This window comes from Citrus clementina, unplaced genomic scaffold (assembly GCF_000493195.1).
Source record: "Citrus clementina cultivar Clemenules unplaced genomic scaffold, Citrus_clementina_v1.0 scaffold_8, whole genome shotgun sequence".
Taxonomy (NCBI): domain Eukaryota; kingdom Viridiplantae; phylum Streptophyta; class Magnoliopsida; order Sapindales; family Rutaceae; genus Citrus; species Citrus x clementina.
Genome location: NW_006262022.1, coordinates 7,578,839 through 7,709,574, shown reverse-complemented (window position 1 = coordinate 7,709,574; position 130,736 = coordinate 7,578,839). Strand labels below are relative to the sequence as shown.

The following is a 130,736-nucleotide window of genomic DNA, read 5'->3' as shown; positions in this document are numbered from 1 at the left end:
TTGCATCCATTTTTTCATAAACCAAAACGAGATATGACTTTTATTTGAAGAATGAATTTTAGGCCCTAAAACAAAGAAATTTGCTCAAGATACTGAATCATTATTACTATCATCACCACTACCACCACCACCACCACTACCACCACCATCACCTTCATCTCAACAGGCCAAATGCAAGGTGATATAAATGACTGATTACAAAAGTTATCGATAAACTATCATTTTGAATAAAATTAAAGGAAAAAAAAAACATAAACACAAATGAACGTACCTCTCCAAGATACTGCAAATTGGCTTCAATTTCAGTACTGTTGACGGTCAATTTAGGACAGCTCGCAAGGTCTAACTCTTCCAATGCCGGCCAAGTTGAATAATAATTTTCTGAACAGAAGCTGATGAGTTCGGGGAGATCTTTAAATCTTAATTTTCTCAACGAAGGGAGCGCAAGTATTGTATTTCCATCTCCTACACTTATTTCCCTTTCATTATGATCAAATTTTGCTTCGACAATACATTCCAGTCTCTCGCAGTCACTCACTTCCAGACTTTTAAGCTGCACCAAACTTCGAGCTTGTGACAACGTGAAGATATATGTCAAATTGTTGCAATCTGACACAGTCAATTCTGTAAGAGATTGGAGGCTGATCACATGTTGGGCGGGCGCCTTCCATATCCACTTCAGTTCTGGTAATTCCCACATAGATAACTCTGCTAATCTTGAGAGCATCACAGGATTCCCACTCTTTCCATGCGGCGACTTAGAGGCATCCATTATGCATTCTAAATCTTTACAATCGGTGACATGAAGAATAGTCAACTCATTTAAGCCCCGTTCATCTATGCTTGGCACAATATTATGACAACCTGTTACCCCACTTAAATAAAGAATTTCCAGATTTTGATACAGTGCTGAAAAAATTCCTAGCGTCGCTTTAGGATGGTTATTCTCAATGATTAAGCACCTTGTCCCTAGATCATTTGCAATACTAAACTTGTCAACTTCACTGATGCGATACCTTTGTAATTTCGGAAATGAAAAGTCCTTTGGAAGACATACAACGGATCCGTCGGGTTGGGAGTCCGACTCAGCACACCTACCGTAACTTTCTTCTGAACTCATCCCTTCAACCTCCCAATCTTTTATTACACCATAAAATTCTTCTATTTGAGGAAATTTATTTATCGTAATAGGAGAAATGGAGCCAGTATCAATATACAGAAGTTTCAATCTACTAAGTTCATCCCCCAATCCATCTGGAATTTCAATGGGAGACTTCTCGAGATAAAGTATTTGAAGTCTCTTCAACTTTCCAAGGAAAGACGCGTCAGTCACCTCACATCGAATTAACTGCAGAACTCGAAGGTTATTGGCGAGGATCTGAAGTGATTTAAGTGAAAGAACTCCACCTATTACAGTGACAACTTTCAATGTTGGCATCTCTTTGAAAAAATGTTCTGGAACTTGCAATTTGTTGTCATATTCAGTATTCTCCAATCGCAAAATATGAAGGTTAGGGCATACCAAACCACTAGGAAGCTCTTCTTTTTCATTTCCCACCAAAGAGATTCCTCTGCATTGTTCTAGGTCTTCTTCCACTGCCAGTTCCTCCAATCCAATGCCAACTTTACTAGTAAAATATTTCTTCTCCACTTTGCCTATCCATAAGGCTACGTCGCGAACTACGTCATGCATTTTCACAAATCTGTCATCATCAATGTCTAACAGCAATGAAGAATCTTTGAGTCCTTTGATTGTTCCACGCAGTAGGCTTCTGGCTTTTTCGATTGACTCAGCTTGATACCAAACCAACCCCACTGCATATCCAAGCAAATCCTCCAAATCTATCTTATAATCTTCTGGAAACAGCGAACACAACAAGAAGCATGACCTGGAATCCTCACCATTCAAATAATCAAAACTAAACTTGAGACAACCGTAAACGCCCTGGGAATCCTTATCAATACCTTCTATCTTATCGAGTTTTGCATTTTGTAGTTTATCTAGTGCTACATTCCATTCATCAGCGGTTCTTCCTCTTAGTGCACTTCCAACAGCTTTAATAGCTAAAGGCAGCCCCTTACATTCATCAGCAACTTGTTTTGAAACATCAATCAAGGTTGTATCAGCAACATCAATGCCAGCATGCTTTCTTAGTAAATCCAATCCTTCATCTTGCTTTAGAACACCTAGTTGGATCTGCGTGTCACAACCCATGCGATCACAAACTGGCTGCAGGCGAGTGGTTAGAAGGATTTTGCAACAATTGTCTCTGTCACCAACGGGAATACCTACTTTTTCCAAGTCCAGTTCATTCCAGACATCATCAAGAATTATGAGCATCTTGCGGCTCTTACTCTCAGAGAACATCATGCGCAATCGGCGTGCTCTATCTTTTTCATATGTCTCTGTTAATTCCCAACCCAACGACTTTACTAGCTCACTTTGAACATTTATTATGTTTTGATCCTGAGATACAGTGGCTATCCCTACCTCATCGAAAACATTTTCTTCCCGAAGTTGATTGCCCACAAAGTTCGCCAAAGTTGTCTTTCCGACACCACCAATCCCATACAATCCCACTATCTTCGTGTTGTCTCCTTTCAGTGCTTTAATGATCTGATAGCAAGCCGATTCTGTAGTCGCGAAAGGCATAAAATGTCTTGGTATAGGCAATTCTTTGTCTGATGGAAGAGGTTTAGGACGCGCAACTGTGCTGAATTTGCTGCGGTCTTGTAGCAGATCGGACAGCTTGCGAGTCTCCTTTGATGCTTTTCTACCCATCCAATATTGGCAACCCCAATTAGGACACCATCCATTGAAACAACTCTTCTTTTCATCTAGCTTTGCTTTCAAAGTTCGGACATCGGCCATTTCTTTGACTACATCCGCCAGCCACTTCTCTACATCTTTCTCAACTACTATAGCGCAATGTTTTTGTCGTTCTTCTTCTACTTTTTCGTTGATGCCATCTTGCACCTCCTTCAAATTAGTTTCTTTATCCTCAAGTTCTTTAACAATGCTGTTGAAACAGAACAGATAGCGAGCTTGTTTTACGGTAGCATCCACCAATAACTCTCCAAGCTTTGATGCAATACCTGATAAAATTTCCATGCTATTTATCTGCAATTAACAAAGTTGATCTCAGTACGCTATAAGCAAAACAAGGAAGCTTGATCACAAGATCGAACGAGAACGTTTAATTACTTTTTTCTGTTTATTAGCGCCAACTTTGATCAATAAGAATAAAATAATGCAAGCACCGAGCTTTAAGTAGACTTTAGCTGCAAAACAGAAGAGAAGAACTAAGGTAAACGTGCTATATGGTGGATTATATTGAAATTAGATATATAGTAATATTCTAATGAGAGATTTTTAAAGTTATTAAGTTAAAAATAAATTAAAAATAAAAAAAATACGTTTTAACGTACTACATAATAAAATATAATATATTAAAATAAATAATTTATTTATTTTTTATTTTATCTTTAAATTATTCTTTTATTTAATTTTATATATATATATATATATATATATATATATATATATATATAAACAATTTAAGTGAAGCAAAGGACATTTTGGAGGCTTCTAAATTTTGGATTGCAATAAAGTGAAAATAGGGTTACTTTCAAAAAAGAAAAGGTTACAGTGAGTTGTCAATTTCATCCTGGTCGGCCAATAATACATCAACCTTTTGCTGAATCCGAATTATTATCACCGTCAAAAACCAATTATTGAATCACAACTAAAAAGCAATCTGTCTTCTTCTTGATTTCGTACTGTCAGAATGCAATCTATCAAGATTACGATTCCTCAACTCAAAATAGGCCACTGCTGTATTACGTTGAGTACACACTCTCAACGAAATATCGGACTTGTTATTATTACTGTAAATGTGTATATGTTAACGTTACATAGGGTGACTCTTCAAAATAATGATTTTTTAATGAAATAAATGAAAATTGAACGTACAATCTACCGTGAACACACCGTTCAATTAACCGTTTATTTCCCCTTAAATTTTTAATTTCAATGAAACGTAGATAAAATAGGAACCACACATCCATAAAAATACTATAGATTGAAGAAAATGAATTTTTCTTGTCAGTATAACTCCTTGTTCTCAGAAGTAACGTACCGAAATGAGAGCCGCTAGTTCACGGATGACAGATCTGGTGACTTCAAGAGCATGAAAAATGATTGAACTTTGGTAGAAAGGTCTGAAATGATATATCAGTGAGAATTGAAAGGTGGAAAGTGAAGTGATACACATGCCTTATCATCTATCATGAGGGGTAATTTGGTAAAATTGATTTAAAACTTTAAAAAAAAAAATTAATAAGAAGTTTTGTGTCCAACTGCTTGCATTTGGGGTATCTTTCGGGTTGTTGTTGAGAGGATGAGTTTAAATTGTTTAATTAAATATAAGATTTTCACTTTTCTTTTATATATTTTTCTTTAGAATGAATTTAAATCTCATTCTTTTTAAATGAAAGTAGATTTTTCTACACAAATTTTAGGTATATTTTATAATTAATGTTCAACATATCTCTAAATTATATTATAAATATTTTATTTAAAATCTCAACAGATTTTATAACACACAAAAAGAAATATATATATATATATATTGTAATGTTCTAACAAGAGATCTTTAAAGTTATTAAGTTAAAAATAAATTAAAAATAAAAAAATATGTGTTTTTAACATATTACATAATAAAATATACTGTATTAAAGTGAGTAATTTATTTACTTTTTATTTTATCTCTTAATTTAATAATTTAAGATATCTTTTATTTAATAATAATTATTAAAATTTCTGTTTCCCGTTAAACGCAGCATAAGTGAAGCAAAGGACATTTTGGAGGCGTCTACCGACCGACCATTTTGGATTGCAATAAAGTGAAGGGTCCCGCTAACTTACAGCTTATGTCAATTACATTCATAACAAATTAATAATTGTCTTTTGTTCAATTATCTGTTCATTTCTTCAATCAAGTCCTCGTATCCTTTTAATTTATGATAAGATCCTCGCATGGACCAGATCTGCATGTGTGATAATTACGGCGGGAGCCCCATTTCTTAATTTGAATGGTCAGATCATGATTACACTTACAGACCCACAGAATAATGCCAACAACCAACCAACTGTTAATTTCCATGGACACAAAAACCCCCAACTAGTGCTTGCTAAGTACTTAACTACACATATATAAATTAATCACATGTAATTTTATTTTTATATTTTACCATTGACTCTAATATTAGATTCCCGCTAAACCAACCCAGTGTCCTTTTATTTTTTAGCATTAATATTAGGGTCCCGCTAACCTTAATATTAGCGAGACCCAATGTCCTTTTATTTTTCACCATTTCTTCAACCAAGTCGTCATATCTTTGATTGTTAATTCTGAGCTGATGAATGGTTTCTTCGTCCATTGTTTCGACATTTATTAAAAAAATTTAACTTTTCGCTGTACTTTTATAAGGGTCTAATGTTTATAAAAATTTATAAATTCGGAATACATTTTAACACCTACATTTATAATTTCTTATTTCACTTGAGACATAAATTAAAATTTTTCTTTTAATATGTCTATATATATTTCTCATCTATTTTTCCATCCAAAGCACACACCATCATCGCCACTCTCATCTCTCGCCACTCTCATCTTCAAACTTTCTTGGTAAAAATTTCAATTATGAAACAAAATTATCGTCCTCTGTGCATTTTATTTTGATTTTAAAAGAAGAAGACTTCATACTACTAAGCACTTTCTCTGTGTCTATTGCTAGAAAGTCGCCCAAAGAATTCTTTTTAGACTAGTTTACAGTGTATCATGTTGGGCCGTGTGGAACAATCGTTGAGGTGAAGATGTGCCTCTTCCAACTGAGTCTAATTCGAATAAGGACGTTGCCCCCCTGCAAATCTAATCTAGATTAGAATGTAAAATTTTAATGATATTTTAAAATAATTAGATAAATTTTAATTTATCCGCTACTAAGAATGAGAATCTGCAATGTATCTCCCATTATGAAAATATTAATTTACTCTAATTAATTACTAAGTAAATAAAAAAATTAATCAATAAAAAAATTAATCAATGCAACCTTATTTTCCATTGTCTTGTAAATAAAAATGAGAGTAAATTAATAATTTCATATTTTTAAAGAGTAAACAAAAAATTGTCATTTTACTTAGAGATGAATAGAAGTTTACATTATATATTATATTATAGCCAAATATACACAAATTCTATAGTAAACATTTGTATAGAGCTATGAAAAGTAATAAAATAAGACTGTAAGAATTCGTAAACATAAATAATTGCTAAAAGTTATTTTTTTTTTCACAAAAACTGTCTGAAATAGAAGAATAATTATTACATATGCAGATATGCTCCCATACAAGGATCTTATCGTAAATTGAACAAATATGAGGTTTGATTGAAGAAATGAACGCATATTGGATAAAAGAAAAATTTATAATAAAGACAAGTATCAATTTGTAATGAATGTAACTTACATAAGCTGTAAGAAAAATCCCAGCAGATTTCATAACACACAAAGAAAAATACATATATTTATTGTAATGTTCTAATGAGAGATCTTTAAAGTTATTAAGTTAAAAATAAAAAAAATACATACTTTAATATATTATATGGTAAAATATAATGTATTAAAGTGAGTAATTTATTTATTTTTTTAATTTTATCTTTTAATTTAATAATTTAAAATATCTTTTTATTTAATAATAGTTATATATATATTAATTATAAAAATAAAAATAAACAATTTAAGTGAAGCAAAGGACATTTTGGAGGCTTCTACGGACTTACCATTTTGGATTGCAATAAAGTGAGAACAGTAGACTACCAATATACTGTTTTGGATTGCAATAAAGTGAAAATGGGTTAATTTCAAAAAAGAAAAGGTGACAGTGAGTTGTCAATTTCATCCTTCTCGGCCAATAATACATCAACCTTTTGCTGGATTATTATCACCGACAAAAACAAATTATTGAATCACAAGCGAAAAGCAAGCTGTCGTCTTCTTCTTAACTTCGTAATTTGGCTGTCAGAACGCAATCTATCAAGATTACGATTCCTCAATTCAAAATAGTGCTTTTTCTGATTAAATAAATGAAAATTGAACGTACAATCTGCCACGAACACACCATTCAATTAACGGGTCCATCTACTTATAACAGTCGTAAAGTGTTACCAACTTTTATTTTATGTGATGTTAAATTTTATTTAATTTCTTTTTTATTTATTTATATTTTATTTATAAGTTTAGTAATATTTTAAAATGTAATTTTATTTTAGTTAATATTATTTATTTTTTATATTTATTTATAAGTTTATGTGTTTTGGTTGATAATTTTTTAAAATGTAATTTTATTTTATTTAACATTATTTATCTTTTTAAAAAGAATAAATATAATAACAAGTCCATGACTAAATAACATTAAATAAATTAAATAATATTAAAAATGATATTATTTTTAAGACACTATTTATTTTTTAATATTATTTAGTTTTTTAAAGAATAAATATAATTATAAGCCTATGACTAAATAAAAAATATTATTAATTTTTTAACACTCATTACTTATTATTTTATTTTATTTAACATTATTTAGTTTTATGAAAGAATAAATATAATAGTAAGTCTGTGACTAAATAATATTAAATTAAATTAAATTAAATAATATTAAAAATGATATATATTTTTAAGGCTCACTATTTATTATTTTATTTTATTAATATTATTTTTATTTTTTAAATATTATTTATAATAATAAGCTTATGATTAATTAATGTTAAATAAAAAATAATATTTATTTTTAAGTCTCCCTACTAGTTATTTTATTTTATTTAATGTTATTTAGTTTTTTGAAAGAATAAATATAATAATAAGCATATGACTAAATAATATTAAATAAAATGAAATAAATAATATTAAATAAGATTTATTTTTAATAAAATAAATAATATTAAAAATTTATTCTTTTAAATAAAATATATAATATTAAAAATATAATTGATTTTTTAATACTCACTACTAATTAAACAATATAAATTGAAAACAATCCGAACTTATGTGTTAAAAATTTTAACTCTTTAACTTGTTTGTGTTTTTAATAAATAATAGGGAGTGTAATGTTAATATTCAAATGAACAAATATCTATCATTAAAATTATTTTTTTCTTAAATCTAATGGTAAATGACTGAAATCAAGAAAAAATAAAAAATTAGTAGTACCTTACAACTATTGCAAGATAGCTGAGCCCTCAATTAACCGTTTATTTCCCTTTAAATTTTTAATCTCAATGAAACGTAGGTAAAATGGGAACCACATATATATAAAAATACTATAGATCGAAGAAAATGAATTTTTCTTGTAAGTATTTTTTGTTAATACGAAAGAATTCTAACGAGTTAATACAAAAGTATCATAAGTTTATTGTAGTACAAGAGATTTTTTTTCCTTTGCTGTTAAGAGTTTTCGAGATACAAAAAAATGGGTGAAGGATGAAGATGAGAGAAGAAAAAATATTAAGAATAGATTTTGCATTTTGACGGGTTTTATAGAGTAAACCCTATATTTGCAAATCTGACAATTTTTAATGGGGGTGTTATGAAAATAAAGGTGTTTAAAGTATAAATAGTTACATCCAAAATTTAATGATAAAGCTTTAAGAAAAAATTTCACTCGTATAAAAAAAAAAGAGGCTCGGCTTAGCCCAAATTTTTTTTATTAACCGTCCAGTCGCTAATGTAATCCCTTTTTTTATGAGATTCTTTGGCGTTTTAATTTAGTCTATTGTTAGCGATCCTATTAGCTGTTATATGCATCTATTTTTATTATGCTCCCCAAGTAAATATGTTTCAACCTTGAATAAATATTTCTCAGTATGATAAGTCATTTTTTGGGACATCATTTTTCTGACACGCTCTTGGATTTGGTGAAAATAAATTGTATACTTTTAATGAAGAAAAGTAAAAGATCAACAAAATATTTTGTTGTTTTAGACGACTTTTGCGTTGTCAAGAGCGCCTGGGCTGGGCCTTCTCAGCTACTTGCATTAAATGCTACACGATATAGGGGAAAGAAATCTGATCATTACCGCTGTAAAATGTTCACCTACGAAAATAGAATGCATGGCCGGAATTTGCGGAAGGCGGGATGAAATAAGGGTACGCTTAGTGTTATTTTTTCAAATAAGCCAGTCACTACCAGTCACGATACACAGTCACTGCTGGGGTGTGTGTAGAAAATGCGTGCTACTACTAAAAATTATTGCTGTCACAACATCACACACTTTATTTTAAAAAATAAAAATTATTACTGTCACAACATTACACACTTTCTTCGCCGTCTAGAAAATGCGTGCAACTACTAAATTGGCACAATTAATGCCCATCGAAAAGGCCATCAATTTAGCCAGCAATTTTATCAAAATTTCAACAATTGAAGAAATAATGATCACAAACGGAACAGGTGAATTTTAAAGTTGAATAAATCTTGAGATACACACAACAAAGCCTTGAAACTTTATTCTTCACAATTTGAGCACGCACGAAATATTAAACAAGTATAGAACAAAGCTTATTATTAGCTTCTTGTGCGAACTGAACATGCTGAAATGTGTTTTTTTTTTTTTTGGGATTTTTGGAATTTTTTGAAATCATTCATGTTTGCTGCCATCTTTTTCTTCGCTGGCGTCTTCCTCTCTTGGCTGGCATCTGCCTCGTCTGTAGTTTGCTGTGCCTATATATCCAACCAATAAATTGGGCATTAAATACGATTGAATGATGAATAAAATGATAAAAAAAAAAAACAAACAGAGAAAATTATAATATAACACATATATATATTGAAAGAGAAATTTTGATTTTAGGATAGATCAATTAGCTATCACAAACGAAAACATGAACCAACTATGTATAGAGTCAATTAATTTAAAGTTCTCAAGAATTACCTCTGCTCCAGAATTCTCGGAATCATCTTCTCCTTATGAATTTCCACTTAAGCTTGGGACAATTACGAACAACAGCTCCATAGGATGCAGATGGAAATGGGATCTTATAACCCGCAGGCCAAAAGTTGGTGAGGTTTGGTAAGTCTTCCAGTATCAAGTGCCGAAGTTCATTCATAACAATTTCATTGTAATCCGTGACGTCTGCTCCATCTTTATGGCAGAATACTTCTTCTAATTCATCATTACCTACTATGTATAGTTGCTTCAGTTTTTGAAGACTTAGAGCTACGCTGATATGAAATAGATGCTTTAGTTTGGGGCAATAACGGACAACGATCCATGTGAGTTTTGGGAAACATACAGGTTGGAGATGATCCTCATCCTCATACTCATCAATGATTTGCTCTAATCCCCGACAATTAAAAACAGCTAACTCCTTCAATTGCAACAGATTTCGAGCCAGTGACAACGTGAAGATATAAGTCAAGTTGTTGCACTCTGACACACTCAATTCTGTAAGAGATTGGAGGCTGATCACATGTTGGGTGGGCGCCTTCCATATCCACTTCAGTTCTGGTAATTTTGAGATATATAACCTTGCTAATCTTGAGAGCATCACAGGATTCCCACTCTTTCGATGCGGCGACTTAGAGGCATCCATTATGCATTCCAAATCTTTACAATCGGTGACATGAAGAATAGTCAACTCATTTAATCCCCTTTCATCTATGCTTGGCACAATATTATGACAACCTCTTACCCTATTTAGATAAAGATTTTCCAATTCTGGATACTATGCTGAAAAAATAACTAGTGTTGCTTTAGGATGGTTATTCTTAATGTATAAGCTCCTTCTCCCTCTATAAATTGTACAATCATTGCTGTCAGCTTTATTGATGTCATACCTTTGTAATTTCGGAAATGAAAAGTCTTTTGGAAGACATACAACGGATCCGTCGGGTTGGGAGTCCGACTCGTCGGATTGGGAGTCCGACTCAGCACACCTAGCGTAACTTTCTTATGAACTCATCCCTTCAACCTCCCAATTTTTTATCACACCATAAAATTCTTCTAATTGAGGAAATTTATTTATCGTAATGGGAGAAATGGAGCAAGTATCAATATACAGAAGTTTCAATCTACTAAGTTCATCCCCCAATCCATTTGGAATTTCAATGGCAGACCGCTGGAGACAGAGAATTTGAAGTCTCTTCAACTTTCCAAGAAAAGACGCGTCGCTCACATCACATCGAATCAACTGCAGAACTCGAAGGTTATTGGCGAGGAATTGAAGTGATTTAACTGAAAGGACTCCACCTATTATAGTAACAACTTTCAGTGCTGACATCTCTTTAAAAAAATGTTCCGGAACTTGCAATTTGTTGCCATATAGAGTATTCTCCAGTCGCAAAATATGAAGGCTAGGGCATACCAAACCGCTAGGAAGCTCTACTTTTTCATTTCCCACCAAAGAGATTCCTCTGTATTGTTCTAGGCCTTCTTCCACTGCCCATTCCGCCAATCCAATGCCAACTTTACTAGTAAAATATTTCTTCTCCACTTTGCCTATCCATATGGCTACATCGCGAACTATGTCATGCATTTTCACAAATCCGTCATCATCAATGTCTAACAACAATGAAGAATCTTTGAGTCCTTTAATCGTTCCACGCAGTAGGCTTCTGGCTTTTTCGATTGACTCAGCTTGATACCAAACCAACCCCACTGCATATCCAAGCAAATCCTCCAAATCTATCTTATAATCTTCTGGAAACAGCGAACACAACAAGAAGCATGACCTGGAATCCTCACCATTCAAATAATCATAACTAAATTTGAGACAACCGTAAACGCCCAGGGAATCCTTATCAATACCTTCTATCTTATCGAGTTTTGCATTTTGTAGTTTATCTAGTGCTACATTCCATTCATCAGCGTTTCTTCCTGTTAGTGCACTTCCAACAACTTTAATAGCTAAAGGCAGCCCCTTACATTCATCAGCAACTCGTTTTGAAACATCAGTCAAGGTTGTATCAGCAACGTCAATGCCGGCATGCTCTCTTAGTAAATCCAATCCTTCTGCTTGGTCTAGAGCATCTAGTTTAATCCGCGTGTCACAACCCATGCGATCACAAACTTGCTGCAGGCGAGTAGTTAGAAGGATTTTGCAGCAATTGGCGGGAATACCTACTGTCTCCAAGTCGAGCTCTTTCCAGACATCATCAAGGATTATGAGTATCTTGCGGCCTTTACTCTCAGAGAACATCAAGCGCAATCGATCTGCTCTTTCTTCTTCATCTTTCTCCTTTAATTCCCAACCTAACCACTTTACCAGCTCACTTTGAACATTTATTATGTCTGGATCCTGAGATACAGTGGCAATCCCCACCTCATCGAAAATCTTTTCTTGCCGAAGTTGATTGCCAACAAATTTTGCCAGGGTTGTCTTTCCTACTCCACCGAGACCATGCAATCCCACCATTTTTGTGCTGCCTTTTTTCAGTGCTTCAGTGATCTGATTACAAGCCGATTTTGTAGTCTCAAAAGAAGAAAAAAATCTTGGAATATGCATTTCTTTGTCTGATGGTAGAGGTTTAGGAAGGGCAACTGTGTTGAATTTGCCGCGGTCTTGTAGATCGGACAACTTGCGAGTCTCCTTTGATGCTTTTCTACCCATCCAATATCGGAAACCCCAATTAGGACACCATCCATTAAAACAACTCTTCTTTTCAGCTATCTTTGTTTCCAAAGTTTGGACATCGGCCATTTCTTTGACTACATCCGCCAACCACTTCTCTACATCTTTCTCAATGTCAATGGCGCGGTGTATTTGTCGTTCTTGTTCTACTCTTTCATGGATGCCATCTTGTGCCTCCTTCAAATTAGTTTCTTTATCCTCAAGTTCTTTAACAATGCTGTTGAAACAGAACAGATAGCGAGCTTGTTTTACGGTAGCATCCACCAATAATTCTCCAAGCTTTGATGCAATACCTGCTAAAATTTCCATGCTATTTATCTGCAATTAACAAAGTTGATCTCAGTACGCTATAAGCAAAACAAGGAGGCTTGATTACAAGATCGAAGGAGAACGTTTAATTACTTTTTTCTGTTTATTAGCGCCAGCTTTGATCAATAAGAATAAAATAATGCAAGCACCGAGCTTTAAGTAGACTTTAGCTGCAAAACAGAAGAGAAGAACTAAGGTAAACGTGCTATATGGTGGATTATATTGAAATTAGATTACTTTAGAAATTTTTAAACAAATATATCAAGCATCAAATTTAATAGAATTTATATAAGCCTCAGAGTTCGTTGCGAGGGGGTGGTTTTCGAGTAGTGGGTTCAAGACTGGGAGGAGGTAAGGGTAAAAAAATAAATTTGATCTTTGTCCACTCCTTATTTATTTATTTTTTCGATGAGCTCGTCGTAGATTAATTATTTTCAAGGTAAGGCTGGTTGTAAAAAATTTAAAATAATATTATGTTTTAATTATAATTTTATAAAATTATAATTTATTTAATTTTTCTTTAATAATTAAGACAATTGTAACCAACTTCATGAAAGTAGAAAAATTAATTAAAAGTTATTATTGATAAAAAAAATACACAAAATTTTTTGCAAATGAAATTACATTATTTAGAACAATTACATAATTGTAACACTTGGAACAATTACATAATGATCTTCAAATAACATTGTAATATTTGGAACAACTATATTTATTCATAAATTTCTTGATTTTCTTCACCTCCTTGCATCTTGATTTTCTTCACCTCTTTGTATATGATCTTCAATATTTAATTTCTACAAAAAAAAGAAGCACAAAGGTTAGTTAACTTCTACACATGATAATTAAATAAAATTATGTAACCAAAAAAAAAAGTTTGTAAGGAAAATAAGCTAGGAAGATAGAGTGAGAACAAGGGAATGAGAATTATAAGAGTGAGAGAACTTAGAGATAAAAATGAAAGAGAGAAGAATAATACAAATATATATAACATGCTTGTCTTTTGCGACCACGTTTAAATTTGGTCGCAAAAACTTGTTCAAATTGAGTTTAATTGTATAAGGCGGTTCAATTTCTGCCAAAATATTTCATTTTTAGCGACCAAATAATGATTTGTCGCAAAAATTATTATAAATATCTTTTTTATTATTTGGTTGGCGGTAGATTACCCGCCAAAATCTTTTGACTTTTTGCGACAACTTGAAAGGGGTCGCAAAAAGTAGATATTTTGAGACGAAAATTTAGTTGTCACAAAAAGGAAGTCGTACATTATTTTCATCACTTTCTTTTTTGCGACGAAATCTTGAAGTGGTCGCTGAAAGTATAGAATTTGTGACGACAATGTTTTTGGTCGCAAATAAATTAAAAGTAAATATAATTGGCAAATGCTTTTGTGACGAAAATTGTGTTTGGTCGCAAAAAGTGAGTTTTTGTGATGAACTTAATTTGGTTACAGAAAAACAAGACATTTAGCGACGAGATTGCCTATGGTCATAAAAAGTGACATTCTGTGACAAAAATTATATCGTCACAGAAAATATGGTCGCGAAAGAATATAATTCTTGTAGTGGTGTTCGCGGATCAGATTTTACGGATTTGACATCAATCCATTTCCGATCCATGATTTCGCGGATTATAATTTTTCAATCCAATCCAATCCACGGATTGATAAAATTCAATCCAAATCCAATCCATACATCTGCGGATCAGATGCGGATTTGACTCAATCCATATCCAATCCATACATCTGCGGATCGGATGCAGATTTGACTCAATCCATATGCAATCCAACATTTTGGGCATTAGTTTTCGAATTAAAAATTTTTAGTTCTCTCCAACTAATGAAATAAAAAAATCTAATATAAAAATAATTTTGCTACCAATTAAATTTAAAATTGAATAAAATTTAAATAAATTAATTGTTTAAATAAAGCTAAAATAATACATTCAAAATTTCAAAATAGAACACATCGAGACTAATTATTCAAATATAGCTACAATAATACGTTCAAAGTTTCAAAATATAACACACCAAGCTTAATTGTTCAAATAAAGTTACAATAATACATTAATATAATACCGAAATTAATTGTTCAAATAAAGCCACAATTAATTGAAATGGTGAAGTTTCAGAAACCAAACACAGTCTGATCCTTCACCAGGGCTATTGCGCCTGTCAAAAAGTGGTGATTACGGAACCATCCACGATGGGAACCAAGAGAAGCCGTACGAGTGGCGATCTTGAAGGTTGTGATAGTGAAATTGTTCAGCTGGAACCAGTGAATGTGAAGTGGATCGATGGACTTGGGAAAGAAGATGGCTTGCTCTCGCCGGAATCGCGCGGCCGATGTCCTTTAAATTCTTGTCAAGAGTGTATCCAACTAGTATTGAGTGTTGCTAATGTGTGTGACGGCGGGGAAGCTTGGGTTTTTTATTTGCAAATTGTTAGTGACTTGACGTTATGTTACTTTGCTTTTGTTAGTGCATGTGACTTTGCTTTTATTTTGTTTTACAATTTTTACAAGTTATATTTATATATTTGATTATTTAATTATTTTTTATTTTATATTATTATTGAGTAATGGCTAAGATATGTTATAGTGCTTAGTAACTATGCAATGTCACATTTATTATTTTTTTAATTAAATTTATAATAATTTTTTAATTATATATATATATATATTTTGCGGATTCACGGATTTCTGTGGATTTATAGAAGTAAATCTATATCCAATCCATCGACTGCGGATTTTTAAATTTTCAATCCATATCCAATCCACCAATTCACGGATCAGATTTATATGAATCGGATTCAGCGGATTGAGCGGATCAGATTGGATTCTGAACACCCCTAGACTGAAAATAATAAAGTGAAAATAAAATATTACCAATCTATTATTCAAAAGATTACCCGTCTACCATTTTGGATTGCAATAAAGTGAAAATAATAGATTACCAATCTACTATTTTGGGTTGCGGGAAAAAAAGAAGAAGTGAAAATGGGTTACTTTCAAAAAGAAAAAGTGTCCACTTCATCTTGTCTGCCACTAAATCGACTTTTCGCTGGATTATTATCACCGTCAAAAATAAATTATTGCCACCACAAGCAAAAAAGCAATCTATCTTCTTCTTGATTCCATAATTCGGCTGTCAAAAAGCAAACTAGATCATTTCTCAATTCAAAATGATGCTCTTTTTGATGAAATAAACGAAAATTAAACCTGCAATCTGTCACAAACACGCCATCTAATTAATAATTTATTTCCCCTTATTTTTAATCTCTATAAAGTATAGATCTAATAAAAACTACACGTATGTAAAAAGACTATAGATTGAAGAAGTGAATTTTTCTCGTGCGTAAATAACGAAAGAATTGTAACAAGTTAATATAAGAGTATAATAATAGTACAAGAGATTTTTTTTTCTTTTGATGTTAAGAGTTTTTTATGTATTTAAAGAGAGAGAGAGAGAGAGAGTGAAGGAAGAAGATGAGAGAAGAAAAAACATTAAGAATAGTTTTGCCATTTTGATGAGTTTTATAGAGTAAAATTTATATTTTCAAATATAATAATCTCTAATTGGTTGTTATGAAAAAAAAAGGGTATTTAATTAGTATATTATTTTTCACTTTAGCACCAAAGTTGGCACCAAAACCATTAAATTTGAAAGAGCTGTTGCAAGGTGGCTAGGACTTTTCCTATGAAAATAAAGGCATGCATGTAGGGGTGGGCATCAAATCGGATTCGGATAGATTTGATTCGAACCGAAATGCCACCAAGAAAATGTAAGGAAATTTTACTTAGTCATAGAATTGTTATGAAGTGGCTTCGGCATCAGAAGATTCCAACGTCCACCAAGCACCATTATCTTCCTTCAGCTACAATCTGCATCACCAGCATGAGCTATATCATTAACATTTGTATTCTCACTCTCATCATCCCAATCAAGTGCTTCTTCTCCACCTCTGGATTATAAGGCCATTCAAGCCTCTTCAAAACAACCAATACAGCTGCCTTCCTTGCCTTGCGGATTAATATATCCCTCGAAGAAAATACTTGATTTGAGCTACTTCTTAATATGAATGATAACTAAGTTAGTAGATAACAATATAAGAATAGTTAAATCTATCTATTATCGATGGATATTTTTAGGGATGGCCAACGGGCCGAGAGGCACGTGTCCGTGCAGTACAGTAGGTACGATCACATTTTGGTAGGGTACGACGTATGGTACAACACTCATGTGGACTCGGCTGGACTGAGAATTTTAGGCACATAGGCCTTAAAAGCATGACACGATCTGAGATGGGATAAAGCATGACATGTGGAAAGGCCTGTTATAAGTACATTTCATTGGTAGGCTAGTATGCGGCCAAAGTATATCAAAGTAAATTTTTTTAATGAAAATAAACTTAAGATCTTATGTTTTACATAAAACTTGAAATTGAATATATTAAAGCATTTTATTAGCACAAGTTTTTTTCAAATTCATTTAATTCTTAATTTAAAAAATGCTCTAATTGTTTTATATTTATAATTTATTAAATGAATAAATGGTATAATGATTTTAATAAATAAAATTATCAATATTATGATTTTATAAATGTATGCATTGATGTTATTATGGACTATGATTTATAACTCTATATAAGTTTAAGTTAAAAATTAAGTTAACCCCTAAAAAAACTTTATTATTATTATTACTACTACTACTACTGATGCTATTGTTGTTGTTAAATATTAGAAAGAATTTTAATATCATAAGGTCTAATTTAGTAGTTAATATTACATTCTTTTAATAATAATCACTACTACAAAAATGACTTTTACTGACACTTTGTTTCTGACACTTTGAAAAAAATGTCAGTAATTACCTAACTATGCACCATTTTCTGCTTTTAACAAATAAATGTCACAAATTATTAATACTAATGTATCAGTAAATTAAATATTAGAGATCACTGATACTTCAGCATCAGAGATCTAAAAAAAATCATTAAAATGTGTTTTGATTTTAACTCGAACCTGCGACTTCTAAAACTCAAAACTTTTACGTTTAGATTGCAAACCACTGGACCCCATAAAATTGAGTTAGAATTACAATGTTATATAAAATATTAACATATAAAAAACCAAACCCTAATTCCCCTTTTCCATTGTGCAATAGAGCCCATGCCGCAGCTGCTGCATAATATCCTTGCCTTTCTTGACTTCTTCTTCTCTATCGTGAAAGATGCCGAATGACAAGGCCCAAACGCCCACGTCCACGGCCGCGCCCAACCCCCACGGTTGCGCCCACCCCCACGCCGTTGCCACTGTCACTTCCGTTCAAGTGGTTCGACACTGCAGGTACTAAATTAAGAATTTAAAACATGTAAAACGAAAGTAAAACATATCCCAAACTTAGCAATTGTCCCCGTCTCGCTGTCTTTTATACACACAAATCTCTAACCCAAACTCAAACCCAAAACTGTCTCTTGCCTTTCTCTTTCTCTTTCCTTTTTCTCTTCTCGATCTCTTTCCTTTTTTTTCTGTCCATTCACAAATTCGTTCATTTAACTCAAATAGATAATATAAAGCTAAAACCCTAAGTGAGGCTTTTATTCCCTTTTTCCTTTTTTTTTCCCAAATTGAAAAACGGACCAAAACCGTAATCGAGGCTTCTTTCATCAATTTTTTTTTTCTTTTTATGGTCAAATTTCTCTTTTTTTTGTTCAATATTCAAAACCCATTTTCTTGAATTTGAATAAAATTATTGAGAAATTAGTTAATTTTCTTGCTATGGAAGGGATACCACACCTTATACGTAGACCTGTGAAGGAGATTTTCAATGACTTTAAGGGCAAACATGTTGCCTTGATTAAGGCTTAACTGCTAGTAATGGCTTAATATTTTATTTTCTTTGTCAAATTAATTAATAGATTTGTTTTATTTTAGCTTATGATTATTGGGGTTTTTTGTTAATTTAATTTTCTGGGTTGTTGCAGATGTTGAGAAATTCTCCCAGTAGTGCAGTCTTGGTGGGATTTCTTTTCCATATCTATTTTTTGTTTATTTAATTGTAATTTGAATTTTTTTTTCTTTTTTTCCTATATTTCTATATTATATAGATTGAATGGCTGTGTATTTCATAATTATTACGTGTTATTTATTGCTCTGTTTCATGTAAAGATAGGAAATTATGTTATAGAAACCAACATGTTTATTTTTTTTATTTTTTTCAGTTGGAAGATTTTTAATAGAGACAATGACTATGATATGAATTAACTAAGTTCATGCTTGTCTGAATGTTTTGAGATTGCACAAAGTTCATGATTTGTCTTTAATTCAAGAAGAAAATGCTTGTTTTTAGGTAGTTTTGCTTGTTGTAGCACTTGAAGACTTACATTTTCTTTGTTCATTTGCACGATTAGTTTCGCTCTTATTCAGAAATTTATGTGTTTCCTCACTTGCATGGTCATTAATTCATTCCATAATTTTTCTTCTGTAAACACACTTTTATTTTCCTTTCACTAGTTTGAAGGAATTTATTTTTTTAAAATAAAAAATTCTAAAGATTGGAATGAATTGAAATTGTTGCTATAATGTACTTTCTTTGCTGCTGAAGTTCAAGGAATGTCTATTTAAATGAACTAGAACTTGAAAAATCTTGAAGTGTTGTTGTACCCATAGACTTCATTTTTTTCCTGCACATTACACTTATTTTGTTCATCTTCTTACCTTCAATTTGTCGTAGAGGTTAACAATGCTTGACGAGAAATGGAGGTTTGCATTTACTGCGGCTGAATCTCATGAACAAGAAGTTGGCAAACTGCGGTCTATATTTTTTCCTCAAATTCATAGTTGAATTCATAGTAAGCTCAAAGCAATTGATTGAGGGAGAAAATAAATTGAGTTTTATTTATTAGCATAATTTTTGTTATTTAGTGCTTTACACTCTTCATGACAACTTCAGCGATCTTGTCCTATTACCTTAAGGTACTACTGGATATTTGAGAAAAAATTAAAAATGATTAAGCTTATCTTTCTTTGATGATAGAATTACAATATGTCTTCTCACTTATTATAGTTCTTCTGGGGAGTTTCCTTCTTTTGATTTGTTTCTTAATGTCACTAAGAACAGCCAAGAATCTATTTGTTTAAAGTTGATATGTTGAGTTTATTGTTGAGGGTTTGAATGCCTCAGTGTTTTCTATTTTTCTATTTATTCTTCTCTTGGTGTGTGATACTTCAATAGCCTTTTTTTGTGGACTCCTTTTTGACATTTTGTAATTATTGTTCTTATTAATACTAATTTCTCTGTTTCCTATAAAAAATAAATAAATAATGAAGGATAGGTATAAATATTATAAGCATTTATTGGAAAATAAAACTATGCAGCTTATTTAGTTGTTTTCCTATTTAGTGATAAATTAAAATTTTTGGCTTAATTATATTCGGATATATAAACACCAAGTTTTCAGTGTTAAAATTATTGAATTGTTAATACTGAATCTTTTTTCAGTTTCAGTTAAAAAAAAAAAAGGCCCTTCTTTTTTCTATCTTCAAATTTTGTGTGATAGAAGTATACTGTTGGGCCTTTCTTATCAACTTTAGCTTTTGGGATTATTGTTGGTTTAACTTTAGAATTATTTGACCCAGAGATTTTATGTTCCATTAAATAATAACACTCAATACACTGGATTTAGTTCATGTTTATTAAATGTGGATTTTTATGTGAGACGGTACAAATATTGGGGATTAGTGGTCTCTCAACATTATGATCGAAAACTAGCCCTCACTGCCAATTTGTATTTTAAGCCCAATACTCAATCCTTGATCACTATCAAACTTCCACAATCATTTCTTCTTCATATTCTTATAAATCAGCCTCAAACTCCAACGAAAAACCTAAGCCATTCTCTGTAAGGGGTAAGCGTATGTTCTTGTTTGGATGAAGGTGCCAAGTTTTATTTTGCTCTTTAACGTTAACAAGTCAATTCCCATGATGTGTTAGGTGATTTGTTTGTTTCATGCTGTTTATTTCCTCGTCTTTTTTTTCTTCTATCTACTGTTTCTTTATGAATTTACCTCTAGGCATTTTTGCAGTTGCTTACTATGAAATACAATGGGCTTATGCTATATTTTTGTAAAAATAACTATGTAATTCAATCTCCAAATTAGTTAATCTTCTTAGTTGGCTTTGTCTTTGACTGTTTTTTATATCAATTAATTTGTTTCATTGTGTGCGGGTTAATTTCTATTGTTGGAGCCATGAGTCTGCTGAACACATTTTTCCTAACAGAGGTTTGGGATATGGACTTGCCCAATTTTCGTCTGTTTTGTTTCTAGGTTATTATGTAAAAATTTTATAATGGTTTGCTTTGCTTTGGGTTATTATGTAAAAACTTTGTAGTGGTTTGCCTCAAATGTTTCTGTTATTATGTCTTTGGTCTTATCCTGAGATACGCTATATTCTTATTCCTCAATTTTTACCCCTGGATTGTTTAATGAGTTTCTAATTTTGGATGTATACTAATAAATCTCCATTTATCTTTCTTAATCCTTAGGATTTTTTATTTTTTATTTTTGTATTCTACTTAAGTTGAGTTGTGTATAGATCTGTAGGAAAATCCACTCAAATTCAATTCTTAGCAGATAAATATTCTTCACAATACTACCTATTACAATTAGCTTGCACTAAGAGAGCTATGTATTGTTTTTGCCCCATTCTTTGTTAGTCTCTTTGAACACTGAAATTGGCCTGATTGTTTTTTCTCCCAAAAATCCAAGAATTATTTTTTGTGGTATACTAATTGATTTTATGTACTTGTAGGTGGGAAAAGAACAATGAAGCTGCTTGTGGATGTTCAATGACATTATGTGCTTCTTTTTGTTGGTTAATATTTGTTGAATCTTAACTTAGTACTTGGTTGTTAAGAGCTTGTCCAAGACTTAATTTAGTACTTATATTTTTCTTTTCCAAACAATGATGTAGTTGAATTATATGAATTTAAGTGATGTATTTGAGATGTTTCTTATGCAATTGTGTTGCGAGATTTTGTATATTTAATATATTTTGAGTTTTCTTTCAGTTGTAAAACAAATAGGAAAATATAATTAAAATCAAAGTATACTATTAACCAAAAGAATCATAACATCACTAAATACTGACACTAAATGTTTAAAATGACAGTAATAATTTTTGATGTTATTGAGTCAGTGTGCTCTTGATACTGTAGTCTCATAAATTACTGACATCTAAATAGTATCATTAAATACTAATGCTATCGTGTCATTATTTTAGTGATACCATAATGACATGAATTACTGACACAAAAATCGCTGACACTAAAAATTAGTGTCAGTGTGTTCTGGCTGGAGCATTATTGACACAATTAACAAGTGTCAGGAAAAGTAATTACTGACACTAATTTAGTGTCAGTAAAGCCCATTTTTCTAGTAGTGAATAGTAAGTTATTATTGAATATGAATTCGAGTTTTAAACTTTTGATTCTATTGAATTTGGCTAAAGATACATGGACTAAAAAAAACTACACTGACTATTAAAGTATTCTACGAGCCCTTGTTGGCCGTCCTTTGACTAACCACGTCGTACTGGCTGGTTGGCCATCTCTAAATATCTTACACAACTGGAATCCTAATCCATATTTATTAACACGGAGTAAGTGTATTCAAACCTCGTGCCTAAAATGGTTGCATCCATTAAATTACCTTATAAAAAATGATCGGCATGCAATTACAAAACGTGTAAAAGATTAATTTGCTGATTAATTATTTCTCTTCATGTGAAGATTAGATAATTTAGTTAAGCCACCACATGTTACAATTTAAACGTATCATTGACTACTGCATGTTACAGTTTCTTCTAATTGAAACTAGCCAGTCACTACTAGTCACTATATATAGTCACTACTGGTCACTATATCTATATATATATATATTACAAATTTGGTAGCAAGTACACAATGGAGTCTAATTAATTAATCAATTGGTGTAAAATTTATATCTCCTACATATATAAATCACTGCATAATGGCACAAGACAACTAGACAAGTGCTTTATTATTGGCTTGCTGCAGTTCTGAACGGCCTCCATTAGCTTCTTGATTGCGGGATAGCTTGACCACTAGAAACTGCTTTTTGATTGTAGGAATTAATTAAATTGCCACAGTGGAAAGATGATGATACTGGCATTGTTTCCATTTTAGCAGCAGCCTTAGATTTTGTTTGCAAATGACCTGCTTCTTCTGTGGCTTCTTGCTGCTGCCGCCGCTGCAGCGTAACAAAAAATAGTTTAATTTGCTTCCTATTTTAATATAAAATAAAAAAAAACTACAATTTTTGTGTTTTTTCCACTTATTTTTCTACAGTTTTCATAATATCTGGTTAGTCTGTTACTCTTGATGTCAAAGCTTCTTCAAAAAACAAAAGAGCGATTGTTTTGCGTCTGAAGGAGTTTTTTGGAAAAATTTTGACATTATCGGAGAGGTAATGTAGTATCATGAAAACTATATGTGGGTATGTGGTAAAAATCGAAAATTATAGAGGGAAAGTGTCAATCTCCTAAAACAAAACATTTTTTTGGCTCTTACTGAGAAAAATGGCTGCAAAATATATTAGAAAATGTTGTTAAATTACCTGATCAGACTGAGGAAGCGAAGCTGAGTGAGAAGAGAAGTACTGTAAAATCTCAAGAAACCTTGTTTGCCCGTAAATGGCAGCCTTCTTCCAAAACAGAAGACCTATCTCCCTGGCCTTAATTCTCAGCTTTAACAAGTTAAGATCAATTTCTTTCTCATGTTTTGCAACATAAGGCCGCAATAAAACATTATAAACATAAGTTGTCCCCTGAACATATTAAAAGTTGAAACTTTTTAAATAATTTCAATCAGAAATTTTACAGAATACTGAAAAGGATGATGAATTAATGCAGTTTTATTACCTTTGTTTTGGGATACCAAAGATATATGAAGAATGCCAACTTAGCTTCACTGTACATCGGTAACCTTCAGGATGGAAACATCAATTAGTAGATGAAAGTTAATACGCAATACTGTCGCGTGACGTTGCACTAATAGTGTTGTTATATATTCGTAAAAATACGCATACCATGAGATAAAGGTATCAGCCACCCTCTCACCAACTGTGAACACAGCAACCAAAACCCTAAAATTACAATACAATCCGGACGTCCGGACATGAATATGACTCATTATAAGGAATTAATTAGCATTGTTGCATAATCATACTTAGTTAATAGTGTAAGCATCGATCCATACCAATATTGGCACCAAAACAAGAGTTGTTCAATTTCTGGCTTGTTCTTCTCTACTGCTTTAAAGCACTCGTATGCAGGGTAAGCATAACCAAAAACCATTCTGTGGGGGAAAAAAATGCAGTTAATAAAACGATTAACTTAAATTAATCTTTCTGATAATTGAAGAAAACATAAAAGGAAAATAAAAGAAAATTGAATTTCTGATTAATTGTTTGTTGCATACAGAATGGGTCTTGAAAGAAAAGATCCCATCATCTCTTTCTTGATATTCCTTTGATTTTTTCACAATAATACACAAAAAAAAATTTATAAAAGTAATAATAATAATATTTATAGAGTTGCTTAATTTGCACGAGAACCGTTTCTATTTTTTCTTGTTTTCCCTGATATTTAGGTTTCGGTTGGGTGCCACCAAAACGCCGCGACTGATGATCATGATCATGATCGAATTAATATGGGAGATGTATACGGGCACGTACATCCGTTGTCTTTCCATACAAACGCAAAACCAGGACTCCTGTACTACGTGCTAAATTAAAAATTACGGCATAGATGTGTAAAGATCACGTACATATTTACGGTCACGTACATTTGGAGTAGGAAATTAGTCTTGTAAAAAAATAATTAGAAAAATAATAAAAAAAACTTGTAAATTGACATTAAATATGAAATGAAAAAAAATTAATCCATACACAGGACAAGTAAAAGAATGAGTAAATTAATGTTAAAATGGTAAATTGATCTTTGAAATTGTAAGATTTTTTTTCAATAAAATAAAACTTGTAAACTGATATTAAGTGTGAAATAAAATAAAAATTTATAACCACATATAGGACTAATAATTAAAGGAAAAATTGATAAATTAATGTTAGTGTGATAAATTGATATTTAAAATTGTCAAAAGTTAAAAACGTAGAAAAATTATATAAAGTTTGTAAGTTGACATTAAAAATTACGGCAAAGAAGTGTAAAGATCATGTACATATTTACGGTCACGTACATTTGGAGCATGAAATTAATCTTCAAAATTGTAAAAAAATAAAATTTGAAAAAATGATAAAAAAAATTGTAAATTGACATTAAATATAAAATGAAAAAAAATTAAGCCATACATAGGACAAGTAAATTGAAAGAAAAATGAGTAAATTAATGTTATAATGATAAATTGGTCTTTGAAATTTAAAAAAAGAAAAAATTAAAAAAATGACATAAAATTTGTAAACTGATATTAAGTGTGAAATAAAATAAAATTTTACAACCACATACAAGACTAATCAATTAAAGGAAAAATGGGTAAATTAATGTTAGAGTGATAAATTGATATTTAGAATTGTCAAAAGTTAAAACCGTAGAAAAATGATATAAAATTTGTAAGTTGACATTAAGTGTGAAATATACAAAAAATTTATAAATCACATATAAAATTAGTAAATTCAAATGTAAAAGTGAAAAATTGATGTTGGAGTAATACATTGGTTTTCAGAATTGTAAACAAAATAAAAACTTGTAAATCAACATTAAGTGTTAAATAACGCATTAATTTTTTAAATCACACATAAGATTCGTAAATATAACATGCAACTTGAAATAACAAAGGATAATTACCTGTTATTTAGGTTACCTATTTATTTAAAATTAATGACAAAGATTTTTCATTTAAATCTATCGGTCCGTATTTATTACAGCGTTGATGCCCTAATTTTAATCACGATATCATAGAATTACCTATAAAATAAATAATGTTTATTGAAAAATTATTCTAATTTATTGGGTCTTAAAATAAGTTTGCTAGTCTAATTCTGAGAATCAGCCGCTTCCTTTTTCTGTATCATTTTGTCTTGCCTTCACTGGTAAGAATGCTCTCCGGATGAAACTGAACCCCATGCAGATGCTTATATTTCTTGTGACGAGCAGCCATTATCAGCCCATCTTCAGTCCAAGCTGTGACCTCGAGCTCATCACTACGAAAGCTATCTTTCTCAATCACAAGGCCGTGATATCTACCTGCTGTGAAAGGATTTGATAGTCCAGCAAGCAATCCATCAGCCTCCTCCTTCTCGTTGTAATACACAAGAGCTTTTCCCATGCATGACACCAAAAGGAGAACATACAATCTTCCCTCCAAAGCCTCTCCAATGCACTTCAAGCCCATGCAAAACAGAGGCATAGTAGGTCCAAGTTCCAAAACAGTCCGGAATGATATTCCAGACTCTTGAGGTGCGCCTGGCCCGGGAGATATGACCACTCCTCTGGGTTTTTTCCGTTTTAACTCCGCCACAGTTAGTTCATCATTCCGATATACCTCAAAGTGGTAACCCTGGCTCAGCTCAAGCTCAAGCTCGCCCATATACTGGCAGAGATTGTAAGTGAAGCTATCATAATTATCAATTACGACGATGGGATTTTTATCGTTCTTCGACAACTTTAAAACCTCATTTCCCTTCTTAGCCGCAAAACTCAGCCCTGCAGCTGGAGAAGGAGGAGAGAATGCGGGGAGATGATTGGGATGAAGCTTGTGAGAGGGTTTTAAAGAGATTAGTGGTTTTGTTCGAATGAGAGATGAGTTTGAGATAATTGCAGCCATTGTGAGTGAGGTGTTTAGAGTACACTACTATTTTTGTTGTGTGTTATATGAGAAGAAATCCTTTATATATAATATAAAAAAGGTTAATTCCAATTTGACTCGAACAAGGAAACTAACTATACAGTTAAGTTAATTTTTCTGAAAATCCATTTTCTATTAGGAAAGACATTGTTTGGTTAAGGAAGAAATGATATAAACTTATCAAAGCAAGGAACAGATAAGCTTACACCTCACGCTATTAATAACATACGTACACAGCAATGCCATTTCAGTTTGCTGAACAGCTACTTTCCATCAACATCAATATCAACAAGACTCCAAAGAACATACTTCTACACCTAAAAGTCATTAAGCCATCAAGACTCTCAAGAACGGATTTCTACTTCAAGATATCACAAATCGGAAGCCTACAATCTACCGCTCAAGGCCTCAAGCAGCGATCGCATATCGTGTCACTACATATTAATTGCACGGTAGTAAGGAATGTGTTTGTAGCGCATCCGCGCACGAGATTGATATGGTCATGTGTGGCTACCGAAATCTTTCAAATCTTGTGGTTTCACTTCTTTCTACTTGTATTATTGACGGATGGATAAGGATCCGGTGTTACGTTGAGTTTGTAGGTCAAGAAATTAATTGGACCTACATAAAACTCATGTTGTACAAATCTTAATCATTGATTCAGTGTAGCTCAGGACAATCTCAGAGTAGTATCGAATCCTGATCATTGCCTGCCTATCTATTTTCTATTGATGGGCATTTAAATTGGAGTAACATTTGCTAGCATTTTTTTTATTTGTGTAAATTTCCCATTTAAAAAAAAGCGAGCCTCAGCAGTCAGCTCGGAGTGGTTACTGAACTTACTCGTGGTTAGGATCCACATTTAAAGGGCTTGTACAGTAATTTTGTGCTTCCTTCCCCTCTTCCCGTGCGTGTTTTAAACCACCCTGTCTTTAAAATGACTTGTAGAATGTAGCCAAACACCTTAGCTTTCCAAGGTACATGGATTAACAAGAAAACGATGAATTAACGGCATAAATTTATCCTTTTGGTTTGTTTAGTTGTATCTTGCAATTACGACAATTGTATAGAAGCTGCGTTCTTAATGACTTTGAACATTCTATAATTCCCATAAACGGGATATAGTCAGTAAAAATTTCTGCTGATTTTCTGAAAATTTATTTTAAACATGATCTCCGCTAGCCCATTTTTTCCATTTACATATTGCTGAGTAAAGGCATTTTGGGCGTGAGTTAGGAGTTTAAATTGTTTTTATTAGCAAATTTTTAGAATCAGTTTTAATAAACTTTGAAAGGCTAGTTTTTGCCGAACCCAACTGCTTATTTCAAAAATTTCTTGAGATTTCATTGCATATAGGTAGGATATCGATGACATATATTTTGATGATTAACCTGAATGAAAACTATATCAATCTATAATATCGATATAACAAGCCATGTAAAATTCATCTCTTCCTATTCCACCCTTTTCAATTCTTTGGTATCAAGGCTATATACAGTGAAGTGAAAAGGTAATAAAACAACCAATAATGATTTGAAAAACATAATATCTATTTCTTTTTCAATTGCTGTTAATTTCTTTTAATAAGGCAAAATGTATGTCTCAAATTCAGGTTGTACAAATGTTGATTTTTTAAAGAAATTTACTCCATTTGGAGTTATTAGTATGGGAGATTATCAATTTTCCCCTACAGTAATCAACATATACCATTTGTCCCTCTATTGTTTTTATAATGATCAAAAACCTCCCTGACAGCTTAAGTTTACAATATTACTCTTATTTTCAACTACTCTTTTATTTACATTTATTATAAATTAAATAAATTACATGAATAGAAACTAAATAAAAAAAATAAGTATTAAAAATAAAAAATATACGTTTTGATATGAGCAAAAAAATTAATAATAAAATTTTTTCTTGTAATTATTTATTTTGTGAATATTTTCTTATGATAAACATTTTGTAATATTTTAAAATTAAATGTAAGAAGTAGAGGCAAAATATTTTATTATTTATCTTATAATAAATTTTTATTTGTCATTCAAGTTTTCTTATAATAATTCTTTTATCATTTTATAATAATTTTCTTATATATTTATTATAAGAAAATTTTCACAAAATAAATAAGTACAAAAAAATATTATTAATGTTTTTGCTCATATCAAAACATATATTTCTTGTTTTTAATGTTTAATTTTTTATTTAGTTTCTATTCCTGTGATTTATTTAATTTATAATAAATATAAATAAAAGAGTAGTTGAAAATAAGGGTAATATTGTAAACCTACGTTATCATAGGAGTTTTTGGCCATTATAAAAACAACAGGGAGGAAAATAGTATATGTTTATTACTGTAGGGGGGAAATTGACAATCTCCCTTATTAGTATATTACCATTATTTCCTAATATAAAATTTAATCTTAAAATAAATTTATATCTTACTTCCCTAATATTTCTTTCTTTGTTCTACCAAATTTTCTAAAAATTGAATTTTCTGCAGTAACTTTTGCGAATTCTAATGCTACAATTTTTAAAGCAATTTCGAAATTATGAAAATGATACCCTTTTCCTCTTCCATTGTATGCTTAATGTTAGATTATTTAATTAAAAGGTTGTATATGCGAAAATACTGAAGATTTGTTTCACATGGATCATACACAAAGGAAATATTTTGTTGAATGTTACTATTCTTATTTTGTACGAAATGTTCTAGTGCTACTGCGATATATTACTTCAATATATCAATTTTATTGTAGTATTATTTACATGTCTCTAGTTATTAGTTTTATTGGCATTATCACGTAGTACTATTTTGTTTATTGACAACTTCAATACTATTCATAACGAGTCATAAAACTGTAAAACATATCCAAATGCTCACCATATGATAGAGACTTGTGCCTATTAAATCATCTTTACTCCTATAAAGAATATGTGTGTGTATATATATCATTAGTAATTAATAATAAGAATATAATAATAAATTAAATTTTATAAAGAATATGTGTGTGTATATATCATTGGTAATTAATAAATGAGAATATAATAATAAACTAAATTTTTAATCCTACATAAATAAAATTATATTATAACAAAAAATTCTTTAAAACTTACATATGATAGTATCATGAATCTTTATTATATTATATAACTAGGAAATAGAACCGCACTTCGTGCGGTTTTTAAAAAAAAAATTTAGTATTATCTTTTTTTATTACTTTGCACTCGATAAAACTGATAAAAAATATGAATTATTTTTTTAAAGATGACGCAGCCTTATAAAACTAATGTTATTTATGAAAGTTTATTATTTTTTTGTTAACATTAAAAAAAATATATTAATGTGTATAGTTAAGTGTAGACAATCTTTTCATCAATAACAATCATGTTCACACTAATCAACTCTTTATTTTTCTTGGTATTAACAGACTCGCACATCTTACAAAGCCTAACCCGTATCATCCAACTATCTTTATCATTTTTTAACTCATGAAGAAAAGAGTACTTCATGAAGCACACAATATTAATAATTTAAATAAGTCAAAAAATAAAAACACAATAACATTTCTAAAGAGGATGTTGGTTAAATAATATTAAAAAAAACTCAAACATAACAAATCTTAAATGCTTAATATTTATAGAGTTTGAAGAAGCCGAAACACACTAAATAAAAAGTTGCATAATTAAATATGGGATTATGACATTAAAATTAGGTCCTAATGGCATTGGTGAGGGAAGATGAAGGAACTTTCCTTCCTATATTAATTAGTTGATGTATTTTAAACTACTAAAATTTAGTTATTGGCTTAATAAAATAAATGAATGTTTCAAAACTAATAATTAATTTATTATTAATGGTTACATATTGTTGAATTTAAATAGAAAGAGGAAGAGACATGTAATCTTTTGTAATCTATTAATTATTTTCTATTTTTAATATTTTGTAATATAATTATTTTTTTAATCTTCACCAATATATTAGATAATAGAGAATAAAAAAAAGATGAGAAATAATGATGCCACAAATCTTAACTACTTAATATTTATAGAGTTTGAAGAAGCCAAAAGGTACTAAACAAAAGATTGAATAATTAAATATGATATTATGACATTAAAATTAGGCTCTAATGGCATTGTTGAGGGAAGATGAAGGAACATTCCTTCCGATATTAATTAATTGATATATTTTAAGCCACTAAAATTTAATTGTTTGTATAATAAAATAAATGAATGTTTCAAGACTTATAATTAATTATTATTAATGGTTACATATTGTTGAATTTAAATAGAAAGAGGAAAAGACATGTAATTGTTGAGTGTTAGAAAATGCATATTTATAAAGGAGAAAGCCGTCATTTTACATTTCAAGTCTTACTAACAACCCTTACTTTTATGTATTTAACATTCTTGTGATTTAATTACGTGTGTTTTATTTTAATTAAGTAATTTATGTATTTTAGGGGCATTATAGTCATTTCACAATAAAGGAGAGATCAGACGGCAAAACGGACATCACTTTTGAACTCAGGACGGTCGAAAACCTTAGGAGGAGCATAAAAGGAAAAACGGTACTATTCACATGTACGGAACTGTATACGTTACTGTTCACGACACTGTTCACATAGACGGATGATGACGTGGCATTGACCGATGATGTGGCCTTGACTGATGAGGTGTCACGATCCTGTTGGACTAAAATTCTTATGTACTGTTGATGGTGACGTGGCAGCATATCAGTGGACGAAAAATCTCGCGTACGATGCATGCATCACACAGGATTATTTTCAACCAAACCGCGTTACTGTTCATCCGGGTCAAACCGCGTTACTGTTCAAAGTCGGGTCAAACCGTGTTACTGTTCATCCGCGTGGTCAAACCGTGGACTGTTGACTGATGACGTGGCGCAATCCTGAGCGTCCAAACTGTTTTTAATCCGATGGCCATGATTTACTCCATGTATCTATAAAAAGGGGGTCTCTCCCCCCTAATTGGATATCTCTGAATCCATTTTTGGACTCTGTTTTCTGTAATTCCCTCTCCATCTTGTATTTTCTTCGTATTTTAATAAATTCTCATTTTACTCCTAGTTCAACTATGAGTGGCTAATTTTCTTTCAAGCTTGGGTTGAAGGTGAAGTCTCAACATGTGTCATGGGCTTTATTTGGTAAATTTATTTTCTCTTCCCCTCTAGTTTTTGTGGATGTTTTGACTTCTCGTCGACAAATAATACTAATCTTGTCTAGTACCGCCTTGGTTTCACCGGCCCTCTAGTACAAGGTTATTATTATTTGGCACGATAAGCCCTTAGCACCATATTGATTAGAGCGTGGTTCATGAGGTGTGGATTCCCCCCTCATGATTTAATTGGCATTAATACGGATTATTTAGCCCATGATGCATGTTGATACGGATCCAGATACCCAAGTACGTCATTTCAATATAATTCTCGTCAATTTATTCTCGCCATTTCAATACCAATTTTAGAATTTATTCTCACCATTTCAATACCAATTTTAGAATTTATCCTCGCCATTTTAATTTAAGTTTTAGCATATTCCAAATCATTTCCACCATAAATCCAATCACCCATTTACAAAATTAATTCTACACAATTAAAATCCACCTCCTCGTGGGATCGACACTCGTCACCATAGATCTATACTACAATAGATTCGTGCGCTTGCGAGTACATTAAAATTTGCACAACAGTAATCATTTATAATCTAAGAATTATTTTCTATTTTAATATTTTTTAATTTCAACCAATTTATTAGATAATTATATATTAACTGATATCTTTATTATTAATATATTTTTATCTTTATTTTTTTTTAGTGTCATATTATGATATATGTACAAAGAATACCCACCAATATTTTAGATAGTTTAGATAATAGAGAATATAAAAAGATGAGAGATTGAGGGAAGATGAAAGAATCTCTATGAAAGAATCTCTCTTCCTATGTTAATTAGGTGATGTATTTTAAGGCACTAAAGTTTAATTGATAGCATAATAAATTTTGAAGAAGCCAAAAGACACTCAACAAAAGGTTGCATAATTAAATATGAGATTATGACATTAAAATTAGGCCTTAGTAGCATTGTTGAGGGAAAATAAAAGAACCTCTCTTCCTATGTTAATTAATTCATGTATTTTAAGCCACTAAAGTTTAATTGGTGGCATAATAAAATAAATAAATGTTTCAAAAGACTTATAATTAATTATTATTAATGATTACGTATTGTTGATTGTTGAATTTAAATAGAAAGAGAAAAAAAAGTACAAAGAATATCTACCAATATTTTAGATATTTTAGATAGTAGAAAATATAAAAAGATGAGAAATGATATATATTAATAAAGTTACTATTTATTAAATGAGTTAAATATAATCAAATTAATTATGAGAAGATGAAAAGTCAAATCTAAAAAAAAATTCTCTATTTATTAGATAATAGATAATATACAAAGAAGCAAAATGGTGATTTTACATCACCTTCACAAGTCCCAACTTTATATATATATATATATAGATAGTCCGACGTATTAATATTTCGGCTTCGAGATGCTCAATTGATGACGTCAATTATTATCACCATTCTTGAACCAACCAAACGACACCGTATAAACCACGTCAGCATTAAAAATCCGTTAAAAGAAACCAACAAACTTTTCAGCGTACAATCACAACCTCCTCCTTCTCCTCTCTTCTCCTTCCACTGTCCTATCCTCTAAACACCAAAATACACACCACTCGCTCACTCACTCTTCTTCACTCTCTTTAAATGGACATTAGCATCTTCTCTCCAAAATCCCAAGCCCTAACTCTAACGACCACGTGCTCGTCACCTCCTCCGCTCACGTGGCTCAATCCTTCGTCGAGTCTCCATCCGATCCGCCGACAATTCCTCCTCCTCAGGCCTCAAACTCCGCCTCCTCGACGGAAATGCAACAGCCTAGGCCTCCTTCTTCACACTCGCTCTCCTCAATTTCTCGTCAAAGCTTCTCTCCGTTCGCCTCCGAATTCCGTCCTCATCGCCTTCGTCGTCGCTCTAGCCACCTTCGCAGCCTTCTCTCTTGCTTACTTAAATCACTTCCTCCAAAATCGCCGCAAGAATAGTTCCAAACAAGTGAGTTCAAATTATAAATTTTTAATTTTTTGAATAATTTTTTGTATTTTTCAAGCATTTAACTATGAATTAGTACAAATTAGATTTCAGTTTATATCGGAAGCTAGTTTCTAAGATTATGCCAACTGTTTAGGTTTCAGATTCCAAAATTCGTGGGACGCGTCAACTAGGCAGTGATGCGGTGGATGATATAATTGAAAATCAAATTGTGAGAATTTCTTCGGGAGAAAATGAGAGTTTGATGATGGAGATAGGAGGAAGTAATCAAGTGTCTGAGGAAAGGACTGAACAGGAAACCACTTTTGTGCCTGATTGTACTTACCTGACTGAAACATCTGTATCGATTGGTACTGATTCGTTTGTTTCCCCACAAGAATGCCCACCTTTCATGCTCTCTGATTCAGGTGGTGTGCAACCACATAGCTTTGCAACTGAAATGTCTGAATTGCAGTTGGGTAAAGAAAAAAAAGACATCGAGTCTTGTGAGTCATCTGTTCTTGAAAATGATGCTCATGCTGAAGTGAGTGTGCCTACAGTCTCTTATGGTGTCTTAACAGAATCTGTCAGAGAAGAGCAATTTGCATGTGGCAGAGCAAGTCAATCGGTGCTCAAGTCCCCTGCAAACTTAGAGTTTGTAAAGGCTATATCTTCTCATGCCTCCCCTCTGAATGGCTACAGCCTTTCCTCACTGAAGAGGGATACAGAACCCAAGGGGCCAGAATTATCACTGCAGGAAGCTCTTCAAACTGCAGGTTTTGTTGTTAAATCATTTTAAGAGTTTGATATAGTTGAGATGAGTGTTATAGTTTGACATTAATGGCTTTATCTGCTTTACTTTCCCCAAATATTAAAACAGGCTGTCCCAATGTACTGACATTATGTAAAGCATATTTTTCCATTCAGAGCACGTTGAAGGAAAAATACGTCTTGCATGTCACAGAGAAGGCCCTTCACACAAAATTAAAGCCAGAAGAAGAAGCAGGAACTTTCATAGGAACAACGAAAGAATAAATCTGATGCAGGATGGTGGCAAAAATATGCTTCAGTTCCCTTATCCAAATGGGAAGCATGCAAATTACGCACATGATGTTTCAGAGCAACTGCATTCTTACAACCGCTTAATAAGACAAGGGAGGTAATTATCATTATTTACATTGATATTATGAAACATTGGTTATTTATCTTCTTGTTCCCCTGACAATATGCCATGAGAAAACTGCTAGTCAAACTGATTAATTGATAAACCAGTTTATCTGTGATGGCTCATTAATAATGTAATGCCTGTCCATATACCGCTAAAAAGGTCATGAGCTTATGCTTGATTGATTTATTAGGATAAGTGAGTGCATAGATTTGCTGGAAGATATGGAAAGAAAGGGTTTGCTGGATATGGATAAGGTAGGCTTTTGTCCTTTTTCCTTTCTTGACCTTGTACATTTAATTATCTTGGTCACTGTTGTTAGTTTAGTAACTTCTTTAATTTCAGGTGTATCATGCTAGGTTTTTTAATGTCTGCAAAAGTCAAAAGGCTATTAAAGAAGCTTTTTGTTTCTTCAAACTCGTCCCAAACCCAACCTTGAGTACTTTTAACATGCTGATGTCTGTGTGCGCAAGTTCTAAAGATTCAGAGGGTAAGTCCAAGTGCTTTTCTCTTTTTGTTTGGTGCTCCTGCTTGAGGCTTGCTTGAAGCTGTGATTAATTGGTCTTGATATTCTGTGTTTTACTGATGTCTAAATGCAAATTTAGGAGCTTTTCAAGTTCTACGGCTCGTCCAAGAGGCTGGACTCAAAGCTGATTGCAAACTTTACACGACTCTAATAACAACTTGTGCCAAAAGTGGGAAAGTTGATGCAATGTTTGAGGTATGAAAACTTTCAATTTAGTTTCTCTAGGGTTAGATTGCCTTCAGTGATCAGGGTCTTGGCTAGTTGTCCCTCTAATTCTACCTTCTTATGATCTATGTTATCACTAGTAAATCTGTTTCTACGGGTTCTTGTTATCACCTTCATGTTATTTGCCTTGGCAACTCTGTCATATAATTTAATCTTTTTCTATCTGAGAAATATGGGTCGAAATCAGGCACACAAATATTTCTTTGTTACCATCCTTATCTGTTTCTGCCTAACCAAATTCTAGGCTGGGATTATCCTAGCCTGTTTTTCTATTTGAGTGATTTTTCTTTAAAATCAGCTAGACAAATGGTGAAAACTCTCTTTCTGGTGATGATAAGTTGAGCTACTTTTCTATGATTTAGTTTTGATGATAATTGATGTTGTTTAACATAAAAGTGTTCTGAGGTACATTGTTTCCCTAGGTGTTTCATGAGATGGTTAATGCTGGTATAGAGCCAAATGTTCATACATACGGGGCACTTATTGATGGTTGTGCAAAAGCAGGCCAAGTAGCTAAGGCGTTTGGTGCTTATGGTATTATGAGGTCTAAGGTATGATTATTTGATAGATTTATTTTATTCTATCAAGTCCTTAGTTTGCTTCTCAATATATTTTTTAACAAGGGAATTTTGCTCATGATTAGTTCAACATTGCATTCTTCCATAAATTCTTGGCACTGAAACATGTTATATTCAGTAGAATGTGAAGCCTGATCGAGTTGTTTTCAACGCACTTATCACTGCATGTGGTCAATCTGGAGCAGTTGATCGTGCCTTTGATGTGTTGGCAGAAATGAATGCCGAAGTGCATCCTGTAGATCCTGATCACATTACTATTGGTGCACTAATGAAGGCTTGTGCAAACGCTGGTCAGGTGTGTATATCATCTATTCACATATTGCGTCATTTCTATTTATAAACTACTAGGGATTAATGTATTTATTGTAGGTTGATCGAGCACGTGAAGTATACAAGATGATCCATAAGTATAACATCAAGGGCACTCCAGAGGTGTATACCATTGCTATTAATTGTTGTAGCCAGACTGGTGATTGGGAGTTTGCGTGCAGTGTGTATGATGACATGACAAAGAAAGGAGTGATCCCTGATGAGGTATCCTTTATTTTGATCTTTGTTAGCCAACTTTATTGCGTATCTTTTATGACATTAAGTTTTTTACTTCACGGTTCAAATTGAACATTTCTGCTTTTGAGGTTTGAACCTGTTAACAATGGAGAGGTATCCTTTATTTTAATTTTTGCTGGCCCCTGTATCATTTATGCTATTAAATTTCTTATTTCTAGGTTCAAATTGGACACTTCCACTTTTGAGATTTGATCTGTTAACAGTCATTTAATCATATAAATTTGGTGGCTGATTTTTGGTAATATATTCGGGTTGGTAGGATAAGCTAAAGAAATTACAGTTTAGGGTTCTCTGTTTCATGTGTTGTAGTTCTCTTTCTTTTGACAAGATGGCAAAGCAATTTTTGGATCTAACATATGGTTTCCATTTATTAATCTGGTTACCTATTCCATTTCTTATGTTAAACATATGGCTTTTACATTTGCTTCCCAAAATGACATGAAGATTCCTTTCTCAATTTTTACTTGAATGCAGGTGTTTCTCAGTGCATTAATAGATTTTGCCGGACATGCTGGAAAGGTGGAGGCTGCCTTTGAAATCTTACAGGAAGCCAAAAATCAAGGAATAAGTGTTGGAATAATATCATATAGCTCACTCATGGGAGCTTGTAGCAATGTATGTCTCATGTAGGCAGTTGGTGTAGATGTTGGTTTACATTAAAAATATACATGGGTGGTTCATTTTTATGTTCATCTATGGTTTGAACATATTTTTCTTGCTTGAAACTTTCAAATGTGGCGATATGTCTAGATGTGCTTAGAAAAGTTTTCTCCCATCCTACTACTGCTTTATTGAGATGGATTTGCATATATAAAATTGCTACGTTAATATGTTATGCTACACCGACAAAATGTTCTGTTCTTTATTTCAGGCCAAAAACTGGCAGAAGGCGTTGGAGCTATACGAACATATGAAGTCCATTAAACTGAAACCAACTGTTTCTACTATGAATGCATTGATCACTGCATTATGTAAGTCTGCGTCTTTATCTCACCTTTCTTCCAGATACACATAAAAATTTGTAACATGATCTTCTTGAAAAATTACCTGAAAATTTCTGTTGACGATGGAAGGAGAAGCTTGCACAATAAAGACTAAATGTTCTTTCTCTTTCAAGTTTTATGAATTATGATGATTATGCAACTGAGTATAAAGTTTTACAAAGTACTAATGGTGGAAAAAGTGTGATATTGTACCAATTGTGGCAAGGTTTTGAGAATTTTTTGTTGAGACTCGGTAGCTCTCATGATTCTTAAAGTATATATGACACAAATTGATTTATTTATTAGGTTAGTACTTGACATAAAAGCTTAAATTGCTAAGTAAGATCCCGAACAATAGTTTTAAGCTCTCTAACAGCACCTCTTATGTACAAGACTAAATTTATCGCCAATCTTGTTGCAAATGCAAATGACTGATACAGAAGGAATCAAGTGCAAAGATTTAAACACAAGACCTCTTGGTTAAATTGATTCTGGTACAATATTAAGTTACCACTAAAGGCAAGCTCTCTAATAGAATATAGTGTTATTATCTGGAAATGTGGCGTAATTATATATGACAGCGATATTTCTATAACAAAAGAACTTGCTGCACAGGTGATGGGGATCAATTGCCAAAGACAATGGAAGTTCTATCAGATATGAAAAGTTTAGGGTTGTGTCCAAACACCATCACGTACTCAATACTCTTAGTGGCATGTGAAAGGTAACTGTGCTGGAGTTTAATTATATATATTTGGCTGATGAACTTAGCACTTATGAGAACTAGTTACATGCTGTAGAAAGGATGATGTCGAGGTAGGCCTCATGCTTCTCTCTCAAGCCAAAGAAGATGGTGTTATCCCTAATCTCGTTATGTTTAAATGTATAATTGGTAAGTTTTAGGGGAGCTAATTAGTAGTTCTACGATGCTCTTCTAGATGTTATGTTTTCATAGTTCCTCTTTCTAGGCTTAGATCATCACTTTCTTTCTCCGAGTTCCAAGGAAAATGGTTATAGATTTTTATGTGCATAAACCTTCTGATGCCTTAAATTTATCTAGCTCTAATCTGAAGATATAATGTGATATCTTTGAAGGAATGTGCTCGAGGAGATATGAGAAGGCTCGAACCCTCAACGAGCATGTTTTGTCTTTCAACTCGGGAAGGCCACAAATTGAAAATAAGTGGTATGTTACGCTTTGTCTCTAGCAGGATAATGTCTCTGGCAAATAGTCTGCTATATATATATATAACTGTTGAGAGCAACACTTATGGTTGAACTTATAGCATGTGATCTTGGGCTTTCATACTTCCGAAAAACAGAAGGCCTTCTTGACGCCATATGTATTTTGATTAGGTTAATAGCGATTCTTGTGTACACTTCAATTTCTTGGGGAAAAAAGAAAATTGCATTGTACGGCTGCAACAAAATTGATTCTTGTGGGTGCTATTATAAAATTTATTAATATTTTAATATTAAGTTAGAGGATGAAGTTCCGAACTTGTCTATATTTTTCTTTGTTGGTGGCTTTATTGTGGTGCATAGACTCCAAGAGAAAGTTAGATTCTCTTGATTAAGTTGATTCCAAAATTTACTTAAGACACTTCAGAAAATTGGTACTGAAAAATAATTCTTCATTTTAATTTCACATTTTGTGTTTTTCCTTGGATATCAAAAGATTACTTATTATTTGTGTATAATATTGTGAGGTCCCGATCATCTGCCATTATACACAATGGCCACTGCTAATGGTTCTAGGTTTCTAACCAAAATCCAATTTTTGGTGGATCAGGCAAGGTTTGGAAGGGCGGAAATGCCCTTCCAGCATAAGTTATTAGAACCTTTTTCGATTTGACCATCAACAGAAAAGTGTGACTACTTGCCCCGGGATATGAGCCATCTCTAATCACCTTCTCTTTTCCTTAGGACGTCACTTGCCTTAATGGTCTACCGTGAAGCAATCGTTGCTGGTACAATACCTACCGTGGAAGTTGTTTCAAAAGTTTTGGGATGCTTGCAGCTTCCTTACAATGCTGACATAAGAGAGAGACTAGTAGAGAATTTGGGAGTTAGTGCTGACGCATTGAAGCGCTCCAATCTCTGTTCATTGATTGATGGTTTTGGGGAGTACGACCCTCGTGCTTTTTCATTACTTGAGGTCTGTAGGGAGCTGAAGCTAGAATATTTTACTTCACTGAGTTCATTTTTATAATGTTAAATAGGTGAAACTATTCTAGATTGTCTTGAATTTATAGGAAGCTGCTTCTTTTGGAATTGTTCCATGTGTATCCTTCAAAGAAATTCCTGTTGTTGTTGATGCAAGAAAGCTGGAGATTCATACTGCTAAGGTGAGTTTGTCTTTTCAGCATGCCACAATTTGCTGATACTACCTTGATATGTATTGTTAATACTGCTGCTTAGTTAAGTTTGTTTCTGTTTGTGTTCATTTAAAATGCTGTATTCTTACGAATTTACTAACAGGGAGACATCATATTAACATCCTTCCATAACCTTTTAACAACTTTCAGAGTTCTTATAATTTGGACGGTTTAAGCTTTCATTAAGCTAGAATGTTTTCTGCTTCATAGTTTTATTCATTTCTCTGTTTTTCTTCCTCTGAAACGCCTTTTATTCATTGTGTGTAGTCAGGTACTTTTCATCCCTAACCTTTGTTGATTATCATAAGATATGCTCAGTAGAAATATATTAAAAAAGGAAAAGAAAACACAATTAATAAGAATCCCACTGGTTTGTGCTGTGGTGGAGCAAAGAGATGGTACTGTGGTTCGGGTATTCATTTATTCATTTTCTGTTACTGAAATTTTCCAGGTATACCTTTTAACTATACTGAAAGGCCTCAGACATCGGCTTGCCGCTGGTAATGTTGTCTGCATTTATTTTTTGGTCTCTGATGTGTATTTACCATTCTAACTCAATTTCTAGTTCAAAGTCATTCAATTCAATGAATTTTTGGATAACTGGATATTATTAAAAACTAAAAAGAATTATGTGCTGCATGTTGTTTCTCTATAGCTTTTAGGAAGCTTTTGACAACATCCTTTTGGAATATAAATAGTTTAAGCTTCTCTTTTATTTGTAATGTGTTTTCAGTTTAAATGATTCTATTTCCATCAATTTAAATGATTTTATTTCTGTCAAATAGCCATTCTCTGCAAGAAGAATTAGTTTCAGAAGAAGAATTCTACCATAAATCTATGCAGTAATATCAAGAATATGGTTCATTGACAGGGGAGTCTATTCTGCAGTCAGTTATATACCTTTCTATGTATCTCTTCGGTTCTTCCTGTTCTCCATTTTAATGTACAGTATAATACTAAATAATAAAATAATAGATAAATTCAGCAGAGTAGAAAGGATAGCAAATTTTAATTTGTATTTTTATAGCTTGATGCTAGTACCTGTTAATTTTTACCACCCTCAATTATGACAGGGGCGAAATTACCCAATGTAAACATTTTACTGCCTGTGGAAAAGACTCAAATCAAGTCTGTTGGAGGGGAGAAAACTATTGATATTGCAGAAAGGTGAGAACAGCTTCTTTCTGAGTTTAAAATGAAATGATATCCATCTGTTGTTCCTTTTCTCCCCATTTCCCAAAAAAGTTTAGATATTTGCGGTAAAAATTGTGAGTGAGCAACCAAGCTAGTCAAAAACAGTGGTTGATGAACCAAAGCCTTACATGTTTTGCTGCTCGGATTTTAGAAACCAAAAATAATTGCCATCAATGTATCATCAGCGAATAACCATGAAAATTTAAACATTCAGATTATCAAACCTTTTTATTATTATTATTATTATTTAGCCTAATGGCATCCAATCCGCTCCCCACCGTGTGAATGGGATTCGAACCATGGACCTTTTGTTTTCCACCCAAGAGATTTTACCAACTGAGCTAGTTGACACCTACTAAATTCGGATGATCAAACTAAATAAGCAAGATATGGAGATGTATGGCTGGTATTATTATATTCTGCATTCTTGATGGTTTTACCACCAAAAAAGCATTTTAGTTGTCAAATCCTAATTATGGAAGTGTGAAAATTTTGTTAGCAAATAGGTCTTGGAGTACTTCCCATCATTTATTGTCTGGACAAATTCAATCAAATTCAGTATCCCAGTGCTAAATCTCCAGTCTTACATATATTAAGTGCCTCAATTTGAATGAATGCACATGAAAATGATTCTGAATGTTTATTATTTGGTTGACAGGACCACCCAAGCAATTGCAGCACTGTTGAGAAGGCTGGGACTTCCTAATCAAGGAAATGGATCATATGGAAAAATCAGAATCAATGGGCTTGCCTTAAAAAGATGGTTTCAACCGAAGCTTGCATCTCCTTTCAGTGGAAAACCAGGAGAGCTGAGCTCATTGCAATTGGGAAAATTTATCACCCATCAGCAGCGCAACATTCGGACTGGCAATCTCTCTTTGGAGTAAAAAGGGAAATGTTTATGGCTGCCAGCAGGGAAAACATTTGGAATATGTTCTATTTTTGGGCTTTCCATACGTGAGCCATAGCTGCAGAATTCTTCTTGTTTCTACAAATTCAGTGTATGAGTTATAGGGGAGGATGATGAAAAACAATAATGGAGCTTCAGATCTCGTTGCTATTCATGAAGTGGGTAGAGGCACCTGTAGTTCATTTTGAAAAGCATAATAAATCGCAAAGGTCACGATTGTTGTTGATGCCTCAAATGTCTTTATTATTGCTGGAAACTTCAGGTGCAAAACTTTTAACTGTTTATGTAATTTAGCGAATGAGTCTCATGTGTTATATATCATAAAATATACAAAGGTGTATGCTGCTTGTATAACATCTATTAGATTGTACTTGTCACTGTCATGTATCTAAAACACTGCAGTCTAAAGGACCTAACCTTTTCTGAAATTATAGTGCTGTAATCTTTATAACCACTTTTTAAATATAATATAATGCTAGAAAGTTTTGAGAAATACGGCATAAAGTAGGCACACACATTTTTTTCCCTTTTTTATTTGGTGATCTTCTCTTGCTGTATGCTGGAACATGACATAATTAGTTGACTGTGTTTGCAGAGAACTTTGTGTTTGCAATGAAATATGTTATTTGTGGAAGGTGGATAGAAGAATATTGGCAATTAGATTATTGAGCGACCTGCTTCTATGAAAAATTCACATGCCTTTTGACACTGAAATAGATCAAACATCTCCACTCTTGAGCATAAGGTGCAGCAACCCTACATGTTTTGCTGAAGACTCTGATCATTATCCAATTAAAATACTTAGCTATTGTAGACTGGATAATAGACAAAAGCTAATGCATGTGATCTTGTTGCTAGACAGAAAATTGCAGTATGATTTTCCTTGGCCAGTATGCATGTTCAGTCACTTGTCACTATGATCCAAGATATCTGGTTTACATGCAAAATATTTGAATTTGCTCCATCAAACTAGCAAAATGTTTGCCTCATAAATGCATTGTGTATGAAGATGGACCTTTGAGTCTTTGATTGTTTGGGGGAAAAAAATCAGTACTCTGCTGCGATTCATTGTTGCCTCCCCATTGTGAATGCTGAAGACTTTCATTTTACAGATGAGGATTAGGTTATCTGTGTGTATTCTCTGTGTCCTGTTGTGTAGTGTTTTCTTTAAATTGATAGGAGCAATACGTGTTTTCTTCATCATTCTGAAGTCAGTAGCAGTTGTTCGATTCGATTTTCAAGGTCTCATGGTTATATCTCGTGGCTTACTATATATTTATCGTTTCATATTATTCCTATAAGAAATGTAATTGAAGAAACACGAAGATCAGGAGCATTTTAGTTTGAGACAATAGAATAATCACCAGGTAGTTAAATGTTACATGAGTGGATATATTGAACAAGCAATTTACAGTAGAATTGAAAAGTACACACGATTTGAAGAACAAAAGAACTTCTTTTTCGATCACTGATGTTTGACGGGAAAGCAATTTAATTTTCCCTGCCCAAAGAAGTCTTGCGTATCAGGAAACTTATAAACAATGTTAGTACAAATTTTCCAACTCCCTTAGGGGCAAAAGGGAGACAGCAGAAACTGTGCAAGATGGATTGCTGTGCTTTCTTCTTCAAAAGGCAGCATTCAGTTGAAAGTGATATTGATGAAGGCATCTTCTCTGCAGGGAATCGTTAGACCACCCATCGGATGATTGAATCCGAACTCTTCCTCTGCTCGGTTAAGCAAATCAATGAATGACGGATGATTCAAGTAAGATATTGGAACCACAAACCTCGTCTTTTGGAGTTCCCCGACATAAACTACTACATGGCCTTTCGGAACACCAGATTGGTCCTTAGAATGCAATTTGAGTATTTGCTTTGCATTATGTATCATTGCTGGCAGACGGATACCCATGAATTGATGTATCCTGAACTGATGAATCTAGAGTATGTTAAATTGAGAAGGTGAAGAAAAGTGAAGACCTTGGAGCTTATTGAAGGCTTGTGATCATCGTGTGTCACATTTTTATAGTGTGTTATGGTATGAAGAGTAGTAGGGTGCTATATTTTTTTCCAGTAAAGGCCAATAAATACGTATGTTCAGCAAGCAGAAGTGGCTCTCCTCGAAAGTTCACATGGCATTGCTGACTTAGCTGTGATGCAAATGGCCCACTTCTTATATTCTGTTTTTTTTTTTTTTTCTCGTGAAGTTATATTATGGTTCATGAAATCACAGACCCTGCTTTCTGCCTCAGAACAGATGTCACTGTGTTACGACATCATAAATATGATTGATATGATGAAGAGTAACAAATCCATGTGATGAGATGCTGATCTGGGTCCAGGAAACGCGGAACTGACGGTGGTGATATATTTTCAAGGCATGACAGATTGGAAATTGCATATTTGACCAACCGCATCATCAATTCATCATCATCATCATCGTAGTCTGCGAGGGAATGAGGCTGACACTGGGCTGATAGTAGGCGGTGGGTAATGCAAAGGAATGAGGCTTCCTATATCAATATTACGTATATTGGCTCAATATTTATTACTGTCTGCTCCTCTTAACTAATGAAGCAAAAGCAAATGCAATACAGAGTATACTAAAAACAAAAATAGTCACAACCCACAAATTACTTTAGTTAAAAATTATGGTTATTTTGCTCCTGTGGGTCTAATCGAGGGGTCTTCAATAGGGAACGGTAGAAAAATTTATTTTGACTTCAGTCCAGCAAAGACATGCTTAAACGGGATTTAAAAAAATCCTGAGATTTTTAATTTTCTAGAAGTTTTATTAAACTAGTCACCAGAGTTCTAATTATAGAGATAAATGGGTTAAAAATTGATGTAGACTTTATCCATCTTCTATATTTTAAAATAAAAAGGAGATATGTATAACTCTAAAATTTGAGAAAATAATCATGTAAATCCTAATTTTTTTTCAAAAAAGACACCAATACTCCTTTTTTCTTTTAATCATATTGCCATTTGGATTTAATAATTAAAAAATTGACTGTAAATTTTTTAATTATTAAATCCAAATATAATATAAATAACAAAATTAGTCTAGTAGACTAATAATATTAATTACCTTTTAATATTTAAAATAATTTAAAATATGTAAATTAATATTTTTATTTTAGTAAATATTTGTATTTATTATAAAAAATTTGAATAAGTCTTTGGGTTAAATAAATTTTATAATTGATAAAATATCCCATGTATTAAAAATATTAAAATTATTATTTGATATAATATTAAAAATAATTTAAATTTTAATATATATTTTTTAATATTATGTTTCTATTTGTTATAAAATTTAATTAATATAAAAAATTATCTAATAGATTGTAAAATATTAGAGTCAATTATTTTGTTAATGAAGCCAAAGGGTATTATAGCCGACAGGGGTCTTGATATCTCTTTAATGAGAATTTAGGAATTCTACATAATCATTTTCTCAAATGTTAAGAATATAAGTGTCCTTAAAAAAAAATAAAATAAAATAAATTATATAGACTTTGTGATGTTTCTATTAAGCCAACTCAATTCGTGATTGACCAGTATACACTTAATTTATCTCAAGTAGGCCGGTCAAGGCTAATTTGAACGATAGATCTAAAAGCAAATGAAAATAGAGCACCGACATCTAGATAGAAAAATTAACATAGAAGGAAGACATAATTAATTGTAAAACTACACAGCTTTAGAAAAAAAAAATGTTAAAACAATCACATAACACTTTACGATATTATAATTCATTTTATCATCAGTTTGTCATCCTTTAGTTTCTTTAGCATTATTCATGAAAATAAATTATGTGGGCGTTCTAATATTTTGATTCACCCAATATTTTTACGCCAAGTCAGTTTGTGTTTGACCAGTACACTTAATTTATTTCATTGTGTACGAGATTATTTGGTAGGCACCTAGTGCGGGGTTGGTTCAAGACCAATTTGGATAGTGTATCCTGTTAAGGCTCGTTAATGATTGGTTTTTTTAGGCTCAAAAATAATTTTGAAAAGTTGAAAACTAATTTTTAGTATTTATTAAATTTTTTTTAAAATCAGTTTTGCCAAAATTATCTCATCCTACAATAGATTTTGAAATTAGGGAAGAAGTAGCTTTTTAAAACTTGATTTTAAGATTCAATTTTATACTTAATATAATTCTATATATATCCTTATATACATTTTAAAAATTCAAAATTATTGTTATTAATAAGGAAATAAAATTATTAACTTTAAAAAAGATTATTATTATTATTACAAACTATATTGAGATAACAAAATAAAAAAAATAAAACTAATAGTATAAAATATTTATTTTAATTATCAATTATTATATATACATAATAAAAAATATTATACATATGTTTGTAAATATGTAAATGATTTTTTTATTCAACATTATGTCCAATTCAATTATTAATATTCTTGTAACATTTTAAGAGCAAGATTTACAAAACATATACAACTATTTTTAGGATTCACAGCAATTTTAAAAATAAATTGTACAAAATGTTTCACTGATTTATTTCATAACTAATTATTTTTATAATATAACTAATAACAATTATTTTAAAAACTATTGTATTACCAAACTGATCCTTACTAGGCAAGCAACTGAAGTTTCCAAATGCCACTATTGCAGTATGTATTGGAGAGATGGGAAAGAAATAGATTTGTTGCTGCCCTTTCTTTCTTGCACCACCCTTTATTTGCTGACTTGCTTAGCAGGGCAGAGGACAAGTTTGGCTACAATCATCCCATGGGGGTCTTAAATTCCATGCCACGAAGATGATTCCACTGACCTCATCACTTCTAGGTTAGATTATTCCTGAACAAGCTCGCTAGCTATTTTCTCTTCCTTTTTGAAGCGAGAAATAGAAAATGATGTGTAAATAATTTTCCCATTTGTGGGCAGCATTCAGAAAGGCATGAATTAAAAAAAAAATTCAGCAATTACAGGCATGAATTTCTTCATCTCCCACCTGAATTCATCAAGTAACATGTACAAGTGTGTTCTTAAAATTGCAAAAATTGCAAGCCAGTGGATGTTAACAACTTAACTAAAAAAGAAAGCTCTAACAAAAGTAAACATTGAATCCATAAAAGGAGAAAAAAAAAACGAGTTCCCATTGCATCAGACTGGAGTGCATATTACAAACTTTGACATCAAATAAACCTAAACCAGAAAGTGAAGCTAATGATTTCTCGTCTTAACAAACTAGAGTATAATACCATATTAAAAATACACTAACTGCAACATCAAGAGTTATCCACCTGTTACAAGTCGAAAAGAAAAAAGAAAAAGAAATAGTTAAGCACAGATTGATGAATGGAAATTAATTTTCTTTCAAAAAAGTAATGGAAATTAATATTGAAAAATTAAATTGTCTAAATGAAGTCATGCTTCAATGAAAACAAATTACCTATCGATGATTAGTTACCTTTATCTGAATCAGATAAATTCATATTAGTTTCTTTAATCCCCACAGATCTGCATCATAAAGCCCAACATCTTATTAAAAAATGAGACAAAGTGAAGGTCATGATACACCTAATAAAAATGAAGAGACATATTTACCTCTTGATGAGCAGGGGACGGTTTCTTTTATTGCATGATTGACCAACTTGACCACATCCATTGCAATGCCTACCTTTGTCTTTCACATTGTCCTAATGTCCTTTGCTTTTTCGATTCCTCCTCTTAAGTCTTTTGCCACTTCCTTTAGCCCTGACTTGAAGTGGTTCGTCAAAGTCTGGTTGTTGAACAGAACTATTCTTTTCTGAATCTCCTTCACTATCACAGCCACTCATGACTGACTTAATTTTTTCAAGTAGACCTTCTAAGGCGTCAGTAAAGATTTTAGATGCCTCTTCACTAAAAACAACTTTATCAATCACGTTTGAAGCCAGCTGAAATAACTTATTCCTCCTGAATGAAAGCGAACTGTCTGAACAATCATTTATTTCAAGGCCATCATCATCTACAACCCTCTCAAGTTTGGCGGCTTTAGTCCATCTCTTCAAAATATAAGCATGAGACATGGAACAAATTTGTAATTTGTTGAACAGCACTAAAATGTGTATACACAGAATACCTTCAGATTCGAATTTCATGCAAGTACATGGAAAAATATCTGAATCTTTGTCATGAACTACTTCAAAGATGTTCCGAACACCATCTTTTTGATTCACAACATTATACACCCAACAATTTTCATTTTCTCTAACAAGCTTAGTCACATGTAACAGGCTATTCCATAACTCATCTTGAAACTTATAAAAATTCTCTCGTGTATAAATGTCATACATTTGCTTCTCCATCTTTAGTGTTAATTGAAACATTGGCCTTTCATTAATATCTTTGTTATCAGCAATCAACTCCTCATAGCGTTTTCATGAAAGTACTTTATTAAATCGAAAAACAAAATCAAGCAGTGAATTTTTTTTAAGTACATACCTCTTGAAGAATGCATGATTTGTTTCAGCTTGCTGGTTGCTTGACATCCCAGCTGAAAACATGTGGTTCACATATGCAGGCACCCATTTTGATCTGATTTCATACACTCCCTGTAGTCACTCATTTTCGGTTAATCTTGTCTTATTTATAACATCCTTCCACATTGCATCAAACTCTTCCACAGTAGTTGATTCACAAATGCACTTCCGAAAATGCTTAAAATATGCTCTGTAGACCAAAGTATTTATTCTTTCTGAAAAAAATTGTTCAATTTGTGCCACTGCAAAATGTATGAAAAGAGTGTGGAAAAGCTTGAGATATAGCTTTTGCCATTGCTGAATCCCGATCAGTAATAATGATTTTTGGGTCATCACCAGGCATGGCCTCCTTAAACTGCTCAAACAACCAAATAAATGATTTTGTAGACTCATCACTCAGTAAAGCACAACCAAAAACAACAGTTTGACCATGGTTATTTGCCCCAATGAAAGATGCAAAAACCATAACATGTCGGTTGGTGTTGTACGCAGTATCAAACACAATCACATCACTGTAAAATTTGTATGCCCTACTACAAATTAGATCAGCCCAGAAGCAATGCATTATTTGATTATTATTTCCAGATTTGATATTGAAAAGAGATCAAGAGTTTTTTTCCTTCTCAGACCAAAAGTGCTCATACAACAAATCTGTGTGATGTCCCTTCATTTCATTCCGAAAATTTCTACCATTATTATAAAAGTCGTTATCTACATATCCCATCTTTTGTAAGCCCCCATCCTGTACTTCAACAAGACTAGCTTAAGTGTTGGTATGTTTGCTGCAGCAAATCGTTGACTTAAGCATTTCTGAGCAGTCGACACTGACTGGTGAGACCTCAATAGGTGTACCTTCTGAGCTGTTGACAATGAGCGATTCTGCCCCTCAACAAATAAACCGACTACATATTTACCCAACTTGGATTTGACCACTGCTATTTTTGCACCACAACCAGCTCGTATTATAACCCGACGCCTCTTATGCTCAAAGACATTGGATCGTCTTGTTTTTCCTTCTTTAAGGCACACATATTCCTCGTCTTCTTTTTCCTTCTTTAAGGCACACATATTCCTCGTCTTCTTTTTCCTTCTTTAAAGCACACATATTCCTTCCTTATTATGTCATCACTCACTCTAATTTTTCCGGCTAGAATTAATTCGGACTTTAAAGCCAGCCTCATTAGCATACTTGTAAAAATCGAGAGCATCATCTAACATATCGAATTCTCAACTCTTATGTTGCTTATGGTCATGAGCTACCACTGGTATGTAGAGAGTATCCCCACAGTTTGAGTGATCACCCACACTCTCAGCATCCATTTTAGTACACTGAAAATAAATAAATATATGAATTAATTAATTTCAATTTCCCCAAGTAAGATTCACTCTTCCAAACAAATTAGAAATTTTAATAATAAACAAATTCAATGTTAATTTTCCTAAAATTCATCAAGACCCCAAAATAACAATGGGAGCACAATTTACCAAATCAATTTCACTTAAAAACTTAAAATTTCCTTTAAACCCAAATCATTATTTGAACTAAGTACTCTAAAATCATTCTTAATTAACTCCATTTAAAATAAAATGCTTAATTAAAAAAAAAACTAAAGAGCATATGAAAAAAAAAAATCTAAACTTACGAGAGCTGAGAAATGTGGAGAAGATGAATGATAAGGATTCGCGCGGCGTCGTCTGCTGGGTGCTGCTTCAAGACGCGAATTTGGATTCTTTATTTATTTAAGAAATCGAGTTGGATGAATCCAAAGCGAAACACCGAACTGTACTTTACTATTTCTCTCAAAGTTAAAAAAAAAAAAACAAAATCACCTTTAAAACCAAATGTTAAAGCAACAACAACAACAATAATAATTTACTTTAAATAGTTCGCCATAATTTTGACCACATTTGTTTATCATTCTCTTTGCTTTTAATTATAATATATGCTCTCCAAGCAGAATTATGATTTTATACTTTCCCTAAGTGACAAAAGAATAGGATTCTCTTCCTCTAAGTAACCAGTGGTTAATAAATATAGAAGTACGAGCGAAGTTAGAATCCTAACTATATATTATTACTAAAATACATATTTTAATTGAAATTTAATATAGTTTTGATGTCAAGAACATAATTAAAGAAATGCTTAATATAAGTAAGTGTCAACCAATTGCATATAATTAAACCCGCTAATATAGACAGGGTATGTTGATTTTGGAAATCAATCAAGAAATTTTATTTTATCAATCAAAGTCGTACCAATGTTGGTTGATGTTGTAACAAATCGTCACAAATCTAAGCAACAAATAACATATTTCTTTCTATCTCTAAGAATGGATTGTTAGGAACTTTCGAGAATAAATTGTAACGAGAATATGTCTCTGATGGTCGGCGAACAATTATAAAGTTGAAAAATCCCTTGTCTTGTTTTTCTTTTTCTTTTTTTCTCTCGCTCTCCTTTTGATGTTACTCTTATTTTTATTGTACTTATTTTCACTCGCCCATGTAGTACTTATATAGTATAATAAGTGTAGTCTAATTCAAATAAACTTCTTAGAGTTTATTTGAATAAGTTACAACTTATGTCATCAGGATTTAAGTAAAACACTAAGTTTATCTTATAAGATTTTTAAATAAATTATACAATGTCAAACTTATTTTTCAAGTTGGATATAATCAGCCCATTATGGGTGCCTAAATCCACCACTGTATATATGCATTGAGTCAATAGTAGGCCTAATAAAAAAAATATTGCTTAAAAAATGAAAAATATGGATTAGATATATAATGTAGGTTATTGAAATATGAAAAATATGAAAACATATTTTAAAAATCTCAATAGATTTTCTCATGTAAAACATGGACGGACGGAGACGAGAAGCCCTAAATGAATCGAACGACAATAGTAGGAAAGTGGGCTGAAAATTTTTTGGATAATTGAAATAGAGCTTAGCAGTTGGCATACAAAAGGGAATTGAACAAAAGATCTTGTCTTTAAGCTCGACTAAAATACGATAGAATTATTACAAAACTATCTCAATTACTTAATAAGCTGATATGAAGCCTGGCATACAGAAGATATGAAAAGCAAAAAGAATCTTTCATTTCTCATTTTCATGAAATTTACATGACTATTTTTTTTTAGTATATCAAATCATCTAGTATCCAAAAATCACATTTAATCCCGACTAATTCAAGTTCGAGTAGAGCCACTTGGACAGTAAAGTTCTCCCAATAAATAGTTAACGCAATTGCAATCCAAAGCCTCTTACCGATGACCTTAATTAAGTTAGAACAGCGTCATGCCAATTGATTTACGCACTTGTTATTACAAGACCGATATTATAAACAAAGTCAGCTCAAATTAACTGACATTTCCAACTCCACTAATTAGGATTAATAAAAGTAAAAAAAAGGAGTGTGTCAAAACTGTAGAAGATTGCTGTTCTTAGTTTTAATCTTCACCACAGATCACAAGGCATTCAATTGAGAAGTGATACTGATGAAGGCATCTTCTCTGCATGGAATTGTTAGAGCACCCATTGGATGATGGAATCCGAACTCTTCCTCAGCCCTTTTAAGTAAATCAACGAATGGAGGATGACTCACGTATGTTAATGGAACCACAAATCGCTTCTTCTCAAGTTCTCCAACGTACACTGCTACATGGCCTTTTGGAACACCACATTGATTTTTAGCGTTATTTTGCAATTTTAGAACTTGCTTTGCATTACTAAGAATCACTGATGGCAGACGGATACCCATGATTTAATTTAAAGATAAAAACAATCAAAGAATTCAAAGAAACTAGGAATTATTGGCAAAATCGAGTAGGTGAGGAAGTGTGAAGATAGCTTGGAGCTTGAAGGCTTATCTTGTGTTATATTTATAGTGTTATGAAGAGTGGGGTGCCATATTTTTCCAGTATATAAAGCCAATAAATTAAAATATCATGTAGTGAGCAAGCAAAATTAAGTCCAAATTCACATGGGGGTTTGCTCAGTTGGCCCAACATTGATGTCATCATTCTCACTCATATTTATCCACTATTTTATGATGCAACAGGTCCACATTTTTCTTTTCCTTTGAAGTCATGCATGGTTCATAAAATTACAGACCCCACTTGCTGCAATTGTTGCCTCAAAAATGATGACACAAGTCACATAATGATTGACATTGAAGAGTAACAAAGCCATGTGGGTGCTTATCTGGGTTTACACAAATGTAGAAATGAAAATGATATAAATCAGCCTTGGGGCCACCATTTTGGGCGATGGACAGATTTGAAATCGCAAATTGGACCGACCAATATCATATTCCTTTGTAATTTTCTTTATTTCTGGTTCCAAAATGTCGGTACATGTCTACATGGAATGAAGATGACCTGTGTGCTGATAGTATACTGTGGGTAGTACAAAACATAACCATAACAGTCTAAGGCTGGATTTTGGCATACAGAGAGCATCTGTACATCTAGCTTGATGAACTGCTGAGTGCTATAATACTTGTCCTTAAGTATTAATGTGTCTTCAATGTTTTGTGTCAAGTGGTTCAACTAATACGTTATCTGTAGAGTCAAGGTCTGGAACTACATCTTAAAATCGGATCAACATCAGTTGATTTATTGAACTAACTTTCCCAAGTTCTGAATGCATGTAATATGCAGAGTTACATGTAACCTCTTGTTCGGAGTTTATGAAAACTGTAAGGACGATATTCCTCCCCATCCTTCAGCTTTTACCGTGGCCAGCAGTCACCTTAATTATCTCCTTGGCCCTTATGATTTTCATAATATCGTCTTGTTATACGCTTTCCAATCCATTAAATGTACATAATTAATTAAAAAATCTATCGATAGATTAGTGACCTTAACAAATAAAATCTTTTAAATTCATACATAATTAGAGTTTAAGCTCAAGTCATATAATTTTTTTTTTGTCTTAACCACGAGGTATCCTGGGGAGGGTCCCAACTATAGGATGCACCTTTAAGCCCATACCACAACCTAAATTAGAAATCCCCGCTCGAACCGGGAGGCACATGTTCTCTCAATAAAAGCGACTTCCCTACGACTTGAACTGGGGGGCAAACCCAGTCAAGCTACTTAAGGGGACTCCATTGGCAGTGGAGCCAACACTTTGTTGGTTCAAGTCATATAATTAAACTGCCATGTTTTTAAAATTAAAATGTTATACCTTTTAAACCACAGCTATCTTAAAAGAAAACCCACTAATTACAATGAGGCATCTATTAAAAAAAAATTATTTATATATCTTTCAATGGGGAGATAAGTTAGACGTTTAATTCTCTGCCACTCACATATTGCGGCTAGCTAGCTTTTCAAACTTGCTTATGTAACCTGTAAGTGAGATCAATAAAATCATCTTCCTTGCATGGAACTGTGAGACCCCCCATTGGATGGTTGAAGCCAAACTCTTCCTCTGCCTTTTTAAGCAAGTCAGCAAATAAAGGGTGGTTCAAGTAAGAAATGGGAACCACAAATTTTTTTCTTTCCATCTCTCCAACATAAACTGCAATGTGGCCTTTTGGAACTTCAGCTGGTTGGTTTCTACTAAGAGCATGATTATTATGCTTCTTCAGAATTTGCTTGGCATTCTGGATCACTGATGGCAAACGGATACCCATTCTAGAAATTGATGTGAAAAAGAAGAAAAGAAAAACAGTGAAACAGCGGAGCCGGATACAGAATTTGGAATGAAAGCTGTTGAAGTAGTACTTGTTTATGAATTGTAGTCTGTAGTGAGAAGCCTGGAGACTTTTGAACAATTTATAAGAATCTGGGGATAGAATGAACGATCCCTTATTGTTATGTGTGGTCTCAGCAGAGTGGCTGACGACTATTCTGAGAGGCCCCGCCACCTGAGAGTTCACATGGCTTCGCTCATTAAGCTATCTATATGGTCTACAAACTTCTAATGCAAAAGCCCTTATGTTGAAAAAATTGAAGACTAAAACCGGGCGGCCGTACACTGAAATAACGAAATTTGATGGCCGAAATTGACAAGTGCATGTGACCAATGAGTTTTTGCATTCTTAAGCAAAGCCATGTATATTACTGAATTTGCTGTTGGCTGCTCTGGATATATAGGTCCCAGACATATCAGTTTCCTACCAACTGGTGTATGAACGCTAATTTTGGTTTCAGTTTAGTTTTCTCAATATGTAGGTTCACCCTGATGCAAAAGAAGGTAGCTGCAGCAAGTTCGGGAATTTAGTTTCCACTTTAGAGGGTGGAGTCCTCCAGAATTAGAAAGAATAGAGAGTAGAGAGGAGAGGAACAGAGGAATTGTATTTTGGATTTAAAGGAGCTGCCTTTTCTCATTCATTCATTTCTTTAAATACTTCTTCAAGAGAGCTACAGACAAATTGTAGAATCAGCTAAGAATATTCTCTCTAACAAACTTGACAGCACAGCAAAACAGAATTGCAATAATAAGCAAATAACAAATTCAGAATAATATCTTAAGAATATCTAAGTGCTGTAATCGGTTGCACCATCATTCAAGAACAAAATCTTGAAGCTTGAAGGGAATTTTGGGCTGTCTCTTGGGCCTAGCTCAAGCAACCGGCTGTGCAGTGGTTGTATCATTACCATCCCCATGGAAAGGAGCCTTGTCCTCAAGGCTAAACTGAGGAAAAGTGGCGTGGAAAGGTTCCCAATTTTCCCATGTAGCTTCATCAGATGTGGTGTTAGACCACTGCACTAAGACTTGCTGAACCTTTTGCTTATTTGCCTTGACAGTTCGCTGGTCTAAAATGCGTAGGGGTATGGAATAAGATTCTGCAGTTGGTGGTGGGTGAGTGGGAATAGCTTCAGCAGGATTTGGACATAGCTTGAGGACTGAAATGTGGAACACAGGGTGGATACGAGATTCAGGGGGTAACAATAAGCGACATGCAACCTTTCCAACCCTTGCAGTTATTTGGTAAGGACCATAATACTTCTTGGAAAGCTTGTTACTTAGGTGGTGAGCAATAGAAGACTGTCGGTAAGGTTGGAGCTTAACATAAACCCAGTTACCAACCTCAAACTCCTTATCGCGACGATGACAATTTGCTTGGGTGCGTAGTCTTTCCTGTGCTCTCTGAAGATTCAGCTTGACAATAGCTAATAGAGCTTCTCTATCCAACAATGCAGAGTTTAAAGAATCAATGGGGATGTCTTCACTGGAGTATACTACAAGAGGTGGTGGAGGCCTGCCATAAACAACTTGGAATGGTGAAAACCCAGTAGAACTGTGTGTACTGGTATTGTACCAATATTCTGCCCATGGTAAAGCAGCAAACCATCTATTTGGATAGTCCCCAGTAAATACTCGCAAGTATGTCTCGAGACAATGGTTGACCACTTCCATTTGTCCGTCAGTTTGCGGGTGATAAGCAGTGTTAGGCCGTAACTCCGTTCCCTGCAATTTAAATAGTTCTCGCCAAAATTCACTAATAAACAGAGGGTCACAATCAGTAACAATTGATCTAGGAAATCCATGAAGTCAAACATACTCGCGAACAAAATATTCAGCTAATTTTGGTGCGGTAACTCCTTCAGGCAAGGCATAGAAATGACCATACTTAGACAATCTATCAACAATAACCCAAATAACTATCTTACCATTTGATTGTGGTAAGAAGTAATGAAATCTATGAAAATATCTTCCCAAACTTTTGATGGTATCGGCAATGGTTGTAAAAGCCCTTTGGAACAAAAATTTTCTGGTTTAGTTTGCTGACAAATTAAACATTCTCGAACATGTTGCTGTACATCTCGTCGCATCTGCGGCCAATAAAAATTGGCTGATAGTCGAGCATAACACCTTAATACTAAATTGGACTTTAGCTTGCAAGAGAGGAAAATGACTGACACTTTATGGAGTAGTTTAGTTGACTTGCTTAACAGGGTGGAGGAAGAGTTTGGCTTCAATCATCCAATCGGATGCCTCAAAATTGCATGCAAGAAGTTGATTTCATTGATCTCACTTCCAGGTTACATTAATTACCCCTGAACACAATATTTAGCAATCCTATCGACAATTTTGACAACTAGCAGTTAGCTATTTTCTCTTTTTTTTAAAAAAAAAAATTGTACGTAAATAATTTCTTACTTGTGCTTAAATTTTAATGATTAGCGTATTAGGAAGTAATTAGTGACATTCTCTTGTGCGATACGTGTATTTAAAACAATGTACCGCTAAATTTTATCTCATATATATTCTTTCTTATGCAATAACTAGCAATCACAATTTTCTAAAAACACGAGCACAGAGCCGATGCAACACTAATTCCAAATCCCCAAATTAGGTGCCATTTCTTTTCTTAATTAGTGTGTTTATGTAGTTAATTAACTCTCTTGTACAGAATTACAGCAGAGGTTTGCTAAATAAATTATTTAAAAAATACTGTTACTGATTTTCTTCAATAAGTCTAAAGGAAATATTTCAACTGAGAGATTACATCTTGGTTGTTTAAATGAATATCGTTACAAGTATAGTAACAGAGCTTATTCCTGTATATCACACAAGTCACTTTCCCTTTACATGCTCTTTCAGTTTGAAAATGAAAGATGATATGTACATATTTAAGAGTATGCAAAAAACAATAGTAAGCCTATTAATATAATATTAAACTAACACATACATACAAGAAAACAACACATTGTTGAGTAATTGTGGGCTTCTCGTTCATTCTTGAGATTGAGGATACAAATTTTCTCGTGTACATTATATATGAGAGTTGATTTATTAATTAATTTTAAATATTTGAGAATATGTAGATTGATCACCTCGTTCTAAATCCAGATATGTATATCGAGAGTCCTGACTGTGCCATTGTACAATTTTATAATTCAGTGCTCAGAAGAATATTGGTCTTGTTCTGTACCACCGACATGTAATTATACTATCTACACACACAGGTAATCTTCATTCGTTCTCAGACTGTGCTGACGCATTGGAACTTGAATTTGTATTAAGTACGAATATTAACTACAAGCAACTACATATGATAGCGGCCACTCCAAATTGCAATTTCCAATTATCTGGCCAACCTTGAAAATAGTGGCCGCAAAGCTGATATCTCATCTTCCATCAAATTCTGCATTTATTGCATCAAGATAAGCATCACATGGACATGGATTTCATGTTACTCTTTATTTTCAGATGTTTGCCATTATTTTTGAGGCACCAATTGCGGCATGCAACAAGGGTGGTTTGATTTTCAAGAACCATGGCTTTAAAATAGTTTTTTATTTATTTATAAATATTGGTTAAATACGAGAGAGAATTGATGACATCAATGTTAAGCTAACCGAGCAAAGCCATGTGACCTTTTTCGTATAATAGTGGGAAGTCCGTTGATTTTGTCAAATAAAGTGGCCATCTAGATGGTATAAAGCAGCCATCTAGATGGTCAGCAATAATTTTGTTCAAAGAAGAAGAATTTTGTAGCAAGTTTGAAAGAAAAAGAAGCACACGGCTTTGATAAGAGAAAGAAGAAAAAGAAGAAAAAAATAATATATAATTGATGAATAGTGCCAAAGCTTTCTCTATAAATAGAAACGAAGAGAATGAGCAAATTCATTCCATTCAGAGAGCAATTTGGCAGTTGAGAGAGAGTTTAGAGAGCTTGAATTTATAAGCTCTTGTTATAGTGATTTAGAGAGTTTGGGTGTATTAGAGTTTTGGGAAGTGAGCTAAAATACTACAATACTTGTAATTCCTTTTCACTAGTAAAATATTTCCTTCTATCTTCGCCCGTGGATATAGGCTAAAAGCCGAACCACGTAATTTCTGGTGTCCTCTATTGTGCTTGTTCTTTATTTTCTTACAATTTCAACTTAGTTGCGATCCTGCTTCACCCACCAATTTCCTAACAGTGGTATCAGAGCTATTGGTTGTATTTTTAGAGTCGGGTACTGTTCACGTAAGGGGTACTGTTCACGTATACGGTACTATTCACAAGAAACGGTGGGAGCGATCCAAGAATTTGGCGGTGCAAAGCAGGGAATAGTGGTGTGAGTAAAGCAACTGTGTGGTTTTGTACATGTCTAGGAAAGTTATGTCACAAAGGCGATAAGAGCTTAAGGAGTCTGGATTTTAAGTGGGACCATTGTGACCCCTCTAGTCTTTCCTGGGAACTTTCTTGGTGTGCATTCTCACACATACTCACAACTATTCAAGGTGGTATATTAGCTTGTGTGCAGTATTTATCAACAAAATGACGGCAAAGTATGAAATTGAGAAATTTAACGGAAATAATTTTTCGTTGTGGAAAATGAAGATGAAAGCTGTATTGAGGAAAAATAATTGCTTGGCAGCAATTGGAGAAAGACCCATGGAGATAATTGATGACAAGTGGAATGAGGTAGACGGCAACGCAATTTCTGATCTACACTTGGCGCTTGCAGACGGAGTATTATCCAGTGTGACAGAGAAAAATACAGCGAAGGAAATATGAGATACTCTCACAAAATTGTACGAGGCCAAGTCACTACACAACAAAATCTTCTTGAAGAGAAAACTTTGTACTCTTCGAATGGCGGAATTTACAATGGTGACCGACCACATTAACACCTTGAAGACTCTATTTTCACAACTCACAACGTTGGGTCATAATATAGAGGAGAATGAACGTGCAGAGCTTCTACTTCAAAGTCTACCAGATTCGTATGATCAACTCATCATCAACCTGACGAACAACAATCCAGTGGAGAGTCTAGTTTTCGACGATGTTGCAGCCTCCGTATTAAATGAGGAGAGTAGGATAAAAAATAAGGAAAACAGACAAACAAGTTCACAGCAAGCGGAGGCGCTATCGATGACGAGAGAGAGATCAACAGAACGTGGTCTCAGTGGGAGTCACAATCATGGTAGATCAAAATCCAAAAGTAAGAAGAATGTTAAATGTTACAACTGTGGCAAGAAAGGGCACGTCAAGAAAGAGTGTTGGAGTAACCAGAAGAGAAGAGAGGGCAAAGAGCCTGAGTCATCAAATGCTCAGGGGTGTGTAGCAAGTACCTCAGATGATGGTGAAATTCTCTACAGCGAGGCAATAACTATTTCAGAAGGCAGAAAACGACTATCTGATGTTTGGCTTATAGACTCAGGAGCTACTTAGCACATGACCTCTCGGAGAGAATGGTTCCACACATATAAACTTATCTCAGGAGGATTTGTATATATGGGAGATGATCATGCCTTGGAGATCGCTGGTATTGGTACTATCAAAATAAAAATATTTGATGGTACAATTCACATAATTGGGGAGGTACGACATGTCAACGGCCTGAAGAAAAATCTATTGTTTTTGGGACAAATGGATAGTCATGGGTACAAAACTTATGTGGAGAATGAAATTATGAAGATCGTTAAAGGCACGCTTGTATTGATGAAGGCAGAAAAGATCGGTGCTAATCTATTCATGCTTAAAGGAGAAACACTATAGGAGGCTGATGCGTGTGTCGCGTCAAATGGAGAAGAGTCAATGATGATGTGGCATCTCAAACTTGGCCACATGTCAGAACAAGGTTTGAAGATTCTCTCTGAGCAAAAATTGCTCCTAGGGCTCAAATCGGTAAGTTTACCATTTTACGAGCATTGTGTTATAAGTAAGCAATATAAATTAAAATTCAGTAGATCTATTGCTAGAAGTAAATGCATTCTAGACTTGATTCATTCTGATGTTTGGGAATCACCGGATATATCCATGGGAGGTGCAAAGTACATGGTGACTTTCATTGATGATTATTCCAGAAGATGTTGGGTGTATCCAATTAAGAAAAAGTCAGATGTATTTCTAGTGTTTAAAGAATACAAAGCGCGGGTGGAACTTGAATCTGGTAAAAAGATCAAGTGCTTGAGGACAGATAATGGTGGAGAGTATACAAACGGCGAGTTTTTTGCTTTCTGTAAGCAAGAAGGTATTCAGAGGCAGTTCACGGTGGCATACACTCCTCAATAAAATGGAGTGGCAGAGTGGATGAATAGAACTCTTACAGAATGGATAAGAGCTATGTTAAGGACTGCTGGTCTACCCAATTTATTCTGGGCAGAAGCAGCCAAAACTGCCTGTTATATAGTAAATCGATCGCCATCTACAGCTATTGGGCTGAAGACAGCGATGGAGATGTGGACTGGAAAGCCAGCTGATTATTCCTACCTACATGCATTTGGATGTCCTGTGTATGTGATGTACAATGCCCAAGAAAGAACAAAGCTGGATCCAAAATCTATAAGATGTATCTTCTTGGGGTATGCTGATGGAGTAAAGGGGTACCGTCTGTGGGACCCCACTGCACACAAGATCGTCATCAGCAGAAATGTTATCTTTATAAAAGATCAACTGCAAAGGAGAGATGAGGATGATGGCACTGCAAAAGAAAAGTCAGAGATTGTGCCGGTATATGTCGAAAATAATCCAGAAAATTTAAATTCTTCTAAAGCAGCACCAGAGCACGAAGAACAAGAACCAGTCGAGTCCGAGGCTCCAGAAGTTTGTCGATCAACTCGTGAGAGACGACCGCCAACGTGGCACTCGGAGTATGTCATAGAAATCAATGTTGCGTACTATCTTCTAACAGAGGATGGAGAGCCTTCAATTTTCCATGAATCTTTAAACAGCTCAGATGTTGCTTTGTGGATGACAGCAATGCAAGAAGAAATTGAAGCTCTACACAAGAACAAGACATGAGAACTTGTACCACTACCACGTGGTAGAAAAGCCATTGGAAACAAATGGGTCTACAAGATCAAACGTGATGGCAATGACCCAGTGGAGCGGTATCATGCGAGATTGGTGGTGAAAGGATATGCTCAGAAAGAAGGTATTGACTTCAACGAGATATTTTCACCGGTGGTTCGACTCACAACAGTCAGAGTAGTCTTGGCGATGTGTGCTACATTTGACTTACATCTTGAGCAGTTAGATGTGAAAACTGCATTTTTTCATGGAGAACTTGAAGAAGAAATATATATGCTCCAACTAGAAGGTTTTGCAGAAACAGGAAAAGAGAACTTGGTCTGCAGGTTGAACAAATCTCTATACGGTCTCAAACAGGCACCGAGGTGTTGGTATAAGAGATTTGATTCCTTCATTATGAGCCTTGGATACAACAGACTCAGTTCAGACCATTGTGCATATTATAAGAGGTTTGAAGATAATGATTTTATCATTTTGCTGTTGTATGTGGATGACATGTTGGTAGCAAGTCCCAACAAAGATCGAGTCCAAGAATTGAAGGCACAGTTGGCTAGGGAGTTTGAAATGAAAGACTTGGGACCAGCAAACAAGATTCTAGAGATGCAAATTCACTGAGACAGAAATAATAGGAAGATTTGGCTTTCTCAGAAGAATTACTTGAAGAAAATCTTGCGACGCTTCAACATGCAAGATTGTAAGTCAATTTCTACCCCACTTCCTGTTAATTTCAAATTATCCTCAAGTATGTGTCCTAGCAATGAAGCAGAGAGGAAGGAAATGTCTCGAGTACCGTATGCATCAGCAGTGGGAAGTTTGATGTTCGCTATGATATGTACTAGACCAGACATTGCACAAGCATTGGAGTAGTCAATCGATACATGGCGAATCCTGGTGGAGAGCATTGGATAGCTGTGAAGAGGATTCTGAGATACATCAAAGGAACCTCAGATGTTGCATTATGTTATGGAGGATCAGAGTTTACTGTCAGGGGCTATGTGGATTCAGATTTTGCAGGAGACCTTGATAAAAGGAAATTCACTACTGGTTATGTGTTTGCACTTGCAGGAGCAGCTGTAAGCTGGGTTTCGAAACTGCAGACCGTTGTGGCTTTATCTACAACAGAAGCAGAGTACATGGTAGCTACACAAGCTTACAAGGAAGCTATTTGGATACAAAGGTTATTGGAGGAGCTCGGGCACAAACAAGAGAAAATTTCTGTGTTTTGTGACAGTCAGAGCGCTTTGCACATTGCAAAGAATCCAGCCTTTCATTCCAGGACAAAGTACATAGGAGTTCAGTATCACTTCGTTTGAGAAGTAGTGGAAGACGAAAATGTGGATTTACAGAAAATCCATACGAAGGAGAACCTAGCAGATGATTTGATCAAGCCGATAAATATTGATAAGTTTGTCTGGAGTAGATCCTCTTGTGGCCTAACAGAAACGTAGGCAACATGATTATGACGAAGCAGAAAGGATGGTGTGGAGATTGATTGATTTTCAATTTAATCTCCAAGTGGGAGAATGTCAATATTGGCTGCATCTAGAAGCTTTGAATAAACAAGATTTTTTACACACGACTTTGAAGATTGAAAATGGGCCGAAATACTTGAAGAGCAAAATGGAAAAAGAAATGTTTAAAGAAGAAAATGATGAACACGGTTTTGACTTTCTTGGCCATCATTTTGCTATAAATAGAAGTGCAAATGAAGAGCTTAGGCATTCCATTCTGAAAGAAATTTAGCAGTTGAGAGAGAGTTTAGAGAGCTTGAATTTATAAGCTCTTGTTATAGTGATTTAGAGAGTTTGGGTGTATTGGGGTTTTGGGAAGTGAGCTAAAATAATACAATACTTGTAACTCATTTTCACTAGTAAAATATTTCCTTCTGTCTTCGCCCGTGGATGTAGGCTAAAAGCCGAACCACGTAATTTCTGGTGTTCTCTAGTGTGCTTGTTCTTTATTTTCTTCCAATTTTATTTTAGCTGCGTGTCTGCTTCACTCACCAATTTCCTAACAAATTTTACAAAAAAGAGAGGAGAGGAGAGGAAAAAAAAAAGAGAGATAAAAGAAGTGATTTTTTATCAAATAAAATAGTTAAACTGTGATTGATCCTCTTTTTTCTTTATTTTATTGGATTAGTATGCTAGCTAGCTAAAAATTCAAAACCCCTTTCTTGATAACACTAAATATAATACGTGATAAACCTTCAAGCGCCAACTCTTCTTCACTTTGCTCAAATTTTTGAAATGCTGCATGCAACACCGTCCATTCCTAGGTTCATTTCAAAACATCCTTGATCACTTTTTCACTTCGAAATTCATCATCAGTTGAGTACAAATTAAAACATGGGTACCCATATGCCTTAGATGATTCTTAATAATGCCAAGCAAGTTCCCAAATTGAAAAATAATTCTAAAAATTAACGTGGTGTAAATAATGCTAAAAATCAATTTGGTGTTCCAAAAGACAATGTAGCAGTTTATGTTGGGGAACTTGAGAAGAAGCGATTGTGTTTCAATATCGTACTTGAGTCATCATTCATTCGTTCATTTACTTAAAAGGGCTCGGAGGAGTTTGGATTCAATCATCTAGTGGGTGCCCTAACAATTCCATGCAGAGAAGATTTCTTCATCAATATCACTTCTCAATTGAATTTGAATGCTTTGCGATGAAGATTCAATGACTACAGCCATCTTCTATAGTTTTGACTGACTTAATTGTTGGAGTCGGAAATATTAATCCATGCTAGCTTTGTTTTTAATTGCTCTTGTAAATTAGTTTTATCAACTGAGAAATGATTTTTTATTTCTTTTTGCTTATCAAATCTTCTTTTATCTCTGGCCCCTGCATCTCTGCATAATAATAATGAACTAAATATAGAGTACTGATATTTAAATCGAATAATTTGGTATAATGAAAATAAAATAACTGTTTTAGTGTGTAAAGTAAAAAATTAAATTTATAACACCGCATAGTTTTATAGTCATTTTTATCATCTTTAAGACATTGTTAAACTCTTTTATTATTTTTCCTAAATATTGTTCCTTCATACATTCTTGATTTTGAATTTGAATCGGCATAATTAACTCAATATTGTTGTAATAAATTCTATCCCAATTTTGTACACTAATTTATGGTGCAAAACCCTCTTTCCTCTGAAGTCACGGTTCAAAAGCATAGACCCGACTTGCCGCAGTCGCTGCTTGTCATGTGTCGTGGACTTCAACTTTGCTGTGCAGCCTCAGACCCTCAACTCACTCTCATTACTGCGAATTAATTAAGCCTGAATCCGAAGCACAAAAGCTTTGAACTGTAGATGGAGAAGAAAGTGTTTGCTTGGATACTCTGGCTCAAATGAATCCAGCTAAATTTATCGTTAGAAATTCAGCTAAAGACAATGGGGTTTGGGGTGTGAAAAGTGATGCCGTAGAAAATTAAACTTAAGCCCGCATTCTGAAAATTAAACTTGTAATTAGGTACGTTGTGATAAGAATCATACGAAAGATTGAGAAGAATCAAGAGCGAGATTTGCAAAAATAGAAATAAAACATCTGGCATTTCTGTTGATCTTTCAAAGTCAAAAGGAAAAAAAAAAAAAAACTTTATGTTTCTCTGCCACTCATGACACTGGGGATTATTTTTTACACATTGTTTTTCTACAATTTTTCAAATCTGGTTAGGTTTCAAAATTTTTCTTCAGAAATAATTAATGTAACCTTGAAGTGAGATCAATGAAAGCATCTTCCTTGCATGGAATTGTAAGACCCCCCATGGGATGATTGAAGCCAAACTCTTCCTCTGCCCTGTTAAGCAAGTCAGCAAATAAAGGGTGATTCAAATAAGAAATGGGAACCACAAATCTCTTTCTTTCCATCTCTCCAACATAAACTGCAATGTGGCCTCTTGGTACTACTTGATCTGCCGATTTAAGCGCATGATTATTATGCCTCTTCAAGATTTGCTTGGCATTGTGGATCATGGAAAGCAAACGGATACCCATTCTTGACTTTGAACCTGATAGCACTGAATAGAGAGAGAAGTAAAATGATGCAAAAGAACTTGATCTGAAAATGTTGTATTAATAGTTGGATAGTGTGTAAATGAAGAAGAAAGAAGCTGGTTGTTGGAGGTATTTATAGGGTTATGAAAACCGAGTGATAATGGGCTAGAAGTTTTGCTATAAATAAATTATAGCAAAATTAAATACTTATGTGGAGTGTACTAGCTGGCTTAGTGGGTACTGGATATTTTGAGTGGACCCTGCCACCATGAAAGCTCACATGGCTTTGATCATTCATTTTTTTTTTTTTGTCTTTCTGATGATCTATCAACAAAGTTATGTTGGAAAATACGATTAGTGTGCTTTTGAAGTCAAGTCATCATCTCATCAGTGTTAAAACTCTCTCCTAAGGCTTGTCCTTGTTACTTGATAAAAGCAGTGGCCGTACACGGAAAATTGAAGAAAAAATAAATCAACATAGTCACGATTACGGATATATACTTGTTTATTCTTTATAATTTATATTAATTATTTAATTTATCTTTATATATTTTTAAATTAATTTACAAATTTTCTTATTGTTATTCCCGTAGACGTTACATTTATTTTTTCATGAGTGAAATAATATTTTTATTAAATATAACTTAAAATTTAAATAACATGACATGTAACAGATGACAAATAAATGAATTAAGTAATTTTTAACTTATTTTGCTAAGTAGCACTCTAGTTATTCTTAGAACTTATTTTTACTCTTTAACAGCATATTTTTGAGCCTTGCATAGATGAAATGGACTATTAAAACTCTTTAGAGATTAAACTGATGAAAACAATTATAAGCGGAACTAAAGTATCATTCTATCATTTGTTTAAAATATATATTATTTACTTTATGAATGAAGCACCACATGCTACATGTATTCTATCAAAAATATTGGAATACGATTTGGAATATGTATAACATTAGTCTTTAAAACTTGTCTTTGTCTAGCTACAAGATTTCCCTGAACTTATATTTTTGATACAAATCAAGGGAGATTCTTGATGTCAGGAAAGTAATTAATTGGACTACATCTAACACATCAAAAAATATTTTGAACGATTATATATATACATAATAATTTCAGTTGGATTCATATTCCTTTTTCTAGATTAATTATTCTCAATTAATATAAAGTAATCATGCACTCTTCTAATTCTCCTATAAAATTTTCCACATATATGTTTAAGCTCGATACGAAGTTGGATTTTCAAACTGTCCATATAGAGCCAGGGTGGTGAACGTGTGTCAATTAAGCAAAAGAATATATAAATGTAAAAGCTACGTATATAAAAGATCTCTACATATATAACCCAATATATAATTAAGAAATTAAAAGGAATCCCAATTATTTGGTTTCAAAGTGCATTTTGCAGTTGGAGGCCAGATAACATGCACAAAGGATACAAAACAAAATAAAGACTTTGACGAATGATGATATGATACGCTCTTAATTCACGAAACCGAGAGCAATATCAGAATTATCACTACTTCGAGCGAGTGTTGGCTCCAGGGAAAAGAATTTTGAAATTGGAAATGAAAAGAAGAAGGAAAAGACGAGTCAGAGAGAGAAGGAAAGTGGTCCATTCATTTCATGCCTCCCAAAAGGACAAATCCAGCAATATATAACAGACAATCCAAAATAACCAATATTGACAACGCGACAGAAAGTAACAAAAAGGAATCCAAAACAAACTCAGCCAATCACAATATTTCTATGGACCATCCTAAACGACGTAGTCTTTAAGCCAGTCTCGAAGTTTCTTTGTTTGTTTGGGCCGTTGATTATCTTGCACTGGTTCATGGTGAACTTTCTCCATGGGCTGATTGCCTATGGGTTCTTGGTTGAGCTCTTCCGCTAGTGCCCCCTCTGATGGCTCCAATTTGATATATAAATTTGTATCATGATAGCTCATGAGTGGGCGTCACCCATGCTATAAATTTGCAGTTACAGGCTTTGCGGCTAATGCCATTTTTCTGGGAATAATTTAATTAACAGTCGCATGAACTTATATATTGATTGACAGACTGATCGATATCTCCTTTTTGTTTTTTTATTTCACTCCTATCACATGCATTGACTCTTGCGTCAATATTTTTAAACCTATCATGGGACAATGTACCTCGCATCAACTCCAATGGGATACCGTTCCAAATTTTTAAATTGAAAGTCACCAATTTTTCTTGTATAATAACACAAATTTGCCAAAATGCAACATAAAAGTTATGAAATTCAATTTGAAAAGCAAAATTATGTCATTATAATATTAGAGTCATATATATAAAAACTGATGGATCTAACTTATACTTCAAAGTTCATAAACTTTAGGGTTGCACTAAACTTATTTTTTTAACTCATGAACTATTATATAACATAATTTCCTCAAACGCTTTTTGCCATGTACAAACCATCCTTTTTGCTTGATCTTTGTCAAGTGGAAAGGTAGTGTGGTTCCCATTTGTGCATAAATTTAATTACGATACCATATAGAAGACCATAATCTTAACTCATATTAAAAAGTTAACTAATAGAATTAAGGATTGCCTTAAACCTATCATGGGACAATGTATCTTGCATCAACTCCAGTAGGATACCGTACCAAATTTTTAATTGAATGTCACCGATTTTTTCTTGTTTGTCTCACATGTTTCTTGTATCATAAGAGAAATTTGCAAAATGCAACATAAAACTTATGAAATTTGAAAAAAAAATTATGACAGTATAACAATATATATAAAAATTGATGGATCTAACTAATACTTAGAAGTTCATAAAGTCTAGAGTATCATTAAGCTTATTTTTTTTAGCTCGTGAACTATTATATAACATAATCTCCTCAAATGCTTTCTGCCGTATAAACTGGTCTTTTTATCTGATTTTTGTCAACTGAAAAACTAGTGTAGTTTCCACTTACGCATTAATTTAATTATAATACCGTATAGAAGTTCGTAAACTTAACTCATATTTAAAAGTTAACTAATAGAATTAAGGCTTACCTTAAATCTATATACATATTCTTAATTCATGAACTATATATATACACACTCACATATATTATTAGCCAATGTAGATAATCTCTTCAACATACGGATCATAGCAATGACCTACCTATCCTTTTATTAACCATAATATAAGTTCAAATTCATGGGCATGTTGGAAAGGTACACTGAAAGCAGAATTTATTAGATTGTAGGTAGCCACTGGATCAAGGTATGGGCACACAACAAATTAAGAACTAGAAAAAGCCAGTTTCAAAGTTCCATGTTATCATGATAAGAAAGATACTTGTAGCTAGTACGTTGTAACCCATGAATCTCGATGAATTTTCGGATCTGGAGCAACAATCATTTATATTTGATTGAGCCACTGCCACTGACATCAATAACATGCTCAGAGAAATTAATGGCCTTTCCAATTCCAGATGTGAAAAACAGTGGGCGGATTTGCTAAAAATAGCCTTTGTTTTCACTTCTTCATTTCTTGGGACCCAATTTCTCCAAGTGGGCGTTATGATTGTACACAATTACACACATTCTAATAATTTCTCTAATGCAAGGACAACGTACATCTTGCTTGCTAGTGGCTACATATATAACATCCATGCCACAACATATATGTTTCAACATTATTCTTCCCCTATATATAAATAAACAACCCCATTTGAGAAATTATCATCAATTCAAAGTATTAATTTTATCACATTGATCATTTTCAGTAAAGGAAAAATGGGTATTAAAATGCAGGATATGGTTCTTCATGCAAAGCAAATTATTAGACGACGATTGTCATCTAATAATAAGCAGCAGCAATTCTCATCATATCAAACATCAACAGCTTCGGATGTCCCAAAGGGGCATTTTGCAATTTATGTGGGACAGGAAGACAAGAAGAAGAAGCGTTTTGTCGTGCCGATATCGTATTTGAAGCATCCTTTATTCCAGGCCTTGTTGAGTCAAGCTGAAGAAGAGTTTGGTTTTGATTATAGAATGCACGGCATCACCATTCCTTGTGGTGAAGATGAATTCCTCAATCTTACTTCTCGTTTGAATAATGGTTCATGGTGACCAGTGTACTCACAGCTGATCGATCAAGTATATGTATAGCTAATTAGTATTTTATCAATGGGATTTTAACTTATTCTTCTTGGGTTTTTGTTAATCTACATTTAGTTTAATTAGCTTTATATATCTTTTATAGTTTTTACACTTGTACATGAATTAATTAAAGGGTTCGGTGAAAATCTTTGATGCCGTTCAAGTTTTGGTTCTAATGTTTACATTGCACTTTCATCTTCTTCTTTTTTGGAGCTTAGACAATTGAGACTTGAGAGCAAACATCATGTGCACATCATCAATATTCGATATGATTTTTGCTTTTTAAAATAATCTGTACTCTCTATTTTGAATAATAAATTTATGCTTAGAATATGATGGTCATAGTCTAAGAAAATTTAAATAAAATATATAGTGTGAGAAATGTGGTGCTAATTAGATTTTAAAAAAAATTGTAATTTTGGAACGCCGTTAGTCAATATAAAAAAACACAAATATGGCATTAGAGTTGACACAAGTAGTAGCTGCGTGATATCGAGAATGAAGGTTTACTTTCTTTTATAGATTTTGAATTTTTACCATTATTATAATTTTTGCAATGAAAGATATTAAAGAAACAGATACTGACAAGATATTGAAAAATCATATATCAATACCAGTTTTTTCTATTTATAATTGAATAATCAACACTAATTGATGATAATTTTTATCAACGTTTTATCTAATTATTTTATATGAATACATGTATCTTACAATCAGCTTGCAATTTTCGGTGTCTGAGTTTGGCCATGATTTGAAAGCATGCAAGTAGACAAGTGTGAACGTGCATGCATGCAGGCACTAACGGCCACAACTGCAGTGCTGCACTCAGTTCAGAACAGGAAACCCCTTATAAACAATGGCTAAAATTTTGGTGACAGTGCAGTTATTTACTATGAAAATATATATTTTACTAAAATGACGTTAAAGAGCTATATGTAGTTGCTTTGTTTTTGTAACAATCTACTCCTTAGATATATTATCATCAGTAAGAGACCCAAAAATTTTATTTAGTAGCGTCTTACTATAATACAATTGAAAAACGAATTCTATTATGTTGGAACCACTTTACAATAAAACACTCTTTCATAGCCAGACGATTAAAGGTATAACATGATTTTTACTAATTATCACTTTGCATGTGTGGTTATTATTTGTACTCAACTTTAAAGCAACTCCAAGATAGTCATGACCTTGAAAAAAAAATTTTATCCGAAAAGAATAAGTGCAAAATTATTGAACTTCATTGAATTAATGATTTTCAACACATTGGCAACAATCCTCGACTTGTTTTCAGTTTTAAAAAAGTTATATACTATAATAACTTCATTGTTAACTTAATCAATAATTTAAAATTTTGTTGTTTTCAAGTAATGACTTAAATGAATATTATTATTCGAGGCAAACATAAAAAACTTACCATAAATTAATAGTAAGAAATTTAGTTGATCAAATAACTCCAACTCAGCTGAACCTATTTAATTCATATAAGAAAACCTTAATAATTTCTTCATTTTTGATATGAATGTGAGAATGAGAATGTGCAAATTTGTTTTTGAAAGGGTGCTGAAATCGATTGGCTAATGAATAAGTTAAAAACTATTGACTTTTGGCTTGATATTTTTGAAAATTCAAAACCATGAGATTGAATTATGAGGGGGGCACCACTTTCAAGTCCAAAACACATATAAAAAACTAAGAAATGGCCCAAACATAAAACATATTTGAAAAAATAAATTGTAAATTTAGAAGGGGTTTTAAATTTTTTAATGGACCAAATATAATATGTTGAAATAAATTTTAAATTCTAAAGGAGGCTGAAGTCCCTCCTAGGCCTATGATAGGCCCATGATTATAATTAACAATCTACTGAGAATTTATGTAAATTTGAAGCCTCTCAACACTTGTTTAGAAATTTACTCTCGTTGTAATACTGGAAGAAATATGCTTCAATTCCACATTTTGTGAAAAAGAGAAAAGAGATTCATATGGACTCGTATAGATTGAACTTTTTCATCTTTCCTTGTGATCATAGAATATTTCGGAGGTAGCCAATTTGCTACATTGGCATACAACTATTTTCTCCTTGTCTATTGCCAATTTATTCAGATTTTTCTCTTTCCACATGGCATCTGAACATATGACCCTATAATGATCAATTTTAGGATGTGGATGTGCACGGCAGATTTTTTCCACTTGCTTCACTCTGTTGTATTTTATGAACACTTGGTGTATGACACAAAGTTGAGACCCTTTTTCTCCAATGATTGATCTGAATTAATGTTTTTGAAAATCAGATGGAATTCTTACACAAGATGGAGAAAATAGTAGCCTCAATTTAGAAATTAGAAAATTGACACCAAGGTGAAAAAAAATTATTTAAGCTTTATTATTAGAAATTTATTTACATTACAGCTGTATACATGGGATTGAATGGAAAGAGCCGCATACAAAATTGAAGAGACTGCTTTTGACTGTCTCACAAATTAATATTGTTTTCAACTTGGGAGAAAATAATGACCAGTTAATGAATCAACAAGATGATCAATTGTGGCAAGAATGTAGAAGCCGCTGCCATTTTATGAACAATTCAAAGTTGAAGTTAAGCTGACGAAGTATTCTTCACTGCATGGAATTGTCAGACCGCCCATCGGATGATCAAATCCAAATTCTTCTTCAGCCATATTTAGGAGGTCTTGGAATAGAGGGTGATTCAAATATGATATTGGAATTACAAACCTCTTTCTGTAGCCTTCTCCAACATAAATTGCAATGTGGCCTTTTGGCACATTATTTGTATTGTTAGCCACAGCCATTCTGATCTTTGCTGATAAAGTTCTCTGAAGCTTTTGTTTAGCATGAGCGAAACCCATCAATTGGATGCCCATTTAGCAATGAAAGAAAGAATGCTATTGATGAAGTAAAAGAAAAGTTTATTTGGTTTGAAATGGCATCTTTAATTAATATCAAATATTTATAGGCAGATATGTGAAAACAAAAACAACCTTAACTGGATAGGAATGGGATAATGAGAGGTCGTTGAAGAATCATGAGAAAAACATAACAGGTGAAAGAATTGGTTATGTTTCACATGGTATTGCCATGTCTATGGTTAAGCATCGTGCCCACCACATAGAGAAACAAAAAAGATAGGGATGCAATTTGTGTTTTTGCATGAGAATATATAATTTCCTGTGTTAATTTGAAATAATTCTATGGCTCTATTTCGAATACATTTTAGTTTATTCATAGAAGCATTGAATTTAGCTGACTACGTGTGTTATTTAAATCGTGGGCTTTTTTTTTTGGGTGTTAACTAGCCAACCAGCCATTTCTTTGGGTCCCTACCATTTGCCTAAACTGATTTAATTTGTCCGAACTTGCATTTATTGGCTGCTTTATATCAGCTAAAAATGATTCTTCTTAGTATTCAATCTCTTAAGTTTTTCATGACAAAGATGATGTGGTTACACTCAGACAATCCATGTGTACATTGGTGATCAAGTTGGACTGTGATTAGCTCACTGAATTTAACTAGTTATTACAGAAATTGCTCTTTCTTAAATCACATATCCGATTCATTGAATTTAGAAACCAAGTAGATTCAGTGGATTTGCAGTGAATAGTAAGCAATTTTTCATGAGAACATAGTATATATGCAAAACTGTGTGTGCAAACTTAGATCTGGCACTATGATTAATTGCTAATCCACTACCTTAAAGGTCAATAGAGTTATTGATCCGTTCATACTTCACATGGCATACAGTTTCTTCTTGGTTTTGGAATGTCAAATACTCTCAATTTGAAACATGGAACAGAGAAGAAGGGACAATTTCAGGAATCACATTTGGTTTGTGAACAAGTGCTCGTTCATTTCAAGAGAGGATGATAAGTGATTTATATGATATGCCTAGGTTGGACATATCATTTATAAACTTTACATGGATCCTATTTGGGATTGAGTTGCTATAACTTCTAAGCTACAACCTCTATGGAAAAAAAAAACTACAACCATGAAACAAAAGTTAATAGTATGTGGTAAAAATAATTTTTTAAAAATTATTTGACAAAATTATTAAAAATATAATAGATTTTTCATTATATAAGTAAAAAAATTATATAAACATAACTTTCAAATTATAGTAGCTAGTGTTTATCAAACAGAATCTAACAAAACCGCTTGCCGTACTGATGATAGGTTGCTGAAAAGGTTTCCGAGTGGAGGCATGGATGAAAAATAGAAGCTGCAGTGTCTTATCGTCTGATGAACTTGAACCCACCACTTTTACTGCTTACAATGCAAGTGACACTGGAAATGGCATCAGCTTGAAAATCAGATGCTTGTGTATTGTAGATGATTTTCAAATTTGATAATGGTCACATGATATGTCCTGGCAACATAATTCCCTATCACGTGGGCATACGAGTCAATGGTATTAGTCTGACTGTGTGCTCCCAAAGACTTGATCCATTACTTGATTGAAATTAGAGATATTCTTTATTTATCATACATCTATCCTATCAAAATGTTTCTTGGTATGCCTGATTTTGTTGTGAGTCAAAAGCTGAAAAGCAGTCCATCTGCAATTCTTGGCTAGCACTACTACATATGTCTTTAGGCATTGTAGGACCATTTGTTGCATAATTTAGATATCAATCCGGATGCAGCATTTTTGTGATTGCCTTTGCTATTGATTTGCACAATCACAATAGCTTATTGCTGTTTCTAATTTTCTTCCATTAAGAGATATACCAAGACAGACTCATTTAACTGGACAAAAAATTGCCAAGCCTTTCATCAAAAACAGGGCATGTTAAATCTGATCAATCAGGGACTTCAAAGTTGCAGCATACAAACATTATTTGTTGTATGCTTGCCAGGTTGGATTTGGTGCTTTTGGTCAACATATCATATGTCCAAATTCAGTCTAAGTTCATATCACCATCACCACTTTCAGCAAAGCATCTTCACATGAGTAGATTATAACTTGTTTCGTTCGTTTCTGGTAGGGTCATAACGAACAGTACCAGCGTCCTCTGTGGGTGTTCGATAAAAAAACTTAAGTACATTTATGTAGCTAGCTTAGTGACCTCGTCCAAAAGAATATGGATATATATCAAAACTGCATCTTGTGGGGGCAATACCATGTGATTTCTCATAAGATATGTCTTTAAATAGACCCCATTGCAGCTGTCACTTAAACTCTCCAGTTGATCATATATTGCTGGCTCGAGAGTTTTTCTGTGTGTGTGTGTATGTGTGTACCTCTTCAACAGGAAGTTTCTCTTAGGTCTCACAAGCTTACCTAAAACCAGAGGTGATAAATTCTTGGCTGCTGTATTCCTTCTTTTATCATCATCCAATTGGTTACAGAAAGTACAATGCATGCGCTAGTTTCCTGTTTATTTTGTGAATAAGCGGTCTATTTGAATATGAGAAAATTTGCAGTATCTATAGTCCTCTGTGGCAAGGACTCTAGACAATTGTTATTTGTCAAGAACATCAGAAACTAGACTCTTCAAAACTCATCTCATTTCTTTGCAGCAATAGTATTTCAGCAGTAGCATTTTCATAGTTTATACTAGGCTAGGTTGGGTTGCAATTTACCATAGCAAAACTTGAGACTCCGGAAGACATGAGTTGAAATAAATGAGTTTATTCGCCTGACAAAACAAATAACATAAGGTGAGAAACATGGCTGAAATGGACTAATTGTATTATATTGCACAAGTAAGAAATAATAATTATGCTGCCAAAATCAAGTCATTAATGCTCTGGTTAGCAGAAAGAAGAAGTGTTTTCTGTCTAACAGTAGAGATGCAGGCGCGTGAAAACTCATCTAGCAAAAGAAACAAGCTTATTTTCATTCATATGACAATAATATTCTTATAAAAGAGTTCTTGCCTTCTTGGCATGGATTCAGAATTTTCTTAGTCAAGACACGGCTTAATAGTTAAGATTTTGTGCAGCCATTGTTATTATTTCTAGGAACAATGTCGTCTGACTAGTTGCGAAATATATCACTATTGAACATGGTCACTCAATTAAGCTATTGAAATTGGTCAATGAAATGAAGGCTTCAAAGCTTAAATGCTAAGATTCTGAACAACAAGCATTTAGACACAACCTTGATAGAAAGCTCAAATTCCATGGCTCCACGTTATGCTTCCATTCAACCCATCATCCCTTCAAATTCAGGCCTTGGTTCAGGAAACACTGTCACATGGGCTGATACGTTGATTTTTCCTATGCTTGTTTGCTTCATAAGGGATAATAGCGGTAGCCACTATGTTTCTTTGATCAAATAAACTACTGTACTAGTGGCACAACAACATGTGGTTTGCTTAAAAATTTACTGTCAAGTGGATTCTTAAGTTTAGTCTCTATTAGTTAGAGCTTTGTCCAAATGGTCTGCTGGTTGTATCCAATGATATATAACTATCCAATCCGCTGTCCTTTGTTGTTTCATTTAATGGTAAGCCATGATAAATTGCAAAGGATTAGGTTACAGTACAAGACTAGTTGAAATATTATCATTAGTTAGGAGGCAGAACCATGTGATTCTTAATTGCTTATGTCCGTAATCAGTCCCATTGTTGTTGCTGTCATTCTTAATTTGGAGGTTGGCCACCATAGCCATATTCTCCAGTCTTTCTTAGTTTCACTTATATATTCATATTTTTCCACCAAATTCTTTAAGAAGACTAATCAATCATGGGTTTCCGCTTACCCAGCAGGATTCTAAATGCTAAGCAGACGCTACGCCTTTCTCTTCAGGCTTCAGAGGCCAAAATCCAAAGGACACTTTGCTGTCTATGTTGGTGAAACTGAAAGAAAAAGATTTGCGGTTCCTATTTCATACTTGAAGCATCATACATTTCAGAATTTACTTGGGCAGGCTGAAGAAGAGTTTGGATTTGACCATCCTAATGGAGCCCTCACCATTCCATGCAGGGAAGAAGTATTCCTGGATCTCACAAGCAATTTGTAGACTTCAGGAAGTATTGTGTCAAAGTTGTGAAAAGGGATAGCTCAGTTGACTTTTGACTCCCTTAAATTAGACCAAAAATACAATTTGAGTGGTACAATGCATACACAGAAGATGACTTTAGCATTTTTTTGTAAAATCAATTACTTATAAACGAAGATAACGCGAAATCAATTGTATCTTATTGGAAATTTGTTGAATTCTTCTTTTTCATCGGTCTTGTTTCTGTCTTTTATATTGTCCATTTGCTAGACTAGTAATTGCATTTACTGGAAATGTAATTGCAGCTGAAAATTTATTTGTAATGACCGTTATTTGCTTTCCTCTTTTACCCTTATTAAATCGGTTAGAATAGTTAATATTGGGTACTTGTGTGTGAGTAAAATTTATCAATTTGTTTTAAATAAGTTATGTAAGTTATTAGATTTAATTAAAAAGGAATTTTCTTAAAACTCATGTTTTCTTACTTTCTATTTTTTTAAAGTATTTATTAATTAGCAAAAGTATTTAAGAGGAAACCATCTTTTTAAGAAGAAGCTGTAATGCCCAAATTTCCTTTTTGTTTTTTAATTTTAATGGAATTTTTAAATGACACTATTGCCCTTATAAATAGGGATTATTTTTGGGGTAACTTTTGAAAAAGTGTTATTTTTCCAAATTCAATAGGGTTTCTTAAGACTCTCTATAAATTCATATATTTCTCCTTCCATAACCCTAAATCCACGACGTTTCTTCTTCTTCTTTGCTGCTCATTACGCTCTTACCCAAACCCTATAATTCAAACCCTTGTTTAGGAGAGAATCAAAGCGACTGATAAGTTTACTCTCCTTATTCTCCACAAGATTTCCAATCACTCTATCTAGGGTTTATATTGGCATGATTTTAGATTTTTATAGATCATAATGCATGATTTAGGATGTGTTTAGGCTTTGCTTAGGTTTTTAATTTATTATGAGTTTAGTTAATCAATCCTTGACGAATTAGGCACACATGATAATTCTGGACAGTATGAGTATCTCGAATTTAAACCTATATTTTCTGAACGAGTTTTCTTGAGAAATTTATATTTATGGAAACTAGACATGTAGGGCTTCTGGAATAAATTTTATTTCATTAAATTTGACTTCGTTTTCAATTTTATATCTATTTTCGATAGACACCATTACACTGGAAAACTGCAATTCCAGCATTGCAATTAGATTCACAAAATTATTTGTACCATCAAATGAACTCGAAAAATTCTGAAATTTTATATAGAAGTTAATATATGTGTCTAGTGTTCCCAGTTTTAATTTATAACTTTCTTATTAGTATTTTATTTTATAAAAATCTCAGAACCCACTCTGTTCGGTTAAGGTACTGTGAAAACAATTTCAAATTTGTCAAGTAATAAATAGTTTTGAAAATTTTTTTGATATTGGATCCTCTTGAAAATTTTACATGAGGTACCCATGGATTGTTAACCTAAATAATTCCTTATTGATTTTGATGATAACAAACATGATTAAAGTTTGATTAATCTTTTAAGAACTCAACATATTTTTCATCTATTTTTGACAAGTTTCATAAAGTTATGTTTATAAAGATTTGGAGTCAAAACAGTCATCTTGCAAAATAGTTCACTGCAGCAGTTTTTGTGGAAAACGGCGAACCGACATTTGTGATAAACGGCTCGCCGATATCAACCAGTAGCCTTTGGACCTAAACGGAAAACCGACATTTGTGATAAACGGCTCACCGATATCAACCAGTAGCCTCTGGACCTAAATGGAAAACTGACATTCGTGATAAACGGCTCACCGATATAAACCAGTAGCCTCTGGACCTAAACGACAATCCGACATGTGCAATAAACGGCTCGCCGATATCAACCAGTAGCTTCTAGACCTAAACGACGATCCAACATCTGGCTAACGGTGATCCGACAATTTGAAAAATCAGCCCAACGGTCATATTGACCATTCAAACGACGATTCGACATCTAGCTAACGGCGATCCGACAGTGTACAGAAAGTCAATACCGGCTAGTTTTCAGCTGCAGCTATAAATAAGCTCATTCAAATTCAAACAAGGGTTGATTACAACACGACTACTGAGCTTATACTTGAGAGTACAATCTTCATTGAGCCTTAAAATACATTCTTGCTTCATCTATTCACATTTTTGGGTATTATTTTGTAATCTTAAATATTGTGAGAGGCAAAATTAGTTTATAATCTTTTATCTTTGAGTGATTGTAAGTGTTGGGATACACTTGGGTTAAGAGATTGAGATAATCTCTTGTTGTAAAAGTTATTGACACCTTGGAAGTCAAGTGTAAGCATTTGAAGCCTTGCTTAGTGGAATCCTCAAGCACGGAAAGCTTGGAGGCGTGGACGTAGGCAAGGTTGGCCGAACCACATAAAAATCTCAGTGTTTGAATCTCTCTTCCTTTATCCTTTTTGTTGTAGTTAATTAATTTGTTATTGCTTTGAATGTGTTTCATATTTGCATTGAGTTTTTACTTATAAATTGAATAATTTTTAGAATTCCAATTCACCCCTCCTCTTGGGTTGCATAACTAGTATTTCATGGATGTCCAGAATAGCTTTGTAGAATAATTTTTCATTCCGAATTTTAGATTAAGAGTTAAAATTCTAAGAATCAAACCTATACGGGTATGAATTAGAAAATCAGATTCTTAGAATAAGTTATTGATAGTAATATCTTGTATTGTTTAAGGTGTTGGAGGTGTTTGAGGCTCTTAGAGACTTAGAGGTGTGTTAATTTAAATTCTTTTCTTGAGGTAAGTAACTTCATTCCTAGTATATTGGATGTGTATAAGTATTTTGATATTATTATTAAGTATAAATGTTTTTATACTACTTAGAAGATTAATGGATTTTCATAACAAAATTAGCTTATGAAAATGTTTTTAAAACCTAAATTCTTTTTAACAAAGTATTTTATAAATGCTTTTAAATATGTAAATTATTTTATGACATGACTACCTTTTATGATTTTATCTATAAAATACTTTGCAAGCCTAAATTGTTGTTATGGACATTTATGAAACTGATATGAATGTTTTGTGCCTATGTATGATTTAATTATTTATGATTGTACGGGGGCCACCTCTTGGGACTATATGGGGGCCACCTCTTGAAGGCCAAAGCGTCGCAAAGTGCCACATCTAGTGCAAAGTTCCACGTATAAGTCATTATGTTTTGGCTCATTGTCCTTAGTTATTCTGATTTTGATTCTGATCGTATAATACGATATATGTCTGTTCTGGACCAGTACTGGGTTTCTGTTCTAAGTGTGCACACGATATTCTGATTCTGTTTTTGGCCGGGTCACCGGGACTATAGGTGACACTATGTGACATGAGCTAACCTTTTGTTTTTTGTGAATGTGATATATGATTTGCTTTCGTAAGTAACTATGCTTTTGATATTCTGAGTTACAATGAATTTATGTTATTTTATCGTGATATAATTGTTTTATGAAATTTATGGATTATGATATATGTATTAAATAAACAAAGGCTTGCAATATTTTTGGTATCGATAGACCTAGTGTGTTAGGAATGGTTTTACTTACTGAGTTGAAGGCTCACTGATGGTTGCCGAAGCCAACAAAAATAAATACCTACTCTAAATAAATTGTGTATAGTGATTGAGCAAGGTCGTGTCCACAGAGATCGGTATTTATTTAAATCCTTTTAAAATGTAAAACGTAAAATGGGGGAATTGTTGACAATAATAAAAATTAAATTAAAATAACAAGAATGCAAATTAAAGTTGTAATTCAAATTGGAGAAAGCTCTGGTTGAAGGAATTAACTCAGCTTGATTCGACTACTGATTATTGATTCAAATATAAATTATTATTACTTATGAATAGACCAATTATAGCTACTGAGACCCTCTAATAGCCAATCTCTCCTTAATTAGTCGATAACCAAGGTACGACCGTTGGTTATTTCCCTAATCAATAGACAACCCTAGATACGATCATAGGATTTAATCAATTGACAGCCTGAAAAACCAGATAGACCTAAATCCTAATCAACAAACACATACGATGGTTCATTTAAATTAGATTGTTTATTCTCACAACACAACTCTCTGCTCTGTTATTTGTCACAAACATTAAAATCTTCATACGATGAATCCTTTAATTGACAATAGATTAAGTTGATAATTAAATAGTGACCAATTACCTAATTAACAAACATAATCATGAAAATAATTAAGAGAATAAATAAATACCCAAAAAGCGATAAAACAATTAAAGCATAAAAAAGATCTCACAGTAGTGATGAATCAAAACTTCATTAACCTTCAACCAGAAAAATAGGTTTAGTTCTTCATAGAGAGAAGAGAAAAGTTTAGATCTAGGGTTTCTTTCTTTTTGCAATCTCCCATTTTTCACAATAGATTCCTCCTTTAAATACTCTCTCTCTCTTCTCCTCTAGAGTTCTTTTTAAAATAAAATACTAATATATGAAACATTAAATTCGTAATTAAAAAAAAAACCAAAAATACAAAACACGTTAAACTAAAAACTGCAGGTCCATAGTTGACAGCACGCGCCCACGCCTTATCAACAAAGTTCTTTTGACGCTCATAATTTCTCCAAGAAAACAATCATCCTTAAATATCATCTTATAGCTTAATTTTATCACCAATCAATAGAATTGCACCCACAAAATTAAAACACAAGTTAATCACTATTATTAAGTGCAAAACATCGATATTAAGGGAAGTAAACAATGCAAAATTAGTGCATAAATTGCACCCTAACACTCACCCCTTGTCATTATTTTTTTGCAGATTAAGTTCCTTTTGAAAGGTGTGCTTAGCTTTGGGAGTTAGAGATTTCGTTTCCGTTTGCTATTTGAATAAGAATTTGAGGTATTTCAGTTTGGAATTTATGAGTAAGGATTACGATTTGTAAGTAACCTCTTTCTTCACGTGCTTCGCACGTGTTAGATTTGGGGTGTTACAGAAGCTGTCTTTTATTTTCTACACCGTTATAAACCAAAAAAAAGAAAAAAAGAAACATAAGTCTTTGGAGAAGGAAAAGAAAGTTTAATAACTTCTTTGCTTGGTGTTTGCCTTAACGTATTAAGTATTTCTTTGACTTATATGTGTGTTTGTAATGTTGTGATGATATGAACAGTCTGCATTCTTTGCTTCATGTTGAGTACACAAAGGCACTAGGTCAGCCATGCTACTGTGGTACGAGCAGAACACGGGGGTAAACATTAGCCGAGCAGAGATGGATGCAACCAGGGAAACATACCGACCAGAAGTGTACGCCGAGCCGATACTCATCCCCAGGAAAGCGGGAACACGATCCCACAGAACCACGGCCGTTACGCTTTTCCCAGAGCACAGAATCGCGGCCGTTACGCTTTTCCCAGAACCGTTGAAGGACACGTAAGTTCCCACGTTTGCCACGATGCAACGGTTAGAGTCCCATGAGGGCTGCCATTACCCGAAAAAGGTGGGAGGAAGGGCAAACGGAAACGTGGGGACAGCGGCTATAAAAGAAAAGGAACTCGACGGAGAGAAAGACAAAAAAAAACGGAGAGAGGGAAAACGCTGCCAGATTGCATCCAGATCATTTTCTTACAAATTTCAGATAAACTTCTTGAACCCAAATTGATTTGTTTTCCCGTAAACACCTTGAGCTAACTTAGGCATCGGAGGGTTTACGCCGGCAAAACCACCGGCGTCTCTGATCCGTTTTTTGTGAGCGCAGGCTTATTTAGAGAAAGGAGGGCGATTCTAATCTTAGCGAACGAATAACAGTAGATAACACAAGCGTTGGTGAAAGAATCTGGTCGGCTAAAAGGTGAGCAGATTTCAGCATCAACATTTTGGCGCCGTCTGTGGGGATCTGGATAAAAAGCTACCACCGAATTAGCACTTACCGGAGAGACAGAGAACAAGTAGACATGGATTTGTCAAGGAAGGACGCTTTGAGGGAGGATAACGAATCGGGGGAAACAATCACCCTTCGGGAAATTGTAAATGAAGCCCGAGAGAGGGTGACGCAAGATCGATTGGAACGGATGGAGAAGCAAATGGAGACTCTCGCCACCATACTGAATGAGCTAAGAGATGAGCGGAGAAGGGATCGCGAAATCCCCGTGGGGAGAGATGATGTGGGAGCAGAGCCCAACATCCGGAGGCATAGAGTCGAGGAGATCCCTCCGCCAGTGGACCAACCTTATGGGGTTCATCCCCACAGAAGCACTGGTTGGATTCCGGGAGAACAAGTAGACGAAGGAAGGAACCAACCTCGCCCCAGGCAAGTACCGGGAGTTGATGGCCGAGGAGTCAACGCTGATGAATGAGAGCTCAGACAGCGGTTGCAAAATGCCGAGCAGGAGCGAGATCAGATAGCTGCACGTGATCCTGACCGTGCTGTAGAATTGGAGGGAGAGGTGCGCAGACTAGCGCAAGTGATAGAGGAGATACAGGGTAAGAGGAAACCCCCGAGCTGGAGGATAATGCTAGATGAAGAATCTCCGCTATCAGCTGAAATCATGGGTACCATAATCCCAAGAGATTTCCGCTTCCCCGACCTCAAATACTCCGGGCGAAGTGATCCACTGGTGCACATTGAGCGTTTCAACGACATGACAGGTGTGCAGGGGCTGACACCAGCTCAGAGGTGCAGGGCGTTCCCGTTGACGCTAGAGGGACAAGCTCGAGAATGGTACCGCAAGCTGCCCCGAGGAAGTATAAAGGGGTATGAGCAGATGTGTCAGGAGTTGGCCGAGCAGTTCCGAGGGGCAGTAGCCCCAGAGGACGACATGATGGAACTGATGGGGATGAAACAGGAGGAGCACGAGTCCCTACGGGATTTTGTAAAGCGATACCACCGAGCCGTACTTGATTTGGGAGCTTTCAATCACCCGCAGGCGTTGAGGGGTTTAAAGGAGGGTGTGAGGATAGGCCGGCTATGGTATAACCTGAGAAGCCCCCTGGTGCAGAATTATTCAGCAGGGTATGAGCAGGCGAGACGAGATATTGAAATTGAAGAGGAGAAATCAGCAAGACTAAAAAGTGAACAGCTAGAAGAGCTGAGGCGGAAGGAGCGGAGAGCCCCGAAAGGGAGCGGGTTGGGAAAGCGAACTGGAGAATCTTCAGGGATGGGCGGAACATCAGCTCGGTCCCGACCTTACCCCATAACTCCGAGAGCACAACAGTTCCAACACAGCCGGGCTCAACCTCCACGCCCCCCAATCCCAGAGCGGCAGCAAGAATTCCGGCAGATGGCTGCCCACCCCTATCACAACACTCCCAGAACATTACATGCAACCGATTCCAGGGCTAGTCGACTAGATCAATTAACAACTGGGACAGCCCGAGGTGACATTCATGATAGCCGATCAGTTCAGCTAATAGATCAGAGCTCGGCCTATAGACAATACACTCCATTAAAGATCTCCATGGAGGAACTATATGAGAGGATCGAGGGAAGAGGCCTGCTATACCCTCCAGCCCCAATAAAAAAACCGGCTCATCGACGGGATAAGAACAGATTCTGCAAATTCCACGACACTCACGGTCACACAATCAGCCAATGTCGGGACCTGAAGATTCAGGTGGAAGATTTAGTAAGGAACCGATACTTGGATGAGTATGTAGACGGAGTGTCCCCTGTCATTGAGTCAGAGTACATACGGGATGAAGGAGTTGAGAGGAGTCTAGAACGAGAACAGCCGACCATCCGTGTGATAGCAGGAGGGCCAACATTGGCCGGGGATTCAAACAGAGCACGGAAGAACTATGGGAGATACGCCATGGCTGGCAAAGAGGTGCTTCTGAATTTACCGGCAGCCAAAAGAGCAAAAGTGCGGCAAGTTCCTATTATGTGGACGGAAGATGACGAAGAGGGTATTTTGTATCCTCATGAGGATGCCTTGGTGATTAAGGCAAATGTGGCCGGTACAGAATTGCAGCGAATACTGGTAGACACGGGCAGCTCAGTAGACATCCTGTTTAAGTCGGTCCTAGATGATATGGAGATTTCAGATTTGAAGCTGGAGCGGACAAATACTTCCTTGAAAGGATTTGGAGGGGGACGGTTAACTCCCTTGGGGATCATTGAACTCCCGATTACTGTGGGGACAAAGCCGTTTGAACGAACGATGATGCTGGACTTCGTCGTGGTAGAGGAAAGAAGCCCTTACCAGATGATATTGGGGAGACCGTTCATGAGGATAAGACAATGTGTAATGTCCACGCATTATCTAGCACTGAAGTACAGAGTAAATGGAGTTGTGGGTGTAGTAAAGGGCGACCAGAGGATGGCCAGAAACTGCTATGCTACAGTGGCCAAGGAAACGTTGCAGGTCACCTCTCTAGATAATCGGGGGGAGTCAAAAAACGGTCGCCAGGAACCTGTTGAGAAGCTGGAGGAAGTTATTGATTAGCAGGAGATTGGGTACTTAAGAAGGTGAACCAAAACACCAGGGAACCTAACCACGGCGCCCTTGGCCCGAAGTGGGAAGGCCCGTACAGGGTGATACGCGCCACTGGACCAGGAGCTTATAAGTTAGCATACCAGGATGGGCGAGACGTGAAAAGGTCGTGGAACGCCGAGCACTTGAAGAAATATTTCCAGTAAGCAAAATGCTCTACTGAATTCTCGTTCTGACAAGTTATTTCTGTTAAATGCATGATAGCCTGTTGTATATGCATATGTTCTATGTTTTTTGTAAGGCATTCAAATTTCAATAAAGATGAATTCAGCATGAAGTCCCCTGGTAGCAAGACCAGTAAAAATATTACTAAGGCAACAAAGTGCCTGCTTCTGCTCGGTCTACGAGGACCAGCAGCTAAATTTATGAAGATGTTACTAAGGCAACAAAATGCCTGCTTCTGCTCGGTCAACGAAGACCAGCAGCTAATTTCTCGAAAGTGTCACTAAGGCAAGTAAGTGCCTGCTTCTGCTCGGTCAACGAGGACCAGCAGCTAAATTTATGAAGATGTTACTAAGGCAACAAAATGCCCGCTTCTGCTCGGTCAACGAAGACCAGCAGCTAATTTCTCGAAAGTGTCACTAAGGCAAGTAAGTGCCTGCTTCTGCTCGATCAACGAGGACCAGCAGCTAAATTTATGAAGATGTTACTAAGGCAACAAAATGCCTGCTTCTGCTCGGTCAACGAAGACCAGCAGCTAAATTCTCGAAAGTTTCGCTAAGGCAAGAAAATGCCTGTTTCTGCTCGGTCAACAAAAGACCAGCAGCTAAAGCTACGAAAATTCTACGAAGGCAACAAAGTGCCTGCTTCTGCTCGGTCAACAAAGGACCAGCAGCTAATTTTTCGTAAATTTTATTAAGGCAAATAAGTGCCTGCTTATGCTCGGTCAACAAAGGACCAGCAGCTAATTTTTCGTAAATTTTATTAAGGCAAATGAGTGTCTGCTTCTGCTCGGTCAACGAAAGACCAGCAGCTAATTTTTCGAAAAATTTTGCTAAATGCAAGTAAACACCAGACAAGAGATCCAATAGAAAGTATCTGGAAATCTCATAAATGTTCAATTCTTTATCAAACGAATACAACTCAAGAGTTCATACAAAAAAAAAAGGGGCCTAAAGATTATGAGAGTCAGCGGCTCCAGCAGCTGAAAAATCAGCGACCTCGGGAGGTAAAGGGTCAGCAGTCTCAGGAGGTGGGGGATCAGCATTACCGGGAGGTGCAGGCACGGATCCTTGACCTACTTCGAAAGCACGTCCCCCAATTTCCTCCTCCTGCGCCCTATCCAAAGGAGCCTTCACCTGATCCTGCTCACCCTGCTCCTTATCTCCCTGGCTGGCCCCAGCCATATACCTCTCCACCCCAGATTCCAGCTTGCTCATGTCGAGCTCGGGGTATTCTTCCTTGAGTACAGACATGATACACTTATAGCTGAAAGCAACCCCAGAGTTGTACTCAGCATCCAACCGATCATCCACATCAGCGGATTTGCCTTTCTCTTCAGCCAGCTGGTCACTCAGGGATTTGATCTCTCCCTCAAGGGCGGTCCTCAAAGTATCCCTTTCACTTTGAGCAACTTGAAGGTCAGATTTTAGGCCGCCTAACTCGTCCTCAAGTTTGGAGGAGGTGGACTCAGCAACTGCAACCTTCTCCGCCAGCTCCGACATTTGCTGGTTCAGTTCGGCCAGCTTCTCCTTGGAACGATCAGCAGAGTCAGCTTTCTTCTTCAGCTCCTGATTGTCAGCTTGAAGCTTCCTCTCATGGCGCGCGGCCCCGGCCTTGTAACACGAAACCATGGTGGCCAGCCTGAAGGATACTCTCTGAACAGAAGCAGCCAACTCTGAGAGGTCCATACTCTCAATGTCCTTCACCATCTTGGGCCCCACCGATCTTTTGTAATCCTTCTGATACAAGCTCAGGTAGTCCCCTTGTTCCCGAGATGGCAGAGGGGAAGATCGGTCCCTAGACTGGAGGCTGACCTCGGGACTCTTGTCAGAAGTTCTCTCCCCACCACTCTTACGGGGCGGGGGAGGGGGCAGAGCAGGAACAGGAGCCTTGGATGGGCCTACGCTGGTTTTCTTCGGAGGAGGAGGTGGGTTGTTGGAGCTGCCTGAAGCTCGACCACGCTTCCTGCTCATCGCGCTGAGGATCTTGTTATCCATTCCAGCAGCAATATCTACTAAGCCCGAGCCGACCAGGTTTGTTGGAGACAGGAGGTCTTGGCAGGTAGACGCGTTCAACAGAGCAGTTTCCACCTGAAGCAAAGGTCGATCTTCAAGCCCCCTGATCAAACCCCACGACTTTGAAATAACAAAAGAGGTTAAAGAACCCAATAAGTGACAAGTCGAGAAGGAGTATAGGCAAAAAATAATGAACGACCTGGGGTGACAAAGTTCGTTGGAAGGTAAATATCACCACCCAGCGAGTGAGCTGCTGGACACCAATTCCCCCCAGCAAAGAAGAATTTGTTCTTCCAATTTTTGCACGAGGAGGGGAAACCGGTGATTGGCTTCCTCTTCGCAGAACTGGACATGAAGTAGTACCAGCCCGCCTCCCGTGGGCTGCTCCGCAGCTGATACAGATGTTTCACTTCAACAAGGGAAGGCTCCTCCGACCCGCACCTCTCCCACAACACAAACATTGCCGAGAGAACCCTCCATCCATTGGGATGTAGCTGACCTGGGGCCAGGTGCATACCACCCAATATCTTAGCAAAATAACGTTGAAGGGGCAGCCGAGCTCCTAATTTGAAGCTCTCCAGGTGCATCGTCACATACCCCCGCGGAGGCCGACTGGGAACGTCACCTTTTCCTGGAACTACCAGGAGAACCTCTGGAGGAATGTTGTAAAGATTCCTCAGCTTGAACAAATCGGTTTGGGTGGTGGCACAAGCTGTGAAGTCAATAGGGTAAGAGTCCGCCTCTACCCTATGACCAAGGTGCCTTCTCTGAGGGGGCATGCTCGGTTCGGAACTGCTCTCCTCACCATCATCAGCTCCTTCAGGGACCCCAACCTCACCATAGCTATGGTTCTCACCAGAACCCGATGCAGGTCCACCTCTATTACCTACAAGCTCTATTTCGGAGGAGGGAGAGACAACTAAGGGGTGTGGATACTCAAGGGTATCCCTCCCATGGGAAGGACCTACACTACTGGAGGGACCTAAAAAATCGGTGGGTATTGGCACGTTGAGGCCTGAATCCCCTGACTCTTCATCACCCTCATCAACAATTAATTTTCTTTTCCGGTTTGACATGTCGGAACTTCAAAGAAAAACCAATACAAACCCAAGTACACAGGTACAAAAAGGGGTAACACAGGACCCAAACAACAACAGCCAAAGAAAGGGTTAAAGGCTATACCTGGAATAGACTGACACCGATAGCGCTGCCGCGACAAAGAAAACACCTAGCAAACGGATACTTTGGACGCTGGAAGTAGTGAGCAAAGTTCAGAGAAAATTTGTTTAACGGCGGAGAAACGAATAACAAGATGATGATGACTCCAGTCTAGGGATTTGAAACGAAAAGGGGGAAAATGGAAGTATTTAAGTGATGGGATATGCCAGCTCACTCCCCATATATCGAGGACGGATAGCCCGTCGTTTCAAATTTCAAATACGAAGAGTCTGGAGATGCCACGTCACCAACCGTTACAAGAGGCCAGGTTAGATATAAGCCCAGATATACAATGGACATGTTCACTTAGGCCCATGCTCAGGTCGGAGTCTCCCCAGAAGATAAGCTCCCCGGGCTGGTGAGATTCAACCATCAGTTTCTGCTCTTAACTCATTTTACTCGCCAGACCAGAAACTGGGGGACTGGTGTTGAGTACACAAAGGCACCAGGTCAGCCATGCTACTGTGGTACGAGCAGAACACGGGGGTAAACATTAACCGAGCAGAGATGGATGCAACCAGGGAAACATACCGACCAGAAGTGTACGCCGAGCCGATACTCATCCCCAGGAAAGCGGGAACACGATCCCACAGAACCACGGCCGTTACGCTTTTCCCAGAGCACAGAATCGCGGCCGTTACGCTTTTTCCAGAGCACAGAATCGCGGCCGTTACGCTTTTCCCAAAACCGTTGAAGGACACGTAAGTTCCCACGTTTGCCACGATGCAACGGTTAGAGTCCCATGAGGGCTGCCATTACCCGAAAAAGGTGGGAGGAAGGGCAAACGGAAACGTGGGGACAGCGGCTATAAAAGAAAAGGAACTCGACGGAGAGAAAGACAAAAAAAAACGGAGAGAGGGAAAACGCTGCCAAATTGCATCCAGATCATTTTCTTACAAATTTCAGATAAACTTCTTGAACCCAAATTGATTTGTTTTCCCGTAAACACCTTGAGCTAACTTAGGCATCGGAGGGTTTACGCTGGCAAAACCACCGGCGTCTCTGATCCGTTTTTTGTGAGCGCAGGCTTATTTAGAGAAAGGAGGGCGATTCCAATCTTAGCGAACGAATAACAGTAGATAACACAAGCGTTGGTGAAAGAATCTGGTCGGCTAAAAGGCGAGCAGATTTCAGCATCAACACTTCAAATTGTTTCTTTATTAGAATCACATGAATATGTTTACAAATCATGATACTAGACATCCTAAGCTTTCCATTGATAGCTTTTGTGTTGAAAATCCTCTGAGTATGCAAAGTGTTATGATTTTTCGAAGTTGGGTTACTAGTGCTGGAAAATTCCGATTTTTAACAGCAGTTCTCAGTTTTAGAAACGTTTCCGTAAGGTTACACGTATTTAAAAATTATGGCAATTTTTTTATCAACAGATCTAAGTCTCATATGATTTCATATTTAATTTCGTAATTTTATTCATTATGGGTAAATTATTAAAAATCATAACATGCGGCTGCTGCAGATTTGGAAACTGTTTTCCAGAATTGCAGAAGTTGAAACATGTAACAGTTTGGGCTAATTTATAAATTACATGCCAAGTTAGTATTTTATAATGAAATTCCAATCTTTCCTCTGTCTTTAAAAAGCTAAAATCGATTTTTGGGCATGTAAACTAAAAGATGTGAATTTTTGAATTTCTGTCTTCAAATCTGGAATTTTTCGGACAGGTTAGGTGTTCTCGGAAATAAAATACTTTTAAAATAGTTTCAGGGGTCCAAAAATTATAAATTGTAATTTATGCTTTCTGAATTTGTCTTCTATAATTAGAAAAAAGAAGTGGATTATTTCGAGAACTAGATAATATTTTATGAATTTCCTAAGTGGTAAAGGTCTGTTTTGGTCAATGCTGGACAGTTTTGTTATTTTGGTGAAAGGTCAATATTCTGACTTGATTTTCACTTATGCTTATTTTTATGAAATTTTGTAAGCAATGCTATGCATGATCAAAGTAACTTTGTAAATTTTCATGGTCTTCCAACATGTGTATAGGTTATAAAAAATCAGCATGTGCAGGATACTCACGTTTAAGTCTAGAATATGTATAAGTATTACGTTGGTATAAGTGCCGATGATTTAAGGATGATTGGAATTATGTTTAAGGTTAGAGATAATATTGATAAGGATATTTTTATGATGATTATAGGACATGGGTGAGCTCGTTGGTTTGCTCTTGAGGTATTGAGTTGATTGGTGCGAATCGAGGTAAGTAGATTCATGCATGATGTGTTTTATAATAAATACAATTTATGATATAAAAATTATGTTTAAAAGGAATTTTTTACAAAACTGATCTCTAAAATATTTAAATGAATTTTTTAAAATAAAAACACTTTTAAACGTAAATTGATATTACATTTAAAAGTGTAATCTTGGTATAAGTAGACAAGCTATTGATATTACATTTAAAAGTGTTTTTATTTTACAAAATTATTTAGATATTTTAGAAATTAGTTTTGTAAAAATTTTCACTTAAACATTATTCTTATAACATAAATTGCATTTATTATAAAACACATTATGCATGAATCTACTTACCTCGATTCACAACAATAAACTCAATACCTCAAGAACAACCCAACCTGCTCACCCACGTCCTATAATCATTATAAAAATATCCTTATCAATATTATCTCTAACCTTAAACATAATCCCAATCATCCTTAAATCACAAGCACTTATACTAGCTCAATACTTATACATATTCTGGACATAAACATGAGTATCCTGCGCATGCTAATTTTTAAGAACCTATACACATGTCGGAAAATCATAAAAATTTACAGAGGTACCGTGAACAAGCTTAGCAATACAAAATTTCACAAAAATAAGCACAAGTGAAAATCAAGTTAGAATATTGGCCTTTCACCAAAGTAACAAAATTGTCCAGCATTGACCAAAACAGATTTTTGCCACTTAAGAAATTCATAAAATATTCTCTAGCACTCGAAATAATCAGTTTGTTTTTTCTAATTACAGTAGACACATTTAGAAAGCATATAATTAAAATTCATAATTTTTGGACGCCTGAAACAATTTTAAATTCATTTGGTTTCCGAGAACATCTAACATGTCCAGAAAATTCCAGATTTGAAGACATAAATTTAAAAATTCATATCTTGTATTTTACACTCCCAAGAATCACGATTCGAGTTTTTAAAGACAGAGGAAAGATTGAAATTTTATTATAAAATCCTAACGTGGCATCTAATTTTCATAAATTAGCCCAAATTGTTAAATGTTTCAGCTTCTGCAATTCTGGAAAACAGTTTACAGATCTGCAGCAGCCGCATGTTATGATTTTTAATAATTTAACCATAATGATTAAAATTACGAAATTAAATCTGAAACCATATCAGACATAGATCTATTGATACAAAAATCTCCATAATTTTTAAAGATGTGTAACCTTAAGGAAAAATTTCCAAAAATGAGAACTGCTGCTGAAAATAGGAATTTTCCAGCACCAGTAACCCAACTTGGAAAAATCATAACAATTTGCATACTCAGAAGATTTACACAAAACTTATCAATGGAAAGCTTAGGATGTCTAGTTTCATGATATGTAAACGTATTCACATGATTCTAAATAAAGAAAACGATTTGAAGCAAAGAATATAGACTGTTCATATCATCACAACATTACAAACACACATATATTACCCAATTCATACTACGAGTAATTAAAGGCAAACAATTAATAAAAATAAATCAAATAAGTCAAAAAAATACTTAATACCTTAAGACAAACACCAAGTAAAGAAGTTATAAAACTTTCTTTCCTTCTTCAGAGACTTATGTTTCTTTCTTTTTCTTTTCTAGGGATTATAATAGTGTAGAAAATAAAAGACGGCTTCCTCTTAAAAAGATGGCTTCCTCTTAAATACTTTTACTAATTAATAAATACTTTAAAAAAATAGAAAGTAAAAAAACTTGAGTTTTAAGAAAATTTCTTTTTTAATTAAAGCTAATAAGGTGTAAAAGAGGTAAGCAAATAGTTAATAAGGGTAAAAGAGGAAAGCAAATAAAGGGCGTCACATTAGAACTTGTTTTGCAGAAGGAAAAAAGTTATAATTTATTCCTCGAACGTTTTGTATAATTTAAGTAGTTTGACTTGATTAGCGAAAGGAGTAGAAACTTGCAGATTAAAGTTTAGATTAGCTTAATGCTGACTCAACTACATGAACTATTTGAAAGTTGACTTAGGTACCAAGAGATTCCTACTTTAGTTTATATGGAGGCATTGAGATTATCAAAGAATTCTTTGCTTGATCTCAAAATGGTAGGAGTCAAACGCAGTTATGCAGGTTTTCAAAACGCGGATACATTTATGATATAGTCTCACGTTTAGTCTTGAAATTCCTTACCTTTGAATTGGTTGTGTTGTGTGATTATACAAATACGGTCTATTTAAAATACTGACATTGGACAATGAAATGAAGATTTTTAATTGTATTTTTGAGTATATATAACAGTATTGAAGAAAAATATTGAATGCTATCTTCAAATTAGGCTCGGGTTGAGCAAACATTGTCATAGGAGCTGATATTAATTTGACTTTTGCCATGCTTGGTAGCACCTTAAGACACAGCCTACGGTTTACTGAAAAATTAATTAGCAATTGGATCTTATGTGCATCTCTACCAGTTAACATTTCATCCACATGGTCTGTTTGGTATCTGTCGAAATTGGCAACTGATGATACAATGATATTATTTATCAACTAGCCATTGTTATTTCTTTTCATGGTAGGCCAGAATGAGTTTCAGTGGGTGAGATCACAATACAAAAGCCTGCTGAAACCTTATAATTAGTTGGGAAGCAGAACCATGTGGCTCTTCCTTAATCAGACCCCATATGTAGTTCTGTATTTTCCACACACCAATTCAGCTTATTAGCCAGAAAAGCTCTGCTCTCTATATATAATGGCTTAGAGGTTAGCCATCAATTGTCAAATTTTGCTTTCTCAAGTTTCATATATCAATATCTTTTCACCAAATAATTCGAAAGACTTAAGTCATGGGTTTCCGCTTGCTTAAAATTGTTAGTAATAAGAACACAGAAAAGTGCTCTCAAGCGACAATTGTGCCCAAAGGTCACTTTGTTGTTTATGTTGGAGAAACCACAAAGAAAAGATTTGTGCTTCCAATCTCCTACTTGAAGCATCCTTCATTTCAGAATTTGCTGAGTCAGACTGAAGAAGAGTTCGGGTTTGATCATCCTATGGGTGGTCTCACGATCCCATGCAGCGAGGAAGTGTTCATGGATCTCATTAGCAGCTTGTAGACCTCAGGAAACATGATTTGGAAGATCTGGAAATGCCAACCTTGATGAGACTAACTCTTTTACAACATTGACTCAATACCAATTTGGAATATAAAAGGATACATTGAGATTGTTTGCCGCAATCCATGTAAACTTCGCTTCATTTACGTATACATGATATGAAATTCGATTTTATATATTTATCATTTTAATAAAATGTCAATTTAATGATTATTTCCTCCACTAGTCCACTTTAGCCATCATTAATTAGTTCACTCTTCCTAATAATATTACTGTGATAATGAAAACAACATATAATTTGTTATTGATATTCAACCAAATTAAGGAAAATCTCATCCTGACATCAAGTGTATACGATTCAAAAATACAAGTTTACTGACCTGATGCTGCTTGAGGAGTAACTCTAGTTATTAATCTTGTTAGTATTATCCAGATAAATTAACAATCCGATATAGGGTCCATTTTCCACAGCACTGAGGCCGTTGAAGATTATAAAAATCTCTGTAGGACATGCTTCGTGGGCCTGTCTTACAAGTTGCAGCATATAGAGAAGGCAGGAGATATATTTCTAACAAATATCTTAGCTGCATATATAGAGTTGCTTTGTATTAACACCTTCAACTTATTTGTTGAAATCACTGGATTTCATGGGGTCTGATTTGTTTGAACTGTCGATTTTCCTAGAGATTTTCTTTTAAATATCGTCAAATTGAATTGGTTCATCGGTACTTTGTTCATTGACAAAGGAAAGGACATGATAATTTCATACACAATGCCATATTATCAATAAATCCATTGTGAATTCTAGAGGAAGACAAGAAAACAAGATAATTCATTAGTCGATGTACTAGGCACGTACCAGGTCTATTTGGGCAACATTTGATACGTGACGATCATTTAACCCCGTATAAATTTGGAATATTCTGCTTGTTCCAGATCATGGGTCCTCCAAAAATGGTTGTTCACCACTCAAACTAGATGCTGCTGCAATAACACTCAATGCAGTTGTTGGTGGTAAAATTGTGGGGAATGACAAATGTAGAGAAATACAACAATAATGGTGGAACTTTATTACGTAAAGTAATGTGTTTACAACTAACTCTATATGTAGGAAGAAAAATAATAGTAATAAGTAAACTGCAGAAATTTTGTGTGCTTCAAGGCACGTTACAAATGTCGCTTTCCTTAAGACGTTATTTGCCCCCACCAATTGAGTGATGCACATGGGTTAAGCAAATACGCCTCCAAGATATAATGAAGCACTTGTTTGCTTGCTTGCGTTGTGCATCGACGAAAGCAAATCAGAATACTCTTGAATGTTGCAAGCCTGCCAAGAAACAATCTATTGTTCTTGCAGAATGTGAACGCACAAAAGAAATGGGTGTTTTGTGTTGAAATTCGTACTAAAAAGGAATGCTAAGAAAAGAGTGGTGTAGGATCATTCATTTTATGTCTAAATGACTTAAACATAACCCCTATTTATAGATATACTTGTGCCCCCTCATTTGGGTTGTCATCTTTCATGATACCCCTTCATTCATGGCCATTGGATCTAGATTTGATTTTAATCAATGGTCCAAATTGAACCATCACCATTTCAAATGAAATGTCACCATGAAATGATGCATCTCTAAGTGAAATGTTGCCATGAAAAGTTATATCATTTAATAAAAAGATACCTTTTTCTACAAGACACAATTAAATGGATATGTCCTTACAACAAGACATCATTTAATTAGACATGTTTTTAGTGAAAGATACCTTTTCTATAAGGTACAATTAATAGGACATGTCTTTACCATAAGACACATTTATTTTAAAAATTTTCCAACAGCAGTAGTGGCATGCTGTTTAACGAGGTGGATGGTGACTGAAACCTACAAAGTAGGGCATGCTTCAGCTGAACTTCACGATGGCTTGTCTAGCAAGTTATTTCATTGTAGTATCATAGACTATGACATGTTTCAGCTGAACTTCAAATTTCTCAATAATGTCTTAATCTAGCAATTAGCTATTGTGAAGCTAAGAAGATAAGATGTCAACATCCACAATTCTTTATGATTTGGATGTGGTCCCTTTGTAGCTCATATTGTCCCATAGGAGGAAGGGTATTATGTCTGCAATTTGATAAATTTTCCATGAAAATTTTATTATGAGTTGAAAGACAAAACCATGTGATCCCTCATGACTCATGAGCTAATGTCTCCGCATCCAAACCGCCTCTTCACTCTCAAACCACATATCAGAAGACTTCCTGCAGATCCCTTCATCTATATAAACGTGTAATTGGGTTCACAACTCACAAGCATCCAAGTCTCTACTTAAAAATCTCAAGCACTAAAATCCCTTTCATTTTTCAAGTTCTTAAATCCATTTTTTTTTCTCGTTTTATCAAATCAACATGGGTTTCCGTTTGCCTGGTATTGTTCAAGCTAAGAAAATTCTTCGACTGTCTTCATTTAAGGCTAGCCAATCAGCTATGACAGCAACAGAAGTTCCCAAAGGCTACCTTGCAGTTTATGTGGGGGAAAATGAGATGAAAAGATTCATGATTCCAGTATCATATTTGAACCAGTCTCCATTCCAAGACTTGTTGAGTCAAGCTGAAGAAGAATTTGGATTTCATCATCCAATGGGTGGTCTCACAATTCCTTGCAGAGAAGACATCTTCATTGATCTCATTTCTCGATTAAATGAGCAATGAGAGAGGACATTAACAGTATTCAGTGGGCACTATTTTGTAGATTAGAAAAATCTTAATATCTTGTACAAAATTTTATTATACTTTTTCTTCCTTGAGAAGAGGAAATGAAATTAACGTTATAATTTGGAAGATGGATTCTGTCTCAATTTATATCATATTCTCAAAAATTTAGTAGTACAGCATCAGTGAATGATGGGCATCCCATTCATCGTTGTCCATCGGCTAATTGATCACTGATCATTCTCTCTTTTTCATGCGTCCAGAGCTTATCCATCCTTCACTACCTGATAATAACTAAAAATATGGGCACTGAATACTTGAGTTTAATCGAACAATCAGCAAGACCAAGTGACTATGATCAGTTTCCTAAATCTGTAATATTTTCATACAGGGAAACTGAAAAGAGTAAAACATGATCTAGAATTGGACACTGCAAAGATAGAGTTATTTCGTTGAACTAGTAGTATCATGGCCACAGCATTTTGCAGGTTTAAAGAAGGTTCAGCTGTAACGCCGGTAAGCAGTACCATGCTTCACGTGCATTGAACAGGTGGCACCAGTGAAGCACAAAATAGAAAGTTTTTCTACTGAAGTAAAAAGAAATTTATCATACGCCTAGTGGAGATAACACAATGAATCATGCCTTTGTCTTCATTTTAACAGACTGAAGGGAATCACTACACTGAATGGAACATCCTTAGCATTTGTGCTCATAAGTTGAAAATATAGATTTACTTGCTTGCAAAAATATGTACCAGAACCTCAGTTAAGATATATAATTCTGACATTAAAGCTTGTGGTAGGGAAGGAAAAAAGTATTGATTTTTTCAAATACTTTGAAAATTTATAGAGTTCGGACTGACCATATTTTCTGCCCAAAACCAGCCACTAATTGAAGCTCAACTGGCTGAAAGATGTGTTAATGGATATTGAACCATACAGAGACAGTTATGTGAAATGATTATGTAGATAGAGCCATACGACTTAATACATATATGATAGTTCTCATTGTTAGATTAGATTATCTACTCTTTGAGTAGTTAAGCAGTGTGATTACCCATATATTTTCTACCAACGAAGACATTGAAGTTGAAATAATTTATTTTTATTTTCTAATCTGTGTGATTCTGATAAAAAAAGAATATCACATGTTAGGTTGCTTGAAGCTTCCATTCAACCTGTCAATCTTTCAAACGCTGGTCCAGATTGAAGAAACACCGTCAGATGAGCTGACGACTTTTCTAGCAGCTCAGTGAAACAAAATTGGTTCGCAACAGCATATGGTTTTGTGCGAAAATTTTAGCAATAATATTGTTTATTTATTCTCTTGTTACATATAGAGTTTCATCAAAATGGTCAATTTGGTCTTATTTCACGACCGACAGGCCATTAACAATTATCTGTATCTAATAATGCAAAATCTGTTTTTTTCCCTTGAATGGTAGGCCACAATGAGTTGCAATCAATTATTTCTCAGTACAAGTCTTGCCGAAACCTTATCATTAGTTGGGAGGCAGAACCATGTGATTCTTTGTTGCATATGTCCTTAAATCGGCCCCATTTTCGTTGTCTTTACACCATTCAAACATATCTCATATCACTGGCCAGAGAAGTTTAGTTCTATATATATCGGGTCTAAGGATAGCCATCCATAGCAAAGTTTCATCTGCTTTCCTCAGTTTCTTTTCCATTTTCAAAATTTTACGTAAAACTTGCAAAGTACTTCACAATTCTTAGCCATGGCTATCCGCTTCCTCAGGATTGTTAACGCCAAGCAGGCTCTAAGGCGTGCTCTTATGGTTTCAGAGGCCTCAACTGTGCCAAAAGGACACTTAGCTGTCTATGTCGGAGAGATTGAAAAGAGCAGATTTGTGGTTCCTGTTTCATACCTGAAGCACCCATCCTTTCAGAATTTGCTGAGTCAGGCAGAAGAGGAGTTCGGGTTTGATCATCCTATGGGTGGTCTCACAATACCATGCAGCGAAAAAGTATTCATGGATCTAACTAGCAGACTGTAGACCCTAGGAAACATGATTTGGAAAATCTGGAAATGTCTAACCTCGGCTCGATGACACTAGCGCCACTGACTAGATTACAAAGATTGGTCAGATGAAGTACATATAGTGATTGATTGATGCAATCCGTGTTAACTTATATCATTTTTGTATACATGATTTGATGTTGAATTTACCTTAATAACAATACTTTTATCTCTTTTAATTTGTTGTCAATACAACGAATCAAATATGAGTCTACCTGTTCGGTTGGTAAAATAGGGTGACTATAATTAGGCTCCACTCAAGGCCTCATTATGGCCGCCTCCTTATCAGATGATAAAATGAGGCAACCGTAATAAGGTTTTACTGAAAATCTTATTATGCTCGCCTCGCCTTTTAACACAGTCAAAGAAAAGCAAGCGAGCATGATTTAGGCGAGGAGATGATTAAGCTAATGTTAGACTCAGTCAAAACCATTCAAGGATTAAACCCTATCCATAAACTCACAAAGCCATAATTCAAGGAGAAGAGGGAGATTGAACTATATCCCTAAAACCCACTACGCCAAGGTCCAAGGGATAGGGGATCTAAGCTCCTATAAAACTCTGAAAAGATTATGGGATTGAATACCCCAAAACCCTATCTAATCTCACGAAATCTAAAGATTTCTTCTTTATCCTTTTTATCCTCTTTATTTTTCATCTTTGTCCCTCCTTATCATTATCTTTTCTTATTTAAAAGGAGAGTTTCTTCTTCTTTTTTTTTCATTTTTGGTTTATTTTTTACACAAAAATCACATACCCTATTCTTTCTACAAAAATTTGTGATACTGACTTGAGTGTCGGAAGGCTAACACTGAAAAGACTTCCAGCGCCTTTGACTATTTTTGTGATTACAAGCACTCACCAGGCTTGGATTCCTAGTCACCAACTTTTGCTCAGTCTGCTAAATTAAGGCAAGAAATCATCTTTCCACACAAGTAAATTTAAATTTTGGAGTTAGTATCCCACACACCGAGGTGTCGGCGTTAACATTTTGGCATTGTCTATAAGGACAATACAAGAAGCCATTCCACTGGAGCAGTAACACCTATATGTGATCAAGAGGAAAAAGTGAGCGAAAAAGGAATGAATTAAGGATAAATATCAGTGACTGACCTTGAGGGGAAATCGCCCATGAAGCTAGAGACAAGGCAATAAATGAAAGAATAGATCAGTTGCAAAAGTAGATGGATAGTCTAGCAATGTTATTGCAAGAAATAAAGGAAGGGCAGAGAAGGCCTAAGGAAAAGACCTCTACTAGGAATGTGGACATGTCTGAGTCAAACCACAAGAGATAGGCATCGAAAAAACTAGGAAATGTTGTACTAATATCATCAAGGATGGATGATCCCATTCAAAATAACTTGAACATTGGAACAGAGACGTGAAAAGTGGAAAATATTAAACAAAGAGAGCTGAGACATTGTTTGTTAAATATAGAGCTTAAAAGCAAGTAGATAGCAATGTAAAATCTAGGTCACTCAAGCAAACTTGGGATTGAGGTGTAGAGAGTAGCACAAATCATTGAGGAGATGCAAGGTCGAGGAAGAACTCAGAGTTGGAGAATAATGATAGATGAAAGTCCCCACTTTCAACTAAAATCATGAACACTATAATTCCAAAAGACTTTCGCTTCCCAAATGATGCACATAGAGTAGTTTAATGAGATGACACGAGTGCAAGGCTTAACATCATTGCAGAGGTGTAGAGCATTGCCTTTGACATTAAAAGGCTATAGAAAACTATTTCCAGGAAGTATCAGAACCCGTGATAAGTTATATAGGGATTTTACTAAATAGTTTAAGGGCTCAAGCCTCCAAAAGACGACACAAGAGAATTTATGAGTGTTAAGCGAGGCGAGGAGGAAACTCTTAGAGATTTTGTAAAAACGTATCATAGAATTGTCTTGTAGTCTAATGTTTTCAATCATCCAAAAGCTTTGAGAGGATTGAGAAGGAGTAAAAATAAGCAAAGCAATCAACTTTTATTTAGCAATCTATAAATAAGTAAAGATAGATTGATAGATTGGAGTAGATAAAACAGTTAAAGTCAGAGGCGAGTAGCTAGAAGAGATGAGAAGATGAGAAGAGAGCTCAGAGGGGAACGTGCTCGCCAAGAGTTATGACTGAATAGCGACGAGTAGAAATAACCCCACGAGACCAACACCATACCACGACAGATTGTTCAAACCAAAATGTTTTCATTTCACGCAATGGAAACCAGTTGAGATCCAATCATCAGTGGAATGCTCTATCAAACCTTAAACTGATCGTACTTGCTTGCTCATGGTGTGGTGAGTAAAAGAAACAAAATGAATTGTTCAAGGTAAGTAAAGGTTTAAGTCTCAAAACCTACCAAAGGTGAGACAAAAAGTCTAAACTTGCTAATTCAGCTTGTCCATAAGAAGGCAAACAAAAAGATAAAAGCACAAAATCTTTATAAGCAAGTTAAGGTTTCAAATCCTGAAACATGCTCAAAGTGAGACAATAAGCATTTGTTAATTCAGCTTAGCCATAAATAGGTGAGCAAAAAAATAGAAGCACAAAATCTTTATAGGCAAGTAAAGGTTTAAGTCTTAAAACCTGCTCAAGGTAAGATAAGAAGCCTAAATTGCTAATTCAACTTTGCCATAAATAGGCGAGCAGAAAGATAAAAGAATGAAATCTTTTTAGATAAATAAAGGTTTCAAGTCTCAAAAACCACTCGAGATGAGACAAGAAGCCTAAACTTGTTAATTCAGATTTGCAATGAGTAAGCTAGCAAAAAGATAAAAGTGCAAACACCCTGCCATGGTAAAAAGTTAGACCAGAACCTTTTCATTTCACCCAATAGAAACCAGCTCAAACCCAATCATCAACAGAGCGCTCCATTAATCCTTAAACTAATGTACTTGCTTGCCCATAACGTTGTAAGCAGAGGAAACAAAATAAATTATTTAAGGCAAATAAAGGTTTCAAGTCTTAAAACCTACTCCAGGTGAGACAAAAAGCCTCAACTTGCTAATCCAGCTTGGCTATAAGTAACCGAGTAGAAAAATAAAAGAGTGAAATCTTTTTAGGCAAATATATGTTTTAAGCCTTAAAACTTGCTCACATGAGACCAAGAACTAAAACTTGCTGAAATAACTTGCCATGAGATGGTGGCAACTAGCAAAACTCGCCATGAGATATTATGAACTAATAAGTCTCGCCATGAGATGGCGGGAACTAATAAAACTTGCTATAAGAAGGCAAGAACTTATAAAGCTCGTAAAGACTAGGTGAGAACTTACAAAACTCATCAGAACTAGCCAACTAGGCAAGAACTTATAAAACTCATCTAAGCTATGTGAAAACTTATAGAACCACTACTAGAAAAATGGGCTTTACTGACACTTCATTACTGACACTTTGCAAAAAGTGTCAGTACTTATGTACATATGCACCATTTTCCGCTTTTGACAAATAGGAATCAGAGATTAATGATACTAGGGTGTTAGTAAACTAAACATAAAAAATCACTAACACTAAAGTATCAATGATAAAAAAAATTCATAAAAATTTTGTTTTAGCTCCAACTCGAACCTGGGAGCTCTAAGATTTAAAGCTTTAATGTTTGGAGCACAGACCATCAAATCTCGATGAGTCAAAGTCATAATAATATTTAAATTATTAAAAAATGAAAATATAAATAACAATAACATAAAACACACTTGTTCTCCCCATCTAGACTATATCGACTGTCTCTATCTTGCTTTCATCGTTCACTTTCGCTTTCGTTTTTCTCTTCTCGATCTCTTCTGTTTTGCACTATCCATTTACAAATTAAATTCAATTAATTTAGATAGATAATGAAAACCTAAAACTCTGATTCGTTTTTCCATTTTCCCCAAATTGAAACACAAACCAAAACCCTAATCGCTTGTTATTGAAGGGTTTTCTCAACTTAACCATCCAGTGCCTATACTAGCAAGCAAGTAAAAGCCATCGACAAGGGGGTGAAGTGCACCATCGGGTTCGGTATTCAGGTTTCTATATCTTCACTCACATGCAGTCCAAAAATACAGGCATTTTAAGTGGTGCATTACTTAAACTCAAAACACTTGCTGCTGCGACTCTGTTTTTTCTGCCACATTTGAGGTCAGTTTCAAACTTTTGTGCATGTGATTTACTGTCATTGTTATTTAAAACTAAGAATGTGCATTTTTTTAGTTTCTGAAATAAATTGTTAGCTCCGTTTCTTAACTTTGAGCAATAAGTTAGTTGATTTTGAATGTACTAAAATATGAAATTTGATTTTAGCTTTTGCCTTTGTGATTAGGAGATGATTGTTTGGGTGTTATATTGGCTGAATGACTGTGTATTTAGTGGTTACAAACTATTTACATCTCTGTTTCATGTAAAGAGAGGCAAATTTTGTTATATAATCCTACTTGTTTATTTATTCTGTTTTGGTTGGACGATTTGTCATAGAGACAATGACTATGATATGAATTAATTAAGTTCGTGGTTGTGAGTATTTTGAGATTGTATAAAGTTGATGATTTGTGTTTGATTCAATAAAGAAATGCTTGTTTTAAAGTAGTTCTGCATGTTGTATTTGAAGTTAAAAAATGATTTATAGAATCTTAAAAAATGGCTTGCAAAGTGGTATGAAGACATTATTTATTTGAACTCTTAACTTTTGTTAGTTACTTGACTTATGAATTAGTTCGACTACTTAAAAAGCCATTAGCACCCATCTTACCTATTAATCTCCTATTTAAGTTTCAAAACTTATTTTGTTTCAATTTCAGGATTTTGTCTAAATTATTATTATAATTAATGATTTATAGGGCTATTAATGATTTTCCAGAATTATAAGTTTATTATTACAACTATAATCATAATAACATTGAACTTTAAATTAATCATGCAATTTAATTAAACTTAAACTAACATTACATATGTGAACAGGTAAAATATTTGAAATGGACAGAAGTTGGATAACTTGTGATAGATTGTCTGTAGAGTATCGTTCTGGAGTTGCTGATTTCTTAGATTTTGCCATTTTGAATGCTGAAAATCGAATGTCAATTAGATGTCCTTGCACCTTTTGTTGTAATATGGAGTTTCATACTCCTCAACAAGTGAAGGATCATTTATTTGAAAAAGGTTTTCTCCCAAGATATATTGTTTGGACTTGGCATGGTGAGACTGACTCTAAATCTACATTTACAAACTGTGAAGACCATTCACATAGTCAAAGATTTAGATGTCATGATTACAGTAATATAATTGACATGGTCGAAGATGCTTACGAGCATTGTGATAGAGATCCTAGTTCTTTTAAGGATATGCTTGAAGATGCTGAAAAGCCTTTGTACCCGGGTGCAAAACATTCAAAGTTATCTAGTTTAATGAGACTTTACAATGTGAAAGGGAACTATGGGTGGTCTGATAAAGGGTTTTCTGCTTTCTTAGAAGTCCTTGCTGATATTTTGCCAAATAATAATACTCTACCTATGTCAATGTACGAGGTTAAGAAAACAATGAAAGTGCTAGGCTTAGAGTATGAAAAAATACATGCATGTCCAAATGACTGCATTTTGTATAGGAATGAATTTGCTGATCTTGCTGAATGCCCAAATTGTGGAGCATCTAGGTATAAAAAAAAAAAAGATAGCTCAACAAAATTTAGGAAAGGGGTTCCTAAAAAGGTATTATGGTATTTTCCACCTATTCCTAGGTTGAAAAGATTGTTTCAATCACCACAAACAGCTCAAAATTTAACATGGCATGCTAATAAAAGAATTAGAGATGGCAAACTTCGCCACCCAGCAGACTCACCAGCCTGGCAACTAATTGACAATAAGTGGCCAAAATTTGCACAAGAACCTAGAAATCTCCGTTTAGCTCTCTCAACTAATGGGGTTAACCCACATAGTACACTTAGCACTACTTATAGTTGTTGGCCTGTTATATTAATAACATATAATCTTCCTCCATGGTTGTGTATGAAGAGAAAGTTTTTGATGTTGTCACTTTTGATATCTGGCTCTAAACAACCTGTAAATGATCTAGATGTATACCTAGCACCTTTGATTGAGGACTTAAAAACTCTATGGGATGTAGGTATTGATGTTTATGATTCTTATAGAAAAGAAACCTTTAATTTACGGGCTGTCTTGATGTGGACAATTAGTGACTTTCCAGCATACGGAAACCTCTCTGGTTGTACTGTTAAGGGCTATTATGCTTGCCCAATTTGTGGGATAGACACTTGTGCATGTTGGCTGCCACATAGTAGGAAAATGACATATATGGGCCATCGCCGCTTTCTACCACTCGATCACCTATTTTGAAAATTGAAAAAGGTTTTTAATGGGAAGCAAGAGTGGAATGAGCCTCCTAAAACTTTGTCTGGTGAGGAAATCTTTAATATGGTGGAAGATATAGATATTAAGTTCGGGAAAAAGAAGGCCAAAAAGCGGAAACATGATGGCGGTGGTGATGGTGGTGGTGATGAGAACATAACTGAAAAATTGTAAAAAAAAAAGTCAATCTTTTTTGAGTTAGATTATTAGAAGCATTTATTAGTTCGCCATCAATTAGATGTGATGCACATTGAAAAAAATGTGTGCGAAAACATATATGACACATTACTTCATCAACCAGGCAAAACAAAAGATGGGATTAATGCTAGAAAAGATCTTGAGTCTTTGAAGATCAGGGGAAAACTAGTTCCTGATGAAACAAACAAAAAAAACAAAGTCCTACCTCCAGCTCCTTATACTTTGAGTAAAAAAGAAAAAAAATAGTTTTGTGAAACCTTGCTGAGTGTGAAAGTCCCTGATGGGTATTCTTCCAATGTCCAAAATCTTGTTTCAATAGATGATTGTCGGCTTCAAGGCCTTAAGTCCCATGACTGTCATACTTTGATGCAACAATTTCTACCACTAGCCATTCGAAACTGTTTGCCTATAAATGTGAGAACGGCCATAATCAGGATGTGCTTCTTTTTTAATACATTGTGCTGTAAAGTGGTAGATCCTAATACTCTTGACCAATTGCAAGAGGAACTTGTAATTACTTTATGCTTACTGCAGCAGTACTTCCCACCTAGCTTTTTTGACATAATGATCCATTTAACAGTCCACTTAGTTGAACAAGTTAGGTTATGTGGGCCTGTTTATCTTCGATGGATGTATCCTTTTGAGAGACAAATGAAAACTCTCAAGGATTATGTTCGTAATTGCTACCGCCCTGAGGGTTGTATTGTAGAAAGTTATATTGCAGAAGAAGCACTTGCATTTTGTGCTGAGTACCTCTCAAATTGTGATGTTATTGGGCTGCCTACTGGTTGTCCAACTGATTTATCTATCGAAAAGCCTTTGGGAGGTGCAAACATAAAGGTGGTTGATGATCCTTTGTTGGCACAAGCACACCGGTGTGTTCTAATGAACACCCTTGAAATCCAAATATATATCGAGTAAGTTGTTAATTTTTCAAAAAAATATTACTATTGTATTATTAGATTAATATACTAGTTTTTAAATCTTAATATGTTTCACTGTAGGGAGCATATGCATTATTTGGCATCAACAAACCCTTATAAGGCAAAAACAAATCTGTGGTTGCAAAATGAACACATACGAACATTTTCTGGTTGGTTACAAGCAAAGGTTAGAATTACTTAACTAAATACAATATAGGATATAAACTTAACAAGATTTTTCTACATGTTACTAATTACTGTACTTGTTAAATTAATTTATAGGTGGCACATGATAAAGCAAATAATGTGCCGATTGACGAAATAGTGTGCTGGTTAGCAAACAAACCACGCTCAAGCGTGGTGACCTTCTCTGGCTACGAGATAAATGGCTTCAATTTTACAACGATGGACCGAGACTGTAATCGTGTGACCCAAAATAGTGGTGTTAGGGTTGTTGCTAACACTCTACAGATTTCAAGCTCAAAAGATAAAAGTCCTCATTTTGGAGACATGACGTTTTATGGAGTCATTGATGAGATTTGGCAGCTTGATTATCTAATGGTTAAAAAAACACTTTTCAAGTGTGATTGGGTAGATGATAGAGGGGTTTGCACTGACAATTTAGGTTTCACTGTAGTTGATTTAAATTGGATTGGCTATAAATCTGATTGCTTTATTCTGGCTTGTCATGCAAAGCAAGTATTTTATGTAAAGGACCAGCTAGAGAATAATAAATCAATAGTTTGTTCAGTGACCGACAAAGCTTATAAGTTAAATGGGGAAAGATGTGAAGACGTGGATGTATTTTCTCCATTATCTAACAAACTTCCAGTATGTGAGTTGGATGAGAAAGATGATGAAGGAATTTATGACAGAAAAGATTGTGATGCTATTCCAATAGATATTGATTTAGAAAATCAGTGAATGCATTATTGTAGTTAGTTTCCAGCACCAATTTTCAAAGTTTTCCAGTAAGTGATTTATTTATTTCATTATATGCTATTGCTCTTGTATTAACTTATTAATCTAAATGATATACTTATTTATTTTAATCATTTTCAGGATTGTAGGAGATGGCTGACGATGTTGAGTTCACTCTTCCGGAGCTCGACGGAAGACCAAGGAGAAGAAAACAAACAAACAAAAAAAAGGTTTACAAAAACAAGAAGTTAGTCATGAAGCTGCAATTGAGTACAATTCTTATGGTGTTCCGGTTGGAAAGGGAAACAATTTCAATTTTACTTGATGATTGGAGGCGTGTGCCACTAGAGATGAAGGAAACTTTGTGGGTTCATTTTCAGGTTTTGTTTTCTTGTTTCATAGTATGTTTAAAGATTTTATATAACTTCCAGATTTTTTTAAAGTTGTTGCTAATCCATGTTATTGGTTGACAGAAAAAATTCAAATTGAGCTTGAAATGCAAAAGCCAAGTATTAAAGTGGATGGGGGTTGCATCAAGAAACTTTCGTTGTGAACTGGCAACTGAATTCGTTCTACCTAACAAGGACGATCGAAAGTCACTAAGGTTGCCTCCTATTGAATATCCAAGCATTAAAAAAGAAGATTGGAAACTTTTTGTTGTCAAAGTTTTGTCTAAACAATTTTAGGTGTGTTGTTTGTTAATATTACCTGATTTAATTGTTGGTAGTTACTAATAATTAGTGGTAACTTTTTGTTCTTCATATAAACTGTTTGTGCAGGAAAAAAGTAAGAAGGCAAAAGACAAAAGAGCAAAGAATGTCTACAACCATCGCTTGGGTAGCACAGGATATGGTGGCATGTTGTATAGAAAAGTAAGTGTGGTAATATAGAGTAATTACAGTAACATAAGTAATCTAATGCGTATAATATAATAGAATCAATTATTTATGTTTTATGTCACCTTGTAACAGAAAAAGGAGAGTGGAGTTTCTGAGCGGGAGATTGATCGCAGTGAAGCTTGGTTAATGGCATGAGCAGACCGAGATGGCAAATATGCTTCTGATGTGACGCCAATTGCTGAGAAAATAGTAAGTCACTTGTATACTTAATTCTTATGAATTTTCTTTATAATATGTGTGTGTGGGGGTAGATATTAACGTACATATATACTGCTTTTTGTAATAATTGTATGGCAACATTTACAATTGACAGAAACTCAGTAAGATTTCATCAGAACTTATTTCTTCGCATATTAAAAGGTTAAAACTTGTTTGAGGTGTTGTCTTGTAATATTTTCTGTAGTTTCAATTTGAACTATATATGGATTTGCTCTTTGTTAAAGATTCAAAAAGGATATTAGTTTAGTTTAGCTGATGTGTTGTACTCGTAATTGCGGATTTACAATATTTTTTTTTGTAGAATGAGCTGAAGAGTCATGTTGAACAAGGAACATTCCAATCACAAGGGTCACATGACATTCTAGGTGAAGCTCTTCAGAAGCAGCCAAATGGAAGTAGGGTGCAAGGAGTGGGGCAATTCGTCACCCCATTTATGTACTTTCATGTCCCTGATGCCACTGAGTTAGCAAGAGAAAGAAAGATGTATCAAGAGAGTTTCCAATTCATGTCTGCTCAATTAGAACGCATGAATGCAAGGTTAAATGCGTACAGCAATATTGAAGTTGGAAGTTCTAACTTTCCTAAGCCCAAAACTTCCACTGGTGTTCAGATTGACAATGATCAACAATCCCCTAAAACTCTTGGAAAAAGAAAGGTATATGGCCTGTTACATGTCATTATTTTATTTCCATTTGTATATGCATGTATTACTACTAATGGTATGTATTTTGATTATTGCAAAGGCTGATTTCCCATCGGGTAAGTCGACTCCAAAATCTGTGAAGAGTAAAATCAAGGACAGTCCCACCACAATTTCCCAAGCAACTCCTCAACAAACCCCCGAAAAAGTAGACTGTGAAATTACTTCAAAGCCCACACCGAGAAGATCTCCTCGACTAACTCCTAAAGTACTAGATAGGCAGTTCTCCTGTCATGACAAAGTACCCAACAAAGAACCACCAGTCATCAGACCAGCAGAAGTAGCCAAAAAAGAACCCAGAGTCATCATACCAGCAGAAGTAGCCAAAAAAGAAACCCGAGTCATCAGACCAGCAGAAATAGCCAAAAAAAAACCCCAAGTCATCAGACCAGCAGCAAAAGACCTCAATGTACGTGTGAAGAATACACGGGCAGTAGCACGATCAAGAAAGAATGACAGGAGTGAATATATGAACATGTTTACCATGTTCATCGAGAATTCTTTATCTCGGTTGATCAGGATTCGGCATGACACAGCAACCTTTGGTGAAATTTGGGAAACACACTTGGACAAAATGATTTGTGCTGAAATCATAGAGTTTAAAGAGGTCTCAAACTGCATCATTAACATATGGATCAAGTACGGTAAATCATAACTTATGTTTTAGTAAACTTGGCCCTATTATTTTGTTTCCTATATTCAAACTTACTTCGTTATATATATTTGTTTCCTCTTAGACACCTGTATGAGGAGATGGAGAGCAATGGAAGTACTAAACCAGTTCAGTTTGGGCTTTTTGAGAAGCTATATCCAAGGGTCAGTTTCAAAGACAGGACTCAATACATTTCAAAACTGTTAGGCTTGGCAGAATTGGGACAAGTCATCGTATTCCCGTATAACCCTAGGTATAACCTTTTTCATTTGCTAGTAATATTCTTTAATTTGTAGATTAATCACTTTTACTTGTAATTCATGTGTGAGAACAATTTTTACTTTGTTTAGTGCCCACTGGGTGTTATTGGCAATTGATATGGTGAGACGTACAACCTATTACCTTGATCCTTTGGAAGGTAATCCTGATGAAGAGCTAATGCAGATTGTCAATCAGTTAAGTTTGTTATTTGTATCTTTGATCATGCTATTTTATTTTTATGTTTTATGCTAATTATTTGCTAACATTAGCTATGTCTCTTAATTGTAGGGGGATTCGAATACATCAGAGTTTAAATTCTGATACAAAGGCCAATGTTCAATGGATACCTGTCAAGGTAAAAATCAGACAAACCTAACTAATTATTGTTAACGTACAGTAAAAAATTAATGTAATTTTGATCTTGTAGTGTCCGAGGCAGCCGAGCAGCTTTGAATGTGGTTATTATGTGATGAAATACATGCAAGATATCATCACAAATGTGAACGTTCTGAAAAATAATGTAAGTATTGAAAATGATTTTTACAATACTGTATCATATTGTTTTAATTTATTGTCGAATGAATCAGCTCAAACACCTGTGTGCTTCTTTACATTTATCTTTTTATTACATATTGTATGCATTTTATAAATTGTGAGGGTACTTATAATGGTGACTATGTTGCATACTGTTGAATAGATTATATGAATATCCATATAGACATGAATTAGGATTTGGGATATACACAATGTACTGCATATCCCAACACAAAACAATTGTTTGGGTTGCAAAGTAGTTGTTAGTGGGGATGTGCTATGGTGTCATTGCTTGTACTTTACTTTGATGAGGATAAGTTGTCATCCTAATTAAGGTTTTGTATCTACATCCATATTTGTATTAAATCGCGTACTGTTGGGGTTCACAAGTTGCTTCGGCTATCAAATATTATTGTTGTTGGGGTTCACAAGTTGTTTTTTTTTTTGGAATTACCATGATCAGGATGTTCAGTATTTACCTATATAATTTTGGATAAAACAGTAACATTGTTGGAGTTTATTTGTTGGCTTTAATTGTTAACACACAAATGTATTTAAATGAATGCTAATTAAGTAGTTTAGTCAAGGATTTTCGGTGAATAACTTGTTGTTTTAAAATTAAAGTTCAAGGGAGTTGAGGAATACACTGTCAAGGACCTCTCGCGACTTTGTGATCAGTGGGCTACATACGTTGCCAAGTTAATTACAGCCTACAATCGCGAGGTAACATACAAGTAATTTATGATTATTTTTCCTTAAAACAAATCTGTGATTTATTTTTTGTGGTGTGCTAATTGATTTTATATACTTGTAGGTGGAAAAAAAATGAAGGCATATGCGGACTCCAAAATCAGTGACTCCAAAATCAGTGACATTGTTATCTGTTTTTTCTTCTTGGCTAAATTTTCCGAAATTAATTTAGTACTTTATCGTGTATACTACTTGTTCAAAGCTTAATTTTGTACTTGAACATGTTTTTTACCCCCAAACAATGATGTATTTGAACTATTTTAATTTAACTGATGTATTTGAAATGTGTATTATGTGAATTGCATTACAAGATTTGGTATGTTTAATATATTTTGGGTTTATTTTAATTGTAAAATAAACATGAATAATGTCATTAAAAAAAATAAAACACAACCGGTATAGCACCGTTAATACTGACACTAATTATTTAAATGACGATAAGAATTTTTGATGTTACTGAGTCAGTGGATTCCTGATACTGTAGTCACATAAATCAGTGACATGTAAATAGTATCATTAAATGCTAACGCGATTGAGTCACTATCCTTGTGACTCTCTGGTGACACAAAATACTGACATAAAAATAGTATCAACTGATACTAACATCATAGTATCACTATGGTGGTGATACTATAGTGACACAAAATACTGACGCAAAAATCACTGACACCAAAGATTAGTGTCAGTGTGTTCTGGCTTGAGCATTACTGACACAATTAACAAGTGCCAGCAAAAGTAATTACTGACACTAAATTGGTGTCAGTAAAGCCCATTTTTCTAGTAGTGAACTCATTTGAACTAGGCAAGAATTTATATAACTCATTAGGACTAAGTGAGAACTTATAAAATTCATTAGGATTAGGTGAGAACTTATAAAAATCACCAGGAATAGGTAAGAACCTATAAAACTCGCCATAAATTAGCGGGAACTTTTAAACTTTGCCATAGGTAGGAAAATTTAATATGCTCTACCATGGATAGGTGAGCAAATCCTAACTTTGCCATGAATAGGCAAATAGAAAAATGAGAAATACAAAGTATCTCTAAATAAAGGCCTCAGATCCCAAAACCTGATTGAGGTAAGATACGAGGCCTAAACCTATTAATTAAATTCGATCATGAATAGGTGAGTAAGAGAAGAGGCATCTTTAGCCCGATTAACACTAGTAGTAGCAGCTTAAACTTGGGCTTAATCTCCTTTTGTCCTCTTACTCCTTCATAGAGGTAACAATAGCTCTAGCAAGGTCATCTATCTTTAACTCACGATGGCTTTTCCCGAGAAACTTCATTATACAATTATAACAATACTTGAGGCTAACATTCTGACTATCATAAGCCTTCTTCTCCAGAGCCTCAATTCGATCTTTTAAACTACCAGCTATTTCCTGAGATTGAGATTCAAGGAACTTCATTGTTTGCTCAAATGAAGACTTCTGGTAGTCGAACGAAGTTCTCAGGTCCGTTAATTCTTCCTCAAACTTGGTAGTTCCAACCTTAAACCTAGCCTCAGTAGTCTGAGTTTCTTTTTTCAAGTCTGTATTTTAGTATTCATTTTGTTGTCATACGTCACAGTCTGCTCGTAATAGTTAGTTAATATATAGCCCAGTTGGTAGGAGCTAAACTAGAAGGCATTCATCAGTTCAGCAAGAGTGTGGTCTTTCATGCTCTCAATATCCTCATTTTGACCATTCTAGCAGCAGAACTTGAAACTTCAACAAGGATGAGACAAGGGGTAAAATAAAAAAGGGAAATTATTATTTGTATACCCTAAATTTGTGCTACTATAAAAAAATACTACAACACTTTAAAGATGTATCAATCTTCCACCTTAAATTGACAAAAGTTATCTGCCGACCACTAAACCGTTAGTTGCCGTTTGAAAGTTAACAGAATTGAAGCGAATTGATGATTTTACCCTTAAAAATTATCACTCGTATACCCTTAAAATCTCTTATTATCACTTATATACCCTCAAATTATCACTTGTATCATATGAAAAGACCAGATTACCATTTGACATCATCATATTTAAATGGCAATTAACGGTCTGGTGAACGACATATACATTTTGTCAACTTAAGGTGGACGACTGATATACCCTAAAAGTGTTGTAGTAAATTTGATAACGAAGTAAACTAAGGGTATACGATTAATAATTTCCCAACAAAAAAAGAATGAAGGAATAAATAACAGGCCTAATTAGTAATATAAACAAAAAGGGGATTTTTTACATATAGTTTTCAATTTTGTTCGTTACACTCTCAATACTAAAAACTGAAGAACTAGTATTTGGATGATAAAATAAGGCAACTATTAGAAGGCTTCACTCAAAGTCTTATAATTCTTGCCTCGTTATTTATCACAATTAGAGGAAACCAGGCGAGTAGGACTTAGGCAAGGAGGCAGTCAAGCTGGTGGTAGACTTAGGTGGCGTTTGTTTTTTAACTTAATAACTTAAAGTAACTTAACTTAATTAATTAAGTTAATTAGAGGTGTTTGTTTTTATAACTTAATGAGACTTTTTAGATAATTTTGACTTAATAAAATAAGCCAATTTTTTTGGCTTTTTACTTAATGGAGAAATTTGAATTAAGTCAATTACTTACTAATGTCAAAAATATCCATGTTTTATAATTTATTTTTCATGTTTATCCCAAAACTCACCCATAGACATTTACCCCACATAAAAATATCCCTGTTTTTTCTTTCTTATATTATATACGATAAATTTTGAAATTTATGGTATTTTATATATTAAAATTCTAAAATAATTATGTATTCACTTGAATATAGTTTTACTTATAAATGTTAAAATATTGTGGTATTTAATATATTATTTATTTGACATTCAAATTTAATAAGGATACAAATGTAAAAGTACATATTTTCAGCTTTTTCAGTTGAAAAAAACAAACAACTTAATACTTATTTTTTGAGATTCAGACGAAAAAACAAACAAATTATTCAGATTCAGACATTCAGATCTATTCAAAATTCAGACTAATTCAGGTCTATTCAGATTTCAGACAAAAAAACAAACGCCACCTTAGTCAAAACCACTCCATCAACCTTCTCTGAAAAATCAGGGATTAAATCTTATGCATAAGCCCACAATGCCATAATTCAAGGAAAGAAAGAGATTTAAGTATATCCTTGAAACCCACTACGCCAAGGTCCAAGAGAGTGGGGATTCGAACTCCTATAAAACTCCCAAGAGGCTAAGGGATAAGGGTTCCAGAATTTTGAATACCCCGGACCCCTGCCTAATCTTATGAAATTTGAAGATTTCTTCTTTATCATTTTTATCTCTTTATTTTTCATCTTTGTCCCTCCTTATTATTATTATCTTTTCTTATTTAAAGGGAGTGTTTCTTCTTACGTTCTTTTTTTTTGTTTTTAAGGTCATTATTTACACAAAAATCACACACCTAGTTTTTCCTATGAAAACCCATAATACTGACTAGAGCATTGGAGGGTTAATGTTGGAAAAACTTCTAATGTACTTGACAATTTTTGTAATTGCAGGTACTCGCCAGAGTTGGATTCTTGGCTGGCAATTTTTGCTCAAGTTGCTAAATCAAAGTGAAAAACCGTCTCTTCATGCAAATATATTAAAATGCCAATGTTAGAATATGGTTCGTAGCCCACACACTGGCACGACCAGATTTTGGCCTCAACACTACTAATGTGAAATGCTTTACCTATTTTATCCATGATCTATCCCTACTCAATGTCAAATCATCATATTTCTGGTGGTAGTTCAATTTCATATGCTATTTTTCATTCAATATCTTCATGGACCAAATCTTCTAATCATTTATGGCTCACTGTGCCATTACAGCCAGTGGCACACCACTTGAGAGCCCCCTGCTCTATTTAAAAAAAATTAAATTCATTTATTTTTTAGTGGATTTACAATAAAGCCCATGGTAAAATTTTAAAATAACTAAAAGACCATGTTTTAATACAACGTTTAGAAATCAAGAGAAAAAACTCAAAATCAAATCCCTAGCCACCATTGATCATTTCTTAGAGAAAACCTCCATCGACTACCATCAACAAGTTGTCTATCTCTGTCCAATTCCCATTCCATCACATCTCTTTGTTTTCATGCCATAGATGCTACAACCTCGCACTCCTAGCCTTGCACTACTACATCTTTGCAATTTTTTTGGTACTACCATCACACCTTTGCAGCTTTTATATTAATTATTATGAATTGATTAAATTATTTGGCTTATTAAGCACCTTTGCCACTTTATGATTTAATATTATGATTTTTGAATTGGTTTATGCCTTTTTGACTTGAATAATATTATTAGCTTTAACTTATTGTGGCAATGCTTTGTGGTTTGAAAAAGTAGTGTAGGTGCTTGATTATTGGCAATCCTTTTAACTTTACTGATTATAAATAATAGAATAACAATGCCATGGGTGATGCCTTGATGGGTTACTAACTTAGTGGTTGAGTATTTAGTGGGGCAGTTGGTTTATTAAAGTAATACTTAGTAATTTTTTTCTTTTTTCTTAAGATTTGGATATGGAAATTGTCTTCAGTTTCTCTTTCAATTCTCACAATTAATTGTGCTTATTTGTTACAATTATGGAGAAATATTACTCAAGAAAGCTACCGTCACCACCTTCTCTAAATAAAGCAAAATGCAACTCAAAATGAAATGTAGAATTCAATTTACAAGATCTTCCTATAGATCCTGGTTTACGAATTACATTCTCTTGTTATAGTCCCAAATTCAAGATCAAGTCCGAAGAGGATACTTACAGAGAGGTCCTATGATCAACCTAAAATTCACAACTTTAAACTTTCAGATTTTGGAAACCAAAAAAGGTGGTTTGGTAATAATTGGTTTGAGAAATTTAGATATTGGTTCGAATATAGCAAAAAAAAAGATGCGGCATTTTGTCTCTTTTGTTATATTTTTTAAAGAATAGATTGGTAATAATGGGTGTGGTAATTTGTTTGTTGGTAAAGGTTTTAGAAATTGGAGGAAATTTAAAAATTTTATTGAACATATGGGAGATGTTGATAGTGCCCATAACAAAGCTAGAAAGAAATGTGAAATGTTGATGAATCAAAATCAACACATTCGAACAGCTTATGCAAGACATTCTGACAAGCATTAAAGTGATTATCGAGCTCACATGATATCTACTATTGATTGCATTCAATTTTTATTAAAACAAGGGCATGTATTTCATGGGCATGATGAGTCTCGAGATCAAGCAACTTTGGGAATTTTCTTGAGCTTCTACGCTTTCTTGCTGATCATAATGAAGACATTAATGCTGTTACTTTTGATAATGCTCCTAGAAATCTTCAAATGACATAAAATGAGATTCAAAATTCATTGTAAGTTGTTCTATAGTTGAAACTACCAATATTATTATTAAAGAGATGGGCGATGTTTTGTTTTCTATCCTTATTGATAAATCTCGTGATATTTCTGCAAAGGAGCAAATGACAGTGTTGTGCAAATTTCATTGAACTCACAAGTGCATGAATCTATTGTAAAATAGATTAATGGCGACCAGTGTCGATCCCACAAGGAGATGGATTTTAATTATGTGTAGAATTAATTTTCTAAGTGAGTGCTTGGATTTATGGTGAAAATGACTTAGATTATCCTAAAATTTGAATTAAAATGGCAGTAATAAATTAAAGAGAAAACTATTAAAATGAAGTGCTTGAGTATCTGGATATGCATCAACATGCACCATGTGGTTAATATTCATTATTAGTGCCAATTAAATCATGGGGGGGGGGGGGGTTTCCACTCCTCATAAACCACACTCTAATCAATATGGTGCTAAGGGCTTATGGTGCCTAATAACAATAACCTTGCACTAAGGAGCCAGTTATACCAGTACGGTATCTAGACAAGATTATTATTATCTATCGATGAAAAGTTAAAACATCCACAAAAATCAGAGGGGAAGAGAAAATAAATTTATCAAATAAAGCCCATGGAACATGTTGAGATTTCACCTTCAACCCAAGCTTTAAAGAAAATTAGCTACTCATAATTGAACTAGGGGTACAATGAGAATTTATTAAAATACGTAGAAAATACAAGATGGAGAAGGAATTACAAAAAATGGAGCTAAAAAATGAATTCAGGAGTGTCAAATTAGGGGGGGCCCTTTTTATAGATACACTGAGTAAATCATGGCTATCGAATTAAAAATAATTTGGATGCTCAAGATTGCGCCACATGTCAACAGTACGCGGTTTGAATAGTAATATGGTATGAACAATGAGGCGGCTTGAATAGCAACGTGGTTTGGTTATAAATAATTTTGTGTATATGCATGTACCGTACGCACGATTTTTGATCCACTAACATGCTGCCACGACACCGATCAATAGTACATAAGAATTTTAGTCCAATAGGATCGTGACACCTCATCAGTCAATGTCATGCCATCAGTCAATGCCACACCATCGGTCAATGCCACGTCATCATTTCGTATATGTGAACATTGTCGTGAACAGTAACATGGATAATACCGTACATGTGAATAGTGTCATTTTTCCTTTTATGCTCTTCTTAAAGGTTTTCGACTGTCCTAAGTTCAAAAGTGACGTCCGTTTTGTTGTCTGATCTCTTGTTCATTGTGAAATGACCATGATGCCCCTAAAATACATAAAATACTTAATTATAATACAATACACATAATTAAATCACAAGATACTTAAATACATAAAAGTAGGGATGTTAGTGAAACTTGGAGTGTAAAATGACAAATTTCTCCTTTATAAATATACACTTTCTAACACTCAACAGACTGTTGTTTTGCGTTATGTGGATAAAAATGGCTATGTGATTGAGCGTTTTATTGGGATAGAACATGTTGCTAGTACTACATCTATTTCACTTAAAGAGGCAATTGACAAGCTATTTTCCAAACATAGATTGAGTATGTCTAGGTTGCTTGGACAAGGATATGATGGAGCTAGTAAAATATATGGTGTGTTCGATGGTCTTAAAGTATTGATTTTAGAGGACAACAAATGTGCTTATTTTATTCATTGTTTTGCACATCAACTTCACTTGACTCTTATTTCTATAGCAAAAAAGCATGAAGAAGTTAATTCTCTTTTCAATTTAGTTATAATGTTAGTCAATGTTGTTGGTGCTTCAGCAAAATGTCGTGATATTCTTCAAGAGAAACATGCTCAACTTGTTATTAAAGTATTTGATGATGGTGAACTTTCAAGTGGACAAGGTTTAAATCAAGAGGTTACTTTAAAGCGATCTGCTGATACACGTTGGGCTCACATTATGGTACATTATTGAGCATAATCACCATGTTTCCATCTATTATTGATGTGCTTGAGCTAATTTCAAATGAGGGAAATTATGAACAAAGATTTCAAGCTACAATGTTATTGAAGTGCATGCAATCATTTGAATTTGTGTTTAGCTTGTTGTTAATGAAAAAAAAAATACTTAGATTTGCACATGAGTTATCACAAGCATTATAAAAAAGGATCAAGACATTGTGAATGCTATGAAAATAATTGAAATGTATACGAGAAACTTGCAAAAAAAAAAAAGAGAGAGAGAGAGAGAATAGATGGGAATCTTTACTTGGTGAAACTTCTTTTGATTGTGTGAAGCATGATATTAATGTTCCTAATATGGATCATTTGTTTTGAACTCAAGGGAGATCACAAAGTAAGGCTCAAAAGATAAAAAATTTGCATCGTTTTCGTGTTGAATTATGTTATGCAATTTTGGACATGCAACTTCAAGAATTAAGCAATCGTTTCAATGAGACAAATATTGAGTTGCTTCTTTGTGTGGCATGTCTATGCCTTAATGACTCATTTGCAACTTTTGATAAACAGAAACTACTTCGGCTTGCTGAGTTCTATCCAAATATTTTTCTCCAGTTAATCTTGTGGCACTTGAAACTCAACTTGATGTTTACATTATGGATGTGGGTTCTGAGAACAAATTTTCAGGATTGAAAAGGATTGGTGAGCTAGCAAGAAAATTGGTTGAGACTAAGAAAGATAAATTATATTCATTAGTTTATTTATTGGTGACATTATTATTGATTTTACCAGTTGCTACAACTACAATAGAAAGTGCATTTTCAGTAATGAATTTTGTGAAAAATCATCTGGGAAATCGGATGGGAGATCAATGGTTTAATGATAGTCTTGTTGTATATATAGAAAAATATATATTTTGTAGTCTTGACAATGATGTTATTCTTCAACGTTTTCAACATATGAAACCTTGTTAAGGACAATTATAAGTGTATTGAATTAAATATTTTGACGACTTTTTATTTTGATATATGTATTTGTTGATTTTTTTCTTAAATTAAATTACTATTTGAACTTAACCCTGCTAAAAATAATTCCTAGCACCGCCACTGATTATAGCAATCTTAAAATATATAATTCAAAAAAGTTTGTTGAAACTTTTAACTTGGAAATTTATTCTTATTCATTTGGTCTACTGCAGATCCCCCACAGTAATTTACCTAGCTAACTATGTCACTATTGTTCATATAAATTAATGATTCAATTAAGGGCTCTTTTTAAACCATGTGAAAAATCATTAACAAGTACTAGAGGAAGACAAGAAAAATGAACCGTGTGACAATTCAGTATTAGTTAATCTACTAGCTAGGCAAATACCTATTCATTTGGGTTAACAGAAGATCATTTGCAGGTATAAATTTGGAACATTTTTTCTGAGTGATCCAGCTGGTGGGCCCCCAAAAATGGTTATTTATCACTCAAAATAGATATTGGAGGGAGAGCGGTCACTGTAATAGTGGCATGTTGCGTAATCAGGCAGGCGGTGATTGAACCCACAAAGTAGGGCATGCTTGAATGCTTCAGCTGAACTTTACGCGGCCTTGCCTGGCAAATTAATCCATTATAGTGTGTGAAGTTTTTAGATTCCAGTGGGTTTTCAGATGTATGTAATTAATTTGGTTATATATAGCTCGTTTGTAGCCTGGTACATTAGGGTACTAGTTGATATTGGTGAGGACTGAGAGTAGGGCATAGTTCGAGTGAGCTTCCAGGTGGCTTGTCTCGCAAATTGATGCCATACAGAATCAGATAGGTCCGATTTGCTTTAAAGGCAGCCTGAATGACTAGTAATGTGCATGTGAAGGAAAAGTTCAATGTCACAAGCATGTCCAAATGCAAGCCATTAGCTAGCTGGCACTATGCTTAAATTGAAAAGGTACTCAACTCTCAAAAGATTTATGATTTACAAGTGGTCCTAATTATATTATTTGTTTTTGCAAATGTAATAGGGCATGATGTTTGCTTTTTGATAAATTTTGCTTGAAAATCTGATAATGAGCTGGAAGACAAAACCATGTGCTCCCTCACGAACTAATGTCTCTGCATCCAAAATGCCTCTTCACACACCCTCCAGATACCAGAAGAGTTCTCGTAGACCATTCAATGCATTCATCTATATATACATATGATTGGGTTTTTAAGCAACCCAAGTCACAACTTAACATCTCAAGTACTAAAAGTTACCTTCATTTTCAATTTCTTTGAAATCCATTTCTAGTTTTATCAAATCAACTCATGGGTTTCCGTTTCCCTGGTGTTATTCATGCTAAGAAAATTCTTCGAAAGTATCCTTATAATAGACCCCAATCGGCTACAATAACTGCAGAAGTCCCTAAAGGCTATCTTGCAGTTTATGTAGGAGAAAACGAGATGAAGAGATTCATGATTCCTGTATCATACTTGATCCAGTCCTCATTCCAAGACTTGTTGAGTCAAAGCTGAAGAAGAATTTGGATTTGATCATCCAATGGGTGGTCTCACAATTCCCTGCAACGAAGATATCTTCATAGATCTCATTTCCCGGTTAAAAAAGCAATGAGAATTAAAGGATACTGACATTGATCCTTGAATACAATTTTTTAGAGTAGGCATATGCCTATATCCTGAACATTGTTTTTTTTTTTTTCCCTGTGGTGTTATTATTACTTTTTCTTCCTTGAAAAGGGGAAATGTACTTGCAGTAGGATAGAAAATGGATACTGTTTCCTTTTATGTCATATTCTTGGAAATCAGTTGAACGAAAACTGTCTCTTTAAAAGCAATTGAGTTTTTGTTTTCCTTACCAGTATTAGTGTTTATTTTAATTCCTCACCACACTCATCACGTATTAGACGATTTAGCTTCCAGCAAACCCTTTCTGTATGATTGGATCCAGAAGAAGCACAACTCAACTCCATATTCTCATATACAAAATATCCTTCAACTTTTGGTCGATGATGATGAAATACATTTTCTGTTTTGTGCTTCTGCTTTAATTTATAGCGTCAGTGCACAAGTACATGAATTTTGTCACAAAGAAATTACATCAAAATCTGCAAAAGTGTCGAAGTGTCAGCATCCTGTATAAGAACATCCTCCACTGGACCAAGTGCATGTAATCAGTTTGCAGCATCTCTAGTAACTTTCCACAAAGGTCACCGAAAGTTGTTAAACATAATCCCAAATTTTCCACTGCAAAGATACATTTGTTTCATTCAATTAGTAGGATCTTAGCTATAGAACTTTGCTAGTTTCATGCAGGTTTAGCTGCAGTATGGCTCAGTAAGGAATGCTTCAAATGTATTTCACAGACTCTCCCAGCTTGCTTGTGGTTGCATTAATGAAGCATGAGGTAGAAAGTTTCTCTACAGCTGTAAAAGAAATTTGGCAAATTGCCTAGTGGTGATGACACAAGGAATGACATGTCTCTGTTTTCTTATTCACTTTTAAAAAACGTGGGGTATTCATTTAAATTATAAGCTGTAATGCAATAATGACCTAATTAACTTTGTTTAAGATACTCAACCTAATATTTTGCTATTTCAAAAGGTTGAATGAGACTAACTGTTTTTCAAGAATAACGGCGAAATCTTTTCAATAATAGAGTGTTTACTGAAAAAAGAGAAAACAAGTCATTAAAGCTCAGATGAGCTGAAACAAGCGCAACCAATTTGAACTAGACATATACTAACCTATATACTAATCTAACTTATCTAGATGAGGAGATATATACTATTTTGTTCCTTTTTAGGAACCACAATATAATATCAAAATAGTTATTGGCATGCACTGGGAATGCTGTGAGTCAAACACAGTAAGTTATCAGCAACAGACTTTGTTTCTAATAACATAGTTGACAAGAAAATTCCCGAAAAGTTGAGCATTGAGCAGCGTGATTATCCACATATTGTCAATTAATTAGCTAGAATACTGCAAATGGTCAATGAAATGAATTTTTTTTTTGTGTGTGTAAATTTGTCCAAGCCTTGGCTAGTTCTGATAGGTTTCTTTGTTGCTTCCAATGGACATATCATTTCATTAAATGCAGTCCAAGTTCAGGAAACACTATCCTATGAGCTGATTAATTGCTTGACTTTTCCGGTCCTGGCAGCACCAAATGTCTAACTACCAGAAGCCTTGTTCAAAGTTTTCCACATATGACTGCGTCAAAAGATTTTAGCAAATGATCCGAAGTTGTGACCGACAGGCCACGAAACAACGATAATATCTAATATGAAATCATTGTCATCACTTATTTCACTTGTTGGTAGGCCACAATGAGTTTCAATCAAATCTCAGTACAAACCCTGCTCAAACCTTATCATTGGTTGGGAAGCAGAAACATGTGATCTTTGCAGCATATGCCCTTTGTTTGACCCCATTTTCATTATATTGTAGGCCGTTTGCAGAAAATTTTCTCTATTTATATACAGGTTCAATAGATAGCAACTCACAAGGTTCTACTGCTTTCCTACGTCTTTCATATCAATACTACTCTGCAAAACATTTTCATCCTTTTCATCACTTAGAAATATAGACTTATGGCTATCCGATTTCCCAAGATTGTTAATGCCAAACAGGCTCTAAGGCGTGCTTTTATGGCTTCTGAGGCCGCAACTGTACCCAAGGGACACTTCGCTGTCTATATTGGAGAATTTGAAAAGAAAAGATTTGTGGTTCCCATTTCACACTTGAAGCATCCTTCATTTCAGAATTTGCTAAGTCAGGCTGGAGAAGAGTTCGGGTTTGATCATCCTATGGGGGTACTCACAATCCCATGCAGCGAACAAGTATTTTTTGATCTCACTTGCAGTTTGTAGGCCTCAGGAAACATCATTCAGAAGATCTGGAAATAGCTAACCTGGATGTTACTAACAATTCTGCTCCGTTGCCTCGATTACAAATTTTTTGTAGTATAGGTTTTCATTGTGATCGTTTGCTTCAATCCATGTAAACTTAGTCGTATTTGTATTCAATATGATTCTTTCTCAACAACATTTCTTTTAAGCATCTCTTTCTTGCCAATTCTGTTCTGTTTCTATGTTTCCTTGAACAAATTGCTTGTCAAATTTTTCTGCACGGTTCATTTTCTTCCAACGAATTTAACTCATAATCTATGAAAGTGTTGAATTTTTCTTGTACCTGAGACATTAAATTCAACTTCCATTATGTCTCACTTTCCCATCGTAGCACTCAGAAACCATGTTCAGATCTATTAACCTGAAATTTTGAATTCTGCCAATCGTTGTTCTGAGCTCATTCATCACTTGAACAATTCACCTACTTAATCATGTCACTTTCTTTTTGGAAAAGGATAGACCATTTAATGATGGGTCTAATTAGTAAAACCATGACTTCTACTTAAAAGTTGCGCTAGCTGAACCTGGAAAACACTGTTATTTGAACAGTAGTAAGATAGCAAGAAGACAAAAATACGGATACTCTTCATACACAGCAAAACTGTAGCATACAAAACCACAGCATTATTTATGCTACAGTGTTGCTTTTTGGAAAAGGATTGACCATTTAATGATGGATTTAATTAGTAATACCATGACTTGTACTTGGAAGTTGAGTTAGCTGAACTTGGAAAATGCAATATTTTAAATAAGATCACTGGTATTTGAACAGTAGTAAAATAGCAGGAAGACAAAAATATGGATGCTATTCATACACAGTAACAACGTAGCATACCAAACAACAGTATTATTTACGTTGTCTTGCTGACGTTCAAATAGCATTTTCCTTTTAAGTAATGGGGCCCTGAAGATGATCAAGCATCTTTAACGATAGACATCGTGGACGATAATGATGCATTTAGGCGACATTAATGGCCTTAAGAGGGTAAGAACTAAGAAGTAGGGATGTTTCATTTGTATTTCATGGGCTTGTCTATGTAAGTTGATCACTTTGATCCATTTAACAGAAGGCAGAATGTTTATTTCCAGGATATACGGTAGCTGCTTTGCACTGGCACCTTTACCATGCTAGCTCTGTCAAAACTACCAGTATTATCTGTTTCGTATTTCTTTTCTTCTGACATAAGAAAAAATAAATAAACAAGATATAAACTTGCATATACAGGAAGGTAAGGCCTAAAATAAGCCAAGAATATCCCAAATTCGAGAAGTTACACAGTACTGTGATAAAGCAATCAAGCATTTTTTTTTCCTTTTTTTATTTTCTTTTTCAAATTCAAGTGGTTCATCTGTCTTTTAAGAAAGGGTCTGACGCTGATCACAATAATTCAATTGTCATTGAGTCACTATTGCAGATGACGACTAGAAAGACAAGCCATGTGATAATCACGAATTGATAATGTACTAGGAAAGTATTGGCTTGGTCCACTTAGGTAACATCTAATAGCTGGAGATCATTTAGCCAGTAAAAATTTGGAGGCACCCTCAAACTGGTCACTCATAAATCAAACCGGATAACCTGGGGATTCTTTAAGTGAGTTTCATATCTGGCAGGTTGATGCATTATGTTATAACAGGTGTGGGACCTGTATATAAATTTGATGCTGCTCATTTCAAAGTTTATTTCACTTTCTTGCCAACACTGTGAAATGAGTTAGGGTTGAAATACAGTCAACTTTAACTCTGGATATGATTGCTAGTGCTTAGCAAGGTTTCAGGACCCATCATCGATATTCTTTTATGCATGTGTTCTAATAGATGCTAATCTCATCAACAAATTGTCCATGTGACATGTTTTCTTAACATTGTGAGGGAGTAGTTCAATGGCCCAAGCATGTCTTAGTAGTTGCAATGAGACTTGGTATGCTTAAAATGACAGGTTACTCAGCTATCCAATTCTATCTCTGCAGGCAATTTGATTAATCCTAAGTTTAGACTTCGATAATGAGTTGGAAGACAAAACCATGTAATCCCTCGTTGGCTATTGTCTCTCCACCATTCGCATTGTGGACCAGAAAGTTTCCTAGGGACTGTTCCATCTATATATACACAAAGCATTGAGAGTTTACAAGCAGCAGAAGTCTTAATCCTTCAGTCTCAAGTATCAATTGAAAATCCCCTTGAGGCCTAATTTCTTTTTGAGTTTCATTTCTAGTTTTATCTAAGTCTAAACAAAAGAGTAATGATACAGCCACAAACTCTTGTACAAACTTATTTTGTATAAACTGATGTGGCATGATAAGATTGGTTGAATTAAATATCACCTGGCCCACATGATTTGTTTTATTAATTTATATTTTCATTCAACCAATGAATTAATATCATGTCAGTTTGTACAAAATAAGTTTGTATAAGAGTTTTTGGCTGTATCATTACTCCTAAACAAAATCATGGGTTTCCGTTTGCCTGGTGTTGTTCAAATGAAGAAAATTCTTCTACAGTCTTCGCCTGCAGCAAGCAATTCAGCTGCAAACAAACTCAAATGTAATGAATCACTTGACTGAAAATTTTCCATTTCTGTTGGCTTATTGGTCGATTTATATACCTTTCATTCAATGGAGCATTATAATTTTTCAGTTATCAAACATTACAGCTAGCTGCTATTGCAACTAGTTCAAGCATGTACTCGGGAAAACGAACCTTGAAATTATCCTATTATTTTTCATGTCACTACAGATTAATAATGTGGTGTGAAACCAGTTTTGAAGTACTATAGCACCCCCCCCACCCCCCCCCCCGGCCCCCAAAAAAATAAACTCAACAATTTCCCAAAAAAAGAAAATAAAAGCAGTCAACACCTCACTGGCAACATATATTAAAAGAACAAAATAATAAATTTATTTATTTTGATTGGAACATATAAGTAACCGTCGGTATCTCCACGGAAGCCACTCAGGCACCCAATTACAAGGAGTAAGCAAATAAATACTAAGGTACACTGTAATTTCGAATCACCTTTGTAATTCCTTCAGATAGCGTGTTGATTAATTCACTTTCTAGCCGCATTTACCATGATCTCCTTAATATCTTGACCTTCATCACTATCACCAGCGTCATTAGTATCATCACTATCCCCATTTTCACTTTCATTGCTCTCTGCATTTTTTTCGCTTTCATTATCATTATCGCAGTCATGATCATCCTCCTCCATTGTCTTTCTGGAAATGACGACCTTGCCGCCTTCTGAAAATATGCAAAAATATTTATTCCCTCATCAGGACGGACAGACTTCAATATACTATTAAAAAGAAAAAAGAAAAAAAAAACTCAATGCATAGGAGTTCACAATCACCAGCTGATTAATTAAAAATTGTTATTGCCCCATTTGCAATAAACATTCATACCTCGATTGAAATTACCAATAGGATCAAGAGGGTTAAAAAAGAATTTAGACTCGTCTACTTTCCCTGCATTCTTTTGACCCTGATCAAAATCACCAGCACCCATCTGTACTTCTCCATTCTTCTCCATTGTCTTTCTGCCAAAAGCCTGCTTAGCAATGTCCTTTACCTCCTTTTGTGCCTCTGAAATAATATTTGAAAAAACACAATTTGAAAAAACTTCAAAATTAGTACTCTTGCATATATAAAATTTAATTGAATATACGAAGTCAAAACACAATAAGTACTCTAATTAAGGACAGTTGATTAATTATTACATACGGTTTGCAACATTTTTGAGTGGATCGAGGAATCCAACGGCTACATTCAATAGCATTGACATGATCAACATCGAAATAAGCATGTTCTTCCCCATGATTTCAATGTCAATCAATATCAATCCAATCAAATTAAATTTATTATCAAGTTAGAGAGATTCAATTTCTCTTGTTAATTCCCATGCCTTTGTTGCTCTTATATACGCTTCATTATTCCGACTAACGGGGCAATGGATGGCCATTGTAAGTTTGTAATAACTATTTTTGGCACTTGTATTTTTTGATAAAACAAGGCTGTTGTCCGCTTCTTATGCATGCTTTGAATTGATCGCTGCCAATTGTTTTTGCAGAATTGGGTGTATTTCAATTTACCTGTCCCCACAATTTTGGTGAAATATTTCTATCTTGATTTACTTGATCCATTTAAAATAAATGAAAATAATGATATACATTGTTAAATTTTAACTCAATCACTAAAACTATAGGAAACATTAGCTCTTAAAAAGTATGCGCTTTTGACGACATGGGACAATAATGAGGCCAAAACATTTAATTTACTTTCCATTTTTTTTTTTGGGGATAATGAACTTTCAACAATCTCTTAGTTAGATTGATTGGCAACTCAACTCTTTAATCTTCTAAAAGAAGAATTTAAATCCTCCTATTTTCTTAATTCCTTTTCTGCTTTTTTTTTTCTTCAAACTCTTTTTTTTTTTTTTAGGTATTACGATAAAATCTCTTTGTAATTATAATGTTGGGACCAAACTAATTTATTACTATAAATAGATTATGACATAATAGAGGTGTAGTTACAATTTATTAATGGAGCATATCAAATTCAATGTAAAGACATTGATAGAGTGGTTTACATGGTTTCAAAGAACTAGTAAATTTTTTTATGCAGATATAAAAAATAATCTTTAGAGTCTTTAAACTTTTGCACTCTCTTTAATATTTTTCTATCATTTTCTTACTGTGCTATGTGAAGACAAGTTCTTTTAATTTAATGTATAGATAATTATTACTATAAAGAGGTAAGTTTTTTAAGATGGGATTTAAAAAATTATAAATTATTATAATGTAGAGTTTATTCTTATTCATAATTAGCTTAAACTAGGATCAAAATTTTTTATGACTATATAGTGGTTATATATATAAAAAGTATTCCTATGGAGAAGTATTCCTGTAGATCAATTTTTTTTTTTTCATATTGACACATTACAATTATTACCAAAAATATATATATATACAACCCAGCCCAAAAAACCATAGTTCAAGCCCATGCCCAATTCTAAAAATTCAAAGAAAATACTTCGATAACACGCAGGAAAGCTCGAATGGACCTCGAAAACAATGTGAGGACAGACAAGGCACACACAACTCACCCTAGAATTTGATCGAATTTTAAAAGCAGATTCTGATTGATATTAGGTTATGGTCATTTGTAGGAGTTGGATTAAAACATACTCATTATGATGGAAGTAAAAGAACAGCTGTATATATTTAATGATACTAAGAATTTTCATTGTACAAACTCTGACAAAAATTGTAGTATAAAACTAATAATCAGCTCTCATATGGGTAACATTCCCCATTTGATCCAATCTACAGCCTTAACAAAGAAAAATAAATTGTACAAGAATTAACAAAAGTTTCATGTAATCGCTCATTGCTTAAGAGCAGCTAGCATTATGACCAATTCAAGCGAGAAGTGAGGTTAATGAAGGCATCTTTTCTGCAGGGAATGGTGAGACCACCCATTGGATGATAGTATCCGAAGTCTTCCCCAGCTTTGGTTAACAATTCTTGAAATGAAGGATGATTCAAGAATGATACAGGAATGATTAATCTCTTCTTTTGTGATCTCTCTCCAACATAGGACTGCTAGGTGGCCTTTAGGCACATCTGCAGACACCGAAGCAGTTGCTGCTGCTTGATTTGCTAACAGCTTTAATTGGCGCAGAATGTGCTTAGCATTTAAAGCACTTGGAAAACGAATTGCCATGGCTTTGAAAATGGCGATGAAGATAAAAAAATTACTTGGGAGAGAAGTGTTGGGTTGGATTTTTCTAATAGTGTCTTAAAATATAGTCGATCCTAATCTACTCACAACTTATTGTTGTTGAGTTGGCCTCATAAGTACAACCTGGAGCCTACGTTGGCGACCTGGTTTACAAGTACGACCTAAGATCTATGTGAATGACCTAGTTTAAGAATACAACCTCAACGCTATATGAGCGATTGAGAAATTCATCTGTTTGATCTGAAAGTGAAGTAATCCAACCTTGAAATTCTCTTGTCCGACCTAAGAATTAACTTGACATGGAAAATTGCTAGTTAAGAGAACGTGGCCTAATTTATAGGGAAGTTGTGTGCCACGATCTATTTAAACCACCTCCAACTGACAACCACTTACAATTGCTGAAGAAAGCGAGCTGAAGTTAAGGAGGTAACTGTACACGACGAAGAGTCTATTTAAACTGAAGAGCGCATCAGGTGAGGGGGTTAGCAAAAATGAACCAAAAACTCTATAAGTGACCTATCTAAGAGCCTTAACGGGGCAGACCAGATTTTTAGTTCCTTTATCGGAAAATTCCTTTCTTTTAAACCCATTCACAATTTTCCCTCTCATTTTTATCTATTTATACGCAATTTATGACTTAAGCATCGGAGGGTCTACGCCGGAACCCCACCAGCGTATCCTAACCGTGTTTTCTGGTTGACAGGTACAGAAAATTACGGTCATATTGGCGTTTGAGCTTGGATTCGTGCTGTAGTTTCCCTAAAGAAACAAATTCAGCTGTTGAGGTCGTTTTTCGACATCAACCAGAAGAAAGCAATGATTGCAGATAGAGAAGGTGATGAGGATTTGGTTTTGATTGTGTGACATGATGTATTGTGTGTATGTATCTATAGATAAAACAGTGTCCTAGAAAATCTATTGAGCATAGAAAAAAGTGATGATCAGAGGCATTTTGTGGGGTTTGCCAACAGACATTGGCACCCGCATCATGACATGGTTCTGTATTTCAACTCATCTTTAAGAAATTTCGAGTGATTGAACGTGTAAGTTTGTTGGTAGACGTCCTGCTAGTGAGTGATGTCCTCTAATTTCTCAAGAAGTGTCTACGCGAATGAATGGCGGGTCCTACTATAGATATTATATAAAAGCCACTCAATGACCAGCTATAAATATTACAAATGGTCCGGTAGGGCGTCGAATGCTGACATAAGTAGTTCAGAACCTTACTGACTCTTTGATTAGGAACATGTACATAAGACATCTATTGTTGCGTATGCTCACAGATCGTGAAGGATAACCATTGATTGTTGATGCGAGATTCTGGTTGCCTTCTCTACCAAGACCAGGACCTCTGCTCGACTAACTCTACCACGATCAGGATCTCTCCTCGTAAGGTTTCTTCTCCGAAAGTTCCTGCGTACACAGAAGCAGGTCAGAGTACGCCGGTTGTTTCCCCGGCATAAACCCTCCGACGCTCAAGTCAGAAATGAAGGTTCTGGGAACGCTAGCCACAAATCTTATGGCTTTTCTGTAGTTTCTGTTCTTTAGAGCTTTCTTTATCTCTGTTATAATGTCAAAATTGCTAACCCTTTTACTTTCGTTGGCTACCTTTTTATAGGCCACTTCTGAACTCAGGCCTTCC

At 34.4% G+C, this 130,736-nt stretch overlaps 14 protein-coding genes, 1 long non-coding RNA gene and 4 pseudogenes across 20 annotated transcripts in view; 7 read left to right on the top strand and 12 right to left on the bottom strand.

Annotated features, from left to right (window-relative positions):
* The window catches only part of LOC112096099 (disease resistance protein RPS5-like), a 23,344-nt gene extending 19,024 nt beyond the window's left edge, over window positions 1-4,320 (bottom strand). Inside the window, 2 exon segments of the mRNA XM_024178913.1 lie at window positions 3,097-3,121; window positions 4,140-4,320. Coding sequence (XP_024034681.1) covers window positions 3,097-3,121; window positions 4,140-4,274 — 160 coding nt within the window. The 5' untranslated portion in view covers window positions 4,275-4,320.
* Window positions 4,321-9,941: 5,621 nt separating this feature from the next.
* On the bottom strand, window positions 9,942-12,999 carry LOC112096204 (annotated as a pseudogene).
* A 10,097-nt stretch (window positions 13,000-23,096) lies between these two features.
* LOC18033823 (putative HVA22-like protein g) lies at window positions 23,097-24,534 on the bottom strand. The gene is made up of 6 exons (XM_024179736.1): window positions 24,503-24,534; window positions 24,281-24,379; window positions 24,111-24,167; window positions 23,944-24,007; window positions 23,640-23,849; window positions 23,097-23,273 (listed from the first exon to the last, which is right to left on the bottom strand). The coding sequence occupies exons 1-6, from the start codon at window positions 24,532-24,534 to the stop codon at window positions 23,097-23,099; spliced, it is 639 nt and encodes a 212-aa protein (XP_024035504.1).
* A 1,524-nt stretch (window positions 24,535-26,058) lies between these two features.
* Window positions 26,059-26,863, bottom strand: LOC18034954 (annotated as a pseudogene).
* A 6,720-nt stretch (window positions 26,864-33,583) lies between these two features.
* Window positions 33,584-42,960, top strand: LOC18034662 (pentatricopeptide repeat-containing protein MRL1, chloroplastic). Of its 6 annotated transcripts, none has more exons than XM_024179158.1 (20): window positions 33,584-34,014; window positions 34,148-34,766; window positions 34,918-35,149; window positions 35,349-35,412; window positions 35,501-35,645; window positions 35,761-35,876; window positions 36,329-36,457; window positions 36,606-36,779; window positions 36,854-37,018; window positions 37,526-37,666; window positions 37,923-38,022; window positions 38,650-38,758; window positions 38,835-38,926; window positions 39,130-39,220; window positions 39,961-40,192; window positions 40,290-40,382; window positions 40,680-40,683; window positions 40,864-40,912; window positions 41,486-41,579; window positions 42,265-42,349. In XM_024179158.1, exons 1-19 carry the CDS (start codon window positions 33,670-33,672, stop codon window positions 41,565-41,567), a joined length of 2,982 nt encoding a protein of 993 aa, XP_024034926.1. In that variant the 5' UTR covers window positions 33,584-33,669; the 3' UTR covers window positions 41,568-41,579; window positions 42,265-42,349. The 6 variants fall into 6 exon arrangements, 5 of the variants coding, with proteins under 5 accessions (XP_024034926.1, XP_024034927.1, XP_006423563.2 ...); XM_024179159.1 differs by lacking the exon at window positions 42,265-42,349 and adding an exon at window positions 41,198-41,299 and having other exon boundaries at window positions 41,486-41,496; XR_002904285.1 differs by lacking the exons at window positions 40,680-40,683; window positions 42,265-42,349 and adding an exon at window positions 41,198-41,299 and having other exon boundaries at window positions 41,486-41,496.
* Window positions 42,961-43,955: 995 nt separating this feature from the next.
* Window positions 43,956-52,784, bottom strand: LOC18033793. Its single transcript, XM_006423496.2, has 2 exons — window positions 52,495-52,784; window positions 43,956-44,441 (listed from the first exon to the last, which is right to left on the bottom strand). Exons 1-2 carry the CDS (start codon window positions 52,782-52,784, stop codon window positions 44,156-44,158), a joined length of 576 nt encoding a protein of 191 aa, XP_006423559.2. The 3' UTR covers window positions 43,956-44,155.
* On the bottom strand, window positions 48,123-50,832 carry LOC112096170. Its single transcript, XR_002904286.1, has 3 exons — window positions 50,666-50,832; window positions 48,985-50,351; window positions 48,123-48,545 (listed from the first exon to the last, which is right to left on the bottom strand). It is a non-coding gene; the product is annotated as an uncharacterized LOC112096170 (long non-coding RNA).
* Window positions 52,785-54,359: 1,575 nt separating the features above from the next.
* Window positions 54,360-54,665, bottom strand: LOC18033765 (auxin-responsive protein SAUR21). Its single transcript, XM_006423495.1, has one exon. It carries the CDS (start codon window positions 54,663-54,665, stop codon window positions 54,360-54,362), a length of 306 nt encoding a protein of 101 aa, XP_006423558.1.
* A 10,683-nt stretch (window positions 54,666-65,348) lies between these two features.
* On the bottom strand, window positions 65,349-65,797 carry LOC18033616 (auxin-responsive protein SAUR23). Its single transcript, XM_006423494.2, has one exon. It carries the CDS (start codon window positions 65,728-65,730, stop codon window positions 65,437-65,439), a length of 294 nt encoding a protein of 97 aa, XP_006423557.1. The 5' UTR covers window positions 65,731-65,797; the 3' UTR covers window positions 65,349-65,436.
* A 3,699-nt stretch (window positions 65,798-69,496) lies between these two features.
* LOC18035604 (auxin-responsive protein SAUR21) lies at window positions 69,497-69,835 on the top strand. The gene has a single exon (XM_006423493.1). The coding sequence runs from the start codon at window positions 69,497-69,499 to the stop codon at window positions 69,833-69,835; it is 339 nt and encodes a 112-aa protein (XP_006423556.1).
* A 2,583-nt stretch (window positions 69,836-72,418) lies between these two features.
* On the bottom strand, window positions 72,419-72,750 carry LOC18035617 (auxin-induced protein 15A). Its single transcript, XM_006423492.2, has one exon. The coding sequence runs from the start codon at window positions 72,748-72,750 to the stop codon at window positions 72,442-72,444; it is 309 nt and encodes a 102-aa protein (XP_006423555.1). The 3' UTR covers window positions 72,419-72,441.
* Window positions 72,751-86,447: 13,697 nt separating this feature from the next.
* On the bottom strand, window positions 86,448-88,588 carry LOC112096310. Its single transcript, XM_024179735.1, has 2 exons — window positions 87,774-88,588; window positions 86,448-87,615 (listed from the first exon to the last, which is right to left on the bottom strand). The coding sequence occupies exons 1-2, from the start codon at window positions 88,586-88,588 to the stop codon at window positions 86,448-86,450; spliced, it is 1,983 nt and encodes a 660-aa protein (XP_024035503.1).
* A 5,170-nt stretch (window positions 88,589-93,758) lies between these two features.
* On the top strand, window positions 93,759-94,025 carry LOC18034820 (auxin-induced protein 15A). Its single transcript, XM_006423490.1, has one exon. The coding sequence runs from the start codon at window positions 93,759-93,761 to the stop codon at window positions 94,023-94,025; it is 267 nt and encodes an 88-aa protein (XP_006423553.1).
* Window positions 94,026-96,391: 2,366 nt separating this feature from the next.
* LOC18034800 (auxin-induced protein 15A) lies at window positions 96,392-96,753 on the top strand. The gene has a single exon (XM_006423489.2). The coding sequence runs from the start codon at window positions 96,427-96,429 to the stop codon at window positions 96,727-96,729; it is 303 nt and encodes a 100-aa protein (XP_006423552.1). The 5' UTR covers window positions 96,392-96,426; the 3' UTR covers window positions 96,730-96,753.
* Window positions 96,754-98,417: 1,664 nt separating this feature from the next.
* On the top strand, window positions 98,418-98,806 carry LOC18034313 (auxin-responsive protein SAUR21). Its single transcript, XM_006423488.2, has one exon. It carries the CDS (start codon window positions 98,469-98,471, stop codon window positions 98,745-98,747), a length of 279 nt encoding a protein of 92 aa, XP_006423551.1. The 5' UTR covers window positions 98,418-98,468; the 3' UTR covers window positions 98,748-98,806.
* Window positions 98,807-120,655: 21,849 nt separating this feature from the next.
* Window positions 120,656-121,054, top strand: LOC18034394 (annotated as a pseudogene).
* Window positions 121,055-122,963: 1,909 nt separating this feature from the next.
* On the top strand, window positions 122,964-123,328 carry LOC18034212 (auxin-induced protein X15). The gene has a single exon (XM_006423486.2). The coding sequence runs from the start codon at window positions 123,036-123,038 to the stop codon at window positions 123,312-123,314; it is 279 nt and encodes a 92-aa protein (XP_006423549.1). The 5' UTR covers window positions 122,964-123,035; the 3' UTR covers window positions 123,315-123,328.
* Window positions 123,329-126,268: 2,940 nt separating this feature from the next.
* LOC112096168 lies at window positions 126,269-127,220 on the bottom strand. Its single transcript, XM_024179163.1, has 3 exons — window positions 127,076-127,220; window positions 126,758-126,937; window positions 126,269-126,596 (listed from the first exon to the last, which is right to left on the bottom strand). The coding sequence occupies exons 1-3, from the start codon at window positions 127,167-127,169 to the stop codon at window positions 126,403-126,405; spliced, it is 468 nt and encodes a 155-aa protein (XP_024034931.1). The 5' UTR covers window positions 127,170-127,220; the 3' UTR covers window positions 126,269-126,402.
* Window positions 127,221-128,760: 1,540 nt separating this feature from the next.
* On the bottom strand, window positions 128,761-129,076 carry LOC18035299 (annotated as a pseudogene).
* Between the last annotated feature and the right edge of the window lie 1,660 nt (window positions 129,077-130,736).

Coding starts and splice junctions, on each gene's coding strand:
- LOC18034212 (XM_006423486.2), top strand. CDS start 123,036: ATGGCTATCCGATTTCCCAAGATTGTTAATGCCAAACAGGCTCTAAGG.
- LOC18033765 (XM_006423495.1), bottom strand. CDS start 54,665: ATGGGTATCCGTTTGCCATCAGTGATCCAGAATGCCAAGCAAATTCTG.
- LOC112096168 (XM_024179163.1), bottom strand. CDS start 127,169: ATGGGGAAGAACATGCTTATTTCGATGTTGATCATGTCAATGCTATTG. Junction 126,938..127,075: donor ACTCAAAAATGTTGCAAACC/GTATGTAATAAT, acceptor ATATTATTTCAG/AGGCACAAAAGGAGGTAAAG. Junction 126,597..126,757: donor TATTGGTAATTTCAATCGAG/GTATGAATGTTT, acceptor GCATATTTTCAG/AAGGCGGCAAGGTCGTCATT.
- LOC18035604 (XM_006423493.1), top strand. CDS start 69,497: ATGGGTATTAAAATGCAGGATATGGTTCTTCATGCAAAGCAAATTATT.
- LOC18033616 (XM_006423494.2), bottom strand. CDS start 65,730: ATGGGTATCCGTTTGCTTTCCATGATCCACAATGCCAAGCAAATCTTG.
- LOC18034313 (XM_006423488.2), top strand. CDS start 98,469: ATGGCTATCCGCTTCCTCAGGATTGTTAACGCCAAGCAGGCTCTAAGG.
- LOC18035617 (XM_006423492.2), bottom strand. CDS start 72,750: ATGGGCATCCAATTGATGGGTTTCGCTCATGCTAAACAAAAGCTTCAG.
- LOC18034820 (XM_006423490.1), top strand. CDS start 93,759: ATGGGTTTCCGCTTGCTTAAAATTGTTAGTAATAAGAACACAGAAAAG.
- LOC112096310 (XM_024179735.1), bottom strand. CDS start 88,588: ATGTCAAACCGGAAAAGAAAATTAATTGTTGATGAGGGTGATGAAGAG. Junction 87,616..87,773: donor TTCTTTGCTGGGGGGAATTG/GTGTCCAGCAGC, acceptor GGGTTTGATCAG/GGGGCTTGAAGATCGACCTT.
- LOC18034662 (XM_006423500.2), top strand. CDS start 33,670: ATGGACATTAGCATCTTCTCTCCAAAATCCCAAGCCCTAACTCTAACG. Junction 37,667..37,922: donor TCATGGGAGCTTGTAGCAAT/GTATGTCTCATG, acceptor TCTTTATTTCAG/GCCAAAAACTGGCAGAAGGC. Junction 39,221..39,960: donor CCACAAATTGAAAATAAGTG/GTATGTTACGCT, acceptor TCTTTTCCTTAG/GACGTCACTTGCCTTAATGG.
- LOC18033793 (XM_006423496.2), bottom strand. CDS start 52,784: ATGGGTATCCGTCTGCCATCAGTGATTCTTAGTAATGCAAAGCAAGTT. Junction 44,442..52,494: donor ACTTCTCAATTGAATGCCTT/GTGATCTGTGGT, acceptor TCATCAGTTCAG/GATACATCAATTCATGGGTA.
- LOC18034800 (XM_006423489.2), top strand. CDS start 96,427: ATGGGTTTCCGTTTGCCTGGTATTGTTCAAGCTAAGAAAATTCTTCGA.
- LOC18033823 (XM_024179736.1), bottom strand. CDS start 24,534: ATGATGGGATCTTTTCTTTCAAGACCCATTCT. Junction 24,380..24,502: donor TTTCTTTCAAGACCCATTCT/GTATGCAACAAA, acceptor TTTCCCCCACAG/AATGGTTTTTGGTTATGCTT. Junction 23,274..23,639: donor CGCTTCCTCAGTCTGATCAG/GTAATTTAACAA, acceptor GTTACGCTGCAG/CGGCGGCAGCAGCAAGAAGC.